This window comes from Nymphaea colorata, chromosome 9, assembly GCF_008831285.2.
Source record: "Nymphaea colorata isolate Beijing-Zhang1983 chromosome 9, ASM883128v2, whole genome shotgun sequence".
In the NCBI taxonomy this organism is placed as follows: domain Eukaryota; kingdom Viridiplantae; phylum Streptophyta; class Magnoliopsida; order Nymphaeales; family Nymphaeaceae; genus Nymphaea; species Nymphaea colorata.
The window spans coordinates 1,431,579-1,553,474 of NC_045146.1; the positions used below are offsets into that span (position 1 = coordinate 1,431,579).

General features: G+C 38.1%; 9 protein-coding genes and 1 long non-coding RNA gene across 16 annotated transcripts; 5 read left to right on the forward strand and 5 right to left on the reverse strand.

Moving 5' to 3' along the window:
- Positions 1-390: 390 nt before the first annotated feature.
- Positions 391-7,080, reverse strand: LOC116261298 (3-oxoacyl-[acyl-carrier-protein] synthase I, chloroplastic-like). Its single transcript, XM_031639995.2, has 8 exons — positions 6,758-7,080; positions 3,238-3,596; positions 2,372-2,803; positions 2,019-2,192; positions 1,526-1,639; positions 1,200-1,301; positions 1,040-1,106; positions 391-825 (listed from the first exon to the last, which is right to left on the reverse strand). The coding sequence occupies exons 1-8, from the start codon at positions 6,900-6,902 to the stop codon at positions 758-760; spliced, it is 1,461 nt and encodes a 486-aa protein (XP_031495855.1). The 5' UTR covers positions 6,903-7,080; the 3' UTR covers positions 391-757.
- A 12,057-nt stretch (positions 7,081-19,137) lies between these two features.
- Positions 19,138-22,287, forward strand: LOC116260008 (60S acidic ribosomal protein P2-like). The gene is made up of 3 exons (XM_031638059.2): positions 19,138-19,310; positions 21,735-21,964; positions 22,080-22,287. Exons 1-3 carry the CDS (start codon positions 19,223-19,225, stop codon positions 22,104-22,106), a joined length of 345 nt encoding a protein of 114 aa, XP_031493919.1. The 5' UTR covers positions 19,138-19,222; the 3' UTR covers positions 22,107-22,287.
- A 1,723-nt stretch (positions 22,288-24,010) lies between these two features.
- On the forward strand, positions 24,011-30,384 carry LOC116261017 (cellulose synthase-like protein G2). The gene is made up of 6 exons (XM_031639589.2): positions 24,011-24,789; positions 25,465-25,608; positions 26,440-26,565; positions 27,736-28,188; positions 28,453-28,803; positions 29,701-30,384. The coding sequence occupies exons 1-6, from the start codon at positions 24,193-24,195 to the stop codon at positions 30,253-30,255; spliced, it is 2,226 nt and encodes a 741-aa protein (XP_031495449.1). The 5' UTR covers positions 24,011-24,192; the 3' UTR covers positions 30,256-30,384.
- Positions 30,385-38,347: 7,963 nt separating this feature from the next.
- Positions 38,348-42,452, reverse strand: LOC116259896 (uncharacterized). Its single transcript, XM_031637879.2, has 4 exons — positions 41,946-42,452; positions 39,634-39,786; positions 39,140-39,214; positions 38,348-39,030 (listed from the first exon to the last, which is right to left on the reverse strand). The coding sequence occupies exons 1-4, from the start codon at positions 42,099-42,101 to the stop codon at positions 38,371-38,373; spliced, it is 1,044 nt and encodes a 347-aa protein (XP_031493739.1). The 5' UTR covers positions 42,102-42,452; the 3' UTR covers positions 38,348-38,370.
- Positions 42,453-46,614: 4,162 nt separating this feature from the next.
- Positions 46,615-51,077, forward strand: LOC116259851 (30S ribosomal protein S6 alpha, chloroplastic). 2 transcript variants are annotated; one of them, XR_004173985.2, is made up of 3 exons: positions 46,615-47,136; positions 50,248-50,581; positions 50,699-51,077. XR_004173985.2 is itself a non-coding variant. In XM_031637809.2 (2 exons), the coding sequence occupies exons 1-2, from the start codon at positions 46,744-46,746 to the stop codon at positions 50,485-50,487; spliced, it is 633 nt and encodes a 210-aa protein (XP_031493669.1). In that variant the 5' UTR covers positions 46,615-46,743; the 3' UTR covers positions 50,488-51,077. The 2 variants fall into 2 exon arrangements, 1 of the variants encoding a protein (XP_031493669.1); XM_031637809.2 differs by having other exon boundaries at positions 50,248-51,077.
- A 2,782-nt stretch (positions 51,078-53,859) lies between these two features.
- On the forward strand, positions 53,860-57,535 carry LOC116259850 (protein DETOXIFICATION 40-like). Of its 3 annotated transcripts, none has more exons than XM_050079413.1 (8): positions 53,860-54,403; positions 55,291-55,882; positions 55,998-56,084; positions 56,384-56,440; positions 56,522-56,760; positions 56,825-56,943; positions 57,026-57,112; positions 57,363-57,535. In XM_050079413.1, exons 1-8 carry the CDS (start codon positions 54,232-54,234, stop codon positions 57,426-57,428), a joined length of 1,419 nt encoding a protein of 472 aa, XP_049935370.1. In that variant the 5' UTR covers positions 53,860-54,231; the 3' UTR covers positions 57,429-57,535. The 3 variants fall into 3 exon arrangements, with proteins under 3 accessions (XP_049935370.1, XP_031493668.1, XP_031493667.1); XM_031637808.2 differs by having other exon boundaries at positions 53,863-54,403; positions 55,338-55,882; positions 56,825-56,889; positions 56,999-57,112; XM_031637807.2 differs by having other exon boundaries at positions 53,867-54,403; positions 55,338-55,882.
- LOC116259849 (uncharacterized) lies at positions 57,407-62,200 on the reverse strand. 2 transcript variants are annotated; one of them, XM_031637805.2, is made up of 5 exons: positions 61,738-62,200; positions 60,164-61,547; positions 58,451-59,589; positions 57,980-58,320; positions 57,407-57,738 (listed from the first exon to the last, which is right to left on the reverse strand). In XM_031637805.2, exons 2-4 carry the CDS (start codon positions 61,482-61,484, stop codon positions 57,982-57,984), a joined length of 2,799 nt encoding a protein of 932 aa, XP_031493665.1. In that variant the 5' UTR covers positions 61,485-61,547; positions 61,738-62,200; the 3' UTR covers positions 57,407-57,738; positions 57,980-57,981. The 2 variants fall into 2 exon arrangements, with proteins under 2 accessions (XP_031493665.1, XP_031493664.1); XM_031637804.2 differs by having other exon boundaries at positions 61,724-62,200.
- An 11,575-nt stretch (positions 62,201-73,775) lies between these two features.
- On the forward strand, positions 73,776-74,923 carry LOC126410382 (uncharacterized). Its single transcript, XR_007574273.1, has 2 exons — positions 73,776-73,952; positions 74,552-74,923. It is a non-coding gene; the product is annotated as an uncharacterized LOC126410382 (long non-coding RNA).
- A 288-nt stretch (positions 74,924-75,211) lies between these two features.
- LOC116260768 (uncharacterized) lies at positions 75,212-121,624 on the reverse strand. Of its 3 annotated transcripts, XM_050079619.1 has the most exons (11): positions 121,505-121,624; positions 83,601-83,706; positions 83,236-83,488; positions 81,605-81,687; positions 81,140-81,240; positions 80,119-80,214; positions 78,998-79,051; positions 76,800-76,948; positions 76,484-76,601; positions 75,946-76,030; positions 75,212-75,840 (listed from the first exon to the last, which is right to left on the reverse strand). In XM_050079619.1, the coding sequence occupies exons 1-11, from the start codon at positions 121,517-121,519 to the stop codon at positions 75,647-75,649; spliced, it is 1,254 nt and encodes a 417-aa protein (XP_049935576.1). In that variant the 5' UTR covers positions 121,520-121,624; the 3' UTR covers positions 75,212-75,646. The 3 variants fall into 3 exon arrangements, with proteins under 3 accessions (XP_049935576.1, XP_049935577.1, XP_031495103.1); XM_050079620.1 differs by lacking the exons at positions 83,601-83,706; positions 121,505-121,624 and adding an exon at positions 121,399-121,477; XM_031639243.2 differs by lacking the exon at positions 121,505-121,624 and having other exon boundaries at positions 83,601-83,922.
- Positions 91,870-108,470, reverse strand: LOC116261499 (pentatricopeptide repeat-containing protein At1g53600, mitochondrial-like). Its single transcript, XM_050079618.1, is given in 6 exon segments — positions 91,870-92,222; positions 99,476-103,280; positions 103,283-103,825; positions 104,448-104,700; positions 104,795-104,923; positions 108,268-108,470. Coding segments are annotated over 2 exon segments (2,199 nt in total). The 5' UTR covers positions 103,472-103,825; positions 104,448-104,700; positions 104,795-104,923; positions 108,268-108,470; the 3' UTR covers positions 91,870-92,222; positions 99,476-101,270.
- Positions 121,625-121,896: the final 272 nt, after the last annotated feature.

Genomic DNA, 121,896 nt, shown 5'->3' on the forward strand with positions numbered 1-121,896 from the left:
TGGAGCAAGGAGAGAGAGGAACTGAACCAGGGGCAGAGCAAAAAAATTTTCAACTAAATTAGTAATAAATTCAAAACTTTTGAAGGGCATCAACATATAATGAGAAAAATTACCATAAGGTGTCAATATAAAAATAAGTCCTTTTTTGTGGCTCTGTGTAGGCAATTGGCCACACCTGCTGAAGTGAATCATTCTGTGGAGCCATACAAAGAATTAGGCTGTATCGGCCATACGGGTTATTTGTAGTGCCATTTTTAAATTGTATAAAAAACGAAAGACTAACTCAAAATAATTTGATCTAACAAAAACTCGTCAAAGATGGAACATGTATCTGTCTATCTGCCAATACAACTATCGGATAACTCTTTTTTTCTGGACTTTACTATCATATATGGTGAAGCAATCAGTAAACATGTTTATTATTGGAACAAGAAAAAGGAAATCTCTAACTTGCAGTCAGTTGCATGATGTGAAGCATCAACACCATTCCCTTGGCCTTGTTTCATTTCGAATGATTCTAATGCTGAAAAATGTTTTCGTAAGGAGAAACCATCTAGAAACGTTTTACAATGTTGATGAATAGAAACAAAGACACTTGATCAATACAAGAAAATTCTGCCGAAGGATGCGAAAAACAAGCGAGACTCTTCAATCAGCGGGGCTTAGAATTGGTCAGTTCTTGCTTCATCAACTTTCTATGACTCCAACCAGCGTGAAGCAACCACACCGGAAAATTTTGCATGGGGAACAGAAGCACCTATGGTGTGAATGGAGCAAAAACCACAACTGAATTGTGTCCACCAAAGCCGAATGAGTTCGAGATAGCTGCCACGAGAAGCACTCATACAAAGTTAATTCATGAGAGCGAAGTAAATACTAAGCATAAGCAACCACACCAGCACAACCATGGCCCAGATGCATCATTAGTGTAAGAGACAGAGGTCTCGCATGATTCAAATGCCACTTTCAAAAGATCAACCTATAACAAATTTAATAATCCATCACTTGAGAGACATATACAGCACGGATTGATGCATACCAACATTGACATCGTGCTTCTTCTTAGCGTTGGGTACTGTGTCTATTGTAACATCAGGTTCCAAGTCCTGCAAAATGCAAGCCGATGAGCATTAGAAGCAAATAAAGGTGAGGAAGAGATCTAGCAACAATAAAAAAGAGCAAGCATTGAAGAGAGATACGTCTTGATTAAGTGTGGGGTGCAACCATCCGGTAGTAATCGCCTTGATGGTAACTATAGCTTCTAATCCACCAGCAGCTCCAAGACCATGGCCAATCATAGACTGAAAGGAAACAAGGTTAATGCGATTGAAAGTGAAAACTACCAGACAAATCTATATAGAAAATCTTTTCTTTATTATCTATTGATTTTTTCAAGACCTGAACATGTCCTGTGTGAAAAAATTCTTGCAACTATGAGGAATCAAATGATAATGGATAATAATACTCAGGAAAATGTTAGATACTGTTCGTATCTGTGGGGAAAAGGTCCACGTTGATAGCCTACTTTTGTGCCGTTCATCTTTATTTCAGAGGTATCTTTGAAAACTTTCTTGATGGCATTAACCTCTGCCATATCTCCAGCAAGTGTAGACGTTGCATGAGCATTGATGTAGTTCACCTGCATATTTCAAGATACTGTTTTCAGAAACACAAATTTTAAATTAACCAGCAACAGAAATAACAATAAGCACAAAAAGGATGCAATTGGCATAGCCATTGACATTATTGACTATTGTAAACACAAGGTCACAACTGATCTACGGCATAATCAGTGAGGAAATCAACACTCATGAATCTAGATTATCAGGATTATGATAAGAGTCAATAGAAAAATAAAATAAAATAAAATAAAACTGCGTCACAGACATGCAAGCATGTGCATGTTTGTGTGTTTTATGTATGTATCTATGAATAAACCCTGAAAGAAGAAGGAAAAGAAAAATAAAACATATTGTACATGCCAACTCAATAATCCTCATTAAGTAGTTATTTCTCACCTCTTCTGGTGAAACTCCTGCATCTTCTAAACTCTTTATTATACAGGATGATACACCAAGTCCATCAGAACGGGGATCTGTCATGTGATATGCATCACAGGTAATGCTACCTCCAAGGTACTCTGCAATAATATTTGCTCCTCTTTTTGTTGCATGCTCCAAGCTCTCCATTATCTTTTTCACGTCCATCCAAAAAACAGATATACCCAATTTGAGAAAATAGTTCTAGAGTTTTGCAACACATGAAAATTCTGAAACCTCTGAAAAGCAAAAATACTTTCTGCTAACAGACAAACTACTTGGATATTCCAGTTTTAAGAGAGACTAGAAAACAGAATAGAGAAACAGCTTACCAGCACCCCAGCACCTTCTCCCATGACAAAACCATCTCTGCTTTTATCCCATGGTCTTGAGGCTTTCTCTGGCTCATCATTCCTTTGAGAGAGTGCCCTGCATGCAATAAAGCCACCAACACCAGTGGCCATAATCGCAGCCTCTGTTCCACCAGCAACCATGACATCTGCTTCACCTCTCCTAATATGATTTGCAGCAGAATAGAAGCAGTAGTTTGCAGTTGCACATGCTGTAGAAATTGAGTAATTTGGCCCCATTAACCCTTGGTCTATTGCCAAAAGTGCAGATCCCATGTTGGTAATAGAGTAAGGAATGAAGAATGGAGTAATTTTCTTGTAGCCCTTCAAGACAAGGTTCTCAACTCCATTGCTGAAAACACTCAACCCACCCATGCCCGATCCAACCAATACTCCAAATTTAGATTTGTCCATCTGCACAAAAGTTGGCCTATGCTTTACATATGGCAGAGAGAAAAACAATGACTTCCTGTGGTTAACAGATCAAGTTTCATGTTCCCTGTACTTGACCGAGTAGAAACGACTCCAAATAGGTAACCGAAGGCTTAAAACAGATATCAACTGCAAAAACAACATATTTCACGAGAAACTTAACAAAAATAAACAATTTCTAATAAATAGACAGCACATCTAAGCGTAAAATATGTTTGTTGAAAAAAATGCTCTCCTGATTCTCTTCCTACTTTTTTTTTTCCCCCTTTTCCTTTGGTGGAATCAACCTGCAATTGATTGAACACAATTGCAGTTGTTCCTTTCATCTGCAGTAAGAGTGTCTACACATGATTGTAAGACTATCAAAATTAGGCTGCATTTCCAGTTTTGGTTTTCCAAGTTTAGATTCTACTTACATTTTGTAACTGTTCTGGTCCAAGATCAGCATCTTCCAGGGCTCGTTTGCCAGCAACAAGGCAGTACCTCCAACAATCATCAAGTCGCCTATCATTCTTTCCATCAATATAACCTTCAGATGAGAAGCCACGAATCTGGCCTCCAAAGCGGACAGAAAATGATGATGCATCAAATCTATCAATCAAGCTAATTCCACTATTTCCCTCTAGGAGCTTGTCATAGAATATGTTGGCATCATTTCCAAAGACAGAAACAAGGCCCATCCCTGTAATGACTATCCGCTTCTTGGGGTCTTTCTCGCGTTTGGGAGCAGTAACAGTTGGAGAAGCCATGGCCTTAACAGCTTTGGATTTTGGAACTGGTGACCAATCCAAAGAACAATCAAGCTAAATATTTTGCAAGACAAATAAATAGTTGAAATGATCATGGAAATGAAAATTTCGTGAAATCCTCAAATAACATGACTATCAGAACAAAGGATAGGAGAAACACCAAAATGTGAACAAAATTCAAACTTCAAAGTGGTGGGAATTATGAAGTAAGCAATTTGAGGAAATAGAATGATGATGACCACATTATCTGGTGCAGTCAAGCATTTTTTGAGATAATAAGATGATGGTCTACATAGAACTTTGAACAGATGGGAAACATGGAAAAAATGGCATCTAAAAGGACCACAATAATGCATTTGTAACAAAAACAATCATTTTAAGCACCACAAAATAAACTGCCAAGCAATAGAAAATATGGACATATTGTTCGATGTGTTCACTGAGCATATCCTTTGAGGTGGTGTACATTCAAGCAGTCATTAACAAGCACCTATTGTTCTTTGTGCCTCTAATCATATGATTGATCCTTTTTTACACAAAAATCATAGTTGCAGGTGCTTCCTCCTTATGCTAAACTTGTAAATGTTAACATGTTAGGCCCATAAAGAAACACTTAAAAAAGACAAGGGCTCATATACCAGTAATCTGAATGATGAAACATTAAAGCTTTACTCGCACACACACACACAACAAAAAATACATTTGATTAGTAGCTGTCGTGCGTAGTTTCACAGCTCCCTTTCTATGGTAAGCATCAATGTCATATTACACTACTCTTGATAAAAAGAATTGAAACCTTTTCTTAAATCAATTAACTTCAGAGTATGCCTTTTTACAATGAAAGACACATTTACAAGTATAAATGAAAAAGCACCTATAACTGAGATTTACAAATGAAGAAGAAAGCACCTATAACTGAGATTTACAAATGAAGAAGAAAGCACCTACAACTGAGATTTTCTGAAGGGACAATTATATTATACTCAACAGAAGCAAATTATACGTGCATAAACAGCATAAACATAAAACAACTAGAAAAAACGAAAACAGTCAAAAAACTGAACTTCTTAAATCAAGAGGTAAGACAAACAACCGTGATTCATTTATCTGCAACATGTGATAAGGCATGCTGATAGAACGGCAGCAGCAGCAACAAAACAGTAACAACAATCACCATTTTGAATTACTGCAACTTGAAAAGGCACAATTGTTGTTGAATGCAATAGTTGATTGATGAGAAAATTCAACTTCTGTAAATGGCAAAGCCCACTGATCTTCTATAAGCAAATAGCAACTTTCTCATCCAAAAACTGTAGCTTTTGAGAATTTTACACCAAGATACCAACAAAAAATTCAGCTTTGCAAAAAAAAATGTATAAAAACGTGTGTTTTGTAGAGAAACAGAGGATGTAAACAGACATATAAAAAGAGACATATAATTTAAAGATGTCAATATAATGAAGATCCAGAAATTTTGAATCATAAAATTCTGATCTCTTATATATATATATATATATAATTTAAAGGTGTCAGTATAATGAAGATTCAGAGATTTTTAAAGTCATAAAATCCTGAACTAGATATTGTGCTTGAAATGTCATAACTCCTGAAAAATACTCTGATAAAATCGTGATGTACTGTATGAACTATATTTTCATATCAACAATATGTGGACTATGATGATAAATGCCTGAATTTTTACAAGGCTTGATTTATAGGAGAGTTCCTTTTTTTTTAAAATAAAACTCCATCTTGGTTCTCTCTCTCTCTCTCCCTCTATCTCTCTCTCTTGCACACACACTCAACAAACTTGGTCCTTAAAACTCCAGCTTAGTTTTTAGAATTCCAGCATTAATTCAGCATCAACAGGCTCCAGACTTATGCATAATGTACCAATTTTTTTAAAAAACTCCAGTCGTAACTTACAATCAACAGGATCTAGAGTAATGCATAACCGAGCAAATCTATCCAGCAAATCTGAAAAGGAAGTATCTCTTCCTAACTTGGTTTTCAAAAATTCCAGCGTTAATTTAGGATCAACAGGCTCCAGACATGTGCATAGTTTAGTGAACTGTTTTCAAGAGCTCCAGCATGCATTTACCAACCAGGCTCCAGAGTTATGCCGAATTTAGTGAAAAGCAAATCATGTTATCAGGCTTGAGTAAGAAAGTTTCTCACCCTAAAATATGAAGGTTATGTGTAGAAATGGTCTGATTCACCTGGATGATACTTGAAAAAATCGAACAGGAAATTAAAGGATCGTAACCATCAATTGATGGATAAAACGAGTTCCTAAAATACCTTTTTTTGTACTTCTTTCATCAGTTACATGTTCGAGAATAATTTGAAAAAACATGAACTTTGAGCATACGATATTCATCATATACATATAGAAAAGTAACGTACAGCAATCATAACATAAGCTTATAGACTTAAAATATGGAGAAACAAATCATGTGGAGCTATGCTGGTTCTGTAGGTTATCAAGTTAGTACGCATGAGTTATGGTGACCTTCTAGACCTAAAACAGAAGTTAGACGACCAGGAAGACGACGATTATCAGCATCCAAGTATTATTACTTTTTTAAAGCAAATACTTAACTGGGAAGCCTTTCAAAATAGACAAAGCAATCAAATTTTTTCCAATAAAAATATCACTTTTCGCTATCCTACATCCACAACAAACAAGTTTTAAAAGAAAGGTATTACTCTAGAAAGTAAGGCCATTAATTCTTATCGATTAAAAAAAAAAAAAAAATCTTTGTTCGCGTTGTAGGTGAACCAAATCTGAAGACAGATCCCGACTAAGATTGCTTGTAAAGATCCACATTTTCATGTTGACATCAGCATAAGTTCAGTTGCAGATCTAGGCTCCAAAATGAAGCGTTTCTGAAAGATAGTGCTGCATTTTTGGCACCATACTAGGTGCCAAGTGACAAAGTTGAACAGGAAAATAGAAATGGTTTAATTTCTCAAGGCTAGTATCTCAGATTTCCACGAAGCTCAACACTGTCCGTTTCACGCATAGACAGATCGATTTCTTCAGAGCACAATCAACCACTGGAAGAGCTAATAATACCGAGTTAATAAAAAATCCGCAATGTCGACATAAAGCATTGGGCACATGCAGGAAGCAAGACCATAAAATGCAAACAGATATGGAAGAAGGAACTCAACGCAGGCCGACCTCTGAATCCAATGAATCCCGCTTGATTCCTTGCGGTGAATGCGGCTTTCCTGCTCGAGTAATCTCCTCGCCTGAGTCCCTCATAGCTAGAGAACGGAGATCCCTTCAACCCCAAAAGATCTGTGCTTCCACCCATGGCCGCCATCTCTCTGTCTCCTCTCGCGGCCGCTCGATCTTAACTGCTGAAGAGGACGTCTTAGTCTTTAAAATGGAGATAGAGGAGACGGGCTGCCGTGGAAAAGAAAAAAAAAGAGGCGAGAACTCCGATGAACTGTAGAGGGATCAGAGAGAGAAAGTTGGAGAAGTCAGAAGACAAAGCGGACGAGATATAAACTGGGAGCTCAGCCACATTAAAAGCTTCAAAATAAAAATAAAAATTCTTGGGCAGTCAAAAACGGGTTCCCGTTCTTTGTTTTTCCACAATCTAAATATTCTTATTATCAAATGTTTTAACTTGTATGTGAAGGAGACGATAGAAACGTAACGTTTTTCCTTGAAATCAAATAAGAGTAAACAAATCTCTCCATTTCTTGGACGTATTCTTTCATCTTTTCAATTATATATATATATATATATATATATATATATATATATAATATATGAAGGAAAATGAAAATATATTAGTTGTCTGATGGTAAAAGTTATGGTGCCACCATACCATAGACTGTTACAGTGTTTGTAGCATGGCATCTTTAGCGACGATTTATATATATTTTGTATTATCGAGTTAATTTCAAAATAAATAAATAAATATGTGTAATATATATTGAAAATACTAAATACTTAACCACACACACACACACACACACACACATATATATATATATATATATATATATATATATATATATATATATATATATATATATATATTGTATAGACAAGAACCTCCACCGTTAGATGTTGAAACCTTTTTGTTATTTCATTAATTTAACAATTTATAAAAAAAAATATTTTATCGTTAACTTTAATATTGATGTTAACTTGGTTATATGGCTATAATGATGCACGAAATTTAGTGTGCCAGCATAGTTAATGACAAAATTACCTTTCATTCACACAAAAAAATGACAAGTTTTTGGTAAGATAAAAATGTAAATAAAAAAGTGAAATAACTACAAAAGACATGTTTTTAAAAAAAAAAATTACAAAAACATCCTCATGTGCATGCATAACGGTGCACACAAGCAGGGGCCCCTTTTCTCTGTTCATGGATTCAAAAGAGAGGGCATTTGAGCACATGGAGCCTTAACACTTCTAAGAAGTGCAAAATCTTTTGTTTGGAAAATGCGATGAATAATAATCTATGAATTTGTAAACCTGGTTCTAACTTGAGATTCATAAGTTCTAAACATAATCAAAATCTTAAGTCCTTGAGATTCAATTCTACAATATGCTAAACTTAAATTAAAGTGAGTCTTATTTGAATTTGACATCTGGATCTAAAATCTAATGTAATCTGGCACATCCCAAGTACAATATGCAAACTTGAAGATGCATATTTGCATTTATGAGATGTCTAAAAGCGTGTTTGAGTGACATTGTTAAACACCATTTTCAAAGCAGGTCGGAGGGAGGCACCGGAAAGCTCCATTGTTTCAATAAAAAGTTGTCGGGAGTTAGGTTCCCTACCTTTATTTAAAAAAGGCGTTAGGTTCCCCGCCTTTATTAAAAAAAAAACAAGTAGTACAAGTCTATCTGCTGCATTTTCGGTCTTGTTTTCGTATGGGCCAGATTGTCGGAGGCTGGAAAATGTTATTTAAGTCGCATTTGGTTGACAGTTGAAACTAGGTTTGTGAAAACTCTATTCCTCTCCATCCTGGTTTTTCATCGAAAACGTCGTTTTAGTCTTGTTGCTCAAGCACACAAAATAGGTTCCCACTCCCCTCAAATTTTTTAAAAATAAAAAATGTATATATAAAATTAATTTTTTTTTATTTTAGCTTATTTAAAAAAGTTTTGAGAAATTGAATTTCGATCTTTGTTAAAATCTTGAAACTATAGCTCAGTTATTGCATTGAAAAATTTCCAACTTCGCCTCTATGTGAGGGAAATATGAAATTAATCTTCTTAGAAAACCGAACCAGCAAAACCATTGAAGTTCACTATAAGAAATGACACTCGTAAGATTATATGATTGCTAGGTGGTAGCCAGGACTTGCCTATTATACCAATTTAGTTGAAAATAGAATATTTTTAAAAAGCTAAACTATTGGTTTTGATTCTTATAAGAACATGTAAAGGTATTATATATAATAAAGCTAGTAATATTTCTTCTTAAATGATGAAAGATATAATTAACAATGGTGCAGATAATTTTGCAAGAAAATAAATAAAACTATTTCAAATTTCATGTGTATTTGATAGGCATATCTCACTCATCCACCAAAGTGCAAGAATACTATTTTTTTTTAGGATCTACTTTGTTATAATATTATTGCATAGAACAAGGATTATTTGGTAGGGACACTTTGTAAGAGTCATGTAGATCTGCCACAATTTTTAAAGCAGATTTATGAAATTAGGGACAAAATGTCTGTGTACTAAACAACCCCTTAAAGGACATTATTCTATTGTAGTTTTAATTACCTCGAGCATCAGATTTATCTTTGTTGCACTGATGCAGAGTTGAAAAAAAAAATTGCCATACAAGTGAAGCCCAAAACTCCACTGAAGAATGGTAGGGGATTTAGGAGAACCAACTTTGCTCAGTATAGTTTTTCCAAATATTTACAGACATTTTTTCAGAAAAAAAAAAAGAAAATAAAATTTTGCCTTCTAAAAGCCATGAGAAGTAGTTTACTAAAAACTTTACTTAAAAAAAACAAAAGGAATCGGAATCTAAAAACTTTATTTCAAGCTTGCTTTTGGTGTATTCAGTTGTCCTTTCATGTAAGCTTCAACTTAAAGCATTGGTAACTCCTTTTTTACTCCACAATGCTTATGGAGTAGGAGCATAGTTGTCAAACTCAGGAATCGGACTCGGAGCAGCAGCCAACTGGGTCTGTGGGTCAATGAATTGAGTCGGTGACTCGGCCGGAAGTATTAAGAATCAGACTATCGACATGCAACCGACCATACTCTAGCTCTCCCTCTCTCTCTTTTTCTTTCTATTTTTTCCCAAATTATCTAATTAACTACGTAAGACTTAAAGACTTGGTGAAATCATTAAAATATATAAAAAAAAATGTTGTCTTCTATATTGGGAGATTACCGATGGCTCCACTGACCACTTTCGAGCATGAAAAGAGAGAGAGAGAACATTTTTTTGGGGTTTTGGGTTTTCCAAAAGGTAAAAACCCCCAACAAATGTTGGTTCAACTTATTTATATATATATATATATATATATATATATAGAGAGAGAGAGAGAGAGAGGATAAAATGAAAATCTATACTAAAATTTGGGAACAAGAAGTCCCCTAGTTACATGAGAGAGAGAGGCTTTGAATCATATTCCTTCGGAAAATGATCTTATGGGTGTTTAGGTCATTGATGCTATGAAAATCATTAGACTTAAGATAGGGAAAATGTTTGGCCTATCATAATCTTTTCAAAAGCATCATAGCGAACATTAAAATTAGAGGTGTTGAAACCAACGTGATACGTAAGCTTGAAGATTAAACTAATAAAATACACAATACTAGTAAAAATGATAAATATATAAGTAAACAATAATATAAAAATTAACATTTAACCACCATAACAAGCATCTACCAATTAGGCAACACAACAAATTCATATTTAACAAAACAAATCACATACAAAACACAATTGAATTTGCTCTCCAAATAACTTAAATAAACATAAAGGTAAAACAACAGTTCGAGAAACACAGAGATATTCCTCTAATCCCATTTTGGGATTAATTTTTTCTCTCTCTCCATTGGCTGTTTTCTCTTCTAAAAAACCATGCATTACCCACAGAATCGAACTGATGATTGGAATTTCACTTGGCCGCCAGCCTGACTGTTGTGCCCCGTGGGGCCGGACGGCGAAGAAAAATGAAGGAAGAAAACACAAGTGACACTAAAATGGGGCCTCCTGGAACCTAAATATTTTGTTTGAATATCATATTAAAACCTAAATGAAATACATTTTACATCAAGTGGTACTTGTCCTCATGTGGGTCCCGTAAAAATTATTTTTGTAATTATATATATTTTCTTTTTGAATATGAAGATTGAATTGGTCCGCTTATAATTAATATTTCAAAGACTCGAATTCCCCACCTCCTGTCTTCTTCTTTTTAGGAACGGGGTGGTTTGGCAATAAGAACAGTTTGTAGTGGACAAGAACGGATACCAACCATAACCATAATTCATTCTCATTCCTTAGAATGTCATAAGTGCAGAGGACCAAGAGAAGTTAGAAAGGAGAATTAAGAATGGTAGCTGCCGCCTGTGACTGGTATTAATGGCGAAACCCACTCTCTCTAGTTGCCAACTCAAATGATATTTAAGTTGGAGAAAAAATGAAGGCCTGAATGAGACAGTGGGAAAGCCTCTTTCTGCGTCGTCGAAAAAAAATTACGGTCAAAAATTTTTATTACATGAGAGAGAGCGAGAGAGCTAGAGACCTTTTTTTTTTTTTGCGTAATTTTATTTCAAAAACCATAATTATTTCATAAATGTTAGGTGTTAGAAATGATTTCTAAGAATTATTTTTTCCAAGAAAAGCTAGATTTTTAGTTTGGTTTCTACGGTGCTATGTTTTTGTGTTATAAGTAATGTGATACAAAAGTTGAAAGATGCACCGCTGCTATCGTTGACGCCAATGTAGTTCGTGACCATGAAAGCAGGACAGACAATAAGAGACCTTCAAGCATCTTTTTATGCAATGGAAACCAAATAATCTTTTGTTAATTATGGAGAAAACATAAACCAAATGATCAAGAGTATGTGGTAGGGAAGGGACGAGATCAATTGCTTCTAACTTTTGGCCAATCTATTATATTAGAAATGAAATTCATTGCCAAAATGTCAAGTGTCATATAGCCACAAATATCATTTTTGGGCTTTAAAGGAACTTTTCTCAACAGTGAGCTTGAAAAAATGGGAAAAAAGAAAAAATATGATAATTTTATTAAAATTAAAAAATCTTAAAAATATGAAGAATAAAATAAATGGCAAATTAATACAACAACGTCAAAAAATAAGTAGATAAATAATAAATAAAAAATAGAAAATAGAAACAAACAGCTTGGTATTAAAAAACATGAAAAAAACGCCTAAATGGAAAAAGGGAAAACGTGGGAAAATGCATTTTTTTTGTTTTTTCCATTTCGAAATAAAAAAAAAACACTTTTTTTGCCGACTTATTTTTCATATTTTTAACGTGTTTTCTCTAAAAAATACATTTTTTGTAACTATAGTTTAGATCCAATTACACAATAATGACAAAGTTGACAAGGAGAAAAAGGAGATATCTCACAAGCACCAAATTGATGGCACATCAGTTTATGTTCTCTAAGGCAATTGATGCAAATTATTTTTGTAATTATATATATTTTCTTTTTGAATATGAAGGTTGAATTGGTCCGCTTATAATTAATATTTCAAAGACTCGAATTCCCCACCTCCTGTCTTCTTCTTTTTAGAAGGAAGAGGGTCGTTTGGCAATAAGAACAGTTTGTAATGGAGATCATGCACTGTATATTAGTGGAATGCACTGTATATTAGTGGACAAGAACGGATACCAACGATAACCATAATTCATTCTTATTCCTTAGAATGTCATAAGTGCAGAGGACCACGAGAAGTTAGAAAGGAGAATTAAGAATGGTAGCTGCCGCCTGTGACTGGTATTAATGGCGAAACCCACTCTCTCTAGTTGCCAACTCAAATGATATTTAAGTTGGAGAAAAAATGAAGGCCTGAATGAGACAGTGGGAAAGCCTCTTTCTGCGCCGTCGAAAAAAAATTACGGTAAAAAATTTTTATTACATGAGAGAGAGAGCTAGAGACCTTTTTTTTTGCGTAATTTTATTTCAAAAACCATAATTATTTCATAAATGTTAGGTGTTAGAAATGAAAATTATTTTTTCCAAGAAAAGTTAGATTTTTAGTTTGGTTTTTACGGTGCTATGTTTTTGTGTTATAAGTGATGTGATATATGTGATACAAAAGTTAAAGGTGCACCGCTGCTATGGTTGATGCCAATGTAGTTCGTGATCGGCCTTCAAGCATCTTTTTATGCAATGAAAACCAAATAATCTTTTGTTAATTATGGAGAAAACATAAACCGAATGATCAAGAGTATGTGGTAGGGAAGGGACGAGATCAATTGCTTCTAACTTTTGGCCAATCTATTTTCTTAGAAATGAAATTCATTGCCAAAATGTCAAGTGTCATATAGCCACAAATATCATTTTTGGGCTTTAAAGGAACTTTTCTCAACAGTGAGCTTGAAAAATTTTATTAAAATTAAAAAATCTTAAAAATATGAAGAATAAAATAAATGGCAAATTAATAAAACAACGTCAAAAAAAGTAGATAAATAATAAATAATAAATAGAAAATAGAAACAAACAGCTTGGTATTAAAAACATGAAAAAAACGCCTAAATGGAAAAAGGGAAAACGTGGGAAAATGCATTTTTTTTGTTTTTTCCATTTTGAAATTAAAAAAAAACACTTTTTTTGCTTTTTTTTTTTGCCGACTTATTTTTCATATTTTTAACGTGTTTTCTCTAAAAAATACATTTTTTGTAACTATAGTTTAGATCCAATTACACAATAATGACAAAGTTGACAAGGAGAAAAAGGTAACGATAACGATAGATATCTCACAAGCACCAAATTGATGGCACATCAGTTTATGTTCTCTAAGGCAATTGATGCAGATTACATTCTTCATGTTCATTATGATTTGTCCTCAAATGAAAATTATGAGTTGTCCTATAAACCGTAGGCTATCAGTGAATATAGTAGGCATGCAACTCGGAGCTGATCCCTAAATTGGAATCAAGAAACTTTCAATTCAAATGAACCTAAAACTTATCAGTTATCACACTTCAACTCTCACTGAGATGGATCTAAGTTGGTCTCCTGCGTCAGGTGCTTCATATATATGTTTCAAAAAATCTTAATTTCTTGTCACCTTATGCTGGAGCAACTAATATGAAAGTCACCCACAAGATAGAGTTTGATAATCAAACGCATTGGCAGCACCACTTTTTAAATTCAAATGTAAATCTTGTTCTGAAAGATGTCTTGCATGAATGATAGATCACAAAGAAGCTCCTTTCTATAAATGAGTTCCAACAAAGGATCTGCGGGGGAGTTAGGCTCCCCAACCTTTTATTGAGCAAAAATGAAGGGAATATACAAGGGAAATGCATTGCATCAGGCACATGTAAGGATTAAAAACAGATCATCACAACCAGTGGCTAAACCTAACCACTCCAAAGCCAAAAAACATCTAGAATGCTCATCATGTAATCAACCACTGTCATCCCTTCCATCTCTTTCCCCATACTTCTTAATGACCTTACCCACTTCCACCGTCAGGGAGCTTCAACTGCAGAACTATATCTGATTTGTATTGATGAAAAGCATGCCACTTAGGTGCAATCTGCCTTTAATCATTTCCTTTAGACGTCTCCTCCATCCAGAATTGTTACAGCATATGTACTTGCTACCTGTAGAGAAGTTAGTGCTACTCAGCCAGTCCATTAAACTCAGCATCATCAGCTTCCATCTTCACCTCCACCACTGGCATCATCCACACACTTGAGGCACACAGTTCTTTCTAAGGGTGAGAACATAGAGCAGCTGCCCTACACCCATCTTCAGTAATTACTGTATCACAGACAATTCCTTTATTCAGCCAAACTCCAAGCACTAGATTCTCACCCTCGATCCACAGCAAAGCACCAATCGCTTCCTTACACACACCCCCAAACCATCCTTTTGAAGCTCCCTTTAGTTATATTGTCAACGCAGCCATGAGAAATCGTATTCCTGCACCACCATGTTTTCCACACCACAAATTGGAAACAAACTCGCCAGCACCTACGCAGCCACTTCGAATTGAAGCTTGCAGTTCCGTTCTAACGCTCATCCAAGGGATCCCCGTTTGCCCAAACTGCTGGACTGCCAAGTTCTAGCCTTCCACTACCAGTGGGCTAAAGACGACAATGGTAGTGGTGGTGGTGGTGGTAAAGGCTACAATGGTGGTATTGACAAGGAAACAACGTCTGGCCAAGATAATGGTGGCATTGATAAAGAGACAACACAACAAGAGATAACGATGCAGCTGTCAAACAAGGAGGCACAACAATAAACAGGAAAATAACAATTGTAAATTGAATTTTGTATCTTCTTGTAAAGATTGAAACTGTTGGATAGTGGTCCGGAGCTCTATCTCTACTTCTTGTAAGAGGGTCCACTTGAAGTTACAAGATTAAATAAAAAAACTGCCCACTAGTTAAGAGAATTAATCTCTTGGCTATAACCGTCCACTGCTGGGCATTGAAAAACACTAGGAGGCGGTCTATAAAAGTCCAGCTTATCCTCTGCTTAGGGTTAATCGTAAGATTAGCCTAGCCGGTGCCTCCTAGAAGCAAACCAAATCCCTGTAATTCAGGAAATGATTTTGATGGTGCTTGTATCCTCCTTACTCCTATTTAAGAACATTTGAGACTAGATGTGTTCCATATTTAAGAGACTTCGCTCTCAACAAACTTGAGCTGAGGTCTCTAGTATGTGTATTTTTGGGATATAGTACTATACTTAAGGGATGCAAGTGCTTGTATCCACCTATAGGAAGAATTTACATATTCTTACACACTGTCTTTGGTGAAAGTATTTTTTCCTATAAATAAATTGGAGCATTATTTTCTTCCACAACAACCTATAAAGAAGGTGTTAGCTATAGTGATTAGACCGAACTAGATCGTTGCCCAACTATTTCCAATAAAAACAAAAGAGATCCATGTCAAGTGATCAACCACCATCATCTCTTGCATGATGTTCATTAGACAACAATTCATCACAAGAGGCACATGTTAGAGAAGAGAACAATCAGTCCTCAATAGAAAATGAGACAAAATCATCATGATAAGCATGAAGAAAGACAGTCAAGTCAAGAAAGCCATCATGAAGGAATAGTTAATACTCCGCGAGCTCAAATGCCCACTCCATGGTAACTCCGGCTAAGGCTGGTATCTTAAAACCAAATCCCAAGTATTTATTGACATTAATGGTTTCACTTGAACCTAAAACTATCAAGCAGGCTCTTAAAGGATCTAAGTTGGGTCGCTGCCGTGAAGGAAGAGATGGATGCCTTGGAACAATGCCACATTTGAATGTTGGTACCACGCAAACCAGGTATGAATGTCGTTGCAACTTGGTGGGTGTTTAAAACAAAACTCAAGAGTGATGGAACTGTAGAGCGACTAAAGCCAGACATGTTGCTCATGGGTTCAATCAAGTGTTTGACGTTGATTTTCTAGAAACTTTTTCTCTTGTTCTAAACCCCGCGACTATTACAATTGTGCTAACTATTGCTCTATCTCACAATTGGGATATTAGACAAATGGATGTGATAAATGACTTTTTACATGGCAATTTGGATCAAACTGTGTTTATTGAACAACTACCATGATTTATTGACGGCTAAAAACCAATTTATGTATGCAAGTTGCATAGAGCGCTCCATGGCATGCATCAAGCTCCAAGAGCATAGTATGACCAATTTGGTACTTATCTTCTATCGGAAGATTTTTTTTTTTTCAGCATCCCTCACTCTTTTTTGGAATAGAAGTAATTAAATTTTCAGGCAGGCTCTTTCTCAATAAAAAGTGGTATGCCTATAGCTTGATGGAGAGCTCTATAATGACATCATGCAACTGGTAGTCACTCCTTTGATTCAAAATTATAAAAATCCAGTTGATGATACTCCTTTTTTGGATCCTACACTTTTCCGCAGCTTGGTTTGGTTGGTGGATTACAATATCTTACTTTTACATGGTTGGACATCTCTTTTGTTGTCAACTTCATTAGTCAATACATAGAAACACTTATGGTAATTCATTTCCAATTGGTTAAAAGTCGATGATATAATCTTAACTAGCAGTAATCCTATGTTTCTTCAAGAATTCATTCAAGACATTAGTAGGGAGTTTTCTACAAAGGATTTGGGTTGTCTCCATCACTTCCTTGGAATAGAAGTAAATAGATTTTCAGGTGGTCTCTTTCTCAATAAAAAACGGTATAGGTGCATAGCATGATGGAGAGAGCTACAATGATCATGCAACCGACAGTCCCTCCTTTGATTCAAAATTATAAAAAACTAGTTGATGATACTCCTTTTTTGGATCCTACACTTTTCCACAGCTTAGTTGGAGGATTATAATATCTCACTTTTACACGGCCAGACATCTCTTTTGCTATCAACTTCTTTAATCAATACATGCAAACACCTATGGTAAGTCATTTCCAACGTTAAAAGACTCATTCAATACGTTAGTGGCTCCATTGATTTTGTGTCATTTATACTCTCAAGAGCAAATTCAGCTTCATGCCTTCGTAGATTCAGATTCAGACAGCTGGTTGTCAAGAAACTCGTCGTTCTACTACTAGTTTTGTTACCTTTCTTGGGACTATCCCTATCTCATGGACAACACAAAAGCAACCCACAATGGCTAGATCAACCATAGAAGTTGAGTATCGCTCAATGGCATCTGCCACTGCTGAATTAACTTGGATTGCACATATCCTTAATGACATTGGACTCTATCTCTCGGAGCCACTGGTTCTCTATTGTGACAACATGTCATCGGCACTTCAAGTATCCATAAAATCAGTTTTCATTATCGTATGAAGCATGTGAAATTAGATTATCATTTCTTAAGGGAAAATGTTGCGCTCGGTCTTCTAACCACTAAGTTTGTTCCATCAACTCAACAGGTGGGCAACATATTTACCAAAGTTCTCTCAAGGACCACCTTCTAATTCTTAAGAGGCAAACTAGCATTTTCCATACTGCCGCCTAGTTTGAGGGAGGCTAAAGACGATAATGGTGGTAAAGGCGATAATGGTGGTATTGATAAGGGAACAACATCTGGCCAAGATAATGGTGTGAGTTTACACCAAACCACGTTATACCAGGCATTCATCTCTTGAGTCTCTTTTGTTCATGGGTACCTAAAGAATAGGTGTTGATTGCTCTCAGAAGCTACACAACAGACATTACATTTATTGGCAAGAGCAACCCCCCTCCTTTGAATTTTGTCCCAGGCATGCAATCGTTCATCACAAGCTAACATGAGATTCAATATGATTCCATCCCCAACCCAAGCTCTTCCAACTTCCTTTCCAGGTTACTTAGTAAGTGCTCAATAGATTTCTTTGTAGCCTTCGTAAACATGAAAATATCATATGCAAAGATCAACACTTCCATATTGGGATCAAATGCAGGCATTTAGGCAGTGGTATATCTGTATGAATAGTTCTCGCATGAAGGCTTTTAGAAATATGTTTCCCTTATCACTCATGCATCACCAACTAGTAAGCATGTTGTTTTCCTCAATTCTGTGACCATCTCTCCTTTAGCTGTATTCTCCATTTGCTCACCCATGGCATTATCACCATTGAGAAAATTTTCAAAATACAGACCTGCTTCTTGATCCTCTTCCTTCTTCAACTATCTACCATTAACTAGCAGTGAGGAAATTTTATTTCTATCACATTTAAAGTCGGATATGGTGTTAGTGAAATCTGAATTTGGTCTTCAAAGTTTTTTTTTTATTAGACATTCTAATGTATAAAGTGAATCCGATGGTATTATCGGATCTACAAATGCTTAAATCCGACCCGCTTTGCATCCGAACACAAATTATGAATAAACACGACCACTAAACAGATGTTAAAAGCTGTCTTGGCGCTTTAGCTTTTAATATTGTATGTAGAAAAGATATTTTGAAACGTTGCGTTTTAAAGCTTGTTTAGCTCTGTCACATGGATATGTGGTTAGCCCACGTACCTATATCTGATACGCGTATTCGGATATGAGAGGTGGAACACATCAAAAAACAAACTACTAATTTAATATTTTTTTTATTTTTTTATTTTTTTTATGATGCATCCAATTATTTTTATTAATAATCCTTTCAAATACTTAATTTAATGTTTTTTTTTTATTTTATCATTTTTGAAAATATAAAATTTGTCATATTCAGTATCTAAAATTTTCAAAACTGTAGTATTCATTCCCGTAGCACTGAAGTCACATAGTTATTTAGTCTTGTATGCGAATTGGAAAATGTCGCCAAAATAACCCCGTTAAAATGACTGAATGCCTAGGGTTTACCAGTGAATATGAAATGACATTAATGCCCTTATCAGGGAGACCCTATACCCGCTTGAAACTGTAAAAAAAAGCCTTGCGACGACTGGCTTCTCCATTTTGCGTCTTCCTCCTCCCACCATTTTCGGACTCGTCTACAGAGTGAGAAAGAGAGAGATGAAGATCGTCGCCGCCTACTTGCTTGCCATTTTGGGTGGGAATACTAATCCCTCCGTCGTTGACCTCAAGAGCATCCTTGGTTCTGGTGCGCTTCTCTCTCTCTCTCTCTCTCTCTCTCTCTTTCTTTTAGGTATTAACCTGATGTCGACAAATTGGGTGTTTGGTGTTTCGTGGATTACGTGTTTTTCGATAATTGTGTCTTGTGACGCTTTAATTCCCTTGCATGTTTTCTTATTCTTCGATGTGATGAATCGCGGTTGTTGGTGATAGAATTTGGTGTCGCTCTAAGAGTTTTCACAACCACCGGTGTACTCAGTGTGTGTGATTTCTTGATTAAGAAATTTTTATTTCTATTGCCTTTGTTGTCCTGTAGATTTAATGTGCCACTATGAGCTTATTTACATGGGTTTCAGTAGAAAGGTGTTGTTTCTTGACCACTTTTTGGTTTGTTGTGCTGTTTGTTACGTGTGTGTCTTAGTTGCTTTTGTTGCTTATCTTTTAATCCCACTGGCAGGGAATGTCATGCTTGTAGGGCTTTTCAATGTGTTAGTATTTGTTAATTTGGGTTTTAGGACTGAGGATCATGTCGAAGTAAGGGTGTCCGATGGACTATTTTTTCCAGAATAATATAGTATATGAGGAGTATTTGTATCTCATTCCAGAGTAATGTTTTAGCTCATCCCACATTTCTGAACAGCTTCATGTATCCAGACCCTAGCAAACTTTTTTTTTTCACTTTCTTGCCGCTGAAGGTTGAGTATGAAACTCTTTGCATTTGGATTTGGGTATTTTGATGCCCTTGAAGAGCAGTCTTAGTGATGGCATGCAGTTGATTTTTTTTTAGATGAATTTGTTGGGAACTTGAGATAAAATCGATTTCACATTTGAGTTTTTGCTGTTGGTTTAGTTTTGGGGGGTTTGGTTTTTTGGTATTGTGCCCGAATTCCGATTGATTTTCGGTAATTTCACCATCTCATTTATAGACTACAAAGAGGTTTGTAACTATCTTTGGCTTTCGTTCATTTCATTGTTGAAATTTGTGATTTTTCTGAAATTAGTTGAAGATTGGTGTTGTGTTCTTGTTTTGAGGTATTCTGCAGTTCTATCAATATCTATTATTTTCTGTCAATTTTCTGAAAACAGCAAACGCTTTATCTCCCAGATTGAGGACTGATTCATCAAAAGTTGTTTCTTGACCATGATGAACTTTTGAAAATATATCATACGTTTCTGAAGTTAATATTTTGGAAATTGTAAAAATAAGTTCTTCTGATATAAATATGACTGTGTTAATGCAACTGCGTCCATTTGAATTGGTTCTAGTCTATAAACCAATGTTCATAAACGAGACTGTTTACTAACTGAAATATGTTTCTACGTTTAACGTTAGTACAAAGATATCTTTTAGTAAAATGATAAACATTCTACAAGAAAAGGACTAGAGCAAGGTCTTCGCCGATGTTCATCTTATCTCTCTGTTAAGTAGTTGGCAGAGTCAATTAAGTGAAGCAAGTTTTCTTCAGAACCAGCAGTGAGAAAATGAAGCGCGAAAAGATATATCTGTAGCTGTGCTCATAAAATTTTCTAGCCTCCCTTAATTTATCAGTTGAGTAATTTTATGGTAAAACTGACCAAATATTAACATTGATGATGTCGACGATATTATTCTTGCTACTATTGGTTTCTTGTTGTCATTGTTCTTGTTGTTGTTTATCTTTTACTTGTCAATCCTGCTTCTGTTGACCGTTGTTCAGATTCAGCCCAATTTACAAACTTCTGGCGATACCCGTGGTTATGTATAGGTTAAAAGCTAGAACTACCAGTGAAATCTTGCTGTGGTTTTCATTCCAATTCATCAGCTACGGTTTCTCTTAGTCAATTATCTATATCAGGACCACTGTGCAATGACACTTTGCAGCAGATATTTTAATCGAGCAGCATGGTTTTTAGGGCCTTTAGTGCGTGGGTTGATTCATTTGTGACTGTTCGTCAGACCTTTGTTACTGTCCTATGGAACTAATGCATATCTATCTTGCCAGTCGGCTATCTGCTTGCTCTTTGACCAGAGCCGTAAATCCTCAATCTCGATCTTGGCAACCTACAGGCTAGTTTTTTCTCGATTGTTTCTTTTAAGATGGTTGCTTTTCTTGAAAAAATATCAAGAGATTCTCGAAACCTTTAAAATTTGAAATATAGAGAACAGAAAAATTATGAGATAATGTCCTACAGTATTTTTTTTGCAAATAATATGAAACAAGTTAGGTAGCTCTCTTCGAGAACATGAAATGCAAACCAGAAAAAAGTCATATGACTAAGAAAATGAAAAGGGGCCTTATGTCTTTTGGGAAGGGGAGAATCTAGCGAATATCTCGAGATAATGTTGTGGGGATGCTCTTGTTTTGGATGAATCGTTGTGGCGAGACATAAACTTGATGTTCTGAGTTGGAAGTCGCAGAAATTCCTGGCGGACGAGTTAATGACGAGGTATGCGTTTGGTACTTTTTGGCAGTGGGAGCTGAAGCCGAGGATGATAGAATCGATTTTCTACTAAGCGAAGTGAAAGGAAAGGACGTAACAGAGCTTATTGCTTCTGGAAGGGAAAAGTTCGCCTCTGTTCCTTCAGGTGGTGGTGTTGCAGTCGCAGTGGCTTCTGCAGCCGGTGGTGGTGCAGCTCCTGCAGCTCCAGCAGCAGAACCAAAGAAGGAAGAGAAGGTTGAAGAGAAGGAAGAATCCGATGAGGTATGTTCTATTGCTAAAACAAACCGCGTGCAGCTTTACAAGTTGGTAGAGTGCCATCATCCTGTACTGTAAATTCCCTATTTTAACAGTGCTTTCTCGTTGAAAATTTTTGCAGGATATGGGTTTCAGCTTGTTTGATTAAGGCGTTCAACGAATCCTATTATTTCTGATGCTCCAGGGCTTCTTCTTCTGCAAAGATTTTTATTGGATGTAGCAACATGCGCACCTCGTTTTTGGTTTTTTGGGTTTCTTTCTTTTCATTTTATTCGACGGAAAATTGAGGCACTGCTGCAATACTAAGAGTTGGTATTTATGATTCTTAATTATTTTTTCACAAATTTAGTTTTTCTTTTGGCTTGGCTCAATGGGGCTTGCAGGCTTTTTTTTTTTCCCCTTGCTTCAAATCATCATTACTTAAAAAGGTCTAATGAACTAGTTTAGGCTTTATACGTAACTGCAAAAAGATTGGTTGCAGTGGAAACGACGGTTACAACAAATACTCGCACCTATACCGCAGGGCCAAGGGTTGGCAAAGTTGTTGTATGGGGTCATGGTTCAAGTTTGTGCCTATGCACCTCGTACTCCGACGTCCTCATGGGAATGACTCTGTCCACACTATCCTGCAGACTTTTGATTTTTTTTTTTTTTTTTTTTTGGTGGGCAGGAAGATTAAGTTCACTGCCTTGAGTAAGAGCTTTAAGTGCCAGAGCCTCGCCAGTGCGCCCTGCTTGTTGGTACTAAGCGGCAAAATCTCCATGTGATTAAACCTTACATGTAGGACCTATTCCTTTTGCAGTACATGTGCATAGCTTCTCTACGAGTTGAATATTGGAGATGCACCATGTACATGACCCAAACCCACCCGTTTGATCTATGTCCTTTGTGGCAGAAATTTTAACTGTTTATTAGGAAGCACCGGAGCTGAAACAGCCAAAATTTAAGAAATACTAAGTGGTATGTGTCCACTGGGTCTTAGGTGCCTTTGATGATAAAGAAGAAACAATCAGATGTGCTTTAATTCTTTATTTATTATATTCTGATCCAGGAGCAAGACCTACTAACTGTTTGAAAGGATTACTTGAACAAATTCTGGAAAAAAGAAAAACTTCAGATAATGTTGTCGATGAACAAGTTTTTCAGGTCGGAAAACATTGTCGGCATTGTATGAGAGCCAATCTTTTCTTGTTCTCTTTTGTGTTTGTTTTTCTTAGGATAATTCCTGAATTGATCTACAAAACTTTCCTCTCCATTCATTTGAGTCACAAAGTTAGGAAGAGAAAGAAACGTTGACTCTCAGTCAAGTGTGAAGAACAGGGAAAGAGACGGAAGAAGAAGGGTAACAGAGAGAAAGAGTGGGCAAGCTCGGTCTTGTATCGGAGGCCCTATATTGATATCTTGGTTGCCGCATAGCGCATTTCTGACCATCGATCGATTTGAATGTACGTGACGAATCAAAGGCCAGACACGCCGTCACTGTCCCGGCCACGGCCGCGACCACCGGATAGAGTCGCCCACAGCTGCCCCTGGCCCTCCTCCGCCGACTCCACTGGCTTCCCCTGATTCATGGCAGAAGCCTCGGAATGCCAAAATGATATCTTCTCGGACGCATTCGCTTTCTTTTATCTGCTCTCGTTTATTATTATTATTTTTTTTAAGATAAGGCGAGCTGAACATTTAAAGCTTTCAAACAGAAAAAATCTCTATTAGATTTTTTTTTTCAGAAAAAAAATTCAATGGTTTCCTTCTTCCAAAGCAAATCCTTTCATTTCTTTAACTCAAATTCATATCTCAAAAACTTAGAATTCATAAGCAAGTTTCCATTGTTTTTTGTTCTTTGGTAACAAGAATATATTGAGTTAACACGGCAAACTGGTATGGGCGCAGCTTTGAACACTGCTGCGAGAAAAAAGAAAGAGACAGGGGGCATTGGCTCTAGCCTGTGCAAAAACAAGAACATTGAGTTTTCTGAAATGATGTGTTCCATCAGTATGTCAAAATTATTAGAACAGATTCACATATCAGACAAGGAATAAATCAAACGCCCCAAAATATTCTTGAAGCTGTGGTCATCAAAACAACAAAACTCTTTTTAATCAATTAGTACATCTCTCTCTCCCTCTCTCTCTCTCTAAATGCACATCTACCACTATATCTACCCGAGCAACAACAGTCCTTCCAAGCGCTCTCACTATCTCCCTCTCTCTCTGTCAGTGGGCAGATAGTGAGAAATGGAGAAGCAGGCACTCCCACTGAACGCAATACAAACAGAGCCACAGATGTGGTTCAACCGTTTCCATGCCGCAGTCTACACCTCTGCTCTCTTTGCTCTCTTCTACCACAGGCTCCTCTCCCTGCTTCGTTCCCCGACCTTCCTCTCCTTCACCTCCTTCCTCGCCATCGCCCTCGCAGACATGGTGCTCTCCCTGCTGTGGCTCCTCTGCCAAGCCTGCCGCTGGACACCCGTCCGGCGCCACGCCTTCCCGGAAAACCTCAGGGCCAGGTTCGCCGACGCCGACCTTCCGCCGCTCGACGTCTTCATATGCACCGCAGACCCCTACAAGGAGCCACCCATGAACGTCGCCAACACGGCGCTGTCGGTCATGGCCCTCGACTACCAGGCGGACAAGATCTCAGTGTACGTCTCAGACGACGGAGGGTCGAAGCTCACGCTCTTTGCTTTCATGGAGGCCGCGAGGTTTGCCAAGCAGTGGATCCCTTTCTGCAAGGAGAATAAGATCAAGGGGAGGAACCCGCAGGCTTACTTCGCCGGCGACGGCAACGGCGACGGGCCGACGACCGTACCCAAGGGGTGGAGGGAGTTGAAGGTAAAAAAAAATCCGGCCGAAGTCCTTGTTTGTGCGTCACAATACGCTGCTGCTGCATTGAGGCTGAGCCTTTCGGTGCTCACAGCCTCCTCCTATTCCATCGATTCTGCAGAAGCAACGACTTCAGCCAAATATGGTTTTAAACTTATCAATTTCTATCTTTGTTCCTCATATATGGTTTGTGAATTTCTTCAACAAAGTTTAGATGGAGAAACCCATTTGTGTTTGTTTCACCTTGAATTCCAAAAGCTGCGGTGGCTTGAGATCCATGGATTTAATGTTAGATCTTTCTTCTTTCAGATTACAAATTCGTAGTTTTTAATATGTTAGATTAAAAATCCATGCTTTTGTAAACTGAGCATCTATCAAAACTCATCTTTTTATGCACACCCACCACCCAACCGGTGACTATGATTGGACAAAGTTTGAAGATGGCAGGAAGATTTCAGTCTTTTGATATATTAATAATTGTAATTCAGCTAGAGGTGTGACAGTGTCTGCTACTTATATAGACAAAAATTTAAGAGAATTTTTGTCGCGTCTTGGGGCGGGACGATGGGACTGTTGACACAGTGTGTCGCAGACACCCGGTCTTTCTGTCTCAAACACACAACCAATAGTAACATCTTGAATCTTGAGGTGGGCAACTTCTAAATTAAGATGAATAATCTTAAGGCAACGTATGAGGAGATGAAGGAGAGGGTGGAGATTGCGGTAGAAAGAGGTGATGTCCCTGACGATCTGGACGAGGAGGAGAGCAAAGCTTTCAGGAAATGGACGGCTGGATTTACTAAACATGACCATCCGACCGTTATTCAGGTACTCTTCTCTCTTTCTCTATGTCTCTCCCTCCCTTACACACATATATACACACAATTAGGGGTGAATATGAGTGAGTGGAGCTGGAGTTGAGTCAGCTCTACTAATGAAACCTCGCGGCTCGAGCTCAATAATAACTAGACAGAAACAAGTTGAGCTCAACTCGGCAGTTACGTGTTGAGCTCAAACTCGACTCAATTAAGCATCGACAAACTCGTTCAAATATATGGACTATTACTTTGTCAAGCATCATTTTTGAGCCAAATCGAGCTTTAAGTGTTCGAGTTCTCGACTCAATTATTTGAACTAGTCGACTCGTGAACTCGAGCTCGAACTCGTTCACGAACCGAGTTTTAACAAGTCGAGGTCGAGTAGCTCAACTCATTGTTCACCCCTCCACATAATGTTGTTTTCTCCTACTAATTAGGAGAACTGTTTGATCTATCGTGATAGGTAGGTTATGGTTGAAAAGAAAACAATAGGAGAATAGTATGAACTAAATCACATATTTCTTCTTTGTTTTTTTCTCAAAGAACGATGCTTCATCTTTGGTGTTTGATGTCAATTAGCTTTAAAATTGCTATTATGGACTTTTATATGTATATATATGTAATCATTATTAAATGAATTAATTACAACAATATAAAATATTCAGAATTACAACAAATTCAGCCAAAACTGCAGAATCGACCGAATCAGCAAGACTGAGCGGTTCGATCCGGTTTTCTTTCGGTAAATCTGTGGAAGTGAGTGGACGGAGGAATGAAGTTTTTTTGTGGGCAGGAAGATTGGGGGCTTCATATTGATTTCATTTGTCTTTGGCGATGGCAGGTGTTGCTGGCGGCAGAGAAGGATGCGGACTCCATGGGAAACGCGATGCCGAAGCTGGTGTACGTCTCCAGACAGAAGAGCAGAGCTGCCCATCACAACTTCAAGGCTGGAGCTCTCAATGTATTGGTAAGTAAACAATGTTGCTGATGATAATAATAAACTGAAGGAGGGCAGAACATCTGGTTAAAGCAGTGGTGCAGCTAAAAGTTTTGAGCTGAAGGGGCATTGATCTAAACAATTTTAGTTTTTTAAGGGCACTAATATATAATTATATACAATGGAGTAGCAGTAAATAAAATCAAGAAATTTTATAGGCTGCAGACCAAACTACATTAAAGCAGTGGTGCAGCTAAAAGTTTTGAGCTGAAGGGGCATTGATCTACACGTGGTTCTGTCACTGCATTAAAGCATCAAATTTTAAAAAATTTTAAAATTCAAATCTACTGGCCAGCCAGCCGGGCACTGCGAAGGAGAATCATTGAACTTCTCAGTAGGCTTTCAAAAGCCACTGTTTGTCTAATATATATATATATTCATATATAGAGTCACAAATAACATATCGAAATTTTAAAGTCCGAGAATATATATATATATATATATATATATATATATATATATATATATATATATATATATTCACAAATAACATATATAGTCAAATCCTCATCTGCCATATTTCAAGGGAATAATTTTAGTTCATTAATTTGAAAGAGATCCAATGATGAAAATTAAGTTGAAAATATTGAAAGTCTAGTTGTATTTTCAAAAAATACCCTTCAATGGAGAGGAAACAAATAGGTTTTTGTCTTAATGGATACTTTTTTGTCTTTTTTGAGGAGTATTTTAGTCTATTACAAGTACAACTAGGTTTTCAATTTTTTTTTAACTTAATTTACACCATATAACCTTTTTAAAATCATTGACAATAAATTTTTGTCAAGTATATATATATATATATATATATATATATATATATATATATATATATATATATATATATATATATATATATATATATATATATATATATATATATATATATATATATATATAAGGGCCGAGGGATGGGTGGGCCACCAAGGCCATGGCCCACCTCAACTATTTGAAAAAAAAATACATTAAAAAATTAAATTATGTAATGTATTTTTTAAATTGAAGTTCAATTTGAGGATTGGCCAATTGGCCAGCCCTTAAAAAAATGGTCCAGAAAACTGGAGAGATATTTTTTGCAAGTTTGTTGATGTAAATTGACACACTAAACCGCTGACGGTGGGCAACTGATGTTGTTGCATGAAGCTAAGGGTGTCGTCAGTGATGAGCAATGCTCCCATACTTCTCAACCTCGACTGTGACATGTACTCGAACGATCCAATGGTGGTGCACCGAGCCCTGTGCTTCTTCCTCGACCCGCCTCTCTCCACCAACCTCGCCTTCCTCCAGTTCCCACAGGTCTTTCCGGGAATCAACAAGCATGACACCTACGGCAACGAGTACAAGCGCCTGTTTCACATCAATCCCTTGGGCTTTGATGGTTCGCTGGGTCCGAATTTCCTCGGAACCGGAACATTTTTCCAGCGCAGGGCTTTTGCCGGAAAACCATTGAAGCCGCCGCATCCGGAACTCGTCCGGGGACAATCTTCTTTTATGAATGGCGGCGTCAGAGAACCCACCTGCTCAGAGGCAACCATGGAAGCAGCTCATGCTGTTGCAGCCTCCAATTATGAGCAAGGATCTGAGTGGGGATCCACTGTAAGTATATGTGTGGATAGATGACTTTGTGAGGATTTGAAACTTCAAAGGTCCATCTTGATATATAAAATCCCATTCTTTCTCATTTCCCGTACTTGAAAAATTGATGTTGCATGCATGTTTTTAGTTTCTTAATTGATATTAAAGTTTCAAATTGATCAGATCAGATACAACAAGATTGATTAAAGGTTGGATTGTATGTACATGCATGCATACACATTATGTATTTGTGTTCTAAGAAGATTAGTATTTGTTGAATGCCAGATTGGATACAGGTATGGCTCCCTAGTAGAGGACTACTACACCGGCTACCTCATGCAGTGTGAAGGATGGCGGTCGGCTTTTTACAGTCCGCCGGAGCCGGCGTTCCTCGCCAACTTTCCGATTTGCCTGCTGGACATGCTGAACCAGTGCAGGAGATGGTGCGTGGGGTTGCTGGAGGTGCCCTTCTCCCGGTGGAGGTCCCCTCTCACCTATGGGACTAGGAAGGCCTCTATTATCACCGGCATGTGCTATGCCCATTACGCCTTCTGGCCCTTATGGTCCATCCCTCTCATCATCTACGCTCTCCTCCCGCAGTTTGCTCTGCTCATTGGTTTGCCTCTCTTCCCCAAGGTCTCTCTCTCTCTCCTTATATATATATATATATATATATATATATATATATATATATATATATATATATATATATATATATATAAACATTCTCGCATTGCTGGAATTAGTTAATATCACTCATTTACTGTTAGGAAAAAACAGCTCATTTTTTTTAATCTGATACATTGTTTTTAGTTGAAGTGATAGAGTTTGGAGCTCCAGTAGCTTTCTCATTTGATGATGATATAGATGAAAAAAAAAACGATACGAAGGTTTTTGTAAGTAGAAATAGTAGAGTATATTCTTGTTGCCGTCTTCTTTTTTGAGATAATGAAAATCATGGCTTTAAGAATCAAAAGACTGTTTTTTTTTTTATCAAGTAGTTAACTTGAATAGGGTTCTTTTTTCCTTCGATTGAGATTTTCTAGTATGCGGCTCATCCGCAGTGTGCCTGTTCGTGGAAACTTAACGTGTTCATCTATTATGTGCATATGCACCCATGCATTTATCAGTACACAGAATTTGAGGACATACATTTATTGTAGGCTTTACACGTAATAATGAAGGATCGATCAAATTCTAGAATCTGTACATAATGCAATAAACTGATGATAAGATCACTAGAATGACCAAATAGAACTACGTGCATGAGCGTGCAACACGAACTTTGAGTTTTCGACCTCTATGGCTTTATATGTCAGCCGTTCATCACCCGTCTCTCAGAAACACAGTTCTAATGCCAAAAGTAGGTAATCTGATATATATCCTGTTAAATAGAACATTATAAATGCGTATCAGTTTTAAAGTTGAACAGAGAAACTGATGGTACAATCTCAGTCTGGACAAATGCATTCCCCTATTCAATAGTAAACAAAAGCTAGAAATTTAACTTCAAAGCTCAAACTATCTTCACAGGCATCTGATCCATGGATTTACCTCTACACATACCTCTTCCTGGGCTCCTATGGCCAAGACATGATTGATTACATCATGGAGGGAGGCACATTTGCAAGATGGTGGAATGACCAGAGAATCTGGTTGATCAGAGGGGTCTCCTGTTTCCTCTTTGGCCTCTTTGACTACTTGCTGCAACGCATGGGCATCTCCATCCCTGGTTTCCACCTGACCAACAAGGATGTCGATGATCAAGTTGTTAAGCGATACAAGCAAGGCCTGTTTGAGTTTGGGGTCGATTCACCAATGTTCTTCACCATTTCTGCTACTGCAGTTATCAGCTTAGTTGCACTGGTGGTTGGCGGAGTTAGAGTAGTGATGCAGGGGGATGTGGAGGAAATGATGGCGCAGTTGTTCATATCAGGATTTGCTGTGGTGAACTCTTGGCCTGTGTATGAGGCCATGGTGGTTAGGAGAGATGGTGGAAGAATGCCAACCAAGATTACGGTGCTCGCTGCATTATCTGGCTGTGCCTTCTATATGGTGTCTGAGTTTGCTAGGAGAAACTGGACTTGAACACTCTGCAGGTGAACAAATCCCATATTGGAGCAGTTTTCTCTTGTAACAGTACAAGAAAGGCAGAATAAAATCTCTCTCTCTCTCCTTCATGGACAAAGGATCTGCCTTTAGATTTTATAAACTTGAGTGGTGGTTGGTTTTTAAGACTTTCAATTTTCAAGTAGAAAGAAGTCTTATGAGTTTAATACTCCAGCTTGCCTCTTCACAAAATCTAGTTCGTCCCTTAGCTTATTCTGGTAACTAGCTGCCCAATCCTAAACTGCCAACAAAAGATGATTACCAGTAAATTAGCCAGAGATCGAACAAATAGATGGTTTTCAACAATCGATCTCGCCTTATATGCAGTTTTCTATCTGAATTCGAATTTAATTTGAATAAAATAAACTCTAAGTATGTTTCCACAGAAAAAGTCAGATACAGATATAAACCTTAGCTCAGATTAAGAAAGTTTGAAAATGTGAAGAACGTGGTTTTGCTTCCAAAATAGAAGATGCAGGAAATGACTTTTGATCTTTAAATATTAAAAGGTGTAAAACATGGTGAAAATAAATAACGAATCAGCCACGTTGCACTCTTTCATTTTTGCAGGAACACATTTTTCTGAACTGTTACAGGAAAATATGTAGAAAACGTAGTTTTGCTTCTAAAATAAAAGATACATGAAAGGACTTGGAATCTGTAAATATTAAAAGGTGTAAAACACGGCAAAAATAAACAAGCCACGGCGATCCCTTTCATTTTCCAGAATCACATTTTTTCGAATGGTACAGGATGTGAAATATTTTTCTCATGAGTATGGGCACGTGAAGAGGAACAAGAAAAGAATGTTTATTAATGGAAGGTGATAATCATTCTATTAACGATTTAAGGTAATATATACAATTAACGATTTAAGGTAATATATACAATGGGTTCACAACCGTAAGGAGTGAGCTCTCCTTCCTTCACGTTAAAAATTTTCCAAAGATACATTTGATATTCAAGGCAAGTTGAGGTGGGGAGCCTTGACATGAACGTTGAAGTTGAGGAAGACGTTGAGATGGAATGCCGTTGGATTTGAACGTTGACCTTCTTTTAACACTCCCCTTTCAAACAGGTGTGTAAAGATTGATGACACCCAGTTTGAATAATAGATGATAAAAACCTTCTTTTTCTAATGCTTTCGTAAATAGATCTGCCAGCTGGTCTTTGCTTCGAATGTAGCATGTGCGTATTGTCCCCTGAAGCAATTTTTCTCGTACAATGTGACAATCTAGTTCGATATGTTTCGTACGCTCATGAAAAACTGGATTTGCAGCTATATGTAATGCTGCTTGATTGTCACAGAAAATTATTACTGGATGTAGTTGACGTACTCCAAACTCGTTCAATAGATATTTCAACCATGTTATTTCGCATACCACATTTGCCATGGATCTATATTCAGCTTCAGCAAGGATCGTGATACTGTTTGTTGTTTCTTTGACTTCCAAGATATGGGAACTGGGCCAAGAAACACACAATAACCAGTGACAGATCTTCGCGTTTGACGGCAGGTGGCCCAATCTGAATCACAAAAGGCACTTAACTGCAAATTATTCTCCTTACTCATTAGGATGCCTTGGCTTGGATTTTTCTTGAGTTATCGAATCACTCGAAGTGCCGCTTGTAGGTGAGGGATGCGTGGTTGTTGCATGAACCTGCTTAGGACATGTACAGCATATTGTATATCTGGGCGTGTAATGCTGAGGTAGATTAATCTCCCAACAAGCCGACGATATTGTGTTGGATCCTTGATGTAGTCTCCATGATCTTCGTCCAACCCATGTTTTTGTTCCATGGGTGTTTCTGCTGGTTTTGCTCCCAAAAGACCTGTTTCATGAATAATATCTAGTGCATATTTTTGCTGTGAGAGATATATACCTTTTGAAGAACGGGCAATTTCAATTTCCAAAAAATACTTAGGTTTGCCTAAGTCTTTCATGTGGAATTTTTGACATAAAAATGATTTGAAGTTATCAATTGCATCCTTCACGTTTCCTGCAATCATTAAGTCATCAACGTATACAAGAATGACAAGAAAAACTTTATCATGCTTGAATGTAAAAAGGGAGTGGTCTGCTTTCTGCTGGTTTTGCTCCATGGGTGTTTCTACTCGTTTTGCTCCCAAAAGACCTGTTTCATGAATAATATCTAGTGCATATTTTTGTTGTGAGAGATATATACCTTTTGAAGAATGGGCAATTTCAATTTCCAAAAAATACTTAGGTTTGCCTAAGTCTTTCATGTGGAATTTTTGACATAAAAATGATTTGAAGTTATCAATTGCATCCTTCACGTTTCCTGCAATCATTAAGTCATCAACGTATACAAGAATGACAAGAAAAACTTTATCATGCTTGAATGTAAAAAGGGAGTGGTCTGCTTTAGATTGCATAAAACCATACTCTTTCAAAGCAGTTGAAAGCTTGTGAAACCAATTTCTTGGATATTGTTTTAAACCGTAAAGAGATTTATGTAATTTACATACCTGATTCTCCCCCTGTTGAACATACCCTTGAGGTATTTTCATGTAGACTTCCTCATGCAAGTCACCATGCAGAAAGGCATTATTGACGTCCATTTGACACATGACCCAATCTTGATTAGCTGCTATAATGAAAAAGGTACGTACCGTGACCATTTTTGCAACTGAAGCGAAAGTTTCATTATAGTCCAATCCCTCTTGTTGAGCATACCCTTTGGTCACCAGCCTCGCCTTGTAACGTTCTATAGACCCATCTGAATTTAGTTTAATTTTATAAACTCATTTGCACCCGATTGGTTTCATCCCGATTGGAAGTGAAGTAATAGTCCAAGTCTTGTTTTCTTGTAAGGCACTAATCTCACTATCCATGGCGTCTCTCCATTCCTTATGTTGAACTGCTTCTTCAAAGGTTTGTGGCTCAGACTTGGAAACAAGAGATGTGAGAAACTCAAAATGATTACTAGAAAACCGATGAAAAGAAATAAAATTTCTTATAGGATACCTCGTTCCTTGTTGATAACTTGATTTGGAGATGTCGTTGGTTGAGGGTGAGGTAAGGAGTGAACATTGGAAATCTTTCAACCATATCGTTGGTTTTCTTATACGGGTAGATCTCCTAGATACTAAAGATGGATTTGGATTTGAATCTGGATCAAACGAAGATGGGTTTGGTTCATTTAAAGATGGATCTGGATCTGGATTAGACAATGATAGGTTTGGTTCATAGGTTTCCTGATCAATATTTTCTAGGTTAAGGGGATTAGAAATGGACGTGTCATTCCTTATAGCTTGAGAAGGATAGATGTCTAGATCATAAGGAATGGGTAAAGCAATACATTTTTCATCAACTTTTTTATTTTGAAAAGGAAAAACATTTTCATGAAAGATTACATCGCGACTAACAAACACCTTTTGGGTCTCAAGATCATAAAGTTTATAAGCTTTTTGTCCGTCAGGGTACCCAACAAAAATGCATTTAATCGCTCTAGAATCGAATTTGTGTTTGTGTTGGCATGTATTTGTGGCAAAACATAAGGATCCAAAAACTCTAAGATGTTTGATGTTTGGTTTTTTTTCAAATAATATTTTAAAAGGGGATTTTCCGTTTAGTTTTGATGATGGTAATCGGTTAATTAGATATGTGGCTGTCAAAACACATTCACCCCAAAAATGCAAAGGTAAGTTAGCTTCAAACCGTAAGGCCCTTGCAACTTCAAGAAGATGGCGATGTTTACGTACCACAACGCCATTTTGTTGAGGGGTAGCCACACAACTATGTTGATGAGTGGTACCTTGTTTTTGTAAAAAATCTTTCCTTTCATGTGTAAAAAATTCAGTCTCATTATCCGTTCGCAAAGATTTAATTTGACAATTAAACTGCATTTTAATCAAAGCAAAAAAAATTTTGATGAGATGCAAGGTTTCATATTTATGTCTCATTAAGAAAATCCAAGTGGCACGAGAGTAATCATCTACAATGTTAAGAAAATAATGCGCACCAGAAATAGTGGATTGAGCATACGGGCCCCAAATATCACAATGAATTAAATCAAAAGGATGCATTGTAGATATTTCACTCAAACCAAACTTAAGTCGAGTTTGTTTTGCTCGATGACAAGCATCACAAACATAATCATCATTCAAGTCAAAGTCTAAATTTAAATAATTGTTCACAAGCTTTAAGCGAGAATGAGAAACATGACCTAATCTTTTGTGCCAAAGTTCATTACTAGAAACGGCAAGACAAGCTTGAACAAATGGTGGTCTTTGTTGAAGAACATATAGTCCACCTTTTACCTCACCCTGCCCAATCGTCATCTTCGATTCCAGGTCCTGTATTATACAATGATTAGGTAGAAAAGTTATGAAACAATTCAAATTTTTAGTTAATTCACTAACTGAAAGTAAATTAACTTTAAAAGATGGAATGCATAATACATCGTTAGCTTCAAACAAAGGCAATGATAGTTTACCCGCCTGATGAACTGGAATTGTTTTTCCATTTGGTAATGTCACGGGAACATTGCATGATTTTAAGTTTTGGAGCATATTTTCATCAGCACAAATATGGCGACTCGCTCCCGAGTCAATAATCCAAGTACAAGATTGAGTATTAATAGAACAAATGTTACCTCCATGGACGACATTACCTGCAAAATTGATATTGGTATGCTGGTTTTTCACCAATGATAGCAATTTGTGATATTCTTCAAGAGTAAATGCTAGAGCAGAACCTTTAGTGTCTAGTCCTTCACAACCTAGACCCCCAACACCATCAAAGGGAGTTGATTTCACATCAAGTGTATTGTTCTTTTGAAACACATTAGCTGCAATTGAAGATTTAAAATTAGGATCATAGAAACAATGTCCTGGAGTGTACCCAATGAGTTTGAAGCACTTTTCTTTAATGTGTCTGATTCCTCGACAATGGCTACAAACAGGCCGATTTTGACGTCCTCCTTTGGTTCTATAAAAGCCACCATAGTTAGCATCGTGACTTTTAAATCGCTCACTTTGTTTGACTACCAAGGCTGCAGTCCCTCCATTAGCCGAATCAGAAAATCGTGCCTCACGCTGTTTTTCTTATTGAAGAACCATCGCATAAACTTTGTTGACGTTGGGAAGAGGATCAAGAAGTAAAATCTGGCCTCTAACGGCATTATAAGAATCATTGAGACCCATTAGGAATTGGATAACATGTTCCCTTTGGATTTGTTCCGAATACGACTTCATGGCTCCACAAGAACACATGGGAATGAGAGAATATGAACTAAGCTCGTCCCAAAAAGCTTTTAATTTGGTAAAATATAATGCAACAGTCATAGTATCTTGTTGTAGACGACTAATAGAACTCTGGATTTGATAGATCCGAGGGGCAAGACTTTGAGTAAATCGTTCTCGCAAATCTTCCCAAACTTCTCTAGCATTAGTCAAATAAATAACACTCTCTACAATATCTTTGTTGACTGAATTTAAGATCCAAGAAAGTATCATATTGTTGGACCGAACCCATAGATGATAGCTCGGATCATCTTTTTCTGGTTCTTTGATAGAACCATCAATGAAACCAATTTTGTTTTTTTGCTGAAAGAGCCATCAACATGGCTCAGCTCCACGTCCCATAATTTTTCCCATTAAAATGTTGTGAAACCAAGACATTTCCAGGGTTGTCAGAATGGTGAATAAAGAATGGGTTAGACATCACCTGGGACAGATCTGCGCCGTTGGGATCAACATGAACGACATCATCCGCCTTTTGTCTATCGTTGTTCTCATCAACTCCACGGTCTGCCATTCCCCTCATGGCTCTGATACCATGTAAAATATTTTTCTCATGAGTATGGGCACGTGAAGAGGAACAAGAAAAGAATGTTTATCAATGGAAGGTCATAATCATTCTATTAACGATTTAAGGTAATATATACAATGGGTTCACAACCGTAAGGAGTGAGCTCTCCTTCCTTCACGTTAAAAATTTTCCAAAGATACATTTGATATTCAAGGCAAGTTGAGGTGGGGAGCCTTGACATGAACGTTGAAGTTGAGGAAGACGTTGAGATGGAATGCCGTTGGATTTGAACATTGACCTTCTTTTAACAGACAACCATTAGGTGAAAACCAATGTCGACAAAGCTTTTAACAGACAACCATTAGGTGAAAACCAATGTCGACAAAGACACCGAGATGCATACTGAAATGCACATTCGCTGCCTTGAGATGCTGAAGTGAAGCGTCCAACATAGTTGGCCTTGAGGTACGCCTCAGTGATGAGGCATATAACTCACTACCAACTTTCTCTGAAATGAAATTCACTTGAGATGCTCAATTGCTTACAATTTCTTTCTCCTAGAAAACATGGGGAATACATTTTCGCTCCCATACTGTCTGAACTTTGAAAATGGAGCTTCCATTCTCGTAGACGATTCCCTAAAGCTATATCCTTCTTCTCTTGCCCTCCCAAAACAAAAACTCTTTGAAGAATCCATGGTGATTTTCTGTATTTCTTGTTTTTCCTCTTCTCCTCATCCGCATCTGAAACATGCTGCTTTTGTGCGTTTTTTTTTTTTTTTTTTTGTGTACAATTTGTCATACTCAGCACAATCATTCAAGTTTTATTGACCAGAAAATCAGAAACTCATTATAGCGAGGCTTGCAAATCCATTCAGCAAAATCAATGTGCCATCGAGTGTATTTGTTGTCTACCAGTGCTCTCAACTCGTTGCTTATTTAATTTGGTTTTCCCCTTTGTCATTCTTTAACTTTTCGCCGTGTAAAACGCCTGCGGCTTCTTATTTTGTGGTATCTATCACTGCAGAAATTGATGATAAATTCATGGTGGTAGGACTGGTTCCAAGGGAAGCTTCTCTTGTTCCTTTAGAACTTAGTTGCCCACTTGCATTTGGGATAACACCGTTTTGGTGTCTCTTTCCTCCAAACCCAACTCCAAAGTTCCTTGAAAGAATTGTCCTGTTTATTGCAGTTGAACTTCTACGAGATTCAATATTTGATCCTTTCCAGTTGTTCCTTTCGCTACTTCCTGATTGCCACCTATTATATAAAACTAATCCATACCTCCTTCCATCATTAACATTTCCACTGTCCGTTTTTATGAATTTGCTGTTATGTACCTTTCTTCATTCTTTAGTAAATGCATTAACTTTATTAATGCTTTTAACAATTAGCATTACTTTGTTAAGGTAAAGAATTAGTGTCATTCTATTTTCAGTTTTATCTAGTTGTATTCAAATTGGGTTGCATTGTGTTTTGTGTAAGACATTATCTTAAATATGAATATCTTGTACATGTAATTATCAGATGTTAAAGTGGTTAAATATCGTCTTTTAATTGCCGTTACTTATATTGTGTCGCTTTGATTACGCCATGTATTTGATTTGATCCTGAAGTTTACACATCTTAAGACATATGTCTTGCCTCATAATAAGCTCAATGCTTCACTTTGTGTCAATGCCTCTTAACAACATTTGTGAAACAAAGATACACAACTTAGTAAAGCCTCAACGAGATTATGACTTGCATAAAATTTTATTATCAAATGATAAAGAAAAAACCTATTTAAAATTTATTCATATAAAAACATGAAATCTAGCATACTTAAATTTGTTTTCAACGAATCCAACCCTGTGAGTATACTCACACGTTCAGAGCTATAAGATAAAAAGTATACAGGGCCAACATGAATCTAAATTATAATAGTCTTAGATTCAACGGTTCTTCAGAGTTTTCAACTTTCATTTTAATCTTATAACTTTGAACATTGCAAATACACCCACATTTGATTTGAATGAAAAAGCAAGGCATCATAATCTACATACAAACTAAATCCAAATTTATGTCAGATATGACATCGTGACAACAATATTTGTCTTTTTTATTGAATATGCAACAATGAGCATTTAATTATAGTTCAATGAAAATAAAAATACTCGAAAAGAGTTGCAAAACTTGATATTGCTTCCATATTTATCTAGTACATGTGTGTGTGTGTGTGTGTGTCTTGCATCATAAGAATAATATGATGTCTTTAAGGCTTCTAAATAACAACTCAAACAAAAGTAACAAATCTAAGCAAAAATTAATTTGTGATATTATTTCATCAAATCTAAGAATACAAATCCATTCCACAGGCTATGCAAGATCATGGATGCCAAAAGGTTTCTCGATCGGGTGAAAACAATACCCATGACCAAGCCTAAGAATACAAGAGGCAGCATTCTTTGAACATTGAAATGCGCCAGGGCAAACATTAGAGAACTAACACCAACTGCACACCAAACAGGCATGTACCGGGTAAGTGATGGCAGCAGGAATCCCCGGAACATAATCTCTTCCCAGATTGGGGCACAGACTGACACAACAATTGCGTAAAGAGACATAGCAATAGGGTCACGCGCCATTATCGATTGCTCCACATTCGATGTCATTGGTGAAGGGAAGGGCAGAAGATCGAGGTTGATCTGAGCCAACCGATTTACCAGTGGAAACATGAGGCAGCCCAGGGCTACGTCAAGTTGCCATTTTCCCTTGAGACTGAAGCGGAACCAGTTTGGTGGAAGTGGCTGGTACCGAGAAAGGCAACTGTGGAGGATAGCAATTCCAGCAAGCCCCTCAGCTATGTCTGTTAAGAGGCTATACAAAGCCTGGCCTCTGTAAGTTAGTGTTTCTTTGCTGATTCCAGCGGTGTGAGCAATGAAGGGGATAGTCCAAGAACCAACAAACCAGAAAGAAGCAATCCACAGGAGCATGACCTGATAAAAATCTCTTTCAATTAGATAAAGCACTGAAAATTTTCTGACGTCATCAGCCATGGGAAGTTTGAAACAAGAAACATGAGAAGTTTTTAATGCAAAATCTGACCTGGAGAATGGTTTCTGCTGTCCAAGGTACGGTCCAAGGCTCCACATGAAGGAATCTAGAGACAACATTGACAATCTGGAACAAGGGAACAGAGGTTGAAATGTTCTAAATTTCAGCAGCAAGCAGAACTTAATATGAAGTTCTATATATGAATGACCAAATAAAAGAAAATCTAAGGCCACTGATTCAGGCAAGGGTGCTTTTTCAGCCATGTTATCTTCATCTGCATTTCTCTCAATGTGAAAAGTAAACAACATAAACCACTAATTTCTTCGAGAACCAAATCTACTCTCTCTGACAATGAAAGATGCTTTGGATTCATTGATAGTCTGCAAGTATTTTTTTCGTGGGACCATAAACAAAATCTCTTCATTTTTCATGAATGGGCCAGGACCCTCCACCATGGAAGGACATCCTCCATCTGCATTTCTCTCATGCAATGTGACTACTATGTTCGTACACTTTAACCAAAAAGGCAATAGATGAGGAAAAACCTTTTGAAGTATACGTGTTGACTGCTGCTTCTCCACTGGCAATCCGTTCAGTTCAAGATTAGGTTCTAACTTTTCTGCCTGATTTTCTTCAGATTTTGCATTATTAACGTCAAAAGGTGATCTCTCATGGGCATAACATCCTAGTTTCCATGCCTACGAAGAAAGGACAAAACAGAAAGAGGAAACAAAAGTTAGTCCAAATAGCCCAAGGATGATAGGCTGTAAGTTTGTTATTATGACAATTAAAAAAACTCAAATCACAACTTAGTTTGCCAGTATGTGTCAATAGCAGAGACCTATACTTGATAAAAGTGGAAAGATGTATTTCGTTATTCTAAACAGACATTCAATGACCAACAAAAGCAAAAGGTGTAGCAGGCAATGTCTCTTTTTCCTGCTATCCCTTTTGCTTTTTTTGGTCGCTAAATGTCTGTTCAGGACAATGAAATACATCTTTCCACTTTTATCAAGTACAGGTCTCTGCTATTGATGCATACTGGCAAACTAAGTTATGATTTATCTACGAAATTAATATAGAAGCAAGAAACATCAAACTGCCCCTAGATTGTGATGAACCACTTCAAGAGATATCAAATATTCCATTCTAGACAAGTTGGGAAAATTTGTCATCAAGTAATGTTACTGACCAGCTCCCATTTCATGAAATATGAACAAATATAGAAACTGTCTAAATGCTACAAAACACATATTTCTGGTGATTTATGTATAAAAATAAGGGAAGCGGACAAGCATTAGACCTAATGCCATGTATCATGGCCCAAATGAACAAACTTGTTCCAGCTCTCCACAAGATCTTGTTGAACACTAATCCTCTTGATACAGAAAATGTTTTCATTCATTACAAAGAAACTTCCTATCTGATTACTTTAAATCGTGTCCAAGGAAGTCTTACAAATGTATGTCATAAGGATTTTTCTGTGTTTTCTCTTATGGAGGATATGCTTCACATAGATTTGGCACTCCCTCCAAGAAAACAAACAATGAAGAGGCAATAAGTAAATACAGAAGGAAGTTGCTGAAGCACATTCTAATAACCAGCTCTCAGTAGCCAGCAGATACAACTGGAAGTTGCTCAAACATAGAGATCTCAAATTGCATGAACAAATAAAAGTGTTCCTGCATTACTGTATGAATAATTTTCTGTTTTATGCAATTTGATTCTTCACCAGCAGGTATGAATCAGTAAGCAAGTGTGAAATCATGTTTATATATTGAACAGCAACTTACTAAAGGAGGAAGTTGGTCCAACAACTTAATGTTGGATAAAAAGCCTTTCAGACAAACAAAGGTCCCATAAAATATCCAAAATATAATCCGGTGGTTTGCATGAACATTGATGCTGTTATTCAAGCCTAGACATATACTTGGACTTTAGTTGAACATTATAAGCCAATATAGGGGAGGAGAATTTAATTAGGCGAATCAACGGAAACTTCTTATGATTGCCAGAGAATTAATTAGTTTAACATTATAAGCCAATATAGCCAATATGTGCTCATTCACCATGTCATCTCTCTATGAGATATCTCCTAGAATGGTACTCCCTAATTAATTCCTTTAGGAACACAAGGAAACATTGGAATAATTATTGTTTGCAAAACACCCACACAGTTCTATTTCATCACTTCCTTTCTCCTTATGTCTTCTGTGTCCAAGTTTTGAAACACTTCAAGCACATTCAACCCTATAATTACCAACTGAACCATCAGGATAGCCGTTAAGTAAGCACTAACCATAGTTTGGTTTCCAAAAAGAGTCTCCATGCAATTCTTTATAGCCTGCAAAATTTAACTAAATCTAATATAAAATAAAGTGACCTCTAACAGTGACACCAAGCCGGCATAGCTAAAGCTTAAAGAAATGTGTCCAATCACCTATCTCACCCATTGTTCAACCATCTTCAAGAAGCTAACCTTTTTACTTCAAACTAGTGAAAATTTCGAAGATACCTCATTCATCTGGACCAACTTGCATGGATGCTGTGAGATATCTACTTTAGGATAATACAAGCTTCAAAAACTCTCAATCCGACAAGACTACTAACAACAGTTCACTTCATAGTGGTACGAACTCCAAAAACCACAATACTGCGAATGCAATAAGCAATGGGGAGAGAGAGAGAATTCAAATCTTCTACACAGTGTAAACAAGAGATAGTAAATACATGCCAGCAGCTGACTTGCTCCAAAATAAATAAAAAAAAAGGTCCCCAAAATGACGAGAACCAACGAATTCCCACACCACACTGAAATCAAAAGAGGAACAAAAGGAATTAAGCGCCCGCATTTCACCTGAGTGGGAGCCCCGGAACGAGAAAACCTTCCGCGAGAGCACAGATTCCGAGGCGAGAAAGCTAGGGCTAGGACTCTGGTCTTGGCAGCGGAGTTGGGAGGGGAAGGAAGAATCGACGGCAACGGGCGGCCCGAGCCCACGCGGAGGCCGATCATCTGGCGGACCGAGTTGTCTCTGTCCCCCCGTAAACCCTAGTCTCCTGCATCAGAGGAACCACCGACCTGCAACAACCACGACGCCACAAAGAGAGAGAGAGAGAGAGAGAGAGAGAGAGAGAGAGAGAGGCGGCTCTATCCGTGGACAGCGGGCGAAGGAGGAGGAGGAGTCCCCGCGTTGCCGGCCCCTCGATCACGTCTTTCTCTTAAATCGATGAATTCGATCAATGAGATCGTCGTTACGAAGAATTGTCAACACTTTAATGCAAGTTTAGACATTTTTTCCGTCGAAAAGAGAAATACCAATCCATTGACAAGAAAAGCTTGAACACTCTGCCACGAAAAGTCTATTGATTCGAATGCGAGGCACTTCTTAATATCTGATTTATGAACGTTTACTTCAACATGAATGAAAAAAAATATATAATATTTGAACCCAATTCCGAAATTTACAGTCTGAATCTAATTGGGGCCTAAGTTTAAATTGGCGTCTAAATCAGAATCCCATTAGATTTCAAACTGCACTATGATATTGAGAAACGAATTTTTAAATATTGACAATGATAGAGGATATTTATTGGAAAAGAGAATTTTAATCTGAATCTTGTCGAATATTTAGATAAAATTGAATTTAGATCAAAATCATACTCGATGTCATTTTTTAAATCCAGACCAGATCCAATTTTTTTATTTGGATGTTAATAGTTTTCATATTCCACTTTTTTGAAGCAATTTAATATGATTTTCAACCCAAATGCAATCTATTGACAACCATACAAAAAAACTGCAAGAATTTTTCCTATAAAAAAAAAAGGAGACTCCAATTTAAGACATTCTTACCAATCAATAATAGAAGCTCCCTCCTGGGAGGTGTTTGGATGATATCCCAAAATTAGAGTTTTGGAGGCAAAAACAAGTTTTTGCTTTTAAAACCAAACTTTTAGAGCGTTTGGATGCTATCAAAACCGGGGTTTAATTAAAACTTGTTTTTGACAAAACCTGGTTTTGCAAAACGGAGTAGAAAACCTAACCCTCTCCCCAAGATTATTTATAAAACCAAGTTTTGGTAACTCATTAAAAAACTTAGTTTTCATAAACCCAAGTTTTCATTAGGTTTGATGAAGGTGTCATCCAAAGGTCTCCTAAAAGTTTTCCTTTTTTTCTTTTTGTTTTCTTAGAATCACAAGTTAGAAGTCAGTTTTTTAGATGAAAGTTAAGTCCTTGAATAATTTTAAAAAATTAAGAAAAAATTTCAAAAAATTAAGATTTTTTTTAAAAAATCAGAATTTAAATGAAAGGAGGAAAATTAAAAAAAAAAAAACTAACAAAAGAAGTTATTGTGTTTGTTTGGTGTGAATTGAGGATGAGTGATGGTTGTTTTAGCACTAGCCACGTCCTGGCCTTATTGCCGACTGAAAGGGATGGCCTTAACCATGAGGCACAAAGGGGGCTGAACCCAGTGTTGTCAATCTCATTTTTCATATCCTTTTCATTTGCTCACCCATCAGTATATATCAGCCCTAATTATTTTTCATTTATTTAAAAAATAACTATAAATACTTAGAAACACTTAACAAAATTAAAAAAAGTTTAATATTCAAAAACCCATATCAATTCGAACCATTTTTGTTTGCAATCAGGACCACTGGGTCAGCCCAATCATAGACAACAATTTGGGTGGAGAGTATGATATTCGTGTCTCCATCCACTGTTTGCTGTCGAAGGAAGTAGCGCCAACGAGAATCGAACTGATGACATGTCTTTATGCTAGTCTAACCAGCATGCAAATTCACGAGAAAAATACACTATTTTTAAGTATATATATATATATATATATATATATATATATATATATATATATATATATATATATATATATATATATATATATATATATATATATATATATATATATATATATATATATATATATATATATATATATAAACACGACTGCAAGGCCCTAAGGAGATTGAAGTTCATCACAATTTTAATAACTTTCTAATCTGAATAAAATCTAAATATAACTAATCATCTTTAAGATGATTGCCACAGTGGATGGACAGGCAGGTAATTAAGTCTCCATTGCAAGCTTTTCGATTAGCATAAGCAGAGTGTTCGACCTCCTCGAGATGTCGTATGCTTTTTTTTTTTCTTTTTGATTTTTTAATTTAGCGGGACTCTTTCTCCATCTTGGTAAGAAAAAAGTTAGTCCCACTAAAAATAATTATTAAAGCGTTGTTTTTTGCAGTCAAACTTTATGAAAAGATCTTACGAGTGATCTAATGAGAAACATGTATTAAGTTACTTATGTTTTTACTTTAATAACATTCACTTAATAATAAAAAATGAACGGGTTCTTAGAGTATCAAAATTGTGATAGTAGAAAAAACAATTTTGTTCACAAGTTTTATGTTAAATTGGTAGTTATGATAATATTTGCATTTTGTTTAAAATAATCTTCAACATAAATTTAAGTGATGTAGTTGTCATCTTTTATATATATATATATATATATATATATATATATATATATATATATATATATGATAACTTGGTTAAATAATTACTCAACTATTTAATTAAGGGTCCGTTTGATTGTCGGGTGAAATTTAACGTGGTAAATTTATCATGGTAAATTTTTTTGAAAAAATTTACTGGATTAAATTTTTCCTTCTTCCAATCTGAGGCCCTGTTTGATGCACAAGAAAAATTTAACGCGGTAAATTTAGCCTTGTTTGATGCACAAGAACAATTTAACGTGGTAAATATTGTTTTTTTTCTTTTCTCGTCTCCAATGATTTTATTGCAACCACTAAAGCAGTTGATCGGCGTGATGTAGATTTTATTGCAACCACCATATCAGTATCAAACAAATTTTTAGTTGTAAAAATCAATTTGGTCATCTTCCTCTCCTCCCCCTTATTACAACTGCTCTTTTTCATATTGTAGCCTTGTGCCCAACAATGAATGCCTTCGTTCCTTTGATGAAATTCCAATAGCCAACATCTCCGCAAAACATTTTATCAAACACTTTGTGCACGTCCCAAGCAGCCCCACATTTCCCATACAAATTGATGACAGAAGAAACCACATACACATCCTAATGAACACCCAACTTCGCAGCCCAACAATAATGCTTTTGCCCAACAATAATGTCTACAACATCAGTCGAAACATAAACCAACTTTAATTTGCTGAAACTGACCCTTCAGGCATTTCATCAAACTAGTGTTCTGCACTTCCGACTTCATCACAAGCGGCATAACTCCCATCCACCATTGAGGCTGCCGTTCACAATTCCCCGCTCCCTCCTCATCCTGTTTCCTCTCCGCAACTTCCCCCTCTTCATCCTGTTTTCTCTCCACAACTTCCCCAACCAACTGCTCCCCACATCCCGTCCTCTGCCTCGCCTGCTCCGAATCCGGGTGCCACAGCTGGTTGCAACATAAACTGTGGAACAGAGCCTCCCATCTCCTGTTCTGGCCTCCAATTCCCTCTTCGTCTCCCATCTCCGGTTCTGGCCTCCTCTTTCACCGCAAGCTCCTTTACCTCGAGAGCCTACGGGTTAACTCCTAGACGGCCATTGCGAAGAACCCCAATCTTTGCACTGTCGAGTCTTGCTTCCCATGGCCTCATCTCCGGAAAGCCCTAACCCGATGCCCGCGAGGGAGCTCGTCGACTGCGGAGGAAGCTCCTCAGCTGCCGCCCACCATTGACAGCGCCTCTCTCAACCCCATAACATCTGGACTCAGTTGCTGAGGACGCATGGGAGGCTTGGTGGGGAAGAAAGGCCTTCTGCTGGAAATGACTCGGCCCGAGGAGGGGAGCTGCGACGATGGAGCAGCGATGGTGAAAGCGGCAGTCCAACGGGGTGAGCGATGGTGAGAGCGGAAGTCGAGCGGGGTGAGCGACGGTGATAAGTGAGAATGCGAAGGAGGAAGAGAGCCGGGTGAGAGCTCGGACTTTCGAGCGGGTGAAATTTCACCCGCTCCCTTTTGCGTTGAGCGGGTGAAATTTCACCCTGTTTGGCTTGACGAGGGTGAAGTTTGGGCTTAAAAACTCGGCGAATAGATGGAATTTGAGTCGATGTGATTTTTTAATATTATTTTTATTTTAATAAAGATATATATTTTATTATTTTAAATATATTTTATATTAATATTTTAAAAATATTTTTTGTTTTTAACCAAGGAAAGCCCAAAGCTCTCAAGTTGTGGAGTGGAACATAAAAGATGAATGTTTGAGAAAAAATAATTTAAAAAATATGAAAATTAATATTAAATGATTAAAATGCACCTTTAAACCTTTAAAGGTTGGAGTCACTATTTAATTTATATATATATATATATATATATATATATATATATATATATATATATATCTCTAAATTTATATAAATATTCAACTTAAAAAAATAATGTTTTCATCGAAAAATAATTTCAGATGTTTCACTTGTGCTGTTGTTAAAAAGTAGTGTAGTTGTAGGCAGAGAGAGAAGAAGAGTGGTTTGTGAATAAATGTCACGGTAGCAGTCTTTCCGCGATTATGCTTCCCCTCCCTTATCCAGCTATCTCCCTCCCTCTGATTCTTCGTCCTGTTTAAACCAGTGACTGACTAACTGCTGCCTCGACACACAAAAATGGCTGCCTTCTCCTCGTCGGCTCTCCTCTCCCCTTTCTCTCCTTCCCTGAAATCGAACGCCAACTTGGGTTCCTCTGGTTCCCTTCTCCTTGGGTCGTCATCTCCTCTTGTGGTCTCTTACAGCAATGGTCCTCGTCCTACATCAATGAGACGAGCCCGCTCCTTCAATTTCGTCCGAGCTCAGACTCTAGACTTCTCAGGGTCTTTCTTCGAAGATGGTATCGGCGATGGTGACAATGATTTCGGGCCGTCGGCGTCGTCCATTGCCATTGATGAGAAGAAAGAGGAGCCGCAGTGCCCGCCTGGCCTCAGGCAGTATGAGACCATGGCAGTCTTGAGGCCGGACATGTCGGAAGATGAACGGCTGGGGTTCACTCAACGATACGAAGAGGTGGGTCTTTCTAGTTGGAAGGGGATTTGCACAAAACACAAAGAGAGAGAGAGAGAGAGAGAGAATGATAACCCTTCAATTGCTTTTGTGATAATTCTGAACGTCTATTGGTCAATGTTTGATGGATTTTGCTTTCTTTGACAATGTTGCTTGATTTTGGTTTTTAGGAGGTGCATCTCCGATCTGTAGCTTTTTTCCCTCAGTTCCTTGCCGCAACCTGGAAATTCTTGCATTTTCCATATCAAGTTCCTTGTTGTTATACTCATTGTCCATTCTCTTGAACATTTTAGGAAATTAAGTTGAACCTGTGTTTCAAAAGTTTTTCATGTCATTTGCTTTTTTAAAGAATTTTTGTTATTTCTCTTTGATTTTAAACGGTTTTGCTATCGTGTCTTCTTTTAGCATTTCTGGGGATTGTAGTATCATATTTTGCTTATGAGAAAGTAAAATTGTTTTAGCAAGCTGCTAAGTCTGTGTCCACTGTTCTGGATGATCATGTGACAGTGGTTGCTACTTTTCTTGTAACTTATTCTATATTTTTACTCAATGGAGACCTTCCTCTTCACTTTTTTCCGTCTGAATAATATTTAATTTCGTTTTGATTAGTTTGTACTGATGTTTTACTGGAGAAAGTATATTATAACAAATGACCAATATAGTGCAACTGTTTGATGGTTCGATGCTGTGTATGCCAAACCTATGCCGTGCATTTTTTGTTTAATATTTTTCTTTGTACATTATAAAAAATTGTAAAATCATGCATCTTCCCTTTGTAGACTTACTACTCTCGTGTATTTGTTTACCTTAATTTCTTGATTTTCTTCAATTAGCTATCTTATTTAGCTTCTGGAATTTTTTGTTACTGTTGGTCTCTGAAACCTAACATACTTGTTGTTGTAAGGGCAGTTCAGATTATTATGTGTACAATATCGACTTAAGATATGCATGATTAGATTCAGCTCATTAGTTTATGGGGACTAGATATTGATCGTTTACAGAAGCCTTTAGTTGAGCCTTTGCAGTTGTTGAATGATTTTCCTACGATAATATAATTTAGTTGCTCAGTGACTCAGTCCTGAAAAGTGGATCCATCTCCTTTATATCTACGAGCCTTGTTGTTGTTTCTCAATTGTTCTTAATCCTCGTGTTCCTGTCTTGGGGCTTAAATTTTTTGTCACACGGACATTTCTTCCCTGTCCAGCTTTCACCGATATGTATTAGTGTCCGTTGGGCTGATGCATGTCCCTTTGCTTGTTAAACAAAAATTTAGGCATCTTAACTGTCTTATACTATTACTATGAAATTCCTAATCGAAGCCAAATATAAACCACTATGAATCCGGCTTACCTCAAGATAGGTTTTCCGCAAGTGCAATTGACATTTGAGCTTTTGGTTTTAGATTGAATTTATATATCAAACAGTTCTTGCATTGACCAGGCAATTCGAAATGCTAGAATAGAAGCACACTTCAGAAGTGAAAAAGTGAGAATCACCACACTTTCGAATGCACACAGGAAGCACAATTTTGAAAGGGCTGCTCCCAACATCAAGGAAGTGAGCTTGCTATTGAATAGAAAGCAATGGGGGTCGAACTTCCTAAACTGGGAATCTCAATTTCCATATGTTTTGTGGTTTTTCTTATAATTTAGATGTGCTTGTGTTTTATGCTTCTACCAAACTAAAATAATAGTTTACAGGAAGACCAATATAGATATCAAGGTTGGGAGGGTAAAATATATCGTTTTACTTCAAATAAGCTTTTCAACCTAATTTTCAGAAAAAAAAAAATTGTCCATTTTGCACGGTTTGGACATGGCTGATTTTTTTCTTTATTCTCTATTTCTTCCGATTCACTTCATAGTCAGTTTCCAGTTTCCACTTTTCCTTCGTAGTCCACTTCTGGTTCAATTCTTGGTCTGCTTCCAATTTGTTCTCCACTTCCTAAAACTTTTAAGAATTTTGCTTCTGTCTTCTACTTCATGAACGACGTTTTGCTCCCACTTATATGGTTGTTGACTGTGGTATTAAGAAAGCTAATTCTTTACAGTGAAGGCAGATAAATGGTAGTTGCTTTTGAGAGGGACAAACAGTGGTTGACCATTAATTAGCCTCAGTGGCAGTGGTTCAAGGACAAGGGTGTTAGTGCCTGTGCAAGCAAACATTATGGAAAAGAAATGTCAAATTAAGCATAAATTACTTTAAAGTGTCTCCATTTGCTTCTAATGCACTGGTATCTGAATTAGTAAACATTCTTTGGTTCTCCAGTCCATTTTAAATCAGAAACCATGATAGGGCTCCACAAATACATTGTAACTGACTACATTATACTGAATGTCCTGACACTCTGGAAGAAGAATGAGTGCTATAGAAATTAAATCAGAAGGATACCTACGTGTGCATTAGGTGAGGCAATGGGTGTCAGTCTTCAGTCATTATTAAATTGGAGAGCTTTCCTATCACGGCAGCCTGCACTGAAACTACATTTGTGTCAAGAAAGTCCCTGGATTGTCTAATGGCATGTAATATCCTCTCAATTGTTCAACTACATCATTGTTCTTGCAGTAACTGTACACATATAGCTTTCATCCTTGGTGTATATTATCATTGCCATGTGTTTCTACTTTAAATAAAATTTGAATGGCTGATAGGGCTATTGACGTAAAGTTGGATGCTTCCTCCTGGTTATTTTGACTTCTTTAAATTCTAACAAAAGCAAGAAAATTTCAGTTCTTTTGCTGCACCTAAAATTTGTTCTTGCCAAATAAGAGCTAATGTTTCATCTTCACTTCTTCCCCTGCTCCTATTCACAGTTTTATTACCAGTGAGCTTATGTTTTTTACTTCTATAACTGGCCATTTCACTTTTACAACAATGTTTTCAAATGCCATGCTCATATTACTCCTTTAGCTGGCCGTTATTGCTGACACATTTCTGATGGTCTGCGGTAGGCATCTCTACTATCCCACTATCCTTATAGTTGACTTTTTGTCCTTAAAACTGAGCATTTTAACATGCTTACTAAAAAGTGAGAAGAATTTCCTTACTTTCCAGTTTTTTTTAATGCTTAGTTTGGTTCTTGATGGACGGACAATGTATGGTTTCTCTGTGCAGTTACTGGTTGCTGGGGGTGGCATGTACATTGAAGTGTTCAATAGGGGAGTCATTCCTTTGGCTTACAGCATCAAGAGGAAGAACAAAGCAGGAGAGACCAACACATATTTGGACGGAATCTACCTATTGTTCACTTACTTTACCAAACCAGAGTCGATAGGTGCACTTGAGACCAGACTGAAGACAGATGATGATGTCATCAGATCTTCCAGTTTCAAGATAAGAAAGAGAAAGTACTAAGAGTTACACTTTCTCTTAACAATTCAAACAGAAAGAAGAAGAGAAATGGATAAGGGAATCAAATTGCATCTGTGACCTGCCTGCTTTTCAGCTAGTTAGATTCGATCAACTTGTATTTTTTTTTCTGTATTTGCTTGTGGATGTGCATCTTTTTGAACTTTGAGCACTAGAAAGCTCATATGTTGAAAATTCTGAAAAATCTTCATTGCAGCTTTTCAGGTTTTTGCAGTTTTTATGGTTCTGCATCAAACCAGCTTAATGGGTGTTGTGGACAAATAAGAAGCAGTCTGCTTGTATTTTTTCTTCTTCCATGAAGCTATATCACTCTAGTAGAAGAAGAATAGATCTTGTATGTTTCCTTCTTGATGAGGCTGTGTCACTAGGCTTTGCATTGAGCATGTGTGCCAACAACAGCTTTGACATGATACTGACTATGACGCTTATGGAAGGTTGGCTTAGCTTCACTTTTTCCTCTTATCGAGTTGGTTGTCTGTTTTGTATGTGTTTGTTTCAATTTTTCTTCCTTTGTAAATTGTCGTTGTCACATTAAACCTCAATTTCATTTTAAATTTCTTATTGTTTTTGGTTGAGTTGTCCAAAATTTTTATTGTCTCCAACACATAAGCTTTGTGAAATTCTTGTGTTGTACCAAGCTTTTCTTATTCCATATCGATATCCATATCAGTATGGGAAATGTGTGAGTATGCGCATGCACACACACACACATGAAGACAAACACGGACAAGATTAAGGAACAACTTACACTGCTAACTGCTGGTAGAAAGTGATAATCTTGTTGGTGATATGTAAAATGTGTTACCACGTTAAGAACCATTTTCATTTTCAAATTGCTTTTGTTAAGTAACGTCTGATTTTAGACTAGCCTTGAGATTGAGAAAAGAAGTGTCAGTTGCCCGTGTGTGATACTCACTGGGGATCTAGCAGTGATCTATTTTGAGAACATTACTGATCTTGTTAATTGAGCTTTTATGGATAACAGTCATTCTTGATGTTTGCTCACCTACTCTTCTAAACTATCAGCTCTCGTCTCCTTTATCCTGCAAATAGGTAGATGCACCACAGAACTAAAATGGAGATCCTGCAGCATACTGTGGTTCAAGTACGTGCCATTTGTGAGCAAATGTGGGCCTTCTTTTTTCAAGATGAGTGGAATAAGACGGTCCTGCCTCAAACAACTGTTGTTAAGGACAGCTCATACTACCTTTTTGTATCTCTCCTCTTACCAATGCTTATTATTGAGTAATGAGGAGAGTGATTTAGAGCGTATCTTGAGTTGTTCTAACAGTAGATTGTCAAGATTGTGTGTGCGTGTCTATATGTATATACCAAAGCTAGTGTCCTCCATCAACCTGTTGATCTTCCATCAATTTGGTGATATTGGCCATTTTGTCTCAGATGGGTAGGGCTTGATTCATTGGAAGTTCACTTCACAGTGACATCAAGCACTTTTAAAGTGGAAGCGGCACGCCTTGACCGGACCTAACCGTGTGCTCTGAGCCTGTGGATGACCTGATCTCAGACCGATTTGCTAACATCACCTGATCATTATAGGTAAAATTTTAAGTAAGGATGAACAGGGGAGTTAGATATGTACGGTTCAATACTATGCATCTGTGATGAATGAGGTGGTTACTGCTGAATGACAATAAGCAGCTCGTTGTTAGGGTTGGTTGACCCAGATCTTCGTTCTAAGATGGAGGTTTTATCCCAGAGTTGAATTTCTAAAACGACTTCCTTTGCACAAGCAGGGACAGGTCCAAGTCATAGTTCTTATGCAGACAAGCCTGAAAGCTCCTATGTTCAAAGGGGATTAAAAATAGAAAGCCGAACACGAAAGTGCTTGTGCCACAACCCACTGGAGAAAGTTCCATGAGGAAGATGATATGGCACACTGGGAGGCCCTTGATCGGCCTCCCTTTGTTCCAATGGCGGAGGATGCATTTATTTTCATATTGATGTTTTAATATATTTTACTCATTTATACATGGGTGTCCCTTCAAATTTGAAATTTAAACCACTAGTGCCTCTTAATAAAAAATTTCTAACTCAGGCCGCCACTACCCTGTTCTGACCAAAGAAGACAACCATATGCAATATTACTAACGCGGGGGACCATTTTCACTGCAATAATGCACCGACAGATCGTGAAGATAGAAAACAGAATAAAAATCAGCTATCGTAAACAGAGAGATCTGAGTGATAACTAATATATCCTACCCAATTGATTTGGTGGATAGAGGGAAGCAAGTTTGTGACTACCTAACGGTTCAATGCATCAAAATCTTGACCCCAGTCTGCATCTTTCTTTAGAAATTATGGTTCCAACTTAGAAATTATGATCTGGCATCATGGCTCAAAACCCCTGGGAAAGGGGGCTCCAGAGTTCGGGCTCATTTCTTACCACTGGCTCATAATACTCTCGCCCACCCGGAATACCTAGGATCAGGATGCTTATCCTGAATCTGAATAGAAATCTAATCTAGATGTATTGTTGTGTATTCCCATACAACATCTGGGTTCAGGGCATGTGAATTCATGCCCTAATTTACTTGAATCCAATTAACATTGGGGGCGCATGGGCCTTGGCCCCACCTCTTTTTTTTTTTAATTTACATGTAAATTTTAAAAAAGTTTACTTGCCTTATATAAAAATTTAAAAAAATGATATTTCAGCCTATGTCAAAATTCAGAAACTTTAATTCACCCCCGCTCATGAAAAAATTATGGCTCTGCCCCTAACGCTGCATCCGAACCACAGTCACACTCAACTTTAATCAATCTAACAAAAGGCAGTTTCTCCTCTAAAGCAGGCTAAGGCTGTCCAAGTTGCCTTAAAGGATCCGACTCCTGTCCGATGTCTAATGCCAATGCATTTTGCCAACGCATTTGCTGTCTGGTATCTATCCGTTTAGGCCTACAGTTTATTCTTCAACTCGGTGTTACATTTGCCACTGGTTACTACTCAGAGACATAACGCACAACACGTGCAACCACATAATTCAAACCTCGAACTCTTTGAGTGTGACCGTACCGTTTGCACTATATCCCAGAGTTATTTCTCTCCCTGACTTCCAACTTGATTAGAAAAATAAATATGTCAATGGAACAAAGATCTTAAATATTTTCTGTTCTTTACTGCAAAGGTTCAGCCGTCCCCTTTTTTCTTTGTTTTTGCGGTTCAGAAATGCCTGTTAAGTAGCCGGGGAAGCAAATGGGTAGGATCTGGTTTTGGCTTTGGTAATCATAATAATATCCTTACTAATCTACAATTGCTACTACTGCTGTGGAAATGTAGGAGGAAATCCAACTGACAGTTGGGAGTCAACTTCCACCTCCGGCCAATACCCTTTACACGATCGAGAGAGAGAGAGAGAGAGAGAGAGAGAGAGAGAGATCCCCAACTCCCACCTAGAATAGCAAGGCATCTTCAACTACCAGTCCAACTTCCCTTTCACAAGAACAAAAATGGAAGGAGAAGAAGCGCTGTAATCTGATCTGAAAGGGTAGTAGGAGAAACAAACTGAACTAAAAACAATTTTCTTTCATATATATGCTGCATCTGCCCTGTTGTTGGTCTCGTTAGCAAAGGATTAAGGTTGAAACTGTTTTCTCCTGCAGCCGATTCCTTATGTCCAGTAATGGCAGGTACGAGTATGTTCAGCTGGACACGCTCATCTCCTTGTCTCACAGGACTGCTAGCACAGTCGGCTACTGTGACTCACCATGGACGGAGCTCAAGGCACAGATGCGGCTCCTTGCACCATCAATTGCCATTACATTCATTCAGTATTCATCCACTGTCATAACCGACTCGATTGCTGGGCACCTTGGACAGTTCGAGCTTGCATCTCTTGCTATTGCTTATACATTTATGCGACTGGCATATGGCGTCCTGGTATGTATCTACTTTGATGACTAATTTCTTGACTGGTTTTTCTCAGAATTGACTAATGAAGCCGCTGAAAACTCTTCTGGCCTATCTAGATACGAAATTTTCCAGACACTTACTGTTTACCAGGACTTTCCTTTTCTTTTTGCCGTTTACAGTTTGGATCAAAGGTTTACTTGATAAATGAAAGTTGATCGTAAGCCTTGCTTGACAATGGTAGTTTGATGCTCAGGGAAGAGGGAATACTAAAATGCAGCTCACAGATAACGATGTGGCAACATTTATGATTTTGGATACAAGTCATGGGCTTATTTTATGAGTCATTTCATAGAGTTCAACGCACTCAAAAAAATTATTTCTTGAAGTTAATAGAATTTCTTTCTTGTTCCATGCACGCGAGCCTGTTTTAGGCTTTGAGACAGAATTTTTCAAGTCAGTCGACTATAATTTAGCCGTTAATATGAATATCTCAATCTGATAGTGTCTCGTCTAAAATTGCTCTGGAAATACAGTCTCAGAAGGAAATCCCAGTAGCCATGATAGCTTTCTTGGGTATTCATGCAAGATAAATAGAACAGACCATCTTTTCAGGACAAACGAAATCTGTCATTCTTACTTCCTTTTGAGAGGGCTTAAGGGACAAATTGTCAGTAAATATGTCACCGATAAAAACAGCTCCTGCTTTCTGGGTTGTGATTACTGAGCTGCCTCTGACTGAAAAAAGAACGCTACCCATCATTAAATTGCTTCGGGCTTCGTTAAATTGGCTTTTATTAGTTTTTGAAACCTACATTCAGCTTCAATAAAATGAATGGTTCTGTTGATTGCTTGCTCTTATTTCCTTGCATGATAGATTTTTTTTCTTTTGACTCTGTTTTTCATAATCTATCTAGTGAATCGAAACACATATAAACCGCCTACTGAAACATTTAGTTCTCAGGCGAGTATGGGAAATGCTCTGGAGACTCTAGGTGGGCAAGCATTTGGTGCCGGAGAGTATGACATGCTTGGGATATATGCACAGAGATCAATCATAATCCTGCTAGGTGCAGCATTCCTTCTTTCAATACCTTGTTTCTTCTCAGAACCACTATTGAAGATTTTTGGCCAATCTGCTGACATTGCAAAAGAAGCATCGTTTCTGCTGAAGTGTATGCTTCCTCAGCTGTTTGCCTCTGCCCTCAACTTCCCTCTGCAGAGGTTTCTATATGCGCAGAGTTTGATCATCCCTTTGCTTTGTATCTCCGTTAGCCTGGTCTTGCCGCAGATGCTTTTAAGTTGGGTTGCGGCATTTAGGCTGAATTTGAGCTTGGTTGGGATCATAATTGTGCAGAATGTTTCCTGCTGGTTGTTCACAGCCATCCAATTTCTCTACATCACCAATTCTGATTCATGCAAGAGTTCATGGAGAGGATTCTCAGTGTGTGCATTCTATCAGCTTACAAGTTTTCTGCAATTATCACTTTCCTCTTCAATAATGATTCTGTGAGTAATCAATCACAAATTCGTCTTCAGTCACCATTTTACCCTAGTCCCTAGTAGTTGAAAAACTTTCCGTCACTGACATTTTTTTTTTCTTTGGGGATCTTGGGTTGTAAAGATTGCAGACGTGGTATTATCAGATCCTCATATTTCTAGCAGGAACTCTAAGTGATCCAGAGGTTGAAATAGATGCGTTGACAATATGGTACAAAATCTTATCCTTTTTTCAGCAATGCCAGTATCGACAGGTCTAACTTAAGATAATTCTTACACGCAAATTTATTTTTCATTGTTCTTCGAAGCAACTTGTATAGGTTCTAACCTTCAGCAAAAATTCTCGACCTTAGGCACAACAAATTGGTGGAGGGAACTGTAGAATACAGATGCAAATATTAGCTGAAAACAATTTTTCTCAATTTCTAATGTTCTTTAATATATGTGAAATTGTGAAAGCATTTGGATTTTTTCGTTTTTACAAATAGTGGCAGATCTTTTGAATTGTAGCATCAACCTAATCTGCATGGAGGTGATGGTGCCATATGCATTCAATATCACGACAAGGTTTGTTTTTATTTTATGTCATTTATTTTTCACTTCCTACGTAAATCCAGAACCTTCAAAAGGGTCTATCCTTTAATGCAGCATAAGAGTTTCCAATGAACTTGGAGCAGGAAACTCACAAGCAGCAAGCTTCTCAGCTTTTGTAGCGATGGTTGGATCTTCAGTTGTTAGTGTGCTTGTTGCTGTTATTTTTCTTCTCTTGAGAAACAATTTAGGATACCTCTTTACCAACAGCACCACTGTTGCAAAGAAAGTCTCTGAACTGGTACCATATTTAGCTGCGACCATAATTCTCAATGGCCTACAGCTGGTTCTTTCAGGTAAATCCTTAAGGTCTTCACTAGGTTTACCTTCAAAGAAAGAAACTAAAACTTGAAAAACCAGGTGTTGCTACTGGTACTGGATGGCAGTCCTATGTGGCCTACGCAAATATTCTATCGTGCTACTTGGTAGGTTTGCCGCTTGGCCTGGTTATCTGTTTTGCATTCCACATGGGAATCACTGTAAGTTCCATCTCTCATCAACACGTTTTCACAATTTCTTTGTTTCTCTTCTCAGCTGAGCGTTCCTGAATCTGCTGTACAGGGAATTTGGTCTGGAATGATAGCTGGATCAACATTACAAATACTCATTGTGCTCTATATGACATGGAACGCCAATTGGAGTGAACAGGTATCCTGAGACAATTTTCAGTTCTTTTCAAACATTTTTGCACATGACCAGATGCTTGCATGTGTGCTTGTAGCCATGCATGTACATGTGTACATGATGTGCTTCTACGTCACACAGATATGGTTGAGGATACAGGAATATGGACAATTTAAAATTTCTTGTACCATTTCCAAATAAAGAAATATGGACAGCAGTATGTCCTTGTATTTAGTGAAGTCGCACTTATTTTTGCTTTACTGAATTTTTGCAGGCCAATCAAGCCATTGGGTTCTTGAGGACTTTGAGGGAGAACAGTAGTTGCAATATCAATATATAGATGGAAACAGACAAAGGTTACAGAAATAAAAACACTCATTGTATAGAGAAGATTGAGGGCACTAGGCCCCTCTGTACAATCTATAAATAGGAATTGGTGTTGAAGAACTGTTTGCCTCCTCTCTTGTATATGTATAATGTGCTGATGAGTTATCCAGATTATCAGCTGCCTGGCCTTGTAACTTGCATCTTGTACTTTCAGTTACCAAAATGAGAAGAGATTTCATATGATACTGAACCGATAATGGCAACCTGTGCACAAAACAATTTCTTGTCTTCATCGTTTTCCAGCTTCTTATTTAATTTTATGCCTGAAAAATGGAAATAACATGTCAAATAAATTTGAAGACTTCTCAAGTTGTCTTGGGTCTTTGCATGCCAGACCTATCTGCCATTTCACAATCCTATTCTCAGGATTCTCAGTCCTAACAGGCTTTTTCATTGCTTACCAACTTGGTTAAACATGTGCATGTAACTTACTATAGAAGCCCACAAAACTTAGAAAGTTATTTATCTTATTTGTTCTACTCGAATTATAGGTTTGAGATGTACCACTATTTTCCAGAACGTAGAAATCCTTGACAAGCCAGCGTTCCTTCAACATCGCCAATAATCCGTGCAATTCTGACCTCCAAACCCCGCTGTATTTCCTTCAAAAGACTTCTGATGTTGTCTGCAAACTGCTTCATATCCACACCTAAAGAATCATCAGCCTTGAAGCTTCCAGAGAGAGGACATGTGGTCTCTGACATTATCTCCACCAACTTCTGCCCAGTCGCTACCATGTATCTTTGTACTTGAAATGTTTCTTCAAGAAACAGCTGTAAAGTACCTGTCTGTTCCTTCCTTTCACTCTCAGAATCTTTGCTTCTTTCCTTTGAACCACTTGCATGCTATGAAAAAACAAAAAAAATGTGAAACAGCAGCCTTTAGATGGCCAGTGATAAAAAAAAAAAAAAATCAGTACGCAAGTGGTCAATAATCTGGAAAAAGTGTAAATGAATAAGCAATTAAAGAGCCTACCATTCGCTTGCAGAGATCATCTGTCTTCTCCTCGAGAGTTTGATATCGTTTCAATTGTTTCCTGAGCAAACTAATCCCAGAAAGTAGGCCTTTCATCTCAGCAGAATTTACCATCTTTTCTTTCCCATGTTTGTCTGGAGTCTGACATTCAGTCAGCCTCTCCATTATGAGTAGTAGTTGTTTCAGTCTTTTGATCTTGTAGGATACTGCTAGTGCATGGATATCCATCTTCCATGAGGATTCCTTTTTTATCATAGATTGACCAAAAGGTGCTACTTTCTCATCAATTTGAGCCTTGTCCTTCAAAGCAACTTGTGGGCTCCCCTCAAAAATATCATTCTTATTGAAGCCAACCTTCTCCTTTGGTGCAACTTGAAGTCCTTGGGTTCTCAAATCCATTTCGGGCAGTTCTTCCTTGACACGGCTATCACTTGTTTCAATGACTGTCTTTACAACCCCTTCCTGCTCCACTTCATCTGGAGTGTAATTTCCCATTGTCTTAAAGGAATTATTATCATTGTTCTCAGAGGGAATGGCAGCTCTTGGTTTAGTTGAATCAACATGCATGCTTTCTGCTTCCCTCTTTTCCTGCTCACACCGTGGGGCTGCTGCTTGAATGAGTTTTGTTTCTATAGCCAGAAGACAATTTTCTCTTTCCTGGGGCTTACCAACCATGTCTTGAAGAACTCTAACTGGTCCAGGTTTCTGTTCCTGCTCCTTTCCTCTCAGATTTCTCCTTATAACCTTCACTTCCGACCATATTGCTTCATGGCCTGGTACTGGAGATATTTCCCGAGCAGTAGTGTCATTCTGGCAGTTTTTGATATGTAAAGTGTATCTGTCATTCACGGCTTTCAGGTCCTTCTCTTTACTGAGCAACAGAGATTCTAGCCTTATGTTCTCAGTTCTGAGTTGGGATAAGTTCTCATTGAGCTCCCCTATATGAGACTGCAAACGCTTTGACTCAAGTTCCATGCTAAGTATTCGCCAATGGCAAGCTTCGAGCTTCTCATCTTTGAGTCTCATCTGTTCAGCGAATGCTTCTACTTCTTCATCATGCCTTTGCTCAATGATGGTTGTGTATTTTTCTGTTTCTGATTGAACCAAGTCTTCTAGCTGTTTAACACTGGTGGTTATCACTACAAAAATGAAATGGAAATCAGTGACCATTTGGATACCAATCTGCATGAATGAAGTAAAGCAAAGTTCAACGTACACCGCTTTCATCTTTGAATAAATATATTTAAAACAATAGAACTAACGAAGTATGTCATACAAGAAATCTATTATTGCCAAAATTGAGATAACGATCCTACTTGAGAAATCAACAAAACGACCAAAAGAAGGGAATTGGTAAATCATGAAAGCAGTTCATATGGCGTACATATTTTGCTTAGTCTCCAATATCTTTTCCAGATCCACGTGTTGAAATTTCAAAGACTATAAAAAGAAAATCAAGCTGAGTGCATGCTAATGCTCTAATATTGCATAGAATATGCCAAATTATAGAATAAATAAGCAACAGAAGTAAATAATTTGCATCGTAGTTATCAAAGAATGTTACGAAACCCTAACATGCACAATGGGTAAGCTCATATTCCTAACATGGGGGTGCTGTTAATTAGTTTTCAAGGAATACCATGATTCTAGGTTTGGTTTCACCTTGGAAAGGAACATAAATAAACAAATGTTGCGGAAGAAACGGCTTAGTACCAAGATCTCTGTCATCCGGGGGTGAGCCCTCGTCAAAATATTCTTCTTTTGAGGCACTTTTCTCCATTAGGTCAGTGTGATCATGATCCTTCCTGAATTCTGGCTCCAAATAATCAAGCAGAAGAGCCTTGGGGCTTGTCTGCAAAGGATTGTTCATAGAAGGTTTTTCACTTCTGGCACTGCTGTTGTGAGAAGAACCATAATCCATACACAGTAGCGCTTTCCTGTCTGATGCAATCTCTGACCTCATATCAGGTTTGTTGGTTGAAACATTTTTCAGATTTTTGGCATGTTTGGCCACAGCATTATCCTTTGATTCACAAAGATTGGCAAGTCTTTCAATCTCTAGTTCAGCTTGCCTCCTCTTGGCTCTCATTATCTTTAGGTCCTTCAGTAGCTTCTGCCTCTCCCCAGAATCTAACTTGAACTTCCTCAACATGGCAGACACAATTTTGTCTTTCTGTTCTGAATCTTTCTGCATCCGGACGAGCTCCATGGAAAGTTTGTCCGCCATTGCTGTCGCCTCTTCCTTCTGCGCCAGCACAGCGTCGACCTCCAATTTTGCTGCTTCCACCTGCTTGACGACTCTGGCCATCTCGGCCTCAAGTTGACGTTGGCTGGAAACGAGTTCTACAAAAGCAGTCTTATGCTTCCAAATCTCAGAGGAATGCTCTCGAGCTTCCTTGTCCAGCATTTCCCGTAGTTCTTCAGCAACAGCTTCTGCTCTCTCTAATTTCTTCTCTGTTTCCAACCTATGCTTCTCTTCCTCTTCCAAGGCCTTCCCCTTTGCCTCCACCTCCAGATCTCTCTCCACCAATGCTTCATTCAGTCTGTAAATGGTATCTTCCTTCTGAGAACAGTCCGAGCAGGCCCTCGTCTCGAGCTCGTGTAGGTTCTTTAGAGCAGATTGCAGGTGCTGCACCAGCTTCTTTCTTTCTGAAATCCAGCTCTGCTCCTGAGAGGCATAAATTGCAACAACCTTAGCGTTGGCCCTCGCGTCCTCCCTCCTCCTCTTCTTCATTTCCTCAATCTCAGCCTGAGTTTGATGGAGCTTCCTCAGAACATCAGAATCAACCCCAATTCCTTCCTGCCTCTGTGCATTCCACACAAGCATCCCCAGTAGTTGGGCACTGCCTTGGAGCATCCTCTCCACCAAAATCACCCATCCATCATCCTTCATTTTAGTGAACCTAGCATTCTTTGAAGATGAAAGGAGATGAAGCGCTGCAAAGGCACAAGAGACCCCAAAATACATTGGGTAAACGCCCCCATTTTTGTCCCAATCAACCGGCAACCCGTCACTAGCTCCCTTCTCATCCATCTTCTTCTACACCCTCAAACTAAGAAAACGCATGCACTCAAAAGTTTCCTCTTAAAACAACACCTACATGCAATTGAAGAACACAAAAAAATCTCACCAAAATCAGAACAATTTCATTTTCTCAGCAACCATACAGTCAAACCAGCCAGCAAATGTAAAAACATCACAAAACCAGCAAATTTTTTAACCATCGACAAACAGAACCTATAGATTTCACAACGAACTCAATTCCCAATCACCTATTAAGCATCACCTTGGCCCTTCCTTTTCCTCCCTTCAACGAAACAGTATATAAACGGATAGTGAAGGTGGTGCGGATCAAACTTCAACAGCATAGAGAATGTGACCTCTCCACCTTATCGTGGCATAATTCCAAGGCTGGTTAGGCCTTCCAACAGACACACCCATCTCGAGCTCCCCGGAAAATCAGGCGGCTTTCTTTGTAGATGCATGCAAATCAGGTCTTTGGAATCCGACACACATTTCAGTGACTATACAAGAGAGAGGGAGAGAGAGAAATACACCGAAAACCTGATTCCTGCCACCAAAGGCGTGCATTTCACACGCGCAAGACCTGCAAAAGAATCATCAGGCACAGGACGGATAATGTAACGGAAAAATGGCAGCTCAGTTCACCCGTTCTCCTCTTGGGACAAAATACCAAATCAACCCCACCTCTTAAGGAAGCCATTATTATCCAACTGCCCATCCCAGATATGATTTATTCGACTGCCAGTCATGAAAAGACCCATTTAACTGTGATGGTACTAAAAAATCACCAACCTTTTTGTGAAGGAAAAAGATATACCATGATTAATTAATGAGCAGTATCCTTTGCCTTCCCAAAGGGAACTGTTAAATCCAACTTCAAGTTTCCGAGACTGCGCTCATATATGATTATGGGAAAGGTGCTTAAGAAAAGTATGGTAAGATTTAAGGACAAATCCAGACCGCGTTTCTTAAAGAAAATACCAGCATGTTTAGAACATGGAAATCATATATGCAGATAACCCAAGAAGTTCATTGCATTCTAGCAATATCAGGATGAAATCATATGTTTAAAATCAAATCTTCATACTTGTTCAACATTAATTTGACATTTGACAATCTCTGTCAATGAAAATAAAAACAATTATAAAAGAATCGAACTGAATTGTGACAGATGAGAAAGGTCTCATTTTTTCACCCCACATCGGTGCGTCAACCAACCAACCATTGTCACTCTGCTTGAAAGCGAGGCAGCAGACATGATTGCTCAATTAGGAAGATTCTTCGCATTCCCTTGAGAATTATCGAATACCATTTCCAGCTTTCCTTTTCTTTGTCCATGTTTTTGACATGATGAAGTGAAAAGGAAAAGAAAAGCAGGGGACCCTTCAAAGGGGCCACTTGCACAGGTCCCTTTACAGAACAGATCATGCAAAGAGACCCCTTTTATTGACAAGCTTACCTGTCTGCTAAGCAGAACAGGAGCAACATCCCACTTGAGTTTTAGTACTTTAATGGCCGGGGCCAGCTGACTAAGAACTGTTCCTACTTTTCCTTTAAGTATAAAAAGTTAAAACATAAGCTAATTTTTACCGTGGTTGATCTTTTTTCTAAAACCATTGAACAGAAGCAGAGGCTTCTAACGTTGCACTCATGTTCTCCTTCTGTTATTATATAATTTCTCAGATCTCCACTTGCTTTTAGTTTTTTTATTTTTCTAGTGGCTTCATTCACCAATCTCAACATGATAAAATAAAGAAAGAGAGGGACGTTCCCTCACTCCTCCCCAACATGATCAGTTGACGAATCTCCTTGCACTGTTGATCACAGCGAAGTGCTTCTGTAGAACTAGTTGTTGATCCTTGACTGTTTGAAAAAAAAAAAAAAAGCAGTTGGTGGGGGTTTACTGCTTATTCTCGACTTTTAGACGTTTATATTACTGTTAATGAATAAAAGCATTTCTTTTGGATTTTGACTAAATGGAAGTTAAATAAAAATGCCCTTTTCTTTTTTTCTTCAAGTTTCTGTGAAGAATATGGTTGCAAACCATTCCTTATGTTCATGGTCTTCCATTTTCCCCTTTTTCTGTGCCAATTCCAAATTTAATTCGATTTATATGTATCTAACTGATCTAATTTTGGCCTATTTGAACATAAATACATATACAATAGATCTTTTTTGAAGTTTCCACCAGGTCATGTAAGTGGAGCACTGACACCCATTCCCTTGTGGAGCCCAAGAATAGTACTTATTATTGGTAGCACTTTATATGAGGTAGGAACTCATAAAACTTTGAGAAGATGACTTGGTGATGTGAATTCTTTCAAAGTATATTTTTTTTAGAGATTAGTCCAACTCAAAAACATTTTTCTGAAAGGAAACAGTCATATTTTAGGGATTGTTGACTTACTGTAAGACTTGCTTAAAAAAGGAGAGAGAGAATGCCTCTTAGGTTATTGATCTTCACTCCAGATGCAAGATCCCAAGAGGTAAGCTAAGGATAATGAATTTGTTTTAGTCTTATATTGACCAATTAAGAAAAAAGAAAAAAAAAATCACTGCCAAGTGTCCTAGTTTATAGTTTTAAAGAGTGCAAAGCAGGTTAGCTATGAAATGGATTGAGATCAGCCAAACTAGAAAGTTGAGATTTGCTACACCAAACTAATGATTTCTATGCAGGTTTTTGTAATTGGTATAAGAGCTAAGCAGATATTACTGGTTTTAATTAGTTTTAGATACCATTTGGACCACACTAAAGAAAAAAGAGATTGGTTTTGTAAAAAATTGTTTTCTTAATGAGTTTTGAAAAACTGGGTCGTATGTCAGGACCAAAATCTTTTTTTTTTTTTTGTATTTAAGAAACCTGTTTGGCAAATGGAACTGTTTGTAACTGTTTCATGAATATGCTTCAATCTTTTGGTTATATCACGAAGGAGTTAGATACTGTTCCACTTGCCAAATGGACCCAATGGAAATTATGTTATTCACTCCCCAAGTTTTCACAATTTTGGAACCCTCCACATGAAATGGTGCTTTAAAAGCAAAATCACTTTCTTTTTACCTTTAAAAATTAGTTTTGGAGTGTCATCCAAATGAAATGCCCCTTTAATTTTTTTACATTATACATTTTGAGAAAAGAATAAAATTTTTTACAAACTTTGGTGCTCTGCTGCCAATTATCTTGGTTTACAAACAAGGATATGCATGAACAAACACTATATATGTAGAGAGAGAGAGAGAGAGAGAGAGAGAGAGAGAGAGAGACCAGACTAGCACGAACAAGACTGATTCTGAATCATTTGAACCGTCTGATCTGACCAGAAGGGACGGCTCAGATGAGAGAAGCAGTACCTAGTTCCTGTTCAGTCTCTCTCTCTCTCTCTCTCTCTCTCTATCTGTATCTCTCATGGGCGGATATGATTTGATGAATATAATAAAGCGAGACCTTTATCGCTTGTAAGGAAAAAGGTGCATGAAAGTGAGTGGTAAACTTGGAAGTGAGGGCAACGGAAGGGGAAAAATCAAGCCTGCGAAAGGTCATGCAACGTTCGTCCTTTTCTCTATTGGCCGAGTATCTAAATAATGAGCAGCAGCAGCAGCAGCCGCCGCCCCCACCACGAGCTGCCCATCTCCCTTCTCTTTCACCTTTGATAACACCGTTAATAAATAACAATCCCCACTAACCCAACCACCTTTCTTCTTCTTCTTCTGCAGCTCTTCTATCTGCTCCCTCTCTTCCTGCTTACACCTGTAAAGTTGGGGAGTTGCTGAACTAATCATAATCCCCATGTAGGTGCAGAGCCTTATAAAGCCTCCCAATCTCTTCCTTCTTTCTCTCTCTTCCTTTTATTTGTGAAGACTCGTATTAACATCTCCCAGTGAGTTGCGGTAACGATAGAGGCAATGGCTGGCTGGTGGTTAGGATCTGTTTCAATTTTTGACTACATCAACTTTTTATGATTCATGATTCAGTAGGAAGAGCATTGATGCAAGTTGAATCATAGTAAAAATATTAGAAGCACCAAAAACGTGTAATATGAAAAGATTTATTACCATGTATTGTATTTTTCCTATACCGAGCCCAAGCTAGTGCTTTGTAGCTTCATGTGTACCCAATCTATTGCAATAATAAGATGAATTAGTGCACTTCAGCTAAAACTTTAATAATTTTACAGACTTAATACTTTGAAGGAATAAAGAAAATGGTGGGAACTTTAGCCATTTTGTTGGACAATAGGATAAAATATTCATCCTGCTAGAGTTTCGGGTGAAATTGTTAACTAATGCTAAATAACTAAAATAGATTATCACATTTTTCTCTTTGTTTTTCTCTTAATACGAAAGATTGATGAAAAAGAATGATTTCTATCGATTTAACTCTTAAGATTTTGGTACCGATTCAAATCTTCCAAATAAAATAGTTAAAAAATTAAACATCCATGGCTAAAAGTATCAAAGTACCATGATTTTTTGTTACATTTTTTGTTACATTAGAAACTGTTGGAAATGCTTTCCTGTTTATTGTAATTTTAACGATAAATTTCATATTTTTATCCATCCAGCAACACCCGACATGTAGTAGATTTGAACTCCACACAAAAATGAGAACGAAAGAGAGAGAGAGAGGGAGCAAGAAAGGAACAAAGAAAAATTTACAAATTTTACGGAAGGAAAAGGACAACTAAATTTTCATTTTATGAATGTCATGGACACCACAATTTTAAAAGTGATAGAATATTTGCGTGCAAGTGTGTGTGCGTCCATACTACCAAGACAGACAACCAAGTCTACAAAAGATTTTAACAGGAAAGTGATATATTTGGTGGCATTCAAATGTATGTACACATCCGGTGCAGTGCTGGAGCAGGTACGGTGCTGGATCATGACAACATGGGAGCGCATCAGTTGACAGTGCATGTGGGTCGGACCATCCCCTCTGTGAGGGACCAGCCTATGCTGCTCTTGGGCTTTTATGTCGAGCCTAGTGGGTCGGCCCGCATTACATTGGCTCAGGGACCATGTTTTCAGGTCCAACTTAATTTACAGCAGGGGCGGAGGCAGGTGTGGACAGTGTGTGTGTGGGCAAGTATCCACTTAAGCCAAAAAAAAAAAAACGTTTATTTTTCTATAGATACTAATTTTTCTCATTTAGATATTGGTGATCTTTCAAAATTTTAAATTTTATAAATTTTTTGTGGACCTTTTACGGTCTAAAGGTAGAGCACACTGGGACGTGATACTAACCACTTCAAAATTGAAACACGAGTTCTTAGAAGAGTCAAACCATCTTGCCGCCAGTACGCTACCACTCTTTAGGGTATAAATTTTAGAATTAATTTTCCCTAACTAGAATTTTCTGGTTATGCCACTGATTTCTGCTTATGTTGTGAATTGACCCTTATGCCCACTCGCTTATTCATGACATTGAATTGGATCATGATAGATTTGGATTTGAATGCCAATGTTTAGTGTCTTAAGTTCGGATTGAGTTTAAAATCCTATGTACATGCCCTGCTCAAATTAGATTGTGGTAAATTTGGATTTGAAATCCATCTACAAAAGCCGATCCGAACGTAGTTCTTTTTCATGTGAGCGAGAGGTTCATCCCACTGCCGAAGCGAGGCCCAAAGACCCACATTCCTCCTGTCTCTGGGGTCTTGAGCTACGTCAGTGACAGCGATAACAATGGTGCACCTTTCATCATGGATGTTGCACCCTACCACTTTAAGGCACAAGACATAAGGTTCACAAGAATCGAACTAGAAACCTGCCTTTATACAGACCCTTAGTTCAACCAGCTACACTATACTCCTTGAGGCGGTCTGAATGCAGTTCTTAGACCAAGACACTTGAACTTAATTTTTCGCATTATTCAACGATGTTATGTCATTAATTCACAAAAAACAAAAGTTATATGGACTAATTAATCATGAACAATTTTATTAATTTGATTTATGGGTAATAAAGTGTCATGTGGAGATATGTTTCTTCAAAGTTAAGGCAATAATTATCATCTACTTTTTGCGAAAGTAACTTTACATTACATGCTGCATCTTCTAAACCATCAACTTAGTTGATTAAAGGGATCATAATTAATCTGACAATATAGTTTTGTCTCCCCTTCTCCAGCCTTCTCATCAATTAAACCATATCAAATAAGGAAAACAGAGGAAGAAAAGATAGATCATTAATGTCAATGTTTGAAGATTGTAGACCGTCACGACCCATATGATAATTTATGGCGACTTTAGTGATTATTTATATTTTTTGAGAAACAACTTTGAATTTTAACCATCTGACAGCATGGACTTTTCTATGCACTCAAACACATGCATTATTCTCCCCTATTAAGTGCTTACAGTACCTCTTGAAGAGCGCCAGTGAGAATACTATATTAATTATATACGAGATAAACTATGTAACAAGCGGTCCTTGGTGCACCTAGCTAGTGGATCCTATTATTATGTTTTCACAAAAATGCATTTGTAAATCATATGCATATAAAACATGTAATAAACATAAAAATAATTATTTATGATAAAAATAAAATATTTAGCTAGTTGTAGGTGAATGCAGAATGCGGACCATATTATTATTATTATTATTATTATTATTATTATTATTATTATACTAAAAAATATCACTTGATTCACCTTGAAAAATGGTCAAGCAGACTTTGTGCCTTCTACTTCTACGTGAAAGGCGAACAATGAGTTGGGCTACTTGAGCTTGACTCGTTAAAGCTCGACTCGTGAATGAGTTCGAACAAAATCATTTGCTTAAAGAGTCAAGTTTGAGTTCATGAGTCGATTCGTTCAAATAATTGAGTTAAGTTCGAGTTCATTGACCTAGAACTGTTAAAGCTCGACTTGGCTCGAAAATGATGTGTAGCGATTTTTTAAATATCAGACTCATTTTTTTACTTAAAAACCACTGTATTGACGTTAATTAATTATGTAAGTTTTTACAAAAAACTCATTCAAGTTGTCGAGCCTTAATTGAGTTGAGTTCTATTTATGGCAATATTTAAAAATCTATATATTCAAACGGTTTGTCGAGCCTTATTCGAATCAAATTCGAGGTTTCATTAGTCGAGCCGAGCTCGAGCTGACTGAACTCAGGCTCGACTCAGCTCTTGTTCACTCCTACCTGGATGCCCCCAGAGGTCGGTATAGCCTCCTTTAAAATTTTGAGAAAATTAAAAAAATTCACGTATATTGTTATTATTCAACTTTTAAAATTTATAGAAAATATAGCTAGGCTCTTCCTAATTTTTTCAAAGAATGCAAAAATGGGCTTAAATCCGATTCAAAAGAAAAAAAAATCCTGACTTTTAACAATTCTGTAACTGTGACATCTAAATCTATGTCTCTCTCGATCGACGTGATTGTTGGCGAAGTTGAACATACTTGCCTTGGAGTGATATATGATAGAAGTTCGGACATAATTTCCTCATCGTCCCTTAGTTTTGTAGCTCATAGTCTCTAGAAAAAACAAAACAACCGACAATTTTGTCAACGGCCATTATTGTTGCAGCTTCCTTTAAATCAAATCATGGGAGAGTAAGACAAAACTTATTAACATTGGTAAAAATACGAACTTTTTTATTTTCACACACACATATATAAAAATATATATATATTGAATGGATGATGACTTTAACTATTTTAAAACCAACAATCTTACCAGAATCAGTCCTTTAAAGTGGAGTGGATGGGTAGTTGAAAGAAAAACAAAAAATACAAAAATACAAAATAAAATAAACAAAAATGCCCCCTCTCTTTTTTTTTTTATCTTTAACTCTTTCGTCATCTTAAATTCAACGACCCAAAGTCAAAAATCTCCATTCAATATATATATATATATATATATATATATATACCAATCAGTTGCATAAAATAAATTAACTAAAGTGAGCTAGAGTTAACCTGAAGTCATCTTTTTAGGGAATTGTGAGTAAAAGAAGGGCCCACATATGATGACAGAAAACTCAAAAAGTTACAAGGAGAGGTTTTGATGGCTGGGATTGTAGGGAGATAGGATTTTAACTCTTTCAATATTGACAAAGTGGCGGAGATAGGCCTGAAGTAGCATCCAACCATTACTTGTTTCCCGCCGCTTAAAATAAAAACAACATAGTTCACAAGCATGAAGCATCTCCGAACAAAGGGACAAGATGTTTGAAGTACCAAGAAAAGGCTTTCCCAGATAAATAGTAAGAAATAAAACCACGAGTGTTTGAAGGGCTTCCTTCACGTGCCACTTGATGTTAAAGTTGATGTAAGACAATGTACTTACGTGAATTCAAGCATGCATCATCTCCGATACAACATTCACATGCATGTTTGTCCATGTAGAGAGATTAATAGTGACGCCTACCTCGAAGAGGTAAGAGTTTGTGAACGGGAAACTAGTAGTTTGGCAGAGAGCGGAAGCTTTCATGACTTAATTTTTTGTCTCTGTGAGTGTTTCAGTAATCTGCTCCAAATATTTGGAGTATGAATGTACCTCAATAGTTGGGACAGATTCATAGAATGTTCACACAATATTCATCATGCCAAACGGCCCCTAAGGTATAGATTTTGCTTTCGGGGTCTTTCCTTCTAAGAAAATATAATTTGCAATTACTGAAAATATAATTTGCAAAATTGAAGTTTATAAAATCACCAAAATCATCGGTTGTAGATGGATTGTGTTATGAATTCTGATCTATGTATCAGATTTGAAACAACTAGAAACTAGCCATAGAAGTTGGACATCTCCCTCTTTCTCTCTCTCCATATATATATATATATGTATGTGTGTGTGTGTGTGGAGAGAGAGAGAAAGATAGAGCATTCAAGCTCCATCAAATAAGTGAATTCAGTCTGGACACAACCAAAGCATTGCATTAATGTTTTATATCCACACCTAACTGCAGATTCAGCCGGATCTTGTTACAATTATTTAGACATCAAATTAATTAATTACATCGAGTGGCTTAAACTATGTAATAGCAACTATATGGGCAGTTTTTTTCTTATGAAAAAAAGCGTCTCTCTTTTCAAGTTGATAACTTGATATCGGCAAAATGGACTTTTGGGGGCGTTCGATTAATGAAACACAAACCTGCCTTAAAAATTGGAATAAATTATTGAAATAATGATTCAAATTTTTTTTAGACCCAATTCATCAAACACTTTGCTAGTATTACATTAACTATACACTCCGATAGGAGAGTTTGGTAACAAGAACATTGCGTTAGTGTCTTGTAAAATTTGTTGTTGACAAACTCATGAAACACTATATTCATAATATTCCTATTACCAAACGCCATCTCAGACACACATTCCAAATTAAGTACATAGAATGTTTTAAGAGCATAACAGTGGCACCCAATGTAATTTTTTCAAATCCCAAGTTCTTTAAGAAAAAAGATTGATTGATTGATTGACACGGGCCACTGTTTACACCAGCTCCCATGTATCTCCACTACTTGAACATAATATATATATATATTTTATGGGAACACCTTTTAATAAATGTGTTTTACAAGCTTCAAGGGGTATAACATAGCTGGTCAGATAGCTATACATGTAAAAGGTGTGCCTCTTGTAGGTATTATTCTCTTAGACCGTGAAAGGTGAGATTGTGACACTCAAGTTGAATGGTGTAATGTACTTCACTTAAGTCTTAAGTAGCCTAGGACCCCAGATGCAAGAAAAATTGAGAAGCCTTCAAGTCCTGATTAATACACCCTGTTGAATAAGTATTCATCAGCTGCATTAATAGTCAATATATGGTTTTGCTAAGTGTGAGACAGAGACCTAAGCCTTCTACATGTTAATATCAGGCCTCGTGCTAGTTATAGGTGAAGATTCGATTTCAAAGGTAAGTCCAAGCTCGTGTCAGAGTCTAAACATGACAGTCCCAGATTTGATTAGATCAGACTCTTTGAAGATTAAAGAACCCGAGTATTTTCAGGAGGTTTTTTGGCAGCCGGAACACTTACACAGTGTTTCATCAATTATGCTTCTCATGACATTGATTTCACTTACTATTTATCTATTGTTTACTTATACATATCTTTGTTTAACCGGGTTTTTACGTAAGCTAAAAAATAGTTGTCATGGTACTAAAAGTCAATTATATATATATATATATATATATATATATATATATATATATATATATATATATATTGAGAGAGAGACAGAGAGAGAAAGCATCGTTTTAAGCACAAGTGGCTGCAAAGGCATGTGCAGTTGTATAATATAGTAATGAACATTCAACATTCACACAAGGGACAACCAGAACCAGACACGAAAACTTTTAGTATACTAATAATACCCGTTTATATCATCAGAATAATTGAGACAGAGACACTTTTTCGCGCGTTTGATTATGGAAGGAGCTCCCGTCGAACCCTGTTCCTTAAAAAGAAAAAGAAAGAAGAAAGTAATTGGTTTGAAAAAAGGTGACAATACTACCCATATATATCTAGTGTGTTATTTTTATTTTTTTCAAATCTAAAACAGGCAATTTATCATTTAGATTATTCCATTCAGATCCGATATTGGGTTTACACGAGAATTTGGATTCAAACCCAGAACTGCATGAGAGATCCAAATCTGACTATTAATTGGATCACTTTTTTTTTTTTTATCAAATCCACTAGTCAAATATGAACTGTGGCCTGTAACTTAAGAAACCCGACCCATTTGTATCCCCTAGCAACTTGTTGGCAACTAATAATAACATCATTTAGCGATGAAGAAAGTTGAACTCAGAAGATGAACTATTTTAGAGGCAGTGTTATCAGAATCAGTCTGAATTGATTCAGATAGAATCAGTGGTAAACCGATTCGATTTCATGGCCAATTTAAGAGTGCCATATATTCAGTTTTAACTAATTAGAATTTCAAAAATATTTTAACTATTTTTTGTGCATTTTCATTTTTCCATTTATTTGTTTAAATGATTTTTTTAATATTTTTGACCGATTCACAACTGTGACAGCAGTCTCACAGATTCAGCTCAACAACCGATGTTTTAAAGGTGCAGATATCAGGAAAATTTTATTAATCATAATAATACAGAGACAATTGTGTTAATAGCCTATGAGATCATTTGATTACTGGAAAGAATTAACACTCTCTTCTTTTAGTATATTGCAGTATTTGAAACATTGTGTCAATGCTTCATGAATATCTCCCAAAGATTGAAGCAAATTCAGTGAATAAATTGGGTTAGATTCATACAACACATTCAATGAATCAACTCTTGGGGCAGTATGCCTCTTATAGGTAGGTTTATTCAAGAATAAATTTAGCTTTGTATTTTTTCTAGAGTATTAACTGCTTTACAAGATGTAATATAATTTAAAAACTGGGGTTTTCTTCTTTGCTTTCACGGAGCATAAATGTTGAACATTTTGCACTAACTGCTTTACAAGATCCATTAGAATTTAAAAACTAGGGATTTTGTTCTTCTCTTACACAATGTTAAACGTGGTGTTGGTGTTTGATGAATATCTCCTAAAGATTGAAGCAAATTCACTGAACAAATTGAAACAAATTCATGGTTTAATGAATCTATCTCAAGGAATACTAACAGATTGTTCCTATCACTAGATGCCACTTGTAGGTTTATTTCCGAATAAATTTAGCTTTGTGTTTTTGTAAAGTGCTAATTGCATTACAAGATCACTTTCAAAGAATAGAAATGTTTTGTTAGTTTGCTTTCAGAAAATAGAAATGTTCATAGAACACAAACACAACGTTATTGTTTCGTGAATATCTTCTAAAGATTGAAGCATATCTCCTAAAGATTGAAGCAGATTCACTAGACATGAACACAAGTTATGCATGTAATCTCGTTCTCCGACTCAAATAAGAACGTGAATACAACTTATTAACTACTGTATTAGTATGATTAAAAGACCATACAAAGTATAGAAAACATCTGGATTAGATAATCTCGATCACAAATCCAAAGATTGAAGCAGATTCATTTGACATGAACACAAGTTATTCATGTAATCTCATTCTTAGACTCAAGTAAGAACGTGAATACGGCTTATTAACTACTGTATTAATATGATTAAAAGACCAACACAAAGAAAACATCTGGATTAGATAATCTCGATCACAAATCCAAGCACGGATTCGAGCCCATGTTTAAACTACAAAGAGGGTCTCATTTACATTCCTTAGGTGCAAGCTTGTTCAGTTTCGCTAACGAACAACGGTTACTCCATCAGATTAGATCAGATAACAGTAAAGCGTACGCCCGAACGAATCCGCGGGGTCCGGTCGAGGAAGCTCCGTTGGCATCAAGGTATATTCTTAAAGAATATGATGGAATTTCAAGGGAATCTTCCTTCTCTCTCTTCCAAAATGAAGAACAGTCTCTCTCTCTCTCTCTCTCTCTCTCTCTCTCTCTCTCTCTCTGTGCACTGCGGGTAGGAAGGATTGGGCTTCAGAAGATGGAGACTATGAGGTATGATCTTTTACTCGTTCTGCAAATGCGACTCATCAATTTTCAGGTCTGCTGTATGTTTTTTTGCATGTTTCGCATGATGATGGTTTCCGGATGAGTTTGAAAGGCAATTTATACCTGAACCGTCTTCAGAACCGTGATAGAACCCCTCAAGCGTCCCCAAATGAACCAAAACATGCTCTGATTATTAGGAATTTGTTCACTAGATATTGGATTTTGTTTGTGAAATGGACTCCGAAGTAACCATGAAGCCCAGTGAGCCTGAGGTCGTTGCTGCTTGAGTCTTGTGAGTCGATCACAAGCTGGCTTCTTCTCTCCAATATGTTAGGTTTTCCCAGTGGGTGAAATTTTTGGCGGTCCGAATGCTTTATGGTAGTGTATTCTAAATTTTATGTGTATAGGCATTGTGCAAGCTTGTATGGCCAAGCTGAAACGAAGAGCCCTTTGTTTGATTTGAATCATTTATTTTGCACGTAGACTTCCTTTTAAATTTGCTCTCTCTGTGGAGCAGCATCTTTAGTCGTGTTACGCTTATTAGCGTATTAATGAAAGTACTGAATCAAATGGAGGGCTTTTGTGGCTGGCGATTTGGTAAACAGGTGGTAACCTGATGTCTACTCCAGTTGTGCATCTATAGCTCCAACAGTATTACAGAACCAAACCAAGTCGAGCCATGAGCTGCTTGTTTCATTCTTCGGCTCCGTCCAGAAGCAATGACCTGTAAATCAGAGTTGATTGTCGCAAGCATCTTTGTTTTGAAGTATATATTGCATCCCGTCATAATGCTAACCTGATAAACAGTGAATTTATGCTTTTGTTTATCTTTTCTTTATTCTTGTTGGCAATTCATCTATTGCATGTGCAGTCTACATGCTGATATTTCCCCTCTAATTTCTGGAGAAAAGTTGGAAGTTCTAGATGTAGCAAAATATACTTTCATAAGTTTTTCCCAGAAATGCATGTTATGTCTATGAGTAGAAGCTGTTGTAACCATCTTGGGTGTTTATGCTGAACGGAATCGGTGCGGCAGGGTTCGGAGGTGATCTAAAATGCTACTTTCGACTGCTTCTTTTGTAAACATAGATATTGGTAGCCGCTTTTGCCATAGGCTTTTTGTGTAAGTTTCCTGTTTTTAGTAGATTCAGGAATAGTAAAAGTTAATTGTTACAAAGCCGCAAATGCAACTAGATTGTGGTATAATTGCACAAAGCTATTAATATCCAAAACCTGATAGGCATACAAGAAAGCAAAACGGAAAATGTCCATAAAAGATATACTTCTGTTGCATTAGATTCCGAGTCCTTATGATTATTACATGACACAGAGTACTCATACATTTACACGTAAATGAGATCCATCAGACTCTTTATTGTCAAGAAGAGCTTGGTGTATGAAACCAATGAACCTTTGGTTCAACCCTGGTGCATGCCTGGGATGAATTCAGGACAGCCTTGACAAGGATCAATTTGCCGCAATTCTTATTAGGAATAAATGGTTATCACATCCAACAGGCAACCTCCACCACCTGTGCCTGGCTATTCAGCTTTAGTGTCGGAAGCAAGCTTCAATTACATCTTGAACCACCACTGATGCTGACATATTATCATCACTCATGTAACAAGTCCTCACTGAGATCTCACACACATCCTTCATGCTACGTCAGTTATATATCATGCTAGTCAGTAGATGCAACCTTAGGTTGCTGAAGCAGCAACTTTTACTGGCTTTAGATTCTGCACAGTATTCCTTCCATGATCCAACAGCATGACAAATAAGCCAAAGAGGTACAAGAAACTGAGCTGTAGTTTCATGACATAATCTAGTGTATGTGTGGAAAGGAATCCACTTGTCTTCTTAATCCATGACAGTGCTGTTATCTCCTCTCCACCTGGTGAATGGACAAATATTAGATTTCAGAATGCCAAATAAACTGTGCATGTGTATGGCTGCAGGAGAGTGCTCGATACACCCATAGGCATGCGAAGATACTCACTTCCCATTTTGAATAGGTTAGTCCACTCAGATGCCTCCAGCTTAGACTCTGAGGCCTTGATTAAATCTGTTAGTGCTTCATTGACCTGAAAATTTATTGCATCGAGAAATATGACCCAATCAGTGACCATGAATTGATTTTCCATGGATGTGGTCTGCTCATATAAGATGTGTTCCTACATAGTTCAGAAATCCAATCGGTGTATTAAGGCATCATAGTTGACATACATAATTGTTATAGTTGATTATACTTTAGGATAGTGAAGTGTCTGAATGACCACTTGCATGGAATAGGTTTCGGTTTCTGTTGCTAAACATAACCAAGAAGTATTCATTTGCCAATCGGAAAATGCTGGATTATGCAAACTTGACTGCAGGATCCCAATCCAGTAACAAGCTTCAAGGTAGCCACGCCAGGGTGTGGCAAAAGTAGCTTACGATAAGTACAAAAAATACAATTGTCTTAGGGGATAGTAGAAAAATATGATTGACCTCTTTTTTGGGGACAACCTCATTTATTTAATTTACAAAAGAAATACCTCTTCCGGCTTCTCGTGGCTCACCAGATGAGCGCCATCCAGTTCAATCATTTTCGCCACAGGATACAATTTCTCTGCAATTCTTCTTGCATGAGAAACTTGAGCAATGATGTCATCCCTGCACACAGAAAATAAAATAAAATAAAGAACCAAGTTAGTCACCTTCATTTCCAGCCATGCTTCACAAATCTTCGACACAACAAGAATTTAGCAGGTGCCTTCTCCAATAACATAAATATAGGTATAATGCTCTGTAGGCACAGAAATTTAAAAAAGGAAAACCCAGCAGATAATAAAGTCCAGCATTTACACCAACCTGCCATGAATGACAGAAACAAGAAACCCAGATGAGCAAAGAATGTCATAGTCCTTCTGTGTCATGTTGTGCGTCCAACACGCATTTACTTGTCCTTCAAAACCATGGCTGGATTGCATGCCTGTAGATGATATGCCCTTTACATACTCCTGCAAAATTGTTAATTTTTCAAAGGTGAGCATGCCCCTGTCTTTCAATATGGAAGATCCTCATCACTGTTAGAATATTGAAAAAACAGCTTGCATAATTGGATGTAGATGTCACCGTTTACTGCATGTTTTGTGACTAAGCGTTATGTCTGGTGGAACAAAAATGAAGCTAACACGACATACAGTAAAGATATTTCTGGAAAATTCAGCTGAAAGTTGAAACATTGGCTTTTAACAAGCCCTCAAATCATTTGATCTGTAACTGTCTTAAACAATTCTTCAATTATAACGTTCTTAGAGAATTGCTGAGGAATGTTACAGTTCAAATGATTTGAGGCTTCCGACCTTTGGCTTGAAGCTTTGACTGAAAGCCAATGTTCTTCAACAATTCTTTTTCAACATTCCTCATATATGAAGCCTGTATATTCAAGTTTTTCAGCATGGAACTCAAACAGCTTTTACGGATGTATCATGTAAATTTGCTAAACGATGGTGTTCAGACATTAGATGCCAAATCTATCTTAACATTTATTTTTGACATTTTAGTCATCGTGAAGCTGGCAAACAAGTAAATATCTTGTACTACCTCTTGTTTACATTTTCCAGTGGGCTGTGCTCTAAACATAAACAGCACATCTTACAATGTTATGTCACTGGGAGCTCATCTTGAAAATGGAGACGGATTACCATAAGCCAAGAAAATATTGTTAGTTTAACATATCACATAGGTATTCCATAAATGTTTCAGGCATTTGAAAAAACTTCCCGTTCATGACCATTTTGTTCCCAAGTCGATGCCCTCTTTTACCTGAACTGCCATTATGCATGAACTTAAGTAGGGGTCCTATTTCAGATTTCTATATCATTCCCCTGTTCTGTTTTTCCTTTTCTGATGATCTTGGTTACAAGCATTAAGCAATAGAGACAAACATATAAGTTCAAGGATGTGGTGGTGAAACAATGATGATGAGAATGTTGTTGATAGGCACAAAAGAATGAAAGATGTGAAACCAGTGCAAAATCCAGTTGCAGAAAGGAATTTCAACCATTTATCATTGGAGTAGGTGTACATCATTAGTTACTGCAGGTAATTAGGTAGACAACTATTTCTATTCAAAAAGGTTCAATTATTTGTGCAAGTGAATCATGAACAGTCTTTCCTTTTCCCACAGCGAAACTGAATTAGTTAATTGGCTAGTCCACAGAGATTTCGGACGAAGAGGCTTCCTAGCAAAAATAAAACTGCCAACTGACACGAGGTTGATACGAAGGCACCCTAATCTTGAATGCGCAGTAACAATTTTTTCCAACTGAAAAAATATCTTCAAGACAAACTCCTCAGCCTGCAATGATGGAAACAGACCGTGATAGAAGCTCCTTACAATGATGTGGCTATTATTGCAATTTAGTTATACTAGGCTTAAGATTCCATTCTGGATTTGCGTTCTTAGCTCATTACTAGAAAAAAATGCAAAGGTCTTTTCTCTAATGACAAATTATTTTGATTACGACCATATTAACTAGTCTAGATAAATCTAGTCAAGTCATGAGCCTCATGACGTCTCCAAGGTTAACCCCTACAGCTCTTAGCCAAGATAATGAGTTTCTATTGCACATTTGCACTCACACTTTCCTAATAAGGTGATTCCAAACTTCATCAAAGTAATTTAAAATTATGACAAAAATTCTGCGTAGCCAAATTGATCTATGTAGCATTATTGTGGAAGCACATAACCGGGCATCTGATGGCTGTTCACCTGTCTACCAATTTGTCATTTACTCGTAATGGTTATTTTTATATCCAACTCCTATTCGGGGTGCTGCTGCATCATTATCACTTATAGAACAGACTGTTGTTGGTGAAACTTTTCTTCCAAGATCTTAGAAGGAGAAACAGATGCTAGAATTTTTTGCACCTGCATGCTCAAGTCCTTCCCATAGCTTGAGAATTTTTATAAAGAAGGAACTTCTACTCGTTCCAATAAAATCAGAAGCTGCTCATCTATCAAACGACCACATAACAATATTTATATTACTGATTTCCCTTACTTGGTGCAAAATTTTCCTTCTTGTGTGGACTCCGATGCGTTCGTTGAGATATTCCTGCATAAACAAATACAAAAAAATGATGAATGGATATAAATTTTTTATTGTAGTTGAAAATGTATGCAAAAGTGAGAGAAGTAACATATACACACCAACCAAAATAGTATGGAACGATAATCATGATAAAGCACATCAAGAATGTTGTGGTTAATAAGTGGAGGCTTACCAAACTATTTTGCACCTAGTATACACTAACATCTGCCAAAAAAGAAGTAACTAGGACACCACAGGCCTACATTCCTTGCGAAATGCTAATGCAGACACTAAATCAATCTTGTGACTTGCAAATTGTATTGGTTGGATTCAATTTAAGATATGTAACATAATGTACTAGAGAAAATGTAAATAAGATCAAAAAACCAAAATTTTAGAAATCACAAAAAACACTAGCTAGAAATAAGACAATAAGACATATCACGTAATCACAAATTGAGTAAAAAACTAGACTGTCAAAAGCACAATGTAGTTGGTAAATCCATGTATTCGAACCAAGAGCATAAAAAGCATGTTTCTACAATGGTTGATTAGGTAAAAGGGAATATGGATGGGGACGAGTGAAGGAAAACACGTTTGGCCCTTAAAAAAGGATTAGCTTCATAGCATATACAAAATAGGGAGAAATAAATTTGCTTCCATAAAAAAGGTTAGTGGTGAAACTAGGATAATAGATTAAAACCAAGAGTCTTGGACATAGCAATTATATTCATGAGCCCTTTCCTGACTAGTTTTTTCTATTTGTGGTCACTCGTCCTTATCTTCTCTTTTGCCTGTACTGTGGTGGCTGTTTGTCACCATCATTTTCTGTTTGAAGACCTTGTTTTTATCAGAACAGGCACAGACAAATGCAAAAAACTTTGCAAGAGCAATGCAACATCGAGTTAAATTTGTGCTGCGAAAACCTAAGGTCCTAAACACAATAAGAAGATGGTAATGAAAAAACACCAAACAGTCAAAAGAATTTTCTCAGTCAAGTAAGAATAACAAGATAAAATAATTTATTGTAAGAAAAATGTTGTAACAAGCTAAAGCCACTATTTCAGAACTATCTATAGGCTGAAAGCAACCTCCGTATAATGGGTATCCAAATCAACAGTAGCTCTTTCCTCAGGAGTCTTTGCTTTCATGAACCGCATCGCTATTGATATGAACTTTCTATCGACCTGCATGTTGAATGAAATCAACTGGATGTAGTTTGAAGCATAACCAACAACTATTAAAATGGATATCAGAAAGCAAATTAATGCTCTGCAACCGAAAAGAAATCAACATGTTTCACCATCAAGAGCTACCATCATCATTCCCATTCTAGAAATTGTTTCTCCATATCTCATATTTTCATGTCAAGGATCTTATTCCGTCATTGAATTTCTCCATCAACAGATTCACAAATTGGATTTATGCACTTACCCTGAATATCTTTGTCCTACGTAGAAAGTTAATTGATTTAACACTCTCTGCCTGAGGCTAGCTATTCAGAAAGTTCATGGCCTTTATGACACTAATCATTTGTATGGTTTATGTTCATTATTCTTATCAAGGTACAGACATTACCTAGGCCTCACTACATCAGTCCCAGATTGCCCTGAAGGAAATTCTTGATCATCCAGAAATGCCTGAAACAGAAAGCAAGTTGCTTTCCAGTTCTTGCATATATCATAAGTGGACACTGTTACCACAGATAGTGATTGAATATTTCAACTTATTAGTACTTACACACGATTGTATTATAACATAATAGATCTGCTCATTTAGCATCAAATATAAGCTGGCATTGCCTGTTAGATTTGCCTGTGCTTTCAGCTGGCCGTGATGGTGAGATCATATAACAAACAAGTTGTACTTAGTCAAAGTTTAAATCAATGCAACTTCTGAACTACCACTTCAAAATAATTTAATTTTTTTAAAAAACAAACAAGCTGTTCTACATAGTCAAGTTCCTAGATGGTTTCCTTAACCACAACCTTGAACATGTTCAGAAATGGGTTAATTTGTGCGTTTCTGGATCAGAACAAAATGTAAGAATAAATTGCTCAGGTTCTTCTTGATAAACTAACAAAGTTTTTTGCTAAACAGGAGAAAATTTACCTTGGGAAAACATTCAAAACCCCCTCCAGTTACATTAAGTAAAGCCAACGATAAAACTCTCTCTGGTGCAATAGATGCTAGTTTGCTGGCTATCATACCACCTGTTCTAAGAGCAATAACGATTAGAAAACAAGTTACCATGAATGCAATGATGCAGAATAGTGAAAAAATAAAGTACACAACTTTTTGCTCAAAAAATTACAGATCAACCAAATTTTTTGCTGAGGCATCGCAGCTTGACAGTTTGAATCCGGCTAAACTGGGTTAAACAGGCAAGCCAGCTATTGAATTTTAAGTTGGTAGCTTAAAACCTAAAAGTACTAATTTCGTCTTTATATTGACACAACAATAAAATGTCAAACTTCATCGATGCATAGAAGGAAGCAAGCTTGTGGCAAAGCAGTGCATAATCATTGAATACCATGTAAGTCTATCTTGAAAAAAGAATAAAACACATGCACTTACCCATTGAATGCCCAAAAACGTGAGCTTTCTTCCAGCCTAAATGATCCATAAGAGCCAAAGCATCCTTTGCCATGATAGTTGTGCTGCCATCAGTAAGAACTTCAGTAAACACATGAGCACATAGCTTCTACAATTTACAGAACTATTTGAGTTGACTTTCTGAAGAACAGCAGAACACGAAACTGAATTCACGTACTTTTTCCTCCATAATAGGAAAGAACATCAAACATGTAGACTCGTATATCAGATAGTTACTGCCACTGTAGAAAACCAAACAAATGCACAAAAAATAAATAAATAAATAATAAGCATTAGGATAGACCATGGAGGGAGAGAGGGAGGGGACAATTCCCATAGAAAACCAAAGAAGAAATCAAGCGTGGAATATATATATATATTACCACGCATTATCGACAAAATAACCTGCATCTAGAGAGACGTAACGAAAGAGAGAGAGGGTGGACAAGAAAGACACGGGACATGGAAAGAAGCAACACAGTAATGGTCAAGCAGAAAGGTAACTTCACGGTCAGTGTCCCCGGATATGTGGCCAATGACACATAATCAACAACTATGAAACAGACCGAACAGTCATTTATCATCAAATGTTGCATAAAACATAAAACAACTAAAAGACCTGTCTCTTTCCTGATTGAAGGCATATATTTTTAGAACTATTGTTTGAATTGAATCATTTCCTGAAAAGATTCGGACACAGCAGGATCAAATGACACTTAAATTCTTTGAATTGGAAAAGTTAACAATTTGATCTTTTAAAAATATAAACAGTACAAGGCAAAAACTAAGAACATCCAAAAATTGTCTTAAAAATTTATAGAAGTAAAACAACAAATGATTCATAACGTTTAATCAATCTAAAAAGATAATAAAATAAAGTATACAATAGTTTCAAAATTGGCTGCATCGTTTTCTCTTTTCATCTATTCAATTCCAATACTGATTCAAATCGACTCTAACGACACTAGCAATAAATGCATCTGCTTCAACTGCAAATGCAAAAATATGTAAAGAATCCATACCGGATCTTAAATTGTAAATCCAAATTTCTGGATTAATAAAATACAGGTATACTTGGACTCCGTGGCACCATTGTAACTTATGAATACAGTTTCATATATTTAACTTAGTGCACATGAATTATCCAATACAAAAAAAAAAAAAAAAGACCAGGAAAATTAGAAACTGAAATCTGTTTATAGCATACTTCCATTGGAGAAGGAACAGTCGAAACGTTATTGTTACATTTATTAAATTTTTAAGAAAAAAATACTCTCGTATGCACTGTTGCAATCCTATTAATCAATACATTCATGTATAGGCACGAAACCTCAAGAAAAAGAAAAAGGAAACGAATAAAACCAAATCAACTCCATGGGCAACAAAGAAACAAACTTTTTGTCATAATCTAGGAAAACAATCGAATAAGACAGAATTGGAATTGAATCGCATCAAAGCATAAGAAGTCAAGACATCAAATAACAAGTAATTGAAGGAAATGAACTCCCAGCAATTTTAATTCCCAATAGGCAATTATCATCCAAAATGAAGATCATAAATTCAAAACCATAAAAAAAGAAAGACGAAAACGATCGGGAGAGACAGATTCTTACGTATAATCCGACTTGTCTTTGGGCACGCAGCTGCGGCCCATTCCGCGATTATCGAAACTGCACACCTCAATGTCACCATCTTCCCACATACAACCACCATCTTGGCTCCCCGTATCACCGCCGGAGCCGTTGGATTCAGGACCGGCGGACGCGACTGAAGTTGGATGGCCCCTTTCTTCTTGGTTGTTTGGGGCATCGGTCCCTGCTAATCCTTTGATCTGAGGACCCCATGAATCGTGAGTACCCGCCAATCCTGCCCCCAAAGTCCACAGAAACTCAATCTACGATGCTGATTGCCAACGATCTAGATAGATAGATAGATAGATAGACAGACCAAGCGAGCGAGCGAGAGAGAGAGAGAATACCAGTTATGAGGAGGACCTTGGTGAGGCCGCGACCGTACGTCTGGTAGAAGATTCTCACAGCATTGTTAGAAATTGATCCATCCTCCCGTTTCTGATACTTGTTCACCTCGCATAATGGCATTTTTTTCACACACAGAAACGAGAGAGAGAGAAGGAGGAGGGGGAGAGAGAGATGGTGGTGGTGGCGGTGGTTATTTGTAGAGGCGTATGGTTTCGTTCGTCGTTTTCCCGGTTTTTCTTTTTAAGGAGAGAGAGAGAAAGAGGTGGCTGTGAGGGTGGTGACGCGCTGTTCTTATCGTTCATCAGAAAGAGAGAGAGAGAGAGGGAGCGCGCGCGTGTCTTTCCTCCTCTCGAACCTCATTTCTAGATTGTCATCTTCATGAAATGGGGATGAGAGAGAGAGAGATTGACCGAGGGGTTGGTAGCTCCTTGTATCTTCTTTTGGGACAGATTAACTGTTTTCTGCTCGATTTTATCTTCTCTTGTGAGAGATTAACTGTTTTCGGGTTGATTTTGTTTCTTCTGTCGGGAGAGCTGAACGGTTTTCTTTTTCATCCATTTCTCTCTCTCTTTAATGCGAAAGTAATTGACAAAAGACAAAAACCACATCTATTAAGTTTATGTTAAAAAATATTTTAGACAAGTTGTAAATATTTTAATCTATTTATAAACACTAATTTTATATAATGATTAAGTTCAAGTTCTTTTTGTAAAAAAAAATGATCCTTTCTACTATCAAAAATTTTGATGTTGTAAGAGTGTTCATGTTTGGATTATTAAAAACATCATTAAAAAAAATTATTAATGTAGTATATGTTTCTCATCGAATCACTCTTAAAAAATGATATTTATAAAGCCAAATCATAGAAAATTTACTTTAATAATTAATTTTAATGAATTTTGCTTTTGTCTGCTACCCCTTCAATGAATATACTATTATCTTCATATACATTAATTTAGTATAAATCATATTTTAGTTCAAGTTATTTTTTTGAAAAAAAGTTTGATTTTTCTATTATTATCATTTTGATATTATAGGAGTTCTGTATCATTAAAAAATATTAGTAAAGTAAAACATGACCAGCTTAATGCATGTTCTTCATCAAATCATTCTTTAAATTTAAATCTATAAAGTTAGATTACCAAAAAAAAAAAATGGGTGTAGTTTTTGTCACGTCTTTCTTTTTATATATATATATATATATATATATATATATATATATATATATATATATATATATCCTTCCAGTGTCTAATGTTCCAATTGACGTGGCTTTGTACTTTTGTGGTTTTAGTTATAATAGAATATCTTGTATCTTCGTTATCCGTTGCTTACTGGCTGTCCTTAGTCTCGGTATTTTATTTATGATGAAGCAGAGACAAACCGACCAACCACTTGTCTTCTTTTCTTGCGAGGAAGTTCACCCTTAAATAGTATCATGTTAGTTCAAGTGTTGGTTAACAGCAGGAATGCTAATAAAATGTGTTTGAAACCATTTATAAAACATTATATTTGAAATGAGTTCGGACCTTTGGTTTAGTAGATTCCAACTCGCTTCTTAAAAGGTTAAACCAGAACAACTAATCACTTAACAATTTCATTTATAAACCATGAACATCTTTCACAATCTCATACTAAATTTTTAGGGTGTTATATGATTTCAATGTTTCATTCCCGAAACAATTTGTACTATTCTCAATTTTTTATCTTTTTTTTTTTGTGTACAATTGTTTCTTTTAATAAAAACACACTTAAACCTTTTACTTTTAAATTATATATAACTAAAAAAACACACAAATTTATCCTCCCTGAGAGGTTGATCGCATGCTAAATAAATAGACCCACTATCCAAGTCGTCAACGTCTACCCTCCTCCGCATTATTCCTTCAGTTGGATAATTTTATTATTATGGAAATTATCATTCACAATTTACTATTTCTAAAAATGGGCAAAAAGGACAAAATGAGCTAATAATTCTTGGTTCAATTATATGACTCTATCATTAAGGGATATTATCATGTTTACATACATAGAGGGAGACAAATTTCTTACCTTTGGGTACAATACTTGGTTTTGGTGTATTGAAGTGTTGTCCTCGCTAGAATTTAACTTGTGCTTCATCAGTAACTTCTTTTTGAAAGTGACGCTCTTGACACTCAAAATAAACACTGACCGCCTATCAGCTCTTACCCGAAAACGATATCCCAATCTTTTGGTGACATGTTACACACCCAAGAAAAAGAAGAAGATAAAACTAACAAATCTTATAAATTATTGGACATGATGTCAAGTCATAACTTCTTAAAAGTGATATGTGCTCATTTATTATTGTGGTGGTTTTATTTTCTCTTGTCTATTTATTTTAAAATTTAAAAAAAAGTCTCTGGGGCCTTTGAAAATGATTTCTAGCGGATCACGTGTATATGTGGACCATGTAAAATCATCCACTTCTGTGTGCTTGAGTGTCGGCCCCAGAAACCCCAACCTAACCCAACCACTTCCATCGCGAGCCGCCCATCTTTGAGATGGACGGCGATCGCCGTCGCTACCTTAAACCCTTTGGTTTCTTCAGTGCCTTTGGTCCTCTTTTTTCTGCAAACACCAACTAAAATAATTGATGAGGTGCACGAGGGTCTGATTTTATGCAAAAGATGAATTTAAAATGTGCAAGTTTTTTTTTAAATATTCAACTCCATAAGTTTTAAGATACAAAGGTTACTACTTTAATATGTAGATCGTTTGTTCTTTCAATTAACAATAATTTGAATCTTATTAGAAATTAAGGATACGAAATTTTGAAATTTAAAATTTGTAGATCTTAAAGCACCGGTAATCGTACATCAAAGCTTAAAAATTTATGAGTATTCGCATGCATTTGACTGTGCCAGTGAAATATGCTTTCCAAATAGATTTTGTAAATTTAATGGGATATCAGTGAAATAATTATACTTTTGAGATTCTTTTTCGTAAATCGTATACAATGATGTTAGAGATTTTGGATGATTTAAATTCAGCTACCGTTTAGATAATTCCTTCAAAAAAGAGCAGGTTTTTTAAAAAAAGAAGAGTTTTTTTAATTAGTTTTTAGAGTTTAGTTGGTATGGTTTGATGGCAGTGGTGTAGTCACATGTGGGCTGGCGTTGAGTAAATTTTTTTATTTTTGCATTGATGAATTTACATATTTACCTTTGTACATATATAGTTGCCTTTTCAGTTAATTTTTCTAGCTCCACCACTGGTCAAAGCATTTATATCTTTCGAAGGACTACTATACATAAATGAGCAAAAAATTGAATATATCAACAAAAAATTAAAAAACCCCGTGGGCAAACTGCCGACATGTGGGTCTGCTATTGACCTTCGATTAAGATGTCATTGATACAAGCCAATGACCCCTGAGAGAGCACATGTTGGCTTTCAAAATTTAACCTTTCAACCTCACACTCTTCACATTTTTCTCATACACTCCTCACCAAGTATGGTGAATCTTTTCCAAAGTAAAGTTATTAAAAAGCTCATATTCTTTCTAACAAATTTCTTGTTCATGGCCTCATGGGTCGCTTTAATTGAGTGGACAGCCCCACTAAATGCAGCCTAACAAAAAGTTGACATTAGAACTAATGTTCCTTTCAAAAAAATTACAGCAATGCTAATAAAGACATAAATAACAAGACATTGGCGATTCAAGCTCCTACTATTTCAGGATTTAGGGATGCTTCGAGACTTGTGTCAAATAATAAGTTATAGGAAAAGTTTAGGAATCGATGTCCAGAATTGGTTCCGCTATAAAGCTCACCTCAACATAGAGATTTATATACTTATCTTTATTTTGGAAGATGAAGACGTGCCCATTTCTCTTCAAACAGTATGACTCAAGTAGTGTTTGTAGGTTTATGAGCTCACATTAGTATGGTCTTTTACAAGTAAATAATCGTAACTATGAATTTTAGGTAATTATTATTCCTAATAATACAAGCACTTTAATGCCCAAAGCAACTAATTGTCATTAAATATTTTGTTGCTTATCAATCTCATCGTAATCAAAGTGAAGCGAGTGTGCTTATGAAAAGTGATGAGCAAATATAGGATAGGACTAAATGGTAGGAGTCAGCATTAATGGCATATAATTGCAATTTCTCATTTCCATCATCGGTATACGCCGCAAGGTTATCAACTCACTCTGACTCTGCCGCCGCTTTGAGAGCCGCTTTCTCTCTAACTTTGAAGGTCAGACAAATAGTTCAAAGTGCTTACCAAAAGTGGCGAACAGTGTGTTAATCTTTAGATCAAGCACCGATATAGCTTTGAGCTATGGAACTCTTTTTCAAGCAGTGAGTTTTTCATGCCCATACCATTGACATGGGAAGACATATTCTCGCATTTTATTAGAAGGGCATTTCAGTAAAGTTTAAGATGGAAGGGTTTTCTATTTAATTATCTGGGTATTTTGATTATTTCTAGCTCATCCTTTGCTAGAGGCTATAACATATATCTCGCTCAACCCAGTGGCGAAGCCAGGAATTTTTAGTTGTGAGCATGTGAATGTGAGACAAACTAAGTTTAAATTTCAAATTTTAAGGGGTATTCATATAAAAAACTGAAAATTAATGAAGTTTCTATATGTAAATAAAGTAAATTTTTGTGATCTGGTGTAGCAGCTATAATATAGATCTGCCACCGTTTCCATCTACTAATCTTCTCACCTGCTAAGTTGTTTGTGTGGAAGATGTGTTGCCTAAATTAAATAGCTTTTCAGGAAATTTGTTTTGAACCAACATTTGCCTATTTTAAAAGCAACAAATTGTATTTTTATTGAAATAATTTTCAAATGACTGAAATGCCCTTGTACTTAAAAAAACAGGCCCCTCTTGTAAAGCAAAACTAAAAAAAATAGAAAATTGTTTGTTTTCTAAAAAGACTGAAATGCCCATCATACAAAACTATATGAAGAGTCTAACATGCATGCATGCAGGTGAAGCTTTGCTTTACCTGAAAAATAAAAAGTAGAGAGATAAACTGACTGTAAAAGTTTCACATTCACCACTTGGTGTTAGGTCCTAAGATTACCCAAATGCCCATCATGGTTGGGAAAGGAACACTCTCCCTTTAAGGGCAATTATGGAATTTTTTATTTCCCTTAAGTGATGGACATTAAAATTACTTTGCTTCTCAATTATTGAAATTTCCTATACTTGAGGAACAATATGTTTTTTTTTCATTTAAATCTTATAGACATAGTCTTCTATATTTGTTTTTTTAAGTAAAAAGGCTTTCGATCATATAATGCTGATGTAAATAACAGCACTTTAATATCTTCAGTAACAAACCAACCACAATAAACAATTTTCAAAGTTGAAATTAAGTAGGTTCTGGAATATCATCTATATCAAATCTTTAAACAAATTGAAATTTATATGTAAAGCCTGGTTACAAAAGTACAAAATCCAGCTGCAATTTTCACATTATACATATGTAAAGCCTGATTTTTGCATTTCTCCATGCAGGTTTAGAAGAGAACTCTTCGGGCCTCTCATGGGTCACTTTAATTTCCAATCCACTCAAGATGGCCTCTTCAAATGCAATGCAGCAAAAAGTTGACATTTGAACTATTCTTTCTTTAAAAAAGTTATATATGAGGTTGGAATAGGGCTCGGCTGGGGCAAGTCGGGTTCCGACTAGCACAAAGTCCTTGTTGAGAGCCCAAAGGCTGACCCACTTAATTATCGGATTGGGCCCGACCATCAACTTTATACCTGTCGGGTAATCGTTCGATGTCCACCTATATTTGAAACTCATAATATTTCATATCTTAATATTCAAAAACCTCAGCGATGTGCCAACAGTTTTTAAGGCTGCCATCGAGGACACGTGAAGAGTTTATAAGAGTATCATCAGTGACACATGAAAAGTTTTTAATGGAGTCATCAGTGATGCACCAAATGCTTTCAAGGGAGCCGATTGTTAATGTCATATGTCGAGAAATATATATATATATATATATATATATATATATATATATATATATATATATATATATATATATATATAAGAGAGAGAGAGAGAACAATTGTTTATAACAGTCATTCATCATCAAATGTTGCATAAACATAAAACAACTAAAAGACCTGCCTCTTTCCTGATTGATGGCATATATTTTTAACCTGTTTATGGGACATACGAAAAGGAGGGAAGGTGTTTCAATAAAAAAATAACACGTTTTTAGCATATAAAAAAATGTGACGAAGGCCCTCACCATCAGATTTCAACAGCTAACTTGCCTTACAGTTCCATTTCTTTCAGTTTTGTGGAACTACTAATGTTTTGTTACTCATTTCTCTCATGCCTTCTTTATCTGATAATGTGAAGTAGCATTCACCTTCACTTTTATTTGAACAGGAAAGTAATCAATTTACATTTTGAGCAGAATTTTTTTATTTCAATTAGTTGGAGGCCTTAATTGTTGATTTCAATTATAAAAAGTGCAGCCCTGTGCTGGAGCTATGGCACACGGACACGGCTAAATTGCCCACGTACTCGTGTCGACATGCGGAAGCTGCTAGAAGAGGTGTCATGTTAGATAAGGAAGGCGATGAAATTACCTACAAGAGCTTCTATAATAAATCTCAAGACACTATTATCATTCCGTCACAAAGAAAGGAAACTTAAATACCTTAACACGTTCAAGGCAATCATAATTGGCAAACAGTTTAACCAAGTGAAAGATGCGTCTGATGGAATACAGTAAAAGAGGTCCTGATTCTTCCGAACCACATAAGTTGTTCATATCCTATTGTTTTCATATTTATACGAGTTAGGTGTCTCCCTGAACTATACACATAATTTTTTCAAGGTCTATATACCGCTAGTTTGCCTATAAGAGATGAAATCAAGGCCAAACCTTGTCAATTTTCTTGATTTGAATTTGCTTTTGTTGTAATAGGGGGTCCACTTGGGCCGCAAGCTGTTGCCTTGACCTCTTTTATGTTATTGGTTAAGCCCTAGCAAAATTGCACACACCAAGTATTTATTGCTCTATTTAAATAAAATATGTGTTTATCATTTTGGATTTAGTAGTTGGAAAATTCAATGTGGGATATATTGTTCTCCCTCTTTCTGTCAGTGTCAATGCTTGTTAGTAGAATCAAACAATTTAAATGAAAAAAGAAGAATGCCATCCGTGCTATTACTTGTATTTTTCCTTCACCTCTGTCCTTTCTTTCCTCATATGTGCCCAGCTGAAAGTTGGCCAATAGTCTGTCAAGTTAAAAAGTCTTATCAGGACAAGTCCGGACTAGCCAGTTCATGTTGCCCAGCTGAAATGAAATCATCAAAATAATTAAATTATTCAACATGTACTGTTACACAAGCAATCAAAGACGTGAACTATCACTATGAATCAACCCAACCACATAATGTATACACACATGCAGACACAAATATATGGACATGTTATATATATATATATATATATATATATATATATATTCATTAAAGACAATTTAATATCTGGAAGATCAGACATGATAAATTTCCTATCCTATATATCTATATAGTGTAAAAAAGAGTATCTAACGTATGCAGCAATTAACCTACATAACTCAATTGAGCAACAAATCCCATGTCCGATTCCATAACAAATTTCACCTGAACCATGCAAATTATTTCTCAAAATGTACGTGCAGATTTCATGACAGATTTAGTGTATCTCATAGATAAGCCATAGAGTAGATGTAAACATGTTCACTAAAAATGAAAAGCAAAAAGACATATCAGAACTCTGTCGACCATGACCTGAGACATCAAATAAAAGTGAAAGAGCGTGCTGCACGTGCTGGCAGCATTCAGGTTGCAGAGAGAGAGAGAGAGAGAGAGAATGTGGAGGCTTTCATTTTTTTTATCCTTATAATTTTTATTACAAAATGTGAAATCAGACTCGTTGTCTGAGTTCTGGACAAAAGGACCGATTGTGATTTTGATTGAGTTGGCTACATGGTCGATGCAAATCAGGTATACATCCAGCCTTCAAAAAAAATGTTCAGGAGGTCCTGGCTGCACCAGGTGCAGTTGGCCTTTTTTTGCGGCAGCCAAGCTGCACCTGCACCCAAGCTGTGTTGATGCAGGTGGGGTGGACCATATACAGTTTATGTTACCAAGGTGCAGGGTGCGGCACATCTCCAAAAATTTAGGTGGGTGAGAGAATTTATTAGTATTATTAATATATAATAATAATAATAATAATATATAATATATATGACAGAATTGTCTATGAACCACAAAATTATTAAATAACAAAATCAAAATTGTAATTTGCTAATCATGATATCATTATCAATCATCAATTCAACAAGAAATATACTCTAGTTTTGATCCTACAAATGTAACTTCACAGTATCCACATACAAAATGCACATTTCCACCACCACTGCCTACATCTTTAGTGACTGCTTTCATTTCTTTCCTAGTGGTTGTTCTTCAGTTGCGTATGCTTCACCAGGCACCAGAGGTAGTGTAGAAGACTTTGAAACATTAATATCATCCACATTCACACTAGATGAAGAACCTACTGCAGGAGAATCTGAAACATTTCCTTTCCTTTTGTTTGCCATCTTTTATAATTTTACCTTCAAAATGAAAAATTTCAAATATAACAAATTTAATGGGTCAGTTGCACAAATTTAGTTCAACTTTACGAATAGATAGTCTGCATAGTTCACTTTCAGTCATAAATGGACAAATGCACATGCACTTGAATAACACAAGTACACATTACATTACACAACTTGATTCACGGTAAAACAAAAATAATAAGTTAATAACAACAATCTAAGAGCAGCGGAGAAACAACCTAAGAGCGGCGTTGCGGCTATCAAAGATAGTAAAGGTATCACTTCATCAATATAAAACAAAAGAAATAAGAAACAACATAGAGGATGCTCGACAATTTTTCTCAATGTAGCATAACTGAAACCAGGAAAAGAAGACCAATGATGACCCTGCATTAACAATTTAACACACATATGTTTCTCACTTCACATAAGCCAAAGTAGCTATCAAGCAAGTGCCGGTTTCATTAACACATTTTAAGAGCTAATGAACATTACTCTGGCTTACAGAATTAAACAGAAGCCTAGATGTTCACATAAGCCAAGAATATATACACAGCTATGCTGCCTGTGGCAGAGAGAGACGAGACAGAACAGAGAGAAATCAAAATCGAAGCGCGATATCAGAATCAAAAAATAAAAAGTAAAAAAAAATACTGCTGCAAAGTGTGTGGGCCTCATGTAGCAGAAGCTCATTATTTGTGAAAAGGGATGCATACAATAATTAATAGAATAACCAAGTCTGAAAAAATAAAACCAGACATCAGATGAATTGCCACAGATGGTTGATTGGACGATTACCAAATGAAACAGACAAAGAGGGACGAAGAAGAGGAAACAAGGAAAGAGGGTTAGCGAAGAAGATGAAACATGGAAAGAGGAAATAGGGAAAAAAAAAAGCCAGATGGTTAGATCCCTCCGGCAGAAAATATAATTGAAAATGGTGGAGGGAGACAGACGATTGGAGAAAACCGAAAAATCTGATATAAACACTTGAAGCACAGCTCAAACTTGAACTAACTTGATGCCACTGGTGGAGGTAGAGATTGGAGAGAGCAGCGGACGCCAGTCATCGGACGGAGAGGAAGCTGCCGATGGAAGAGACGATCGCAGGAGAGAGAGAGAGAGGAGCGGCAAGGGGTGAAGTCTCGAGTCATGCCCTATCGACTTTGTTAAAAATAAAAACCAAAAAAACCCAAAAAATGGACTGAAATAGACCGACTCGCTTTTTACTGCATCCGACTTGCGTTTCATGCGAGTCGGGTGCGTGTCGAGAAAGGACTATTTTAGTTGGGTGCGGCTGACCGCACCCAACTCACCTTTGACTTCGTTTGGTGCGAATCTGGGTCGCACCCACACCCGCGTTGCGTCAACGCGGGTTCAAAAACGGCGCACCCTGGTGACTTAGTATACAGTACCCATGTAACTTGGTATCTGTGTCACATGGGTTTGTACAATATGAAGTGTTCATATGTTACACCTTGAAAACAATTAAAAAGTGATCTTCTTTTTTTAATTTAAAGCACAGTCACAAATATCACAAGATTAAAAAAAAAAAAAAACTCAGGATATTTGCAAGAAAGACAAGTGAAGTGAAAATGTCGGGCAATTTTGAAAATGTCCGAAAATTTGAATATCTTGCAATTTTCTTGCTAATTTTTTCGCAAATTTTTGGTGACTTTTTTGTTTTTTTTTGTTCACACTATTTTATTTTTCTATTTTTTGGAAATTTTATGTGAATTTTAAATTTTAAAAATTAAATTGCAATGTTTTGTGTTACATTACGATTCATTAGTGACTTATAATCACTTTGTGCCCAACCTATGTGGGTTATGTTACACATTTCACATCTGGTGCAGGTGCTGATGCTAGCGCAGAGCATTCTTAAAAACCTGGGTGTGGAGACGCCATGGTACATATATAGCACCATGGTACGTATATAGCAACAAGAATGCTTTAAGAAAACACACATATATTCATGATTTATATTAACAAAATATAAATTATTAAACAAGAAATACCAAAATAATCCAAAAAAATGAAACATGAGTTTGTTGTGGTCAACCCATGTCATGTACTCCCATCTGAATCCAGCCATGTTGATACGGGTTCAGTGCCCTTCCATGTGTGTTCATATGGCATAGCGTGACAAAATAATATATATGTAGGTCATTCTCGTCTCCGCAACAACCTTTTCCATGGTCAGCAGTTGCTTGCAGGATTCTTTCTTTTAATAAGAAGGAAAACTGTTTTCTTAATAAGAGGAAGGCATAAAATAACGAAGGTACTGAAGGTACAAAATAACAATTTTACGGTTGGGAAAACACACATGCACCCGTATAAACAAGGGCTTTGATGAAAATCGTGAAGTTATATTTAAATTAGTCTGACCTAAATCAGATCCAAAACGTAACCATCTGTGTCAAAGTACTTGTGTCCACTACTTGTCGTCTTCCAGACTGTCATGAATATGTGGATTGTGGACCTAACTGGTCTACCTAATAACCTATGTTGCTTATCTGACCATATGTTAGAATGACCTAAAAGCCTACTAACTGGTACAACAAGTGGGGATTTATTGATCTGGCTGGCTAACTGATTAGCTCGATTAATGGACTAGTAGGTCGATTAAGCATTGAAGTTAACAATATAGGCCTTTAGGGTTATTTTACATAGGTGTGCCTAAGCAGCTACTGCACCTTTGTCAATCCTAGTGCTGGTGTTTTTCTGACACAACACGTTCGGTATGGTATGGTAAACCAATCCAGACTAAAGCTGATCATTTTAAATGTGCACTTGACTAAACTAGCCCTAACACAAAACGTTTATAGTGACTTAAATGTAAACATAGATAAATAAAGTTATTAAACAGTTAATTAACTATATAACTGATTATATATATATAAAACATGTCTTTGCCGAACCTTACCCTTTTTTTTTTTTAAATTGCCGTATCCCACACCTGGCATCCGTACCCACACTAGCACCCATGTGATATTTGGGGGGTCTTTTATAACAAGAACTTCTAGGAATGTGTCACAATTTTTGAGACATTCATGGAACACCGCAGTCCAACCAAATGCCTCCTTAAAGTACTTACTTGCCACATGTAAATACGTGTTTCCTCCAATACTATATCTTGCTCTATATACTATGCTGCTGGACACAACGAAAAGGCAGTTTTCTTTTCTGAAAACTTGGAGTGCTCCTCCTGCCTGCAATGTAGAGAAAAGCAAATGGTTTACTTTGATGGCTGCATCTGGAATTTAGTTTAATTTGGGTAGGGCTATTGAACATCTGGGTATGATGTGTATCCTGCAGTAGTCTCTTTACTATGTTTGCTGCATCACTGTGCTATTTTATGTATTAGATTCTTATTCTAAATACAACTTGATATTATCATGTTCTTTTTTTCTTTGATCAGCATCTTAATTGATGATGTGTTTAGATATTCTGATTCTGGGCTGTGGAGGAAATATTCAGCCGGTTGGTCCAGAACTACGGCAATTCGTTTGGTCCATTGGCATGAAATTAGAAGCTGTTGACTCGGTATGGACTTCCAGCCTTCTTTGTCCTTGGAAATTTCCTGCCCCATCTTTCAACATTGGTCTTTTCATGTCATAATAACAACTTGTATTCTTTTTCCCATGCCATTTGGATAGAGAAACGCTGCATCTACATACAATATATTGAATGAAGAACGGCGCTTGGTGGCTGCTGCAGTTCTTCCGTATGGAGCTCAGGACTGAAAGATGCTGCTGATCCAATTTGAGCTGATTCCTTTGAACGTGGAAAGAATCTTTGTAGTTCAACAACTACAAATAACCTCTCGATGCTGTGAACTCATGCAAGTGAAAGTGGTCAATTGATTTTTTGGGCAAGTAGCTGAAGGCTGTAAAGAAGCATTGTGATTATGGGTGGTGGGAAAAGTAGGTTACTGAATGTCAACTGTTTCTTCTATAAAGCATTTGGATTTGGTATAAATGCTTGCAGATGTTTCTGTGGGTTGAACAATTTGAGGCAGTTGCTTTCGATCAGGCCAGCCTAGGTTGGAGACACAGTGTGCTTCTTTTGAGGCAATAATTCCTTCTAGTACTCTAGGTGCAGGAAGATGATCTGAAACTTCACATGCATAGAAGGCTACCAAGTCTCCACCTACTCATGTTTGGTAATTATAGTTATGCTAATATGGTTCACCGACACGACATAAGAATGTCAAGCAACTTTCAGGAGAACACAAAAGGAAAGTTGCAAAGAAAACATTGATGAGATGAAAGGAGAAATCAAGAGAATGTATTAGTCAATGGCTAGTATGAACCTTAATGGCCTAATGTGCAGCCCTTTGGAGTCAAGCAGCGTGAATGGTCTATCTGGTCCCGGGGGGACCACTATTTAGAAAGGAGAACGATTAAACTATGACAATGGGATACTCAACTTGGCAAAACTTGTCTCGCAATTTGTGGCCAAACCTCGTCACAAGGTTGAACATGGTCTTAACCATTCAAGAAGTGAAGGACAACCACTGAAAACGGGTACAAGGTTATCAAAATCCAAGTATACCCCTGCACGAAGATTGGAGTCCCCAAGTGCAGTATCAAACACGTCAAAAACTGCAGTGTCATTTTAGGGAACAGGAGTACAGGACTGTTAGATTAGCATGAAAATAGCTGAACGGAAACCTCATGCAAACTGTGTATAGACTTGATTCTTGTTGGATTGTGATATCTAGATATGCCTATGATAGGCAGGATTCAGATCTGTTGTATTTTTTGTGGTATAAGCAGCCACAATTTGTAACTGTTCCTAGACCTTCTATATGCCACCATTATTTAGTTCAACCATTTAGTTTCGTGTTCAGGTGTTGACATGGGTGTATACTTTGGTTAAAATTTGCATATTATTGAAGAATATAGTAAAATGCATATGAGTGGCAAAAGTGGCTCTAGCAGCAACGGTCAACTCATAACTCCTTGTGTAGGCGAGAGTATCCATCCAATAGTTAACATTATCTTCAATGAATAAGTGAAACATATTATTGATGTTAATGGCTACTGCCATCTGCACAAGGCATTAAGAGGAAGTCACCTGCTTTCTTATCATGGGTGTAAGAGGCCAAAAGACATTCTAAAGAAAATTTCAAAGACAAAAAAAAAAGGAAGAGAAAAGGAAGAGACACAGTATGCAATTAAAACACCCTTATCATTGCACGATGAAACTCGAGCAGCCTATAAAGGTGATTGCGTGGTGGAACCATCAAGACCTTACTACATTCTTATGAAGTTGCTAGAACACAAGTTTGTACTTACTATAAATTCATTCTCATGTACAAACACTTTACTGGTATAATGTTTTTTTCTTCTTCTTTTGTTCCTACTGCAACACAATCGAAAAAGTGAGGTGGTATATGGAGTGCTTGGTATGTAATATATAGAGTGGATTGAAGATAAAAAAAATGGGAACAAGTATTTATAAATTGAAATTCATTTGTCTGCATTCTGCTCTTATATGTCTGTAACATACATTTATCTATTTGTAGAGTGGAATTTGCTAGACTATACTCAGTTAGCGATTGCTAGATCCACTAGGTGCACTGATGTATATTCTTCTCAATCCACTTGCTAATAGTAGACAGTGGTTTACACCAATGTTATCCGTATCGTACGATACGGACGCGTATCGTACGATACGTATCGTATAGGTCAAGAAAACCTATACGATACGATGTTTAAAGACGATACGCGTCTGTATCGTACACGTATCGCACGATACGTGCGATACGGGGGCCGTATCGTACGATACGGGCGATACACCCCCGTATCGTACGATACGGGTTAAAACACAAAATTTTTTATTTTTTAAAGTTTAAACACTCCTCCCTCTCTCTCTTCTTGTATTTAAAGACTCCAAGAGACGTAGGAGGGAGAGATTTTGCACATTTTCATCAAAAATAACCAAGGATTCATCGATTTGGAAAATATTATCGTTAAATCATGAAAGATGATAAGTTGATAACTATATGTTTTGAACTTATAAAATTGTGATGTAATATAAGTCCTAAAACTCAAAGTCCTAAGACTCTAAGTCTTAAGATTCTATAAAATTTTCAAGTTTAAAATTGTGATGGATGCTTATTATGTTATTTTGAATATCTAATTTCTAATTTTTGCATGCGTTGTTGACACACATGAATGTTCCTTATGTATGATGATCTTTTTTATATTTGAACATATTTTTCTTGATTTCTTATTTTTTGTTTATTTTTTCAGATTTTTAATAAATTTTCTCTATTTTTTCTGATTTTTAAATATTTTTTAAAATTAAAAAATTAATTTTACGATACGCTACGCTACGTTTACGATACGTTACGATACAGCGTATAGGTCAGCCCGACCGATACGCGATACGCTACGCCTTTTATAACATTGGTTTACACCACTAAGCGGTGTCCATGTGACTTAACAAACCATTGTAAAATGGAGATGAACGGGTTCACAGATTTATTGCACCTTGATTTACTTTTTTCCCTTCTCTTTTTTGATGTACTCACTATTTGGATGTAGGTTAGTTTAATTTTCCCTTGACTAGCATCATTGCTGCCATATGGAGTTGGGGTAACGAGATACGTAACACATGGAAATGGGGTTTTGGTGTTTGCCTATTATATTTCACGAGAGTTTTGGTATCCAAACGGTTGTATCCATGAAGGCTTCAAGCACGGTCTAGGGTTACTACTTCTTCATTTGCATCTTCGCCGCTTCAGTGTGTTTTGCTGTGATTAATCCTAGGCATCGCGCCAGGCACCCATCGGATATTTGCGTCCTTGGCCTATAATGGGCTGGTCTGAGCTGCCATTTCAGTCTGGAGGCCAGTCCGACTTCAGTAAAAAAAAATAATGGCATTCTAGTAAGCAGACGGTCTCTATTCAAAACTGAGTGCCACCGTTTTTATCTAGAACAACTTGAGCAAGGGAGTGCCAACACCTAAATCATATTGTTGGTTATTGCCTGTCACCTTCTGCACTTTAGATTTTTTATAGTCTTCGAGCACTTTAGGTTCTTTGCTACACGTTTATAGTGCAAAAAAAAAAAAAAAAGATACCATGTGTCTTGAGAAAGTTCATAAAAAATCATGTATCTTAGCATACTGCATGTAATATAGTCTAGCATACTACAAGTAATATCATCTAGCACGCTTTATAAATTTCTTTTGGTCTTTCTATTTATTTCAATTTCTAGCATGCTAGTAAGTTTCAGAGTTTGAAATTTGCTTACTTGTTTCAGACGATATTGATCAATCTGGCTCTGATACCACTATTGGAGTTAGTGCAATGGAGGTTGCCTTCAATCTTCTGCGTTTCCTCAGGAGGTGTACCAGCGGAGTCTCCAGAAAAGGGCACAAACGGTGGAAGCTCCAAAGGCAGCTGGGACTGCACCAAAAACAGACGAGCAAGGGTAGCAAGGGAGAAAGAGAGTAAAATAAGAGAGACATGAACAGAAGCGGAGAAAGTAGCCGGCATTGCTTCTATGAGGCTCAAGCAAGGGTAATACCAAGATTAAACCCTAATTGAAGCATCCTTGGGCTTATATAACTAGTCTCATAGGTTTTCCCATATGCCTAACTTGTGGTTAGGGCCAGTGAGAGATTTTAGGAAAAAGGATAACGCAAAATCAAAGTTTGTTTTGAATGAAAATCATTAGTTTGAAAAACAAGTTAGCAAAGTCCATCTTGTAACTGCGAGTGAACCCCCTCACATTACGAGAGGAAGGGATAGGGCTCATGGCCACTATCCAATAGAACCCCCCAGTGCTGAGGGTTTCTATGTTTTTTTCTTTCTGGCTGAACAGCCTCTTTCCAGAGTTATTGGGCTCAGGCCAGACTGGCTTTGCTCAATGTGTAGCCTGAGCTACCACCAACTGCTTTTTCTTCATCTTTCTTGAAAGGAAGCATAGTCACAAATAATGTTTCGAAGTTTTAAATGACGAGGTTTTTCTCATGTATAATACAGCGAGCCTGAAAAAAAGGGAAAAGTACCGTAAATTTTTAAAAATTTTAAAGAACTAAAAATAAAAAAAAATAAAATAAGAGAGAAAGTAATAACGCAAACATCAAAAGATAAATAGACTTGCAACAAATAAAAAATACAAAACAAAAAAAAACTGTTTGGCACTAAAAAAATGAAAAAAAAAACAAAAAATGCATTTAAAACACATTTTTTCATTTTATGTTTAAAAACACATTTTAAAAAAAACACGTTTTAAGAAGTTTTAAATGGCAATTTAATTTATCACATTTTTCAAAGTTTTTTCAAAAGAATGTGTTTTTTGTGACACTGGTACTTGAAATTAAGGGTGAATGAATGGTAAAATGGATTGGTAAATTCTCTTCCTTGGATTTGCCAAATTGAAATCAGGCATTAAAACTTTTTTCCTAACGCTCTGGGTTTCCCTGTTACAAAAGAAGTGGTAGATTGCTGGGAAAAAAACCAAAAAAAAAAAAAAAGAAAAACCAAGCCGATGTGAGGTGGCTTGCGTCAGTGCATAGCTATCTGCGACCATCAGCCCAAGATGTAGAAGCATCTTCAAATGGTAATACAAACTCTTTCGTATTTTTTAAGTTAGCAAATCGACATCATCACAATGCAACGCGTTTTGTATTTTACTCGTCCTTCTGTATTTTGGACAATGTAGATACTATTGCCAACTTTGCAAAGCAAGATACTGGCCCAAAATCCAAATGTGTCACCTAAACTTTGTAAGTGTTTTATAGTGGTTAACTTGGAAGAGTATGGCCTATTGACCTTTAGCCAACATTTTGTTAATCTTGGTTGGCTGCCCAAGAAAGTTCGGCGGGCTTGCAACTGGCAGCCGCAGGGGAATGGAGGGGCATCCACATTCGATTACTCGATGATCTCAATGTCTTTTTTTCAGAAACAGTTGTTTCAGCACGATGCAAGCTGGTGGGCAAGATTGCCAAAGCTCATTTCCTTCGCTCAAACCAGCCACTCCATACAAACCAGTCGGCAGAATAGATCAGGCCTGATGGTGAAGTCCAGATTATACCTTCTCATCACACTGCAAGTTCTCCCGTCATCAATGAGATATTCCTTAGCAAAGAACTTATTCTTGAGAGCTCTGGATGCGATCGACCTCCAGCAAGGAACAAGTGAACTTCAGAGTTCACAACGATCCAGCTATATCCTGGCTTCTTCTTTATATCTTTCAGCCTCTTGATCATCCTAAGTTTTTTCTCATCCCTCTTTCGACCGGACATGGAGTACATCTTTGACAACACCACGTAGGCAGTAGCACTTTGAGGCTCTAATCTCAAAAGATGATGCGTAGCAGCCTTTGCAAGCCTGATGTTTGCATGAGTTCTACTTGCACCAAGTAAAGCTCCCCATACAGCTGCATGAGGCTCAAATGGCATTTGGCTGATTAAGGTGAATGCTTCTTCCAATAATCCAGCCCTACCGAGAAGGTCAACCATACAAGCATAATGGTCCGGCCCAGGCTTGATTCCATATGAAGACCACATCAAATAAAAGTAGTGCCATCCTTCACATATTAAGCCTGCATGGGCACATGCCGTGAGTAGACAAAGAAACGTAACATGGTTTGGTTCCTTGCCAACTGCTTGCATGGTCTTGAATAGCTCGAGTGAATTGTTACCATGACCATGCTGAGCAAACCCATAGATCATTGAATTCCAAGACTCCAAATCATGACTATTGGTACTTCGGAAAATCTTGTATGCATCTGCTATGCTGCCACATTTGGAGTACATGGAGATAAGCAAGTTCGAAACCACATAATCTGACTGGAAGTTATTTTTCAGAGCACAAGCATGGACTTGCACACCTTGGCTAAATAGTGCTAACCCTGAGGACGCACTTATTAGGCAGCTAAAAGTCACTTCATTTGGTTGAAGCCCTTCTCTGAGCATCCTAATGAACCATACAAATGCATGCTCAAACTCGCCATTTTGTACAAAACCAGAGATCACTGTTGTCCATGCTATCACATCTCTGTCTGGCATGTTCTCCAACAGCCAAATCGCATCTCGCATATATCCGACGTTTGAGAACCCCAGAATCATTGTGGTCCAAGAAACTAGGTCTCTCTTTGGCATTTTGAGGAACAAATTGTAGGCCTGATCAAGCCATCCAAGTTGACCGTACGCTGCAATCATGGAATTCCACGCAGCTATACTTTTGTTCTTCATGCTATCAAAGACCTTGGACGCATGGCTCGTCATTCCATTCCTTGAGTACATGACGATTAAAGCATTCCTCAAGATTTGGTCTGACTCAAAACCCACGACAAACGCCAAAGCATGAACCTGAATACCCCATCTTTTGTTGCCACCATTTGCATGGAGATCGCACAGAACTGTCAGGGTAGTTGAGTTGAACATCACTGCCAGCCTTCTCATCCTTGAGAACATAGACAATGCTTCTTTCCACATACCTTTCCGTAAATAGCCATCAATCATTGTTGTCCAAGAAACTACATTCCGCTCAGGCATCTCATCAAATAATTCCTGAGCTTCGACAATCCTGCCCGTGCTTGAATAGCCGTATACCATAATGCTCCAGGAGACAACATTTCTTTGGTCCATCGCGTCAAACAGTTGGCGTGCACTTTGCATCTCACCATTATTCACATATGCAGTAAGTATCGCATTCAAAGAAATCAGATTCTTCTCCCCAGGCATTCGGTCAAACAGAGTCTTAGCTTCAGAAAACATACCATTCCGAATAAGTCCAGTAATCATCACAGTCCAGGAAACTGAATTCCTTTCTGGCATACATCGAAAGAGCTGATAAGCATCCCCCAGTCTTCGGTTGCTTATATAGCCCGACATCATGGCATTCCATGCGATCAAGTTTCTCTGAGGCATTGTGTCGAATAGTTTGCGTGCGTTCTCAATTTCACTGTTCTCGGCACAAGCAGTGAGCATTGCAGTCCAAGAGGCAACGTTTCTGAACGGCATACCATCAAAGACGGCCTTTGCATCAGCGAGGTTGCCACGCCTGCTATGCTCTGTTATCAGGGAGTTGAACACGAGGACCGATGTTCTGTCACTCTTCTTTTCATTGACTGTTTCATGGTTCGGTCGGGAAATGGTTGTTTTCTGGTGCTGGGTGTCAAATCTATAGAGACGTGGGATGCCGCTGCTGTAGAGGGGAAGGTGGCGGCATCTCCAGATAAAGAAGAAGCTTGGGTTTCGCATGAGAAAGTTGGTGTGGTGGCCACAAGAGAATCCATGCAGTTGCAGTGAGTTTAGACGGAGCTTATAGGTGGATCCACAAGAGAAATCTGGCAGTAGAATTTCGGGGTCATTGGTCGGGAACTAACTGGAAGCTGGAGAGGGGAGTGAGCAGCATAACGTTTACGGTCCGGGTTGGGGCACAACAGCTGGAGAACAAACAAAACTGTTCTGGATCAACTTGGCCCCACTGGCGTCTGAAGAACGTGAGCGAGTCAGGGCGATTCTGTGCGAGTCAAGGGCAATACGTGCCGTGTCGGGCCAAATCAGGTTCTATTTTGCCGAAACATTGACTCATGACAAGATTTGGAGAAGATTCAAGTCCATTCAAGCAATTCCTGAGTCGACTTCAACTGCAAATGCAAAAATATGTAAAGAATTCATACCAGATCTTAAACTGTAAATCCAAATTTCTGCATTAATAAAATACAAGTATACTTGGACTCTGTGGCACCATTGTAACTTATGAATACAGTTTCATATATTTAACTCAGTGCACATGAATTATCCAATACAAAAGACAAAAGATCAGGAAAGTTAGAAACTGAAATCTGTTTATAGCACACTTCCATTGGAGAAGGAAACAGTCGAAACGTTATTGTTACATTTATTAAATTTTTGAGAAAAAATACTCTCGTGTCCACTGTTGCAATCCTATTAAGTATTAATCAATACATTCATGTACAGGCACGAAACCTCAAGAAAAAGAAAAAGGAAACGAATAAAACCAAATCAACTCCATGGGCAACAAAGAATCAAACTTTTTGTCATAATCTAGGAAAACAATCGAGTGCGTCAGAATTGGAATTGAATCGCATCAAAGCATAAAGTCAAGACATCAAATAACAAGTAATTGAAGGAAATGAACTCCCAGCAATTTTAATTCCCAATAGGCAATTATCATCCAAAATGAAGATCATAAATTCAAAACCATAAAAAAAAAGACAAAAACGATCGGGAGAGACGGATTCTTACGTATAATCTGACTTGTCTTTGGGCACGGAGCTGCGGCCCATTCCGCGATTATCGAAACTGCACACCTCAATGTCACCATCTTCCCACATTCAACCACCATCTTGGCTCCCAGCATCACCGTCGGAGCCGTTGGATTCAAGACCGATGGACACGACTGAAGTTGGATGGCCCCTTCCTTCTTGATTGTTTGGGGCATCGGTCCCTACTAACCCTTTGATCTGAGGACCCCATGAATCATGAGTACCCGCCAATCCTACCCCCAAAGTGCACAGAAACTCAATCTACGATTTGCCAACGACTAGATAGATAGATAGATAGAGCAAGCGAACGAGAGAGAGAGAGAATACCAGTTATGAGGAGGACCTTGGTGAGGCAGCGACTATACTTCTGGTAGAAGATTCTCATAGTATTGTAAGAAATTGATCCATCCTCCCACTTCTGATACTTGTTCACCTCGCATAATGGCATTTTTTTTACTGTGCAGAGTATGGTGAAACAAAGAATTCATTTGAGGCAAATGTTTGCTAGTGAAGAATAGGTTGCATATCCACATGCTCATAAAAGAAATGCTTCTTTAGTTGTGGATATTGTATTCAATAACGTATTTTGGGAATCATGTGTGAAGCTATTGAAGGTTTGTGTTCTATTAATTAAAGTTCTCAGGTTAGCTGACAGCGAGGATAGACCTTCCATATGGTACTTATATGAGGCTATGGACAAAGCAAAAGAGGCAATTTGAGACAACTTAAAAGAAAAGAAAAAGTTATATATGCCCATATGGAAGATTATAGATAAAAAGTGGACTGGACAGCTTCATCAACCTCTTCATGCAGCAGCTTACTATCTAAATCCTGCAATTAGATTTTCTCCTACATTTAAGAAGGACAGAGAAGTCATGCATGGTTTGTTAGATTGTATTAACGTGTTAGTGGAAGATTCTACAGAACAAGATGTTGTGCACAATGAGTTGGATCTATATGATAGTTGTTTTCGAAACATGGGACTACCTGCCGCCGTTCGAGCCAGGACAATGATGCGTCCAGGTAAATACATAGAAATTTTTAATTTACTTTGCATTTGTTACATTTGATTCTTTTAAAACTTTCGCATTGATTTGTTATATTTTTGTTTAGATTTGTGGTGGAATATGTATGAGTTTGATTGTCCAAACCTAGCACGTTTTGCAGTCAAAGTCCTTAGCCAGACATGCAATGCTAGTGGATGTGAAAGGAACTGGAGTGTATTCCAACATATCTATAGCAAATAGGCTCGAACATAAAAGGTTGAATGACATTGTCTTTGTTCGATATAATATGAGGTTGAAACAAAGGTAATATTGGTATATAGCTTAATCATAATGTTTACATGTTTTGTACAATATATTTATATGAAATTATATACTAACAAGTTTTCTCTTATTTAACGTAGAGAATTAAAAAAATCATTAGCAAGGAAGCACAGATCTCAGTTCGATCCTATCAGCTTGGAAAATTTTGACGATCTAGAGCCATGGATTGAGGAAGAACCAACTACAATATTTGATGATGAAGATCTTGAATGTTTCAACCTTGAAGCTGAAGCAACAGAAGGCTTTGTTGATGAAGGAGAGTCTGCTACTGCTGGTGCTGGTGTTGAATATGTTGGTGAGGATCTTCCAATTCTTGATGAAGAAGATGAAGAAGAAGAAGAAGATGAAGATGAAGATGAAGATGAAGATGATGAAGATTATGAATGATAAATCATGAATGAGAGTCAAGACAAGAGTGCTTTCATTTTATAATTTATATGTATCGAACGACATAAGAGTTATGAATCTATGGTTGTTGAACACTAGAATGTTTTATCACTTTATGGCTTATGCTTTGTTGAATGATATTGTTATGAATTTTCAATTTTGATGTCTATGAATGATGAACGCATAAGTTTATAGCAATAATAAGTCTTACCATTATCTCAATTCTCAAATATGTTTTCTATGAAGAATTTATTGTTTTTAATTTTTTCTGATTTTTTATGAATTTTCTGATTTTTTTTATTTTTTCTGATTTATTAATATTTTTAAAAAAAAAATTACGATACGGTTACGATACGTTACAATACGTCGTATCTTAAAGCCCAACCAATACGGCTTACGATACGCGTTTTACAACATTGCATTCTCTACATTACTCACACTCATGCTTCTACATCTGTAATTGAAAACGATAATATTAATAACGTGTGATAGAAAAAGAAAGGTAAGTAAATGCATAGCTTCTTACAACAGCAACCAGAAAGCAAAGAAAAGCTTTCCTAGTATTACTCTGTGAGCCGAGCCTGCGTTCTGTCATTTACATTGTTTAAGCAAAATCAGTATGTATTGCATGCTGTAAATTTTTCAGTTTTTATGCTTCACACATCAAAATATTTGCAGCTTAAGTCTTCATACTTGGGGCTCACACATTATTTAAACATATGCACACAAATAGCATAGTTCATTAACATAACATGTACTAAATTCGAAAATCAATAATAGTAATAACTAACAATACTAATTAACAACAAGGGTGGCATCCCATGGTACTTTCGAGGAGTGAATCGCACCCCTTCAGTAAGTCTCCCGAATAATCTTTGGGTTGTTTGACGGCCCGTTTGATGGCCACGAATAAAAATTCAGGAGGTTTTTGTATAGAAATAATTCTCTTGAAAATAGTGGAAGAAAACAAAAACAAAAAAAAAATAAACCTTGCATTTTTAACCAGTGCATACCAAAAAATTAAATTCCTGAAAAATTTGACCATGTTTGATGAAGGAGGAATAAAATTCAAGAACCAAACAACTAAACGTTAAGTGGCTCGGCTTGCATTCAAGGTTGATGACAGCATTTAACTGCTTCAACTAAAACAGCAAATCGCATTTGTGTTCTACCAGAGAAAAAGCAAAAACAATGAGATGGGGACAATATAATTATGCAATTGAAATTAGAAAAAAGAAACGCCCAAATGGGCAACAAAGACGAACAGTTCCATTAGCGTACATAAATAAATTCACGTAGTACTCCAATGAAGTTCTCTTGTGAACTCAATAGAATGACATAAACAAGAAGACTGATAGATTTACGAACACTGTTTCCTCTTCAGAAATATTTTAGAAAATAAATCCTGACTCTCAAATCTTGTCCGTCGCATAACAACACACAAAAACACCAAAAACTCAGAACCCCAACCCCACGAAAACTCATGCTGCGCTGATCGACGTTTAAGCGAAAGAAAACAAACACACTCACCATCAACAGCCGTTCAAAGCCCAAAAGTTCCCAGAAACAAATACGAAAAAACTGAGAAAATCACAACGAACGGAATCAGACAAAATGACGATACTTGTCCTCCGAGAGGGATCGTCTCCTAGACACCGAGCCGCCAGAATGCCCTATTGCTGTGGCCTCAGAAACTTTCTTCTTTTTCCTCTTTACTTTATTTTGTTGTTCCTTTCCCAGCAGAGGAAGAGGGAGACCGAAAAATAGCAAGAGAGAGATAGAAGGGTTGGGATAATTGGGGAGAGGCTGCTTGTTCATATTCTCGCGCACAACTTGTTTGATGAACAGCAGAGCACAACCTACAAGTCTGATAACCCTTGGTAGAGTGTGGCATTAAATGAAACGAAAAGCAAAAATGTTAAACCAGGCGTTAACCCAAACCAAAAGCAAGGGAGAGACGGAAGGCGGCCTGGGTCGACCCTACAAGCGACCGTCTGGCTGCAGTAGGAGAAGGCCGGGGGCAAGGGTTGAGAAGGGGAGAGAGAGAGGGAGAGAGAAAGAGAGTCAAGGGAAAGGGACTGGTACCTGCGCAGACCGAATGGGCAGAGAAGAGCAAGGTACATGAATCTGAATGTGCGAGGGAGACGACGACGACGAAGAGGCAGCGGCTGCGGCTGCTTGAGGAACTCCCGGCAGCAGGACCTGCGGCTGCGTGAGGACGAAGAGGGCTGCGGCTGCGTGAGGAACTCGCGGCAGCAGGAAGGAAAGAGACAGGACGGTCCAAAAGAACTTACATTTACAACACTAGCTTTCATACCGCCTTTTGACTCTAGGCATTTCTTCTTTGTGAGAAAGGAAGTTAGACAAACAACAAGGAAGTCGACGAACCCAATAGCATCTCTATCGTCTGCTCATCCTCCCTTAGCAGTCGATGGGGTTTATTTGGGCCCATCATCTCATCGATGCAGCCCTCATACAACAACATCCCTCTGCCTATGGACAAGATCCAACTTGTTAAGCAGAGAGCCCAGGACATAGCTGGCCGGCTGTTCAACAATGTGGAGGCAAGGAGGCTGCTTGTTGAAAACAAGGGTAATGTGAGTGAGATAGAGATAGAGAGTTGTGAGTTTTGATGGGGGCGATTGTGTGAATGCATGCTGCCTATGAGGGGAAAGAAGAATACAAGGGTGGAAGCTCAACAACAAGAAAGCCCAATCTGGATTCAAAACGAACCCAGAATAGCTCAACATGGAGTCCGCCGCCCATTTTTAACAAAAATTCTTTTACACATTTTACATAAAAAAATGTTTTACGTTTCCTATATAAACAACATTTTTTATTTCATTTTATTGAATATTGTTTGATTTTATTTAAATAAAAAAAACTGCACCGCATTACGCGGAAGCGCGCAGCAGCATGGCAGCGCGCCAGACACTATTTGTGCATGGCATGCCGAGAGCCCCATCTCAACCCCCCACCCCCTTATGAAAAAAAAAGGTCCCTTGGAGGGCGGTTTGGGGAGTTGAACACGAGGACCGATGTTCTGTCACTCTTTTTTTCATTGACTCTTTCATGGTTCGGTCGGGAAATGGTTGTTTTCTGGTGTTGGGTGTCAAATTTGTAGAAACGTGAGATGCCGCTGCTGTAGAGGAGAAGGTGGCGGCATTTCTAGATAAAGAAGAAGCCTGGGTTTCGCATGAGAAAGTTGGTGTGGCGGCATTTCCAGATAAAGAAGAAGCCTGGGTTTCGCATGAGAAAGTTGGTGTGGTGGGCGAGGGAGAAGCCATGCAGTTGCAGTGAGTTTAGGTGGAGCTTGTAGGTGGATCTACAAGAGAAATCCGGTAGTAGAATTTCGGGGTCATTGGTGGGGAACTGACCGGAAGCTGGAGAGGGGAGTGAGCAGCATAACGTTTACGGTCCGGATTGGGGCACAACAGCTGGGGAACGGACGAAACTGTTTCGGATCAACTTGTCCCCACTGGCGTCTAAAGAACGTGAGCGAGTTAAGGCGATTCTGTGAGGGTCAAGGGCAATACTTGCCGTGTCGGGCCAAATCAGGTTCTATTTTGCCGAAACATTGACTCAAGACCAGATTTGGAGAAGATTCTGTGAGGGTCAAGGGCAATACTTGTATTTTATTAATCCAGAAATTTGGATTTACAATTTAAGATCTAGTATGAATTCTTTACATATTTTTGCATTTGCAGTTGAAGCCGACTCAGGAATTGCTTGAATGGACTTGAATCTTCTCCAAATCTGGTCATGAGTAAATGTTTCGGCAAAATAGAACCTGATTTGGCCCGACACGACAAGTATTGCCCTTGACTCGCACAGAATCGCCCTGACTCGCTCATGTTCTTTAGACGCCAATGGGGCCAAATTGATTCGGAACAGTTTCGTCTGTTCTCCAGCTGTTGTGCCCCAACCCAAACCGTAAACGTTATGCTGCTCACTCCCCTCTCCAGCTTCCGGTCAGTTCCCGACCAATGACCCCGAAATTCTACTGCTGGATTTCTCTTGTGGATCCACCTACAAGCTCGGTCTAAACTCACAACAACTGCATGGCTTCTCTTGCGCCCACCACACCAACTTTCTCATGCGAAACCCAGGCTTCTTCTTTATCTGGAGATGCCGCCACCTTCCCCTCTACAGCAGCGGCATCCCACATCTCTACAGATTTGACACCCAGCACCAGAAAACAACCATTTTCCGACTGAACCATGAAACAGTCAATGAAAAGAAGAGTGACAGAACATCGGTCCTCATGTTCAACTCCCTGATAACAAAGCATAGCAGACGTGGCAACCTCACTGATGCAAAGGCCGTCTTTGACGGTATGCCGTTCAGAAACGTCACCTCCTGGACTGCAATGCTAACTGCTTGTGCCGAGAACGGTGAAATCGAGAACGCACGCAAACTATTCGACACAATGCCTCAGAGAAACTTGATCACATGGAATGCCATGATGTCGGCCTATATAAGCAACCGAAGACTAGGGGTTGCTTATCAGCTCTTTCGATGTATGCCGGAAAGGAATTCAATTTCCTGGACTTGTTGTGTCGGCATTGCTTCTATGAGGCTCAAGCAAAGGTAATACCAAGATTAAACCCTAATTGAAGCATCGTTGGGCTTATATAACTAGTCTCATAGGTTTTCCCATATGCCTAACTTGTGGTTAGGGCGAGTGAGAGATTTTAGGAAAAAGGATAACACAAAATCAAAGTTCGTTTTGAATGAAAATCTTCAATTTGAAAAACAAGTTGGCAAAGTCTATCTTGTAACTGCGAGTGAACCCCCTCACATTACTAAAGGAAGGGATAGGGCTCATGGCCACTATCCAATAGAACCCCCAGTGTTGGGGGTTTCTATGTTTTTTTCATTCTTGCTGGGCAGCCTCTTTCCAGAGTTATTGGGCTCTGGCTAGACTGGCTTTGCTCAATGTGTAGCCTGAGCTACCACCAACTGCTTTTTCTTCGTCTTTCTTGAAACCATAGTCACAAATAATGTTTCAAAGTTTTAAATGACGAGGTTTTTCTCAAGTATAATACAGCAAGCCTGAAAAACAGGGAAAAGTACCGCAAATTTTTGAAAATTTTAAAAAACTAAAAATAGAGAAAAAATAAAATAAGTGAGAAACTAATAACACAAACATCAAAAGATAAATAGACTTGCAACAAATAAAAAATAAAAAACAAAAAAAAAATTGTTTGGCACTAAAAAAATGAAAAAAAAAACAAAAAATGCATTTAAAATACATTTTTTCATTTTATGTTTAAAAACGCATTTTTTAAAAAAACATGTTTTTTGAAGTTTTAAATGTCAATTTAATTTATCACATTTTTCAAAGTTTTTTCAAAAGAATGTGTTTTTTGTGACACTGCTTGAAATTAAGGGTGAATGAATCGTAAAATGGATTGGTAAATTCTCTTCCTTGCATTTGCCAAATTGAAATCAGGCATTAAAACTTTTTTCTTAACCCTCTGGGTTTCCCTGTTACAAAATAAGTGGCAGATTGCTGGGAAAAACAACCAAAAAAAAAACCAAACCGATGTGAGGTGGCTTGCGTCAGTGCATAGCTATCTGCGACCATCAGCCCAAGACGTAGAAGCATCTTTAAATGGTAATACCAACTCTTTCGTATTTTTCAAGTTAGCAAATCGACATCATCACAATGCAACGCGTTTTGTATTTTACCCGTCCTTCTTTATTTTCGACAATGTAGATACTATTGCCGACTTTGTGAGAAAAGGTCAAGCACCAGGTGCTTTACATAGTGGGACTTCGACGAGAGAATTATAGCCAACTTCTATAACTCTTTGAACATAGGTTTTGATAAATATGCCAGATGTGACACACGTTACGGCCGGCCTTGAAGAGCTTCAAAAGGGCGAAGACCGCAACCTCCCAAGATCACTCAGTGGCTAACCAAATGGCCCAAGGTTGGCCTTACAAATTTTTCTACCCGGCTGGACACAATCCCAGCTCAAAATACCCTTGGGTAGTGGTACAAGGAAAGGTTTTCTCTCGCTAAGTAAGGTCTGAATCTACTACAACAATGTGGGTTCAAGGCTGTACAAGCGTAGCGTACATTGATTTCTCTTTCTCACTCAATCAAGCACCATGCATACATCACAAACCATACATACAATCCCTAAGGCGTGCAAACCATCACCAACACCCTTAGGAGGTCTCGTAGCTTGGGTTCGTGTCCTTAGCTCATGAGCTTTGGAGGTAACCCAATCACTCCACGCCAGGAGGCAATGCTCAAGCAAAATGCACCCACCCTCGTATCTATAGGGTGAACCGGGTGCTTACCTGGCTGGAGCAAGTCCAGCACTCAACCAAGGGCTAAAGCCAAGGCACCTTGGTAATCAACACACCTCCAACGACCAGCTTGTAGCTCAGCTTTAATGGGCACCAAGGGCTGGTCCTTCGACAATACGGGAGGAAAACTAATCACTGCAATATCAATGAGAACAATAAATATGTGAAGAAGGGAATGCAATCACCGGTCGACTGAGAAACCCCAAAGATGATAGTTGTGATTTGGGGGAAGCAATCGGCGACTTGGTGATGCCGAACACCCTTCCTTCCTCAGCTACAAGGCAGCTCACGACAACTTCTTGCAGCACTCCTCCTTGCTGCCAAGGCAATGCCTGAGTACAAGACAACAAGGTTACTGTTCGAAGAGGAAGCAGTTTGCAACCTGAAGCGTGGAGATCATCACTGTGCAACCCTATAACCCCGGGTTGTGTGTAGAGTCCAGGGGGAGCAGACGTCGGAAGCGTCAACGTACGCCGTGTCTCCACGCGAATGTCACAAGATAAAGCACCAACCAGCCCTCGATCAAATAGCTCACAGTCTGGTCTAGGCAAGACAATGTCTCTACCGCAGTTGGGCTCAAACACACATATGACTGATCAATTAAAGGAAGGCATGAATAAAAGTCCAAGTGGAGAAGCGTCACCGGATCACAGAATAAACCCCATGAGCAAGATGAAGATGGGGTGAGGCAAGCTTCGATTCATGCTGAAGCACACGCGTTGTGCAAGACAGCTATCGCTCCTAGCTTCTCAGGTTGGTGTTCTGTCTTCTCAAGTGCAACCGACGATCAGAAATTCATTAAAAATCAACCACAACTCAGAACGGGCTGAAATTTGGTCTTCAGCTTCCTCTGGAGATTACGAAGGGACGCTCCAAAAATGGCTGCAATCCGAGCACTCTAAGGGTTCTTGTTGAGTGGTGAAGGTGCCAAACTGTCACAAAATTCGTCGTCTGTTTAGGTTCAGGCAAGCTGCTGGCGAGTTCAGGACCTGTTAAGCTTCAGAAATTCGCCCCGGCTCGCCCAAACGTCCAAAAAGCATGAAATTTGGTTTGAAGGGAGCTAAGACACCAAGGATGAGACGCCCCATAAATTAGGTCCAAAGGAGAAATCCTCAGGCCTGTCGTTGATGGTTCAACTCAAGCCAGAGTGCATGAAAGGCTCTCAGGGTGCAGCGTCCTTCAAAAAATCACCACGGTCCACTCCTTCATCGTAAATTCACCAAAATTCGTCTGTAGATAGCTTATCCACCAAGGGAGGGACGCCCAAAAGATCAGTCTCAAATCTGATCTCTAAAGGCCACTCGTTGAAGATTTGGGGAGCTTCAGCCTGACAGGTTCAGCTCAGAACAGGGTTCACGCAAGAACAGAACTCCCGACCAGAACCAGATTGAATCCAGCCATTCAAAATATGAATCAACGTGTTAATCAACAGAAATAGAACAGGAACATCAAGAGAAATCGAATGTGGAAAGTCATATCGCCGGATTTCGTTGTTTTCCCAAATTTTTGCCGAATTTGGGGACGCTACCGCCGATTTGGCGGTGATTACAGGAACTCTCCGCCGGTTCTCGCTGGATTCTGGCCGGTGCCCCTAACTCCCTTGTCTGAACACAGATTCGGCTCAGCTTAGGCTCGAAATCTCCGTTCGGATGTCAGGAAGACGATCCCATTGTTCGTTCGTCAAAACTCGCTCAGGTTTTCCTCAAATTTGGGTTTTATCAGACACTGGTCGGCAGCAGAACAAAGGACTGGACAACTGGTTGTTCAACGCACGATTTCTCCCTCGTCTAAACTCGGCTTTGACTCAAATAAAGCTTGTTAGTTCTGTCTGGGTGTTGGGAAGAAGGTCTCAGCATCTGTTTTTCAAATGCCTACCTCAGTTGCTTCAGATTCACGAATGTTCAGAGTCTGGTTGATGATGAAGCAGGGGACAGAACAGCAAACTGTTCTTCGTTGGAAATGGCTCGGTCCCCATTTGGATTCTCCTCGATTCCTCGTCGCCAATAATATAAGAGAAAGAATAAACACGGTTGCAAAGAGAAATCGTTGACCAGAGCTTCGATCAATCGGTCTGGGCTTGTGTTAGACGAAGAACCGTAGTCAGTTCTTCGAATGAGCAAGACAGACAGCCCTCTCGTCTCTCATGTCCTTCATAATAGAAATGAGTGCTCGATCTACCGTTCGCATGAATCCAAACGAATTGGACTAGCTACCGGCATCAGCAGCACAAAGATTTCCGACTGGAACAAACGAGAACTCCAACTGTACGGTAAGTCTTAGGAAAGCAGGATTTACTTCTTGAAGACTCACTGGATGTCGGTTGCAGTAGGGAAGACAATGTCGTATTCAGCGTTGCCACATCCTCTTCCTCCAATCTCTGGTCGATGCCTCTCAATCTCCCCGTGATCGAAAAACTTGCACACCAGCCAGTCCTCAACACAGCTCTGACCTACGGCTTCACAGAGCTTGTGATTTCAGCGCACTTGGAGGAAGAAGAACGGAGCAGTGCTTCCAGTACTAGCCTCTGGCGCCAATCCTCTAGTTGCGCAGCTATACGACCTACAAAACCGGAGACATCTCCGGCCTATGGCTCACGGAAGTGAAGGGTTCAGCAAGCATTTGGGAAGACGACTCTTACAGCCACCATGGGTAACTTGTCTCTCGCACGAGAGGAAGAAACATTGTTTCTATTTCAACAAAAACTTCGGGTGAAATGTTCATCACTTAGCTTATAAATCTACAGTGACTCGGGATGCCCTTGAACCGTCTCAGTACAAAAACAAGACTGAGACACAAGTAAAAACTATGTACAAGAGTATCGGTGAGGCCGTGACGGCCCACCAAGAAGACTCTGACTCGGGTCCTCTCCTCGCTCCATGCTGCCGCCGCGATGTCCAGCCTGGGTCCAAACCCACTTCGTCTAGACTCGGTCTCGACGGCCTTCATTGCTGGCTGTCTCGGTTCCTTGGTCCGTCTCTGTCCTGGACGCCAGAACATCCTTTGTTCCTACTCTGTGTTTGTCCACCCTGTCTGCCTGTTTTGCTCCTGTCCTAAACACCTGAACTCCTCTTGTCCCGTCAGGTCTGCGTGTCTACTGTTTGTCTGTCTGTGCTTGGACGATCCCTGTCCAGAACACGTTGTTCATGTGGTGTGTCTAGAGTGTCCAGCAAGCTGAGTCACGCGTGCTAGGTCCATCTCACTCCGCTCGAGTACGTCTGGCTTGGCCTGGGTGGGAAAGGTAACCTCACCTTGTCCAAGCTCTACGGCGTTAAGTCCTCCTCTAGGCAACGGGTTAGCCTCACAAGAAGCTGATACACGGGTGGTGCTTGGGGTTGTCAACCCGTTAACCTCACTTGGTTGTGCAATGACCTCGCTCGCAATTCCCTCGGCCGCGGTCTGTGCGTCCTCGCGCTCGGCATCGTCGTCTACGTCGGCCACCATGGCGTCATGCGGGTTAGCCTCACAATTTGCTAACACATGGGCGCTACTTGAGGCTGCTGACTCCTTAGCCTCACAACGTTGTGCGTCACCCCCGCCCGTATCCATGGTGCCTCCCTGAAGAACCTCCCTTGCGCTCAAATCCACCAACCTGCAAGACAAGTTAGCCTCACAAAGAAAAGAGGAAGGGTCGTCGTCGGGCTCTTTCCCCGTGCGATGTGGGCGCTTGGCGCCCTCGCTCGTCGGCAGTCCCTCGGCATTGCATCGCTTGGCGCCGTCTTTGGGCTCTAGGCCACCTTCGGCACGAAGTATCGGTGCTCGTCCTGCCCTCTGGCCAGCTGCTCCCGACGCTTGGTCTACCCTCGGCAGTCCCCGACCAGCTCCTAGGCGGACCTGTAACAGACTCTGTATTGGTAATTTTATCTTCAATCGCATATGTCTAATCCTCATGTAGGAGAACTACCTTGACCGTGGAGTGTTTGTCTATAAGTGCATGAAGTACATAATACTAGACAAACTATGTCTGACCCAAGCCCATATGCCTACAGCTCTAGTTATGTTATACACGGAATTGTTCGTCCTTTTTAAGCAAGTAGGAGAACGAAGCCTAGCACAACAGTTGACCCAACAAGCAGGAAATGGCATAAGCATTCTACTTTGTGTTGTCTTCAATATCCCGAAGGATTTCCAGTCATGACTGAATTTTGTAACTTTCCAAATGAACGAGCTTATATATTTGTGCTATTTTACCTGTACAATACATATTTTATCTCATTTCAGCTGTAAACATGAGCTTTTGCAGATTATGGTAAACAAAAGCAACGCATGAGTACTACCAGAATTTTGTTTGAGTTGTTTTAGCTGTAGTTTGATCCAGAGTCAATTCATATAGAAGCTATTTTAGAAGGAGTACTATTATCTTTGCAAAGCAAGATACTGACCCAAAATCCAAATGTGTCACCTGAACTTTGTACGTGTTTTATAGTGGTTAACTTGGAAGAGTATGGCCTATTGACCTTTAGCCAACATTTTGTTAATCTTCGTTTGCTTCCCAAGGAAGTTCGGCGGGGTTGCAACTGGTAGCCGCAGGGGAATGGAGGGTCATCCACATTGGATTACTCGATGATCTCAATGTCTTTTTTTTCAGAAACAGTTGTTTAGGCACGATGCAAGCTGGTGGGCAAGATCGCCAAAGCCCATTTCCTTTGCTCAAACCAGCCACTTCATACAAACCAGTCGGCAGAATAGATCAAGCCTGATGGTGGAGTCCAGATTATACCTTCTCATCACACTGCAAGTTCTCCCATCATCAATGAGATATTCCTTAGCAAAGAACTTATTCTTGAGAGCTCCGGATGCGATCGACCACCAGCAAGGAACAAGTGAACTTCACAGTTCACAACGATCCAGCTATATCCTGGCTTCTTCTTTATATCTTTCAGCCTCTTGATCATCCTAAGTTTTTTCTCATCCCTCTTTCGACCGGACATGGAGTACATCTTTGACAACACCACATAGGCAGACGCACTTTGAGGCTCTAATCTCAAAAGATGATGCGCAACAGCCTTTGCAAGCCCGATGTTTGCATGAGTTCTACTTGCACCAAGTAAAGCTCCTCATACAGTTGCATGAGGCTCAAATGGCGTTTGGCTGATTAAGGTGAATGCTTCTTCCAATAATCCAGCCCTACCGAGAAGGTCAACCATACAAGCATAATGGTCCGGCCCAGGCTTGATTCCATATGAAGACCACATCAAATAGAAGTAGTGCCATCCTTCACATATTAAGCCTGCATGGGCACATGCCGTGAGTAGACAAAGAAACGTAACATGGTTTGGTTCCTTGCCAACTGCTTGCATGGTCTTGTATAGCTCGAGTGAATTGTTACCATGACCATGCTGAGCAAACCCTTAGATCATTGAATTCCAAGACTCCAAATCATGACTATTGTTACTTCGGAAAATCTTGTGTGCATCTGCTATGCTGCCACATTTGGAGTACATGGAGATAAGCAAGTTCGAAACCAAATAGTCTTACTGGAAGTTATTTTTCAGAGCACAAGCATGGGCTTGCACACCTTGGCTAAATAGTGCTAACCCTGAGGACGCACTTATCAGGCAGCTAAAAGTCACTTCATTTGGTTGAAGCCCTTCTCTGAGCATCCTAATGAACCATAGAAATGCATGCTCAAACTCGCCATTTTGTACAAAACCAGAGATCACTGTTGTCCACGCTATCACATCTCTGACTGGCATGTTCTCCAACAGCCAAATCGCATCTCGCATATATCCGATGTTTGAGAACCCCAGAATCATTGTGGTCCAGGAAACTAGGTCTCTCTCTGGCATTTTGAGGAACAAATTGTAGGCCTGATCAAGCCATCCAAGTTGAACGTACGCCGCAATCATGGAATTCCACGCAGCTATACTTTTGTTCTTCATGCTACCAAAGACCTTGGACGCATGGCTCGTCATTCCATTCCTTGAGTACATGATGATTATAGCATTCCTCAAGATTGGGTCTGACTCAAAACCCACGACAAACGCCAAAGCATGAACCTGAATGCCCCATCTTTTGTTGCTGCCATTTGCATGGAGATCGCAAAGAACTGTCAAGGTAGTTGAGTTGATCATCACTGCCAGCCATCTCATCCTTGAGAACATAGACAATGCTTCTTTCCACATACCTTTCTGTAAATAGCCATCAATCATTGTTGTCCAAAAAACTACATTCCGCTCAAGCATCTCATCAAATAATTCCTCAGCTTCAACAATCTTGCCTGTGCTTGAATAGCCGTATACTCGGCACTGGGCCGGGCCACCGCCGGGTACCCGGTACCCGACCCGACTCAGGCCTGGGCCCGGGCCTTGAAAAATCCTTAACGGGCCAGATTTTATCGGGCCCGGCCCGGCCCGATACTTAACGGGTCGGGTCCGGGCTTGATCCAACGTTCGACGATGGCCTGACAAGCCCGTAATTAAAAAAAAAAAAAACTTCTTTTTTTGCCCCTTTACTTATGTTAGGGTTTCCGATTTTCACTTCTTTTGAATGTGTCTTTCATACTTTCCTTTCACTCCCCCCCCTAGCCGACGCCATGACCTCGCTCACTGTCGTTGAACACCTCCTCCAGTCCTGCCTGTTGCCCATCACCCACGGCTCTACGACAACTGAAAAAAGAGGGGAAAACTTGAAAAGTGGAGACCCTACAGACTGCAGGAAGCCAAACCCGGGCGGATAATCGGGTCTGACCGCACCGGGCCTCGGGCACAATCTCAAGCCCGAGGGCCGATACTTCATCGGCCCGGCCCGGCCCATTTATAACCGGGCCGGCCCGATAATATTAATAGGCTTAACTTTTATCAATTTTTACGGGCCGGGCCGCCGTATACCATAATGCTCCAGGCGACAACATTTCTTTGGTCCATCGCGTCAAACAGTTGGCGTGCACTTTGCATCTCATCATTATTCACATATGCAGTAAGTATCGCATTCAAAGAAATCAGATTCTTCTCCCCAGGCATTCGGTCAAACAGAGTCTTAGATTCAGCAAACATACCATTCCGAATAAGTCCAGTAATCATCACAGTCCATGAAACTGAATTCCTTTCCGGCATACATCGAAAGAGCTGATAAGCATCCACCAGTCTTTGGTTGCTTATATAGGCCGACATCATGGCATTCCATGTGATCAAGTTTCTCTGAGGCATTGTGTCGAATAGTTTGCGTGCGTTCTCGATTTCACTGTTCTCGGCACAAGCAGTGAGCATTGCAGTCCAAGAGGCAACGTTTCTGAACGACATACCATCAAAGACGGCCTTTGCATCAGCGAGGTTGCCACGTCTACTATGCTCTGTTATCAGGGAGTTGAACACGAGGACCGATGTTCTGTCACTCTTCTTTTCATTGACTGTTTCATGGTTCGGTCGGGAAATGGTTGTTTTTTGGTGCTGGGTGTCAAATCTGTAGAGACGTGGGATGCCGCTGCTGTAGAGGGGAAGGTGGCGGCATCTCCAGATAAAGAAGAAGCTTGGGTTTCGCATGAGAAATTTGGTGTGGTGGCCGCAAGAGAAGCCATGCAGTTGCAGGGAGTTTAGACGGAGCTTGTAGGTGGATCCGCAAGAGAAATCCGGCAGTAGAATTTCGGGGTCATTGGTCGGGAACTGACCGGAAGCTGGAGAGGGGACCGAGCAGCATAACGTTTACAGTCCGGGTTGGGGCACAACAGCTGGAGAACGGACGAAACTGTTCTGAATCAACTTGGCCCCACTGGCGTGTGAAGAACGTGAGCGAGTCAGGGCGATTCTGTGTGAGTCAAGGGCAATACGTGCCGTGTCGGGCCAAATCAGGTTCTATTTTGCCGAAACATTGACTCATGACCAGATTTGGAGAAGATTCAAGTCCATTCAAGCAATTCCTGAGTCGGCTTCAACTGCAAATGCAAAAATATGTAAATAATTCATACCAGATCTTAAACTGTAAATCCAAATTTCTGCATTAATAAAATACAAGTATACTTGGACTCTGTGGCACCATTGTAACTTATGAATACAGTTTCATATATTTAACTCAGTGCACATGAATTATCCAATACAAAAGACAAAAGATCAGGAAAGTTAGAAACTGAAATCTGTTTATAGCACACTTCCATTGGAGAAGGAAACAGTCGAAACGTTATTGTTACATTTATTAAATTTTTGAGAAAAAATACTCTCGTGTCCACTGTTGCACTCCTATTAAGTATTAATCAATACATTCATGTACAGGCACGAAACCTCAAGAAAAAGAAAAAGGAAACGAATAAAACCAAATCAACTCCATGGGCAACAAAGAATCAAACTTTTTGTCATAATCTAGGAAAACAATCGAGTGCGACAGAATTGGAATTCAATCGCATCAAAGCATAAGAAGTCAAGACATCAAATAACAAGTAATTGAAGGAAATGAACTCCCAGCAATTTTAATTCCCAATAGGCAATTATCATCCAAAATGAAGATCATAAATTCAAAACCATAAAAAAAAAGACAAAAACGATCGGGAGAGACGGATTCTTACGTATAATCCTACTTGTCTTTGGGCACGGAGCTGCGGCCCATTCCGCGATTATCGAAACTGCACACCTCAATGTCACCATCTTCCCACATACAACCACCATCTTGGCTCCCAGCATCACCGCCGGAGCCGTTGGATTCAAGACCGACGGACACGACTGAAGTTGGATGGCCCCTTCCTTCTTGATTGTTTGGGGGCATCGGTCCCTACTAACCCTTTGATCTGAGGACCCCATGAATCGTGAGTACCCGCCAATCCTGCTCCCAAAGTCCACAGAAACTCAATCTATGATGCTGATTGCCAAGGACTAGGTACCCAAAGTCCACAGAAACTCAATCTATGATGCTGATTGCCAAGGACTAGATAGATAGATAGATAAAGCAAGGTAACGAGAGAGAGAATACCAGTTATGAGGAGGACCTTGGTGAGGCCGCGACCGTACGTCTGGAAGAAGATTCTCACAGCATTGTTAGAAATTTATCTATCCTCCCGTTTCTGATACTTGTTCACCTCGCAGAATGGCATTTTTTTCACACACAGAAACGAAAGAGAGAGAGAAGGAGGAGGGGGAGAGAGAGATGGTGGTGGTGGCGGTGGTTATTTATAGAGGCGTATGGTTTTTTTTCTGTATTCGTTCGTCGTTTTCCCGGGTTTTCTTTTTAAGGAGAGAGAGAAAGAGGTGGCTGTGAGGGTGGTGACGCGCTGTTCTTATCGTTCATCAGAAAGAGAGAGAGAAGGAGCGCGCGCGTCTTTCCTCCTCTCGAACCTCATTTCTAGATTATCATCTTCATGAAATGGGATGAGAGAGAGAGAGAGATTGACCGAGGGGTTGGTAGCTCCTTGTATCTTCTTTTGGGACAGATTAACTGTTTTCTGCTCGATTTTATCTTCTTTTGTGAGAG

Coding starts and splice junctions, on each gene's coding strand:
- LOC116261298 (XM_031639995.2), bottom strand. CDS start 6,902: ATGGCGGCCATGGGTGGAAGCACAGATCTTTTGGGGTTGAAGGGATCT. Junction 2,193..2,371: donor GAGAAGGTGCTGGGGTGCTG/GTAAGCTGTTTC, acceptor GACGTGAAAAAG/ATAATGGAGAGCTTGGAGCA. Junction 1,640..2,018: donor CAGGAGTTTCACCAGAAGAG/GTGAGAAATAAC, acceptor TGAAATATGCAG/GTGAACTACATCAATGCTCA.
- LOC116260008 (XM_031638059.2), top strand. CDS start 19,223: ATGAAGATCGTCGCCGCCTACTTGCTTGCCATTTTGGGTGGGAATACT. Junction 19,311..21,734: donor CAAGAGCATCCTTGGTTCTG/GTGCGCTTCTCT, acceptor ACTTTTTGGCAG/TGGGAGCTGAAGCCGAGGAT. Junction 21,965..22,079: donor AGAAGGAAGAATCCGATGAG/GTATGTTCTATT, acceptor AAATTTTTGCAG/GATATGGGTTTCAGCTTGTT.
- LOC116261017 (XM_031639589.2), top strand. CDS start 24,193: ATGGAGAAGCAGGCACTCCCACTGAACGCAATACAAACAGAGCCACAG. Junction 25,609..26,439: donor ACCATCCGACCGTTATTCAG/GTACTCTTCTCT, acceptor TGGCGATGGCAG/GTGTTGCTGGCGGCAGAGAA. Junction 28,804..29,700: donor GTTTGCCTCTCTTCCCCAAG/GTCTCTCTCTCT, acceptor CTATCTTCACAG/GCATCTGATCCATGGATTTA.
- LOC116259896 (XM_031637879.2), bottom strand. CDS start 42,101: ATGATCGGCCTCCGCGTGGGCTCGGGCCGCCCGTTGCCGTCGATTCTT. Junction 39,215..39,633: donor CAACACGTATACTTCAAAAG/GTTTTTCCTCAT, acceptor CCCTTGTTCCAG/ATTGTCAATGTTGTCTCTAG. Junction 39,031..39,139: donor CAGCAGAAACCATTCTCCAG/GTCAGATTTTGC, acceptor GATTTTTATCAG/GTCATGCTCCTGTGGATTGC.
- LOC116259851 (XM_031637809.2), top strand. CDS start 46,744: ATGGCTGCCTTCTCCTCGTCGGCTCTCCTCTCCCCTTTCTCTCCTTCC. Junction 47,137..50,247: donor TCACTCAACGATACGAAGAG/GTGGGTCTTTCT, acceptor TTCTCTGTGCAG/TTACTGGTTGCTGGGGGTGG.
- LOC116259850 (XM_031637807.2), top strand. CDS start 54,137: ATGTCCAGTAATGGCAGGTACGAGTATGTTCAGCTGGACACGCTCATC. Junction 56,441..56,521: donor GCATTCAATATCACGACAAG/GTTTGTTTTTAT, acceptor CCTTTAATGCAG/CATAAGAGTTTCCAATGAAC. Junction 56,944..57,025: donor CATTCCACATGGGAATCACT/GTAAGTTCCATC, acceptor TCTGCTGTACAG/GGAATTTGGTCTGGAATGAT.
- LOC116259849 (XM_031637805.2), bottom strand. CDS start 61,484: ATGGATGAGAAGGGAGCTAGTGACGGGTTGCCGGTTGATTGGGACAAA. Junction 59,590..60,163: donor CCCGGATGACAGAGATCTTG/GTACTAAGCCGT, acceptor TCATTTTTGTAG/TGATAACCACCAGTGTTAAA. Junction 58,321..58,450: donor ATGATCTCTGCAAGCGAATG/GTAGGCTCTTTA, acceptor GTTTTTTCATAG/CATGCAAGTGGTTCAAAGGA.
- LOC116260768 (XM_050079619.1), bottom strand. Junction 76,031..76,483: donor GCCACGAGAAGCCGGAAGAG/GTATTTCTTTTG, acceptor ATAAATTTTCAG/GTCAATGAAGCACTAACAGA. Junction 75,841..75,945: donor TAACCTATTCAAAATGGGAA/GTGAGTATCTTC, acceptor TCCATTCACCAG/GTGGAGAGGAGATAACAGCA.